The sequence below is a fragment of the Oncorhynchus tshawytscha genome, linkage group LG12, assembly GCF_018296145.1.
Source record: "Oncorhynchus tshawytscha isolate Ot180627B linkage group LG12, Otsh_v2.0, whole genome shotgun sequence".
Taxonomy (NCBI): domain Eukaryota; kingdom Metazoa; phylum Chordata; class Actinopteri; order Salmoniformes; family Salmonidae; genus Oncorhynchus; species Oncorhynchus tshawytscha.
In genome coordinates this window covers 33,764,051-33,908,229 of record NC_056440.1, presented here as the reverse complement: position 1 = coordinate 33,908,229, position 144,179 = coordinate 33,764,051, and the positions used below count along the sequence as shown (strand labels likewise).

Here is a 144,179-nt window from a genome sequence, read left to right as displayed (position 1 = left end):
GTGGAAGAATACAAAATATACAGTGCATTCGGAAAGTTCAGATCCCTTGACTTGTTCCATATTTTGTTACGTTACATCCTTATTCTAAAATGGATTAAAAAATAATAATAATATTCAACAATCTACACACAATACTCCATAATGACAAAAGCAAAAACAGGGTTTTAAAAATGTATGCAAATGTATTAAAAATAAAAAACAGAAATACCTTATTTAGAGAAGAATTGAGAACCGTTGCTATGAGACTCGAAATTGAGCTCAAGTGCATCCTGTTTCCATTGATCATCCTTGAGATGTTTATACAACTTGATTGGAGTGCACCTGTGGTAAATTCAATTGATTGGACATGATTTGGAAAGGCACACACCTGTCGATATAAGGTCCCTCATTTGACAGTGCACGTCAGAGCAAAAATCAAGCTATGAGGTTGAAGGAAGTGTCCGTAGAGGTCAGGATTGTGTCAATGCACAGATCTGGAGACTGGTACCAAAACATTTCTGCAGGGCCTTGTTCAGGGAGGTGACCAATAACCCAATGGTCACTCTGACAGAGCTCTAGAGTTCCTCTGTGGAGATGCGAGGACCTTGCAGAAGGACAACCATCTCTGCAGCACTCCACCAATCAGGCATGTATGGTAGTGGCCAGACGGAAGCCACTCCTCAGTAAAAGGCACAAGACTGCACACTTGGAGTATCCCAAAAGGCACCTAAAAACTCTCTCAAACATGAGAAACAATATTCTCTTGTCTGATGAAACCAAGATTGAACTCTTTGCTTTGAATGTCAAGCGTCACTTCTGGAGAAAACCTGGCACCATCCCTATGGTGAAGTATGGTGGTAGCATCATGCTGTGGGGGTGTTTTTCAGAGGCAGGGACTGGAAGACTAGTCAGGATCGAGGCAAAGATGAATGGAGCAAAGTATAGAGTTCCTTGATTAAAACCTTCTCTGGACCTCAGACTGGGGTGAAGGTTCAACTTCCAACAGGAGAACGACCCTAAGCACACAGCCAAGACAACACAGGAGTGGCTTCGGAACAAGTCTATGAATGTCTTTGAGTGGCCAAGCCAGAGCCCAGACTTGAACCCGATCGAACATCTCTGGAGAGACCTGAAAATAGCTGTGCAGCAACGCTCCCCATCCAACCTGACAGAGCTTGAGAGGATCTGCAGAGAGTACTTACAGAAATTTTATTTTTATACTTTTGTTATGTAATAAATGAGCAAAAATGTCTAATCCTGTTTTTGCTTTGTCGTTATGTGTAGATGGGGGGGGGGACAATTTAATACATTTTAGATGAAGGCTGTAACCTACCAAAACATCATTTCTAAATCAAAGTGCATGTCAACTCTCCCTCTTCTGTAGTGCCCAGCATAGTACCATATGCACTGCCAGAGGATCTCCCCTCCATTTTTCAACAGAAGTCTTGCCAACATTCACTCCAAAGGCCTGTGAAAGCTCTTCAAACAGTTCTCAAATGCCAAGTAACTCAGACCATTTATTGGCCAACTTATTAAAAATCATTCATTGCATTAAATTGATGTCTTTTCTGTCTTATGTGCTCCCCCGTTAACAAATCAGATGACAAAATAACTGGCTTTTTAATGTTAGCAGTGATCGCCACATTAACTATAGTGGTGTTTGTATAGCTAGCTCTTCTAAACAAGGTCTGATCCAGATGGTCTCCTGACACTGGCGTGCCCTCTGAACTATGATCTGAGTGGCTGTAGGCCTGAGCCTCAGCTCTCTCTGCCCTCCTATCCCAATACATTTTGTCTCTTCAGCATGGGATAACTGTGTGAGAGCTTTTGTGTCTCCCTCGCTGCTAAAACACAATTGTTATCTATTGCAGCATATTCAACATGAGTAGTCCCCATTAATTTCAAACGGTCATATAAAAAGTCAACCTATGACACTGAAAGACATCAGCTGGTTGGCTAGGTTATGCCGGTGCACAATGGTAACACTGCCTGCCATCACTTATCCAGGTGCCAAAGACACAATCAAGACAATATGCTTTCTTGAGCTTCATAGCTTTTAAGAGTCTATGACCTACATAACTCATATACAAAGATATGTTTTATCATTCACTAAGGTCAGTGCAGATGGTGTATAAAAACAAAACAATTTATTACAATTAGGCTGAAAAAAATCAAATAAACTACTTTACAAGTACAAATGTTTTCCATTGTTATTTACATTTTTTTTTTTTTTTTTTACATCAATACAAAATGACGAGAAAACAAGATACTTAATGTTTACAGTGTTTGTTACAATGGACTAAAGGAACGTGCATTATTTTCCATAGAATATCTGCAAAAGTCACATCCAGATTGTATTTTATTTGTGTATTGAGTAGTTTAACTGCGATACAATGACTATTGGGGCAGTTTGACATGGCAAGCTTAAATGAGCTAACTTTTAAGGACACCTCTTTCAATGTTAAATTGGTACATTGAAAAAGGTTGTGAATTAATGGTATGTGAATGAGGACTGAAATCCTCACTTTTCCTTCTGGTAGGCAATGCAGCTGTAGTACTGATATGTAGCTACATTACTTGATCATGATATGATTGGTATGTTCTATATCTATAAACAACTAGGAAATGACAGACATAAAAGGTAAGCATGAGGACACCAAGGAGGGCAGTGTATGAATATACAAAACATTCAAATGAACATTCCCCCAAATTAGTGATGCACCAGCCCATAGGCTTCAGCCACGTAGTAACATTAATATATTCATCAATATAAAATGCATGAATATGCTTTTCAGATCTTTATTAGATGTTGGTGCAGGGGGAGGTTGCCTCCAGGGGTGACCTTCTGAAACAGTTACAAAACTGTTGTAGAAGATTAACACTCTTGAAGACATGCCATTCCTTTACATGGAGCAGTTCCTTTAGCCAGGTTAGATTCAATATAGCCACCTCAGTCAGGACTTCACCACTCTGCCAAAGTGAAAGCATCTCTTCATGTCATTGTGAGTGCATTTACACTGATGATATGGGCTCTTTGGCCTAGCAGAAAGGGGAGTGCTAACTATTCCTGTGGGCTCCTAGCTGCTGCCCCCGCTGGGCTTGGCCTGGTTCTTGCCCCTCATGGCCCCTCCGCGAGCCTGGCCCTTGGCTGGCTGCTGTAGTACAGGGGACTCGGCTGCAGCAGGCGCTTGGGCCTGCTGGGCCGGGCTGTGAGGAGAGGTGGTCTGGATCTGAGGCGAGGCGACTGCAGTCACCACCTGCTGCTGGAGAAGCTTCTGCTGAACCACCTGGGATGTGCCTGATGGAATCATCTGGCCCTGGGGCTGGGCTGAGGACGCAGTCTGGGTCAAGGGCACAGTCTGGGAGTGGATCTGGTACGACACAACAAGAGGGTCACATTAGACAGACCACAACGTTACCAGACTATACTGCCCTCTTGGTAGCTATATTCACTGTCATGACATTTCACAAGAGTTTGAAGGCAATGACAAAACGCACGAAAGCATTGTGCAATTTAAGCAAGCTGACTGGTATTTGAGTCACATGCATGGAAGACCTGAAAGGTCATGACGCACAGTAAGCAAAACCTGTTACTTCTCATTCCTTATGCCTCACAAGAATCCTGTATAATTCTGCCCTTCTGTTGGGGCATAGTGCTCTTACCTGCTGTGGAGGTGATACGATCTGCTGGATGTTGGCCACAGTGGATTGCCCCTGCACTATCTGGGGGAGCTTAGCCACCTAATATACAAGGGAAAACAGTTAGCATTCCTCACACCTCTGGATAATAGCCCTCTATACATGTATGACCCAGAACCTAAAGGCCAGTGGGTTGAAGTATCTGAGTAGTAGATGAGTGCATACCTGGATTTGCTGGGCCCCAGTGGGTTTTCCAGCCTGGGCAATGGAGGTAGTGAAGAACTGGGTCTTGATGCCAGTTTGGAGCTGGGTGGTGGCAGCATAGGTGACCTTCTGCTGCTGGGTGGCCTGGGGACCCTGCACTGTTACCTGCTGGGTGCCCAACTGCGGGAGAGGACAGAGCAGAACTAGGTTCACAACATGATTCTTCTGACAAAAATGCATGGCAACTATTGACAGACTGGATTGTAGTTTCATAAGCGCCACTTTCAGTTCAGATTAGAAATGCACCTCTGACCAGCCCATACCCTTATGGTAACAACAAGAGAACACTTAAATATTTGTCCCTTGAGCCGCACCTTCTGCTGCACAGTGGCCGGTCCTTGCTGTGGCTCCACTGCTTTCTGCTGGGCTGCTGCTGCCTGCACGGTTGCCTGCTGCTTCTTCATCTGGAGCAGCTGCTGCACCTGCATCTGGGGGAATGGGGGCGGCAACACCGGCCCACCTACAGGAGCAGAAGAGAAACATAGTGACAGGACAACCTCAACCAACAGAGGGAGTGTTTGGGTATGTGTTTTTGTGCTAAGAGGAAAAGATTCTGAGTGCTTCAGTCTAATCAGTTGCTGAGAATAGGAGGGCTTCCCCACCTGTTTTCTGGGCCTGGCCAATGGCCACACTGATACCAGCCACAGAGACGGGCAGTGTGGTGACGCCAGCGGAGGAGACCACAGCGGGCACAGAGACTACGGGGGGCTTAGTGAGGGTCACCTGGGCAGTCTGCCCTGGCTGGGCCTGGATCTGACCCTGGGTGGGCACCCGCGTCTGGGGTGGCAAAGACAAACACTGTTCTAAACACGGTTTCAATGGATCATTAATTCATCACGGTTACTTCTGGTAGATCATTATTCAAAATGGACACGTCTCAGCAGTGACATTGTGTGGCATTTACCAGTCTGAAAATAATAAAGCACAACAGTGGTACTAATCCCCTAGACCAGGCTACATACTGTAGAAAAAAAAAACAAGAGCAGGGGATAAAGTTGGTCCTCACCAGTCTGGCCAGCTGCAAGTTGGCTACGGTGGAACCAGCCAGCACGGCCCCGGCTCTAGGAGCAGCAGCTACAGCAGCTAGCTGTGGGTTGGCCTGGGCTGCCTGGGGGTTAGCCAGCTGGACCTGGGAGGCCTGTTGGCCTGCCTGCTGCTGGCCCTGGGCTGCTGCCACTGCCACCTGCTGCTGGGACATCTGCATCTTATGCTTGTGCATCTTCAGCAGCTCCTACAGTCAGAGAACGAGTTAAAGTCAAGTTATATCTCAAGTGCTTTAACATCTTAGAATCTGGAATATAGTGCAGTGTGGTTCGCTGACTGATGAATTTTGCAATCCTACGTGAATCCAATTTAAGTGCATTCACATAGACTTGCAAAGTGTTAAACTTGCACTGCTTTGAGAAGGGGACTGAGCATCAGTAGCAGCTAATGCCAGGAGGCCATGCAGTGAATGAAGGGCTTCTCTGTAGAGCACAATACCTGGGGTTTGCCCACAGCCTTAATGCCTTGTGGAGAGGAAGCCTGCTGTTGTTGCTGCTGCTGGAGCTGCTGCTGGCGGAGCATGTGGAGGTGGGCCTGGGTTATGGGCTTCCCCTGGGGCAGCTGCATGCCTGTGGCTGGGGACAAAGAGGGAGTGGGGTCAGATCACAAAACCAGGCAACAGGGCACTTTAATTATGTTGTATGTTTTCTTTGACGGGTTACTTTAAAGTTGGTGTTAAAAGGGCTATCTAAATTCATTTGATAGATGAATTGATTGTTTGTATGTGTTCAGTGTGAATAATGTGTCCAGTACCTGGTGTGACCTGAGTGACCAGGGAGCGGGTCTGAGACTGCACTGGGGTCAGAGTGGTGGACACCACCGCAGAGGCGGTCACCGGGGTAACAGCCCTGACACCCTGACCTGTAGCTATGGCGAACACCTCTCCAGGGGTGGCAGCGGCAGGTACGGTTCTCTGCTGGGAGTGGACCACCTGGGCTCCTGCTGCACCGGCAGGCTGGAAGGGTGACACGAACACAGGACATCATGTTAGACCAACAGTCAACACCTACTAGGACCACTCACTTCAGTCAGCAAGACTGAATATTTCTCAAACAATGGTGATTGTGTGTTATAACAAAAACTGGGAAAGATTCCCTAGGAGTTGAGGGAAACAATAACAGGGTAAATACATAGAGTGACTTACAGACAGTGTGCCTGGTATGACTTGACCTGGTGGTGCCAGCCGTTTGTTGGCCTGGAACGGACTTGGAGGAACTCCAGACACTGTGTTCACAATCACGTTCCCCGCTACGGTGCCTGAAAGGAACAAAAAGGAAAGTATTTAAGAAGTGATTATTTCATTACAGACCAAATGTTTTGTAATAATCAATGACTGTGCCATGAAAACCCACCAGTTTGAATGGTCGCCCCCCCAGCAGCATTCTTAATGGCGCCAGCCTGAAATACACAAGCAACGTTCTCGTAAAAACATTTTCTTTCCCCCAAATAAATCTATATAGACAGCTCCTGGTCTGACATTGAAAATGGTCTGGTTTTCCCCATTCTCACCAGGACAGTGGTGTTGGGTACAGCGGTAGCTCCAGTCGCTGCAGGGGCCTGGGGGACCCCCGGGGCCTGGGCTTGGCCTACAGCAGGAGCCCCAGCCTGGGGTTGGGCAGCACCGGCCACGGCCTGGGGGGCTCCAGCCTGCTGAGCTAGCTGCTGAGTCCTCTGCTGCTCTGCTAGGGCCTGGCAGGACACACAGACAGATAGGAATGTTGAAGATCAGAGCGCGAGCACTGTCACACTGCATACTTAGCCATTAATCCAAAACCAGAGAGAACATACAGTAACAGTACACACCTTCTTCTCCTTGGCAATCCTCTCAGCACGTTGTGATGCCACCTGAATGGGAGGGAGGGGCTTGTCGTAGCCGATCCCACTTTCTGCCAGGACGGAGGCATGTTTGGGGTTCTTCTGGAATGGGTTCATCCCCAGACTTTGAAGACGAAGCAAACATTCCATAGAGTTAATTGATAGTTGCACACTAAGCATGTTTATCAAGAGGCTGATAAAACAACATGCATTACTTCATGCTACAGAGGAATGGTCATGTTAAGTGCTTACAGGGGTTTGATGGGGGGACTCCTCTTGCTGGCGATGATCTTCATGAGCTCAAAGCGGCTGTTGTAGAGCTGGATGTGTGTAGCGTTGTCATCCTGGGTGTAGATCTGACAGGTCCGGAGCGGCCGGCTGTTCTTAGACTGGGGAAGGAGAACGGAGGGAAACTGGCCAATCAAGAGAGCTCTGTGAATCCAACAATATGACCACTGTAAAAGACAAGAGTAGGGCAATGGACCTTGTATATGCTCTTGGTTTTCTTCTTGGGGTTCGCCTCATACACCAACTAAAATGAGTAACAAAAACGGTATGGGTTAATTATCTGAATACTCAAAACAACAGCTGTCATTCAGGACTTTAGTAGTCATGGCTGCTCACCTTGCCCTCCTCCCGGGGGATGATGACGTTCTCGTAGCGGTTGCGACACTGCTTGGGCGAGCGGTAGATCCGGCTGCAGGAGTTGACCACGTCACTGACCAGGTCCCAGTTGGGCGTGTGGGCCGGAGACATGATGGTTAGGTTCAGAGGGAGCTCCAGGAGCTGCTTCAAAGCCTGCCGCGGACAGAGAGAGGGGACACTTACTTCACTAACGGAACACATCATACTAACTTAACTACAACACATTTCACCACATTTACAAATAGCTTAGCTTCTAAGTATATTTTAGTTCACCTCATCTGAGAGTACCTAGCAAACGTACATTATGACAGACATTTCCACCGTGGGTAAAACAAGCCTTCTCAGTACCTGTAGCAGGGCCCAGTCTTCACTGATGAGCCACTCCGGATTGTCCTGTCCGGCCTCCATGGCAGGTTTGACCAGCGAGGGCAGAGGCTTGGCGAAGGGCGCCTGCTGCTTCAGGGAGAAGTTCTTCTTTTGGTCCTTGCCCTCGCGGCGGACCTTGAGCATGCTGGCCTTCTCAAAGAGGGAACGAGGAGGAATCACTGTCTCCCCATGACCCTTCTTCTTCTTCCTGCCTGCTGCGGAGCACAAGCACATGGGTTAGGACAGAGCTCACAAGTGCATCACACACACACACAATGTACCATACTGTAATGCTTGTTACAGAAATACAAAGCCTTACCCGAGGGGTCCATCTTGAGTCTCTTGTGCTCCTTGCGGATGTAGACAGGAGGCAGTTTGGACTCCGGCATGGGAGCAGAGTCGTACATCAGACAGATGACAGAGTCAATATAGATGTCGTTGTCATCCTGTGGTGGGGTAGGTGGAGTCCACAGCTGCAACCAGAACCATAGGTTAACATACAGCTGACAGGCTCATGGATCATATGAGGCTTCACTATGACATAGCTCAGGTACTGTCATGTCTTGCTCGTTCTGATAAGTCCGTTTTTTGTTGATTATGTGTGTATTGTTATTGTATTGCTAAATATTGCTGAGTTGTTAGAGCTAGAAACATAAGCATTTCAATGCATCTGCGATAACATCTGCAAAACTCTGAACGTGACCAATACCCTTTGATTTGATGTAGACATTATGCGACTGACTTACCGGCATGATTTCCGTTTGGCCATCTTCTCCATCAAACACATACTCCTGTTGAAACAGAGACAAGAGCTAAGCTCCCATTACCACGGAGTTACAATGGAAACTCACTACAGGCTCTGTTCTCTTATCTCAACACCGTGACCACCAGATGAGAGCGTGAAAGCCTACCATGTTGTAAGCATCCTCTCTGGTGTAGGTGAACAGGTTCTCCTCGTCCTCAATGATCATCCTCTCTGAGTCTTCAGCCTTCAGTTTCTGGAGGTGCTGCATCTCCCAGCCTCTCTTTGCACACAACAGTTGCTCCTGGAATTCACATTAGTCATAAAATAATTTTCAACGTTGTTTTTAATTGTGGTCTGGTGCTACTTGAGAATGCAAGGTCTTACGAGTTAGACATCCAGAGGGACTACTGAGAGGACTGTTTTGAGTCTTACCTTAGCAACATGTTCGTCTTCACTGACATGAAGATACTCCAGGTATTGCAGGGCATATTTTTCTATCGGCGTCAGCTGATGGAGTATAAGTTTAAGACAATTCAGCTGTAGTTAAAACTGATGTGTTAGCTCCCTGGTATGTAGTCTACAAGACCATCCAGCTGTAGTTAAAACTGATGTGTTAGCTCCCTGGTATGTAGTCTACAAGACCATCCAGCTCTAGTTAAAACTGATGTGTTAGCTCCCTGGTATGTAGTCTACAAGACCATCCAGCTGTAGTTAAAACTGATGTGTTAGCTCCCTGGTATGTAGTCTACAAGACCATCCAGCTGTAGTTAAAACTGATGTGTTAGCTCCCTGGTATGTAGTCTACAAGACCATCCAGCTCTAGTTAAAACTGATGTGTTAGCTCCCTGGTATGTAGTCTACAAGACCATCCAGCTCTAGTTAAAACTGATGTGTTAGCTCCCTGGTATGTAGTCTACAACATACTGTAAGAAGGCACTTAATGACTGTTTATCACCTGGTCCATGACAGCACTGAGCTCCTCTAGCTGAGAGGGCTCTTCCTTGACTTGTGCCTCTTTCTCCAGGTCCTCCTCCTGACCCTCCTCCCCCTGCCACTCTGGTGGTGGGGCATCCAGGCTGATGCTGTGAAGGGCCTGGATGTAGGGCCTGGCCACGCGGGGAGAGATTGCCTCAGAGGGAGACGGCTCCTGGTGCAGAACAACAAACTCCTCAACCTTCTCCCCAGAGCCGGTCTCCACCTCAAACAGGTCCTGGATGGTTCGCTGGACAGAGACACAACATATGAAATAATATAGTATGGGGTTTTAGTCAGAGTGGGGCTGGTGTCTGGTTGGTGTGAGGGTAAAAGATCCTACCTGTGTGAGTGGGGCTGGGTGCTGGTTGGAGTGAGGGTAAAAGATCCTACCTGTGTGAGTGGGGCTGGTTGGAGTGAGGGTAAAAGATCCTACCTGTGTGAGTGGGGCTGGTTGGAGTGAGGGTAAAAGATCCTACCTGTGTGAGTGGGGCTGGTTGGAGTGAGGGTAAAAGATTCTACCTGTGTGAGGAATGCCAGGGTGTAGTCAGTCCCCTGGGCAGCCACCTCTCTGATCAGATCCTTGGTGCCGTTCTTCAGCAGCTTCTCTTCAATGGAGTTCCCACTCTCCAGTCTGGGATACAAAATACCAAGTTACCAACTTCAAACTGACTAACATTCCAGTTAGTCATCCTGATATGGTATGTAGAGTTACAGTTGAAGTCAGAAGTTTACATACACTTAGGTTGGAGTCAATAAAACTTGTTTTTCAACCACTCCACAAATGTCTAGTTAACAAACTATAGTTTTGGCAAGTCGGTTAGGACATCTACTTGGTGCATGACACAAGTCATTTTTCCAACAACTGTTTACAGACAAATTATTTCACTTATAATTCCCTGTATCACAATTACAGTGGGTGAGAAGTTTACATCAAATCACATTTTATTTGTCACTTATACATGGTTAGCAGATGTTAATGCGAGTGTAGCGAAATGCTTGTGCTTCTAGTTCCGACAATGCAGTAATAACGAACAAGTAATCTAACTAACAATTCCAACAAAAAAAACGACTGTCTTATACACAGTGTAAGGGGATAAAGAATATGTACATAAAGATATATGAATGAGTGATGGTACAGAGCAGCTTAGGCAAGATACAGTAGATGGTATCGAGTACAGTATATACATATGAGATGAGTATGTAAACAAAGTGGCATAGTTAAAGTGGCTAGTGATACATGTATTACATAAGGATGCAGTAGATGATATAGAGTACAGTATATATGTATACATATGAGATGAATAATGTAGGGTATGTAAACATTATATTAGGTAGCATTGTTTAAAGTGGCTAGTGATATATTTGACATCATTTCCCATCAATTCCCATTATTAAAGTGTCTGGAGTTGAGTCAGTGTGTTGGCAGCAGCCACTCAATGTTAGTGGTGGCTGTTTAACAGTCTGATGGCCTTGAGATAGAAGCTGTTTTTCAGTCTCTCGGTCCCAGCTTTGATGCACCTGTACTGACCTCGCCTTCTGGATGATAGCGGGGTGAACAGGCAGTGGCTCGGGTGGTTGTTGTCCTTGATGATCTTTATGGCCTTCCTGTAACATCGGGTGGTGTAGGTGTCCTGGAGGGCAGGTAGTTTGCCCCCGGTGATGCGTTGTGCAGACCTCACTACCCTCTGGAAAGCCTTACGGTTGTGGGCGTAGCAGTTGCCGTACCAGGCGGTGATACAGCCCGCCAGGATGCTCTCGATTGTGCATCTGTAGAAGTTTGTGAGTGCTTTTGGTGACAAGCCGAATTTCTTCAGCCTCCTGAGGTTGAAGAGGCGCTGCTGCGCCTTCTTCACAATGCTGTCTGTGTGAGTGGACCAATTCAGTTTGTCTGTGATGTGTATGCCGAGGAACTTGAAACTTACTACCCTCTCCACTACTGTTCCATCGATGTGGATAGGGGGGAGTTCCCTCTGCTGTTTCCTGAAGTCCACAATCATCTCCTTAGTTTTGTTGACGTTGAGTGTGAGGTTATTTTCCTGACACCACACACCACACTTACATACACTAAGTTGACTGTGCCTTTAAACAGCTTGGAAAAAGCCAGAAAATGATGTCAATGCTTTAGAAGCTTCTGATAGGGTAATTGACATCAATTGAGTCAATTGGAGGTGTACTTGTGGATGCATTTCAAGGCCTACCTTCAAACGCTGTGCCTCCTTGCTTGACATCATGGGAAAATCAAAAGAAATCAGCCAAGATCTCAGAAAAAAATGATAGCCCTCCACAAGTCTGGTTCATCCTTGAGAGCAATTTTCAAACGCCTGAAGGTACCACGTTCATCTGAACAAACAATAGTGCGCAAGTATAAACACCATGGAACCACGCAGCCGTCATACCGTTCAGGAAGGAGTCTCCTAGAGATGAACGTACTTTGGTGCAAATCAATCCCAGAACAGCAAAGGACCTTGTGAAGATGCTGGAGGAAACAGGTACAAAAGTATCTATATCCACAGTAAAACGAGTCCTATATCGACATAACATGAAAGGCCGCTCAGCAAGGAAGAAGCCACCTCTCCAAAACCGCCATAAAAAAGCCAGACTACGGTTTGCAACTGCACATGGGGACAAAGATCGTACTTTTTGGAGAAATGTCCTCCGGACTGATGAAACAAAAATAGAACTGTTTTGCCATAATGACCATCGTAAAGTTTGGAGTAAAAAGGGGGAGGCTTGCAAGCCAAAGAACACCATCCCAACCATGAAGCACGGGGGTGGCAGCATCATGTTGTGGGGGTGCTTTTCTGTAGGAGGAAATGGTGCACTTCACAAAATAGATGGCATCATGAGGGAGGAAAATGATGTGGATATATTGAAGCAACATCTCAAGACATCAGTCGGGAAGTTAAAGCTTGGTCGCAAATGGGTCTTCCAAATGGACAATGACCCCAAGCATACTTCCAAAGTTGTGGCAAAATGGCTAAAGGACAACAAAGTCAAGGTATTGTAGTGGCCATCACAAAGCCCTGACCTCAATCCTATTGAAAATGTGTGGGCAGAACTAAAAAAGCGTGTCCGAGCAAGGAGGCCTACAAACCTGACTCAGTTACACCAGCTCTGTCAGGAGGAATGGGCCAGAATTCACCCAACTTATTGTGGGAAGCTTGTGAAATAAATAAAACCTGAAATAAATAATTATCTCTATTATTCTGACATTTCACCTTCTTAAAATAAAGTGTTGATACTAACTGACCTAAGACAGTGAATTTTTACTCGGATTATATGTCAGGAATTGTGAAAAACTGAGTTTCAATGTATTTGTCTAAGGTGTATGTAAACTTCCGACTTCAACTGTATGGCAGAACATGTCTTTAGCCTGTGTGTTACCTATAGATGTGGATGTCCTTGAAGCGTCCGATCTTGTCGCACCACTCCTGGGTGCGGGCGTCCATGCTGGGGTTGAGGTCTGTGTCGTAGAATATAATGGTGTCTGCATCGAACACGGTCCCCACGGCCGAGCAGCAGCGGTTGGTCAGAATGCTACAGAACACCTGTCTGTTCCTGTTGAAGGTCTTCATATGCTCCTGATGGGAGGGAGGGAGATATCGTGAGAAACCGAGAGAGAGACAGATTAGTCCTAAGGAGAGGGCTTCAGAGTTGTATCCTATCCCAATACTCCAATTAAGATAATTGTATAGGTAGCATTACGTCTTGTGACCCTGACCAATACTTGTCTAGCATCTACAAAACACATGGTATAGATGGTTGGAGAGGTCTAAATCCTACAAATTATTGTATGGTTTATGATAAGATTATATGCTGCATCAGTGACTGGTGTGCTGAAACTGAGCAGTTGGTCACAACTATACTTTGTCTTTTAGACAAATGAAGACACACTTCCTCTGCTTCAAATGTTACAAACCAAACACCTCCGGTATAGTTCCCTCAGCTAACCGACCGAGAGACGGAAGGAGAATTAAACAAGAGGTCAGTTAGACAGGAGGCAGACACATCTGATTGGACAGCCAGAAAATAAAAATAGCAAGTGTAGCAGAAACAGGTTTTTCAGACAGAAAATGAAACGGCAAGTATAGCAGAAAAGTAAAAAGTACAGCACTAAAAAAGCCCAATAGCCCCATAGGTTCTCTAGAGTTGTCACTGTGTGCTTCTCTTAAGGCCCTAGGAGGAACAGAATCCAGTAGGGAGGGAAGAGAGCGTAGTACTCTGTCCCCTTATAGTGCCAGAACACTGCACTGAATCAAGAGGTCCCAGTGTTAGACAGGGAGAAACAGAAAGAGAGGCAGGGCTGTCACTGGGTGAGTGAACTACAATTAACCCTAGTCATGCAACACAATATAAGTCTCTGTGTGTGAACTCACTATAACACAGGCACCATAACTGGTGCAGCGGATTACTTCCTTTGTACAAAGGTGTTTTACCTGCCGTTCCTCTGTGGTCAGGCTCTCGTCCACGCGGATGTATGTGAGCTGCCGGTGGTCCAGGAAGGCCTCCAGGATGTCCAGCATCTTTACCATCTGTGTGAAGATGAGGACTCGATGATTCTCCGACCTCAGCTTCTGGAGCAGAATGGCCAGGGCCTCAAGTTTACCTTCGGCGAGGGAAAAAAAGGAGCTCATTTTTGCGTAATTCGAACAATGTGTGCAGCCCACGCACCAAATGGACTACCTATGTTGAGCCAGGCTTATAGGAGATCCTAGAGCCCTGGCACACAAAGCTAAATATAGTCTTCTGCTGAGCTCACCTGAGTCCATCTGCATGAGCTGCAGGTCAGGGAACTGGAGCTGGCGTCCAGAGGCCAGGCGGTGGATCTCTGTGCTGTAGGGGGCTGCAGCCTCCCGAAGCCTGCGACTGATCGACTTCTGCTCCAGGCTGTAGGGAGCTGGGGGATTGGCTGCATACAGGTGAGGGGGAGGAGCTACTGCGACAGGGACAACACATGATAACCTAAAGAGAGGAGAGAGTTTTTAATGACTGTAAGAAATACAAAATCAAATCAAATTTATTTATATAGCCCTTCATACATCAGCTGATATCTCAAAGTGCTGTACAGAAACCCAGCCTAAAACCCCAAACAGCAAGCAATGCAGGTGTAGAAGCACAAAAGCCTATGTGAACTCAAGTAGGCTTTAACTCAATTCACTATACGCAAACATAACTATATTCTGAACCAGGGCGATCACGTCCATCCTGAAATAAAAGTTTAATCTGACAGTGATGTGATTGACCATCGTGGGAAGTTGGATACCTGCTGACTAGGTGGCTGCCGGCATCCTGGCGGTGTGTGGAGGAGAGCAGGGCAGACTGGAGGTGTGTGGTGGTGGCCACAGGGGTCCTCTGGGCCCTGAGGCAGCTGTCCCTGCCCACCCACCTCCAGCCCCTGGGGCTCAGGGCAGAGTGAGGAGCCCCTGGGGTCACAGAACAGGCTTGGAGCAGGTCAGCCCCGTACAGGACACTGCGGCCACAGCGCCGCTCGTTGGAACTGAACAGGCGGCTCAGACGCTCCTTCAGCAGACGACTCCTCTCCTCTGACGACTCCTTGTACATGACACAAAAGAACGGCATCATAGTGACATTTCATCGTGTTGGTGAGAATATGGATCATGGGACTACAGAAATATAGGTATGTAGTTTCGTTTCATTTTCTACTGTGTTCTACCGGTGCCAGTTCTACCTACCTGAGGGGCAATAGGAGCAGCAGGAGCTGGCTTGACGCTCACCCCTGAGGCTGAAACTTTACAAGTAAAGGGAGAAAGACCAAGGCCATTACGGCACAACCACTGTCAGAAAGGTGACTATAGAGTTGTAAGCCATGACAGCAGAGACAGTGATGTAATTCTTCAGGCACTATCTGCATTATTCACAGTTGAAGGTGGATGGCTTACCTTGGTGGGTTGGGGGGGATGGGGTGCCAGGTGTGGAGGAGGAGTTGGAGATGGGTACAGCCTGAGGTACCGTCTGCATGAGCATGGAGCCCTGAGGCCGGAGGATCTGCTGACCCGGGGCCGACACTATCTGCAGGATGTTACCTGTACCACCACACAACCAGGCACACAGACAACACGGAAACCTTCAAACAGCTACTTAGGGTAATAACCATTTAATTTCATCACTCTCTAAGTAAAAATGTCTATACATGTAACATCGGTTATCCAACTCTAAATATTTATATGATGGGGATTTGGAATAAATTACATGGCAGAGAGAAAAGTAACATATTTGTTGCAAGTGATTGCAATATATTGAAGGGAAAGAGAGGTAATAAGGAGAGTATGAAATGTTGGGTGTACATTACCGAGTGTACCTTGGAGCTGCAAGGGCTGCCCTGTGGTGAGCTGTCGGAGCTGGCTGGGGGACAGGGTGAACTTGTTGCCCTGGAACTGCAGCGTGACGGGGGTCTCAGGCTGGGAGATCCGGTTCTGACTGCCTGCTATGGACGCCAGCTGGGCTATTTTCACCACATCTCCACCTTCAGGAGGGAAGACAGACAGACAGACAGACAGACAGACAGACAGACAGACACACACACACCTCTAGTCAAATAACACCACAGACCAAAAGAGGACTGCTGTCAGAAACAGTCTAGCAGTGCATCACCAAAAAGACAAAATAAAGACATGTTTGATATTTCAGTTAGTTGAAGGGTGAGGGGGACTAGACATGCAGAACCAGGGTGGGTTAATGAGTGGGACAAGCGTAGGTAGCTGCACTCCACAACACCAGAACCATTGTGGTTGCTAATCTCTACCAGAACCTGAGGGGGAAAATTTAAAAAAAGAACAAGTCATCTTCAGGTGCCACTGCTTTTTTCAGTTAAAGTGGCTTGCACTTAACTGCTTTTTCAACAACAACACCTATTGCAGGCATGCAATTACACGATGCACCTTTATCCAAATGATTGCCCAAAAAGACCTGTATGCTCTTTTAAAGATGCATTTTTTGGCAATAATAGTTTTAAATGCTATAATTTCTGAGTTGTGTGTTGAGTTACTATTGAAAAGGTAACTGTGTGTGTTCACACTGGGGGTAGGGACTGGCCTGAGGTCAGCAGTATGTGCGACCATTTACACATGCTTAGCAGTGCACACCTTCAGAGTAGAGGTCGACCAATTAATTAGGGTCGATTTCAAGTTTTTATAACAATCGGAAATCTGAATTTTTGGACACCAATTTGGCCGTTTTTTTTTTACACATTTATTTAATCTTTATTTAACTAGGCAAGTCAGTTAAGACCACATTCTTATTTTCAATGACAGCCTTGGAACGGTGGGTTTACTGCCTGTCCAGGGGCAGAACGACAGAGTTTTACCTTGTCAGCTCAGGGATTGAATCTTGCAACCTTACAGTTAACTAGCTCTAACCACCTGATTACATTGCACTCCACGAGGAGCCTGCCTGTTACGCGAATGCAGTAAGCCAAGGTAAGTTGCTAGCTAGCATTAAACATATCATATAAAAAACAATCAATCAATCATAATCACTAGTTAACTGCAGATGGTTGATGATATTACTAGTTTATCTAGCGGGTCCTGCGTTGCATATAATAGATGCGGTGCGTATTCGTGAAAAAGGACTGTCATTGCTCCAATGTGTACCTAACCATAAACTTCAATGCCTTCCTTAAAATCAATACACAGAAGTATATATTTTTAAACATGCACATTTAGCTCAAATAAATCCAGGTTAGCAGGCAATATTAACCAGGTGAAATTGTGTCACTTCTCTTGCGTTCATTGCACGCAGAGTCAGTGTATATGCAACAGTTTGGGCCGCCTAATTTGCCAGAATTTTACGTAATTATGACATAACATTGAAGGTTGTGCAACAGGAATATTTAGACTTATGGATGCCACCCGTTAGATAAAATACGGAACGGTTCCGGATTTTAACTGAAAGAATAAACGTCTTGTTTTCGAGATGATACTTTCCGGATTCGACCATATTAATGAGACCAAAGGCTCCTATTTCTGTGTGTTATTATGTTATAATTAAGTCTATGATTTGATAGAGCAGTCTGACTGAGCGGTGGTAGGCACCAGCAGGCTCGTAAGCATTCATTCAAACAGCACATTTGTGCATTTTGCCAGCAGCTCTTTGTTGTGCTTGAAGCATTGCGCTGTTTATGACTTCAAGCCTATCAACTCCCAAGATTAGGCTGGTGTAACCGATGTGAAATGGCTAGCTCGTTAGCGGGGTGCGCGCTAATAGCGTTTCAAACGTCACTCGCTCTGAGACTTGGAGTAGTTGTTCCCCTTGCTCTGCATGTGTAACGCTGCTTCGAAGGTGGCTGTTGTCGATGTGTTCCTGGTTCGAGCCCATGTAGGAGCGAGGAGAGAGACGGAAGCTATACCGTTACACTGGCAATACTAAAGTGCCTATAAGAACATCCAATAGTCAAAAGGTTAATGAAATACAAATGGTATAGAGAGAGAAATAGTCCTATAATAACTACAACCTAAAACTTCTTACCTGGAAATACTGAAGACTCATGTTAAAAGGAACCACCAGATTTCATATGTTCTCATGTTCTGAGCAAGGAACTTAAACATTAGCTTTCTTACATGGCACATATTACACTTTTACTTTCTTCTCCAACACTTTGTTTTTGCATTATTTAAACCAAATTGAACATGTTTCATTATTTATTTGAGTCTAAATAGATTTTATTGATGTATTATATTAAGTGAAAATTAGTGTTCATTCAGTATTGTTGTAATTGTCATTATTACAAATAAAATAAAATATTTGTTTAATTTCTATTATATAAAAAAAAAAAAAAGTAAATCGGCCAATTAATCGGCATCTGCAATTTTTTTGTGGTCCTCCAATAATCGGTATCGGCGTTGAAAAATCATTATCGGTCGACCTCTACTTCAGAGTCAAAATAAACCAGAAAAAACGACATCAACAAACAGAGGAACCAAAGATTTAGGATCCCTTCCTGCAGCTGAGCTGATAAGAGGCAAAATATTAGTAAAATGGGAGAACCAATATTTAGGGGTGGGGGAATATAATTTTCAAATGGTTAAAACAGTCTTGTGTGGTCTATCATGGCAGCAGACGTTGGGTTGTGGACATGCAGGTTTCAGAAGAGATACTGAGGGGGCTGTTTGGGGATGCTGCTGACGTGGCTGTAGTTCTCATTTTTAAAGTGCTTTTTATCTTCACTCATTGATACGCTGCAGTAAAATAGAACAATGGAAATGCCATAGCTGTAAACCTGAATATGTTTTCTACCTTTAAAACTATATCAAACAATACTGTTAACATGATAATAATATTCTAATACTATAATTCCACAATGACATAGATTTTTGTATTTACACAGAAAGAAGTGCTGTTTCTTTAAAAGCCAAGACCCAAACACACATCAGCAGTGTCCCAGAGAGAGAGAGAGGCCTGTTGTCAGAGCAGCCCTATCTGTTGAGTCGAAAGTGGAGGGAAACGTTGGAGGGAGGGGGCCACTTACTAGGCAACCTTGCCTGGGCCTGGGACGTTAGAACCAGCCTCTGTGGAACCAGGCTGGGCTGGATGGCATGGGTGGGGCCTAGGGATGGCCTGTGGACCTGGACAATGCCAGGCAGAGTGGGCTGGGCTGCACCACACAGAGCCTGACCCAGGGCCACAGTCCCCACCACATGCTGGCCAGTGGCAGCGCTCCCAGAGGAGCCTACAGCAGACCCAGTGGTGCCGGTGGCTGCAGAGGTAGTCTGGGCTTTCTGAATAGCCGTCCCAGCCACTGTGAAGTACAAGGGGGTTTGGAATGGGCTAACTGTTAGGAAGGGACTGAAAAAACGTGTCAGTTAATTCAACAGCACAACCTGAGGGTGGTGGGTCCATCACATAGGTTTGGTTTATACCGGTCTGGGATAGATAGGTCCAGAACAGGGATGGGCAACTGGCAGACCCCCCTTTGTAGGCCCGCAGATCAATTTCCAATTATTATAATTTTTTGATTATGGAACTCAGTCGGGTGTCTCAATGTACTGTGGAGAGTTAGAATAGTATAATACACAAAGTGCAAGTTTAAAATGTGGTTGTGAATCAGCAGTTTTTCTCTTGTTATGTCAGTCACTGACAGTCAAATAAGTAGCCCATGTCAGTAAAATGTGTTGACTTGGAGGAAATTAGCTATAAAACTACACATTTTTCTCTCCGCCATCATGGCAAAATGAGTAGAATTGCATGAAATGAGTTATAAAATTGCTAAATCTTCTCTCCGCTCCATAGCAAAATATGTAAAATTGCAGAAAACTTGTTTTAAAAATGTGTAGATTTGCAGGAAATTGACTCTCATCTTACCTTTTTTCCCTCTTCACTGTCAAGGAGGCACCTAAAATATGTTGCTTGCAAAATTTCACTTAGTGTCCCCAAACAGTTAGGGCCGGCTCTGACCTCATGTATGCACACCCGCGAGCCACGGCATTACCTCATGGAGAGTTCCCATTTTTGATGGCCCCCACCCCCATCAAAGTTGCCCATCCCTGGTTTAGAGTCAAAAGAGGATGTCAATATAATAACATATTCACCTTCGACTTCCCTGCTTCAGAATACATTTGGAGCAGTAAAATGTTTTGCAGATTTTTTCCCAAAATTACGTTGATGACCCCATCTTTTAAAGTTACACGTGCATAAACCAGACAATTTCAAAATGTAAAAGGCGGTAATGACACAATATGCAGTTAGTTTAATTAACTTCACTAAAATGCAGTTTTTAGTGTCATGACAGACTAAAATCACACATGCCATTACATGGTAGTATCATGCGATTATCTGTGTGATACACACTGCAAAAATACTGTAAATAATCAACTGCAATTATCAAAACACATTAAGATAAATGTTTGATTTACATCATCAAGTTATTCAACTTGAAAACAGTGTGAACCCCTGTGCATACAAAGGTGCACCCTTGTTATAGGGATCTATAGTGAGGTCTTACCCTGTGTGGCGGTAGTGGTTGTGACTGGGGACTTGGAGGTGTCGGGGGTAGTGGTGGCTGGAGGACGCTGCTGACCCACAGTACTACTCATGGGCACTAGACGACCCTCTGGCTTGGTACCATACTGCACTGGCTGGAACAACCTGTCAATCAAATCATAGATTCAATGAAAAGGTCAAGCAAGTCAGCCTAGCGCTGTGAGAATTCAAAAATACACTTCATTCTGCATTTTCGTCAGAAACAGAATGTAATCATCCATGTCATGTGGTGTGTATTATGGTTTCCATGTGATGTGAAAGGCAGCGCACAGACCTCATGGGTTTGATCTTGCAGGGCTTGGGCCTGGCCGGTGGGTCCGGGGTTCTGTGGAGCTCCTCGATCAGCTGACGGGTGACTTTGAGTTTGGGTAGAACCTCCTCCGTCTCGTAGCGCGTCAGTCTGTTCTCATTACTGATCAGGTCAAACAGGGACAGGTCCAAGCTCTAGAAAAGGACAAAAGGAAAACGTGTTCTGAATGTAGGTGGAGACTAAGTTGTCAGATAAAGACCTAGAGATAAATCAAAACCAATTTAATCAATTTCATTGTACGTCATTCGGGTGAGCAGTACTAATGAAATAAAATAATCGGAATAAAAACCCTCAGGAGTTTTTAGCTGTGTGGTACTGGCACCCTCCTAGTCCTACCGTGCGTTGGTCCTCCTGCAGGGCTCCCAGCACCAGGGAAGGGGTGTTGTACTGCAGAGACAAACACACGTAGGAGCTGCTGGTCTCCCTGATGTTTACCAGGTCTGGGTGGTTACAGATCCTCTGCAGCTGCAGCAGCACCTGCAGCACACTCACAAAATGACCCGGCTTCAACGCCTCCTGGGCTCTAGGGGCAGACAGAGGACCAGACATTCAGAAACAGGGCAAGTGAATTTAACATCGGTGCAACCATGCTCTGTTAATAACCAAAGAATCAACATGCATTTCTACCGTTGAACCTGTGCTCAAATATTCAGTCTACAAGAATAGGACAAAATGCAATCAGGTTGTCCATACATTAGGCTGAGGAACTGTGGTGTCTGGAGGCCCGACTCACCCTGGCTGAGTGAGGATATCTTCATACATGCTCCTCTGTCTGCTGGACAGGCGACACTTGAGTATGTGTTCATACTTCTTAGGGAGCTGCTTCTCCACGTCCCTCTTACAGCGCCTCAGAATGAAGGGTTGGATCATCTGGAGAGGAGAGGAGAGGAGAAAGGATGTCAGATCAATTGGTAACTAGGTATGAACAGCTATGCCCTGGTAAATGGGAATCATACTGACCACCAATGTTAAGCAAGATGTCTTCTTTAATGATGAAACACACACATTAGAAATGATAAACAACTTCACACCACAACTAAACTGCCATTGAGATCCATGATATCAGTGACTACTGACAACCTCTAAACACACAAGGATTAGAAAGATGAGCGTTTGGTTGTACCCCTACTGACCCTGTGTAGGCGAATGACCAGTTTGTGGCAGTAGTCCTGGTTCTGGTCTGTGCCTGGCTTGACAGGGAAGTCTGTGTAGGGTCTGGTGATGCCTGGCAGGAGGAAGTGGATCATGGTCCACAGCTCCTTCAGTGTGTTGTGTAGTGGAGTGTTGATCAGGAGGATCCTCTGCTGACTGGAAACACAAACCACAACAACACATCATTAGTTTTAGTTGTTTCTCTTAGTCGCAAACAATTTAAAATGCATGGAAAACCACAAGGTAAAAAAATAACACAAATAACACACAGTTTAGCCTTCATTTCATGCTAACTAAGCTGTCACCGAAAAGCCCTCGGCAGACCAGTCTGTGATTGGGTGTAACCACAGAGCTAATCTCAAATAAGAGTTGTTCACCTCTTGAGAGCAAAGATGGTTTCCCAGTGTTTCTCAGACATGTTCTTAATGAGCTGCACCTCATCCAGGACCAGGTGTTTCCACCTCCTTCTCAGGAAGTGGCTCTGGTCCTTCAGCAGCAGCTTGTAGGACGTCACACACACATGGAAGCTATTGGCCTCCGCCCACCACTGGAGACACATCAACAACACGACAAGTTACGGACAGACAAATGCAAACTGGTACACAAGGGCATTTGAAATAAGACAAAAAGAGAAGAAAATGTACATCTTTATGGCATTGTATTCATGAGAAGTGTCCATGATTTACTGTGTCACATTTGGTGCTGCTGTCCTGCCCAAAGTCTCTCTGCTGGAATGGACTCAATCTCATGGGTCTGTCTATTGAAAAAGGTCCTATTGAAACAGATCATTAGTAGTTACCCTTCTCTTTGCTCTGCATTCATGTCTGTTGCCAAGGTAGAGGAGGATCTTGAGGCCAGGACACCAGCGTTTAAACTCCATCTCCCAGCTCAGCATCTTACACGTCCTCACCACAACTAGGTGGGGGCCCCAGATACCTACATTTAAAAAAAAAAAAAATAAGTCTATATGAATGTCTACATACATGGTTACATACAGAAACATAAAAGAAGCATTGAATAACCTATTTCAGTATTAGGTTAGATTACCCTCTTGACAGGCCAGATGGGCCAGGTAGGCAACAATCTGCACGGTCTTGCCCAATGCAGTCTCGTCTGCTAGGATGCCGTTGAGGTGTTTCTTGTGGAGGCTGGCTAGCCAGTCCACTCCGATCTGCTGGTACTCACGCAGTGATCCGTGCAGCAGGAAAGGAGCCTGGCTGCGGACCTGAGATACATAGCAAAGGTTCATAATGATTCCCTGTTTGTACATAGTAACCCACTAACTGTCGTCATAACTGTAGATTAAGTTTATAAGCAATTTTGCTATTTCATTAATCTTGCCAAATTCCTCTCATTCTCAAACTGGTTAAATGACACCCACCAGTGAACCACTGGGTCAGTGTGAGGCTGAGATGTGAGGACTCACAGAAGAGGTGGTCCTGGCACTGCCCTTGGGTAGGATGAGTTCTGTGGCGGCTGCCACCTCTGCTATGTCCTTCTTAGGCTTCCCGTCAGCACCAGGGGGGCAGGCCTTGTCAGAACCTCGATACTGGTCCACACTGAGCAGAGAGTCTATCACAACAGTCTCGTGGGGGCTGTCCAGACAGGACTCCATCTCTGAGATGGAACAATAACCACATCAGCCATACAGAGAGAACACCACCCGTCCACAAATCCTTTTGCTTTGAAACTAATCATCTTGGCATATCAACAATCACACGGCACAGAGCAAGACGGGTACACAGAGATGGAGTTTACATGTAGAGTTTAAGTGTACCTTCAGTCTCCTCACGGTCCTCCTCATCACTCGGTGGGGCAGGCTGGGGCCAGTCAAAGTTGTCAGTGTAGGCACCAGCATACTGTTTCACCAATGCATCCAGAGGCATCTCAGCTGAGAACGGTACAAGACAGATAGGAAAGGCTCAGCATAGACAAAACCCAAGGGGTACTTATAAACATGACATGTTTTAAAGAAAACACCATTAAATAAAGGTCATCGGGCTAAATCCATCACTGGTTCTAGTGAGAAAAAGGTGTGTCATGCTGACCATCTTTAGCTAGATCGGCCAACTCTGCCCTCTGATCAGCTGTCACCTCTATGGCTTCCTGCTCCTCTATGGTGCTCTCCTCATCCTGAACTGTAAGAGAGAACACAGCCATAGAAAAGTTACAGGATAACTTGTGTTCAAACAACTGTTCAATGCAAGAGGGCACCTGTTGGCACCCACCTGCTCAAAGCCTAAACAAAATGACATTATACTGAACACAAATATAAATGAAACAATTTCAACGATCTTTCTGAGTTACAGTTCATATAAGGAAATCAGCCAATTGAAATAAATTCATTAGGCCCTAATCTCTGAATTTTATATGACTGGGCAGGCCCACTCACTTGGGAGCCAGGCTCACTCACTGGGAGCCAGGCCCAGCCAATCAGAATGAGTTTTTCCCCACAAAAGGGCTTTATTACAGACATAAATACTCCTCAGTTTCATCAACTGTCTGGGTGGCTGGTCTCAGACGATCCCGCAGGTGAGGAAGCCGGATGTGGAGGTCCTGGGCTGGCGTGGTTACACGTGGTCTGCGGTTGTGAAGCCGGTTGGACATACTGCCAAATTCTCTAAAACAACGTTGGAGGCGGCTTATGGTAGAGAAATTAACATTCTATTCTCTGGTAACAGCTATGTTGGACATTCCTGCAGTCAGCATGCCAATTGCACACTCACTCAAAACTTGACACATCTGTGGCATTGAGTTGTGTGACAAAACTGCACATTTTAGAGCGGCCTTTTATTGTCCCAAGCACAAGGTGCACCTATGTAATGATCATGCTGTTTAATCAGCTCCTTGATATGCCACACCTGTCAGGTGGAAGGATTATCTTGGCAATGGAAAATTGCTTACAAACAGGGATATAAACAAATTTGAGAGAATAAGCTTTTTGTGCATATGGACAATTTCTGGGATCTTTTATTTCAGCTCATGTAAAGTGTTAGTCACATGTTTCATGTTGGGTTTATATTTTTGTTCAGTATATTTTGGACACATACCTTCTTCAGCCAATGAAGTGCTGGACTTTCGCTTCCTTGATGACATAGTGGGTTCCTGTGAATAAGATACATTTTAAATAAGTGTCATACCACCCCCAAAAAATATTAGATTATGTCTGGATAATTTGGACAACAAGAGCCAGGAAGTCAATGCAGCACCTACGTCTTTTTCAGCTTTATCTGCTGTCGACTGAGTAGGTTTAACATCTTGTCCTGTGACACAAGGAATAACCAATATATTCAATAGATATTATATGAAAGTTAGCTTGTAGTAAAACCATTTCAAAAGGCTCTTAAATAAACTCTCCCCCTTACTCGATGCTCTCTGCAGGCTGAGCATTTTCAGTCTCTTCTCATAAATCTCAAACTGTAGTTTTATTTCCACAACCTAAGAGAAACCAAATGGAACAAATGAATTAGGATGGACAGAGTGGATCAAACTCTTGAAATGAATAAGGACAACAATGGAACAGTTTTCACATCAAGAGAAACTTACCTGCTCAATGTTGGACCAGAAGAACTCCACCTCTCTAGCGATGGTGCTAGCAATGTGACGAAGCCGCAGTTCTTCCTCTTTCTTGAACTTCGCTTCCATTTTCTTCTGCTCGTCATGGTAACGGGAACAGGTGCGAACCAGCTGGGGAATATGTCATATGCAGTTATGATCGTGTACTGAAATCTTAACAATGACAATACTGCAGTAACAGTACACCAAGAGGACTATGGCATCATACCTTCTTGGCAGCAGCCATCTTCCACCTCCTCTCCTGGGCAAAGTCAGCTGCCATCCACTGCATCTCCTCCAGTAGGTAGTCCCAGTGGGACTTCGGCCGAGGGGACTCCATGAGCTTGGGCAGCCTGCTGGCTGACCACTGGCCCTCTTTCCTCAGCTCAGAGATACGCTGGTGCACCTGGCTCTCCTGGGGGGGTCAGAGGTCACATCATGAGCAGTCTGAACACTGAAGCACCTGATCAGTCTGAACATAAAAGCACCTGAACAGTATGAAATGCAGTCTGAACACAAAAGCTCTTGCAGAGTCATAGGTTTTTCTGAACCAACTCCTCACCAGTTTGGTCTGCTCAGCTTGTTTGTCCTGTGAGCTCCCTTCTGATGACTGCATACCTGAGCCCTGACCAAAGCCACCCATTTTGATAGTAGAGGTGCTGTTGGGCCCGGCCAGTTTGGACTGTGTGGCAGGGGTGATGTTGGACCCGGGATGGCGGAGGGGGCTAATGGTGTGGGGGGAAGGGAGTGAGTTGGGGACATTGAGGGGGGCAGGAGACATGGAGGGGTTAGACAGGGAGTTGATCATCATTCTTTGGCCAGGTTGGTTGGACTCTGCTCCAGGACGAGCAAGAGCCACAGTCTGATCAAGGGAGGAGAGAGAGAAGGCAAACCGTTGATCTACAAACCGATGAACACAACCAAAAACATGCAATGTTTGGAAGTTATCCTTTGGACTCACCGCCTGTCCTGGCTGCAGCATGGGCTGAGGCTGCTGTAGCTGCTGAGCCTGCATCTGGAGGTGAAGGCCAGACTGCATCTGCTGCTGGAGCTGTGTGTGGTGGTTTACTGGAGCCATGATGGGGCCAGCCCCCTGCACTTTCACCTGGGCCTGAAGCAGGTTGGTGGCCTGGGCTGAGCTCTCCAACAGCTGTGACTGCTGAGAGAGAGCCATGGGCAGGCCTGCCATGGGGAGGGCGCCCTGTGGGAGGCGACCTGGCAGCTGGGGGGGAGGTGTGTGCAGGCTGGCAGCGTTCTGCACCGGAGGCCCTTTAGACGGGTCATAGAGCGGCTGGTTCTGCTTCTGCCCGGGGATCTGAACTGACTGTGGGTTGGGGGGCATCCCGCCTGGTGCACAGTAACCAAGTCATAGGGAAAACAAGGAAAGGAGCAGAGAGAGGGAAAGAATAACAAGGTGTGGCTGTGAGTTACTGTTTCTCTGTCCATACCAATCCTGCTCTCTCTAAAATAATGGCCTGTTAAAAACACTACACTCTGCACTGGACTGAGATTCAGGTGAGCACTAAAGGGGGACAGAGCAGTACTCAGGCCAAAGGGCATTTTGTGCCTCATTCGTAAGCCAATACATTTCAGTACTGACTGAACGTGATCATCTGATTCTAAAACGATAGTGTTTACTGCTCCATCTATGGTACCAGCGACCCAGAACGTCTCAATTGGATGTACTATGAGTCAACAGCAGTGTATTTCTTACTGTTGACGAAGAGAGAACATTCATGAAAATTATAAAGAACAATGGTTACAGAAGAAACAAATCAATGTGATCATCTACATGTCCTTCAAATAAAATACTACTTTTGTTAATGCAAAAATAAAAACATTATCTTTAAAATGTTAAGAGAAGAGAATGTGATTAAAACAGCAGAACTAATCATGCATAAACAGTTTCAGCAGTGGGACTGAGAAGAAAGGGTTCAAAATCAAATGAAACAGAAAATATTGAAAGTATAAAACAGAGGGGAAGAAAAAAGAAAAGAAATTGAGCAATCACCATCACAAAAGCACCATATGTTCAGCATGCATGAAGCAATGTCATGCCTAGCTGGAATGCTGGCAAATACTTGCCTCTAGTTTTGTGGTCACAGACCATAGCAAAGCAAAGCAAAGGAGTGAGCAGGAGGACACACGTGATCTTGCAGACAGCAGGGCTGAGCGGAGCTGTGCACACAGACTGAGCAGCACCTGTCTTACCTCCCTGACCATCACTCACATCATCCCCTAGACCACATCAACACCTGGCCCTGACATACACCACGCCAACCTGTGACATGTCATGACTGCATCAAGCTTCCTCCACTCGGCTCCCCTCCTTCCTACTACAACTGGGGGAAAGAGGCCAAGTCAGAACGGTATGCCATGGAAACAGATGGGGGAAACCAACAAAGGATGAGCATGATGGAACAAGAAAAGGAAACAACGGATGCTCTTGATGACTGATAAAGGAAATGTAGTATTGAAATGCATTGTGAATCCATGTTGACAATGCAATGACGGACAACAGAGAGGGAGGGGGGTGCAGGATACAGAGGGATGAGAATGATGAGTATAAAAAAGGAAGAACAAAAAAGCAATCACCGAATGAGCAAACATGCCCCACTGGAAAGATACATTTTGTTTTTTCCCAGGGTTCCTCCCTTCTTACTTTCCGTGATCCGCTTGCGAATTAGCCAAAGCTCCAACGGCACAGGAAAGTCCGTCCAAACAGACGCTCGAGAAGAACACATTTGACAATAGAAACGGATGGAGACGGATGATCAATAAAACATAAAAGTCAAATCATAAGACATGGCATCTTCCCAGTGAGGCTACTCCTTTCTTCAGACTTTTTTTTTTCTTCTTCCCCATTTTATCCCTTGTTCTAGAGAGAGAGAGAGAGTGCTGGGAGAGCTATGCCTGAACTTCCTGGGGTGTCTGTCCAGCGGATGGATGAAGATCGCTTTGTTGATGCTGCTTTGAGGTTTCGTTGGAGACAATGGGACGCTGTTGGAATTCAGTTTGTCTCATAGGTTTGATGACACGTCCAGCAGCATTGAACAGAACACAGAACGGCCTGGTAGTAGCACTCCTACCTTGCGCTGTCGGCATAAGCTGCTGGAGTGGAACGCCAGGTGATCCTAAAACACCAGGATGCTGGAAAATCATTCTATGGCGACCAACTTCAATCCGGGACCTCTTAGCCTGATCTGGGATTTAAAACACACAATACCCTCATAACGAGAAAAAGACACTCGGCAAACAGCAATTACTTTCTGTACACCATACAGACCACCTCTCCTTCCTCGGGTTAAGACTTCTACACACAGCGCTAGTAGAAGATGCCAAATATCTAAAAGCAGAAGCAATTTGAGGTAAGAAAACAAAACAAAAAACAACAACAAAAAGAACGAAACGGGGGAGGAAACAAACCAACAAAAAGGCCACGGGAGTGTGCTGTCCTTGCCCTACCTGCGTGTGCCATTGCCTGTTGCCTCTTAAAGGCATCCATGTCCCCTGAGTTTGTCATGCTGCCTGATGCTCCCAGGTGGACCTGAGGAGACATATCCAATGGTTAACAAGAGCTTGGATACAAGAGATCAAAAATGGTCTTCCAAGAGATAAAAAAGGAAACATTTAAAACAACGATAAATCCGTTCCATCCGCTCTGGTTATAGAGGTTGCAGTCACTTGGTGCCCCATCACCGTTCTTCACCTGGAACTGCTGCTGGGAAGAGAATGCTGCTGAAACATTGGGTGGAAGCTGTGTAGCTATGGCAACTGGTGTCCCCGCCTGTCCATCCTTTCCAGTGACAACCTTGACCTGGGAGTGGCACAGAGATTTGAACTAGACTCATGTAGCCTAAACACAGGATAACAAGTCGAGGGGTTCTGAATATAGGACTTTAAGACACAATACAACAAGATATCAATCAATTCTGTAATGGTACCTCGTCATTGATGACCTCTGACTGCTCCTCCTCTTCCGATTCCTCCTCAAGGTCCAGGTCGTTCTGCCTCAGGTAAGTGAAAAGCGGGACGCAGGGCTTCTTCTTGAAAGCCAAATAGTCCATCATGTTCCCCTGGAGGTGCTGGAGGAAGAACAGCTCAATCAGGTAGTCTTTGAAGACCTCCTTCAGACCCTCCATCTTCTTAGTGTGGTGCTCCAGACACTGCTTCCTCAGCTGGGCCACTTCTGGGTTGGAAGGTGCAATCTCCTCCAGCTTTTTGGGTATCTGTTTCTTGATGGAGCCCATGCTCATGCCGGTAGGCGTGAGGGGGGGATTGGGGATGCCTTGGGGAGGGTTAGTGAGGGAAGGGCTGGAAGGAGGAATGGTGGAAGGCATATTGAAAGATGCTGTGGCAGCTGTCCCCACTCCAGCTACCACACCAAGATTCTTCTCAAATATCATGGGACGCGCCAGCTGCCCCTGGATGATACTGCTGATTTGAGGTGGCAAGTTGGAGGTGGTGATGTGGCCTGGGCTCCCCAGTGTGGGCAGAGCAGTGCCACTGACCACAGGACTCTGAGGTCCAAGGTGGTGGATGGTGCCTCCAGTCTGTAAATGGGGCTGTGACAACCTGCGTTCCCGCACAGAGCCTGGTGCCCCTGGGGAGGACAGTTGCAGCTGCACCTGCCCAGCTGTGGTTGGAGCCAGCTGTGTCAACCCTGTCCCCTCTTGGTAAACAAAGTGGCCACTTCCAGATGGGCTGCCAAGACTGATTTGTCTCACAAGCATGCCAGTATCAACAAAACGTGTTGGGCTCTGTCCACACACACTCAGTCCTGCTCCGGGTGCCCCAGGTCGATGGAGGGGTACTGGGTTGTGCTGGGTGGGACTTTGGGGCTGCATGGATTGGGGCAGGGGTGAGGTTACTTGGATATAGGAGGACGGGGCATGCTCAAACCTCCATTGCGGAGCTGTGTGCTGGAAGCCGGGAGAGCTTGGGTTCTGGAGGGGGAGTGGGGTGAGGGTGATCTGTTGATTGCCCGTCACCATTTGACTGACATTTTGTAAGGTGATATTCATGTTCTGGCCTGTGACAGGGCTGCGGCTCATGATTATCTGGTAGTTGGGTGACTTGGGGGCTGAAGGGCTGGCTGCAGATGCAAACGTGGTCACAGGTGATTGTGGGTGGTTGGCTGTTGCCTGCTGTTGAGTAACTGCCATGGTCTGCTGCTGCTGGTCTTCTGCTTCAGATCCAGCGATGGACTTGGATCTCTGAAGTTGCCGTTGCATATGCTGTTGTCCACTCCCATGGTGCATTGCGTAACACTGTTACTTTATGGGAAACAATACCTGCAGCGGGTAGACATTATCATCAAATAATTTAGCCAATATTGGTTTCATATTTGAATGGTCAAAACTATGCAAATATGTATCATTCAATCAAACATTGACATATTCTTGTATCAATGTCAACCATGAATAATTCTGTACATAATAACTGTAGCTATTTGACACTGTAACATTACTTTTCATTTTGACAGCTATGGCAAAGATCAGTGAATGGCTTGGCAAAGGTAGCCTTTCATGAAAGAGTTCCATCATGCAAGCTAGCTAGTTATATTTGACGTGTTTTATTTGGTAAAGAAATAAAGAAAGACATCCACTGACAGACGCAGTTGAGCATCTAGCTAGCTTCCTAACAATGTTGTTTGCAGAATTTAAGACAATGTAACAATGCTATTTGAGCTCGCTAACGTTAGCTAGCTAGGTAATAATAGCTGCCGAGCCATTTCATATTATGCAGCTAACTAGTTAACACCACCTTCATAACCCGCAGCATAATAAACAATTAGGCTGCCTATATTTTCAAATGAGCTGTAGCTACAGTAGCTAGCTAAACTATGCTTATGTTTTTGCACGGCCTTGTCCTAACTCAGATGTGATACAGCTAACTATAATGCTACGGTCGAGCATTATATTAGCCAACTATGCAGCGTTGACCATGCATTAATGAAATGTGTATTTACGTTGCTTACAAAAAGCTTTTGAGTCAACTAGCTAAATGTCCAAATACTTGGCACGCGTAAGGCCGATATTCCGCTCCTTCCCTCGGATAGCGTGCTACTAGCTCGCGCTAGCTAATACGTTAGTCTATGGGTAAATAGATGGAACTAGCTACTTACAGCAAATACAACTCACGCTGTAGTGTCATCAACCAAAAAGTATTATTTCAAAATAAAGAAAAATGTATGAAATGTAAATACTGCTATACGGAAATATTACATGTAATGTTTTGGACATATTTCATTATGAAACATGGCGGTGGCCACCTTAAATTTTTCAAGGATCGTGCTATCTGGTATCCTTGGGACGTCGCCACCCTAAACCTTAACCCCTAACCTTAGACTAACATTTACCATAATCCTTACTTAACCCTAACTCTTACCTCAACCCAGGGATCATCAACTAGATTCAAGCGAGGGACGATTTTTTCCTTGAGCGGCTGGTCGGTGCGGAACACAATTACAATTTTGTAGATTGACGCAAGGAGCACAAACATACATCATATTTAAAGCTGCGCTTACTATCATCATCTGTCTCTCTATTATGTGTGGAAATACTTGGGAACAGATTTCCACAATTAAAATCACTAGGAGCTTGGGGGCAAATAAAACCGCATTTGGCCTGCGTGCCGCTTGTTGGGGTACCCTAACTTCGTTTTTTTTAAATACATTTGTAATTTTTTAAATTATGAATAATACAAAAATCCATTTACATTGCTACATCAAACATGTCTAACAAAATAAAAGCACAGGTATTAACAAGAAAATACTCAAACATACAAAAAATATAAATGAAATAATTTTAAAAAAGAAACCATTTTAGTGCAAAAATCGAATTATAATGATTCAGGAAGATGTTATTCTTGTTGTTATTTACTAGGGATAATGTCTTAACAAGATAATTAAATTAAATCAAAGAAATGTGTAATTTTGGTATAGAATTTTTGTTTGTGTATAAAGTATTTGGCAACAAGAATTTAAAAAATCACAATCATTTCAATGGTCTTGTTATCATTGTAATAGTAACATATTATATCTATCATGTCAAAAACATGAGTAGTGTTCATAATGTTAAATAAGTATTTTGCAAGATTTTCCAAAAATTCTGACACAAATCTACATTCAAAGAACAAGTGAGACAGATTCTCACCTTCTACTTCACAGAAAATGCAGATATCATCAATGTCCACAAATTTGGATATCATAGAATTACATGGATATATCTTTTGCCAAATTTTGAAGTGCACTTCCTTAACTTTGTTTGGTATACAATATTTGTAAGGCCTTAACCATGCATTTTTCCAGACAATGTCAGGAATAAGCATGTTCCAGAAAAATGTTCCTCTCGGTGTAAGTTGGTTTTGTGAATGAAGAATTTGTCTTATATATTTATTACAACAAGATTTCTCAAGCCCACTCCTTCTAATCTGAGTTCTGGATACATTTTGTAATCATTACCAAAGCTAAGATGAGTTTTCATTAGTGTAGTTAGACCACTGGGAACGGCTTTGATCACAGAAATAAACTCTCTGAAAGGTATTGGAAACTCTTTCAATGTTATAAATTGTTCATATGTACCCTTGTTGTTGAAAACATCAAGAACAAAGTCAATATTGCTCTCATGCCAGCTGGGGTAGAACAATGACTTATTCCTTACAGTTATGTCTGAATTATTCCACAAAAGAGCTTTTATGTGGGGAGAAATTGTGTATGAAACATATTTTCCAGGGCATTAAAGCTTGTTGGTGAAACCTAGCTAATTTAGCAGGAAATCTTTCAGGAATATAATTACATTTCAGTAAAAATTGAAGACCTCCCAACTTATTAAATACATTATTTGGAATGAAATACCATATTGAATCAGTATTGATCAAACATCTTTTCAACCAGTCAATCTTGAAAGTATTATTTATGTCAACAATATCCAACACTTCCAGACCGCCTTCAGCTCTTTTATTAGAAAGGACTGACTTTTTTATTTTGTGAGACTTATTTTTCCAGATGAAGTCAAGAAAGGTCTTATTGATCTCTTTACAAGTAGCAGGATTTACACATAAAGATAATGAGGGGTACACAAAACGAGACAGTCCCTCTGCCTTGGACAGAAGTACTCTCCCAAGTATAGGAAGATCTCTTTGTAGACAATTATTAACTATATTTTTGGTTTTCTTAATTTTAGGAGAGAAATTCAAATGTTGTCTGACTGAGTGTTTTTTGACAGATGTATTCCTAAATATTTAACACAGTCTTTTACAGGAATATTTTCAATTTCTTTATCATCAGAGTCAAATAAACATAAGATTTCACATTTGGGTACCCTGCCTTGGTGTGCCCTGCCACTTCAATGGAGTGACGTCAGGGTTGGCCGCCCCGAGGATCCCTTATAGAAGTTTCAATCTATTCTTTGAAGAACCGGAAGCAGTTCCGTTTCAAAAGACCTGAACGACCCTGGACCGAGGTTGATTGACAAGAATTTAAACCAATCAACAGTGTTAAATAAAATACGATCCTCTTTGTACAAGAACAGAGAATAGAGGGAGAGTTACTTAGTAAAGGCGCTTTCTAGTACCTCTATGGGTGCTTATTCTAAAGTACTTTAAAAAAAAACTAGCTGTAGCCAATTGAGTATCTCTCATGCTTCTTTAAAATATTGAGTGTTTATATTCTTTATTCCCTAAAACCAAGTGTGAAACCTTTCTATGAGTCACACAATAATACTTAGTCATGAGCTATGCCTATTCAAAATTTTATAGTATATTTTACCTCTATCTCTACCTACTAATGCCTCACATCAAAACATGCCTCCTCTATACTGTAGATCTGCATTTGGTCAAATGTTCTGTGGAGCAGCTGGCGTGTGTAGGCTAGAGGACAACAGAAACATCCCACATAATGTAACATATATTTTAATCATTCTTACACAATATTCTCATATGAAACTGATTTTGGCAGCTTGGTTTTGGTGAACAAGAATAACATACAGTCAAAATAATTACAAGGACATTTAATATTCAAAGGGTGCCTAGTCAAAAAGTAATTCGGAAAGCTGATACCATTTTCATTGAATGTAAAAACAGAAATAGGTTCATTCAAATGTATAGCCACAAGGCAGTCATAAAAAACGAAATATTAAAACCAACCACTCCACACAAAACAAACCCCCCAGATTTATACAAAATCTTACTAAAAATATAAAATACAGGACAGGTTCTCTGTACTGAAGTTTAACCTATTTCAGCCATTTATTTGCCTCATCCACAAGCCTATACATTACTGATCATTCACTAATATTTGTGCAAAAACAGACAAAAGCATGCAGCTCGATGTGGTGCTCGCTGAGTAAAATGACCATCTTGCTGGGAACACTGGGAAAGAGTGGCTTGAAATTTGACACTCTTTACAGAAGATTAAGATCTCGACAATACAGTAATGACATTCTCTGACAAGTTCCTAACAGTTTATGAATAAGTCTATCATAAATGTATTTGTGCTACAGTGGCTTGTCAAAAACATACACATTGCTAAAAGCAGTTTAAAAAAAAGACAGTAATCCTTTAAAAAAAAAAATCTGCTACAAATTGGCAATACTTGGTCTTCACTTTCTCTTACACAACTTTTCACCTCCCGAAAATGATGCATATTTTTGCCTCCAGTTTAAAGCTGCAATTTGTAACATTTTGGGCGAAGACCAAATTCACATAGAAATGTGTGTTATAGATCTGTCTGACGTTGTCATTGAAAGCAAGTCTAATACGCAATAGATCTGTTCTATGTGCGCTATTCATCCCGTTCTTAAGTTTAGTTTTTGTGTCTTTTATTTTTGGTTTTGTACACCAGCCTCAAACAGCTGAAAGTACAATATTTTTGCTTATGGAAAATATATTTCACAGCAGTTTAAATAGTACAATGATTCTCTAGACTATACTTGCTTCTTTTATTCCATAAACTGAAATGGTGGAGCGATTTCTGTATAGTGCATCTTTAAATATAACACCAGCTGGTAACAAAGATATTTACCGAATTCCCTTCTATTATTGAGTGCCACCTTCTGTACATTAAATTACACTCTCAGACATCTATTTACTCTCAAACAACTATTTCAAGTAAAGTTAGCTAATTTGAGATGAAAATAATAATTTTGTCCAGTGACGCCTGATAAATCCAGTAGATTAACAGTAACATACTATTGGCCTGGCATAACATACTGTAGCATGAAACACAACACACACTGCTCTCAGAGTGGAGTCCGACAGAACCAAACCCACTCTTCTTCTCCTCTCTTCTGGTACTAAAAATGTTTAGTGCTAGGCTGTGGGTTGAGAGCAGCCATATCAGTGGCCTTGTTACTGAGCATGTTCAGTTCAAAGTGATTATGTGTGTCAACAGTCCAAGGAGCTCCATCTTCACATAGGACAGAGGGACATCAGAGGGACATCAGAGGTCTGGAGGTGCTCTAACCAAGCTCAGAGGTTCAGCTAATATTGTAGCTATAGTCCAAATGCCTTAAGCTCAATCACACTGTGCAGTCTGCAGAGCAGAGAGGAGGCGTCTCTCAATACACTGTTTACCTGAGACCAAAACAAAGGGAGAAACACAGTGAGAGACATTCCTAATTCATATCTTCAAATAGATGTGTGTGTGTGCACATGTTGGCACGTGTGTGTGTGTGCACGTGTGTATCTATAAGCTACTTACATTTACTTATGTTGTCGATGTCTACCTGCTCTGTGATGGTAAGGGACAAGCCCTCCATGAGCAGAAGGGCTTTATGGTATCTCTGGATGGGCGCCTGGCCACGGTGGAACATCTCATCTAGGGCTGCTGACTGCACCTGGAAAATAGCAACACACACACTCAGCTATTAACATTGCTCTTACAATATTATAACCACATCATAAATACTGCAGTAAAAGTAATGTCATAAAAATGAAATTTACTCTATCTAATATTCATCGTATATCATACAATATACATGTCCAATGAGTATGTTACACAATACTGAAGACCACTAGACAGAGAAAGAATGGGAGCACATAGAGAGCACCGAAATGTACAGTACTGTGCAGTGAGAGAGGAGGCCTTACCATGGTCACGGTGTGACTGTAGATGAGTTTCTCTGCAGTGATGTTGCTCATGTGGTCCATCAGTCTCTGCTTGTTGAGGAGGAAGCTCTGCAGGCGGGCGTTGAGAGACCGACAAGACGTCACACTGCTCTTATACAGCTCATTCATCTTCTTCATCACTACATACAGGAGAAATGAAGCATGATTATTAGCCTCCTACAGTCTAAACCCTGTCAAAGCTGGGGACTCAGTTTGTTCTGAGGTGTCTGTCCTATATCTGAGAATTCTAGGACACGATACATTTCTTGGGGGACATGTATTTATTAACCCTTTATTTTTGGCACTAAACTATCTCCATAAAAACTGGTACCAGGGGACCTTCAGACGAGTCTTGTGAGGCTTGTGGGCGTCCTAGAGCAAAACAACTGACATGGACGTGTTCGGGAGAGACTCACCTTTCCACAGAAGGTGTGTAGCCCAAATTGTTCAGACACTACAGACAGAAGTTGGAAGATCGGCTGTACCGATTTCAAAAGAATCCCAAGACGCTTGTGGGGGTCGTAGAACAAAACGGAGAAACACCATCGTGATCGTGAGTCTCATCTTTCCAATAGTCTGTAGGCCAAACCGTTTGAATGCTACAGACGTTTTCGTGAGAAGACCGATCATCTAGCTCTGCAGATGTGGAAGTGCAACATCTGCAGATGCGTTGGATTGAGACGCATCCAATGCAAAAAAAACAGAAATCTCTTGCTTAAACTGACCGATTTTGATGGGGATTAAAAAAATTATGCTAATTAAATTTCCACGGGGCCGCGGGGAAATCGAAACTCTCGGGATTAACAGGATTTAATGGCCATTTTTTTGCACACATCAATGAGAAGAGGAAAATATGGTCCCATGTCTCACCTTGCTTGACAGTAGAGGAGGGGAAGAGTTTGCCTTCTCTGATGTCCTCCATAGCAGTGTGTAATGCAGACGAAAGATATTCTGCAGCCTTCATGTACAGCACCAGCTGCTCTGCATAGCTGCGATAAACACATTGTGAGTACCAATGTTAACTTACACAAAAAGATTACTCCCCAAAATAAAATAAATACATCTTTAAGTACTAAAAATAGATCATTACGCTGTGATTTAAAAAGAAAATTGGTCCAATTTAAAGCTCAGGGAATCAATAACAGAAATTCATCCCCTCACCCCCACTCCCGACTTAGAAGACTGATCTGATCAGCCACCAAGCTTTGCTGCAGAAAAGACACATCAGGAGCGTCCTCACTGGTCTCACTCTCAAGTCCAGTGTCTTTAGAACTGGCTATCTCCATGACACAGTGGACAAAGGCAAGAGTGAAGCGCAGGTTTCTCAGGCCATCCGTATGCCACTGCTGTGAAGGAGAGCCAGAAAGGATTGCATTTTGTCAACAGTCTAGTTTCTGGCAATGTGCAAACTGATGAATCCATTCATGTACAGAGATCTAATATATTATAAAGGAGTGTTTATGTGTTTACCCCCATCAGTGTCTCCTCTGGGAGCTCTGGAGGGTCAAAATCTATGGCCCTGTCTGGGCTGGCTGTCATGGGGTGGGTAATATGCTGGTAGTTAGGTACATCTCTATGGGTTCCTCTGCTGATTGACCAGGATGGGCTGACATAGCTGGGGGAACCCACTGCTAAGAGGAAATATCAAATTTGAAAAAGTTATTTAATAGGATTCAAAGCATTTCTCCCTCTGCACATCCCATTACATAGACCCTGATACCATGCTGGAATTCTGAATGTCTAATCAGACTTTACTGATCTACTATGAGAACCAAATAAGAAACCCTTCTAAGGTAGTTGAAGATCCCTATGTACCTGAGAACGTCCTGGTGGGATTTGGTGGGGTCCCGGCATTTCCTCTGGATGGAGATCCCCCAGTGAACACGACTGAGGTGGGACTGCCTGAGGCTGAGGTTCCTGCAACCCTCAGAGCACCACTAGTTGGAGCTGTAGGAACACATCAGGGGGGGAAATGGTGTCTACTGGCTGAAATGTCATGGACATTGATCATGGACCTCCAATGCAAATGTATGGTCATATACCCACTGACTTGCAGTCAGGAACATTATCAAACATTTACTTTTCTTGTCAAGCCTCACATGGGTTATAGATAAGGCTTGTCCAGGATAGATTAAGAACCTACCTAATATATGAAAAGAGTGGGCAGTGGCACAATTACATAAAGTCTAACCCAAGGGCAATAACAGGCTTACACAATTAGAAACAAACAATATATTTTCCACAGCTCAAAATCCAATCCCCTTGGTTTGCCCATGGTGCTCTGGTACCTGTGGTGTCCATGGACCTCTCAGTGGGAAGGCTCTCGTTACTTCCTCCATCCAGCAGCTGAGCTCCAAAAGCAGCCTTTAGCATCATGTCAGACAGACGGTCTGCACTCAGAGACCTGGAGATAGGACACACACACACACAGATACCTTCAGAGGGCGTCAGCAGACACGTTTAATCATTAATCAATCATACCTTAAGATGGAGCCCACTACCCCACTTATGGATATCAGATAGCCAGTATCTGTAGAGCTGGTTTTAACCTTTTGAAGGGGCCCTTCCTCTTCCCTGCGGCCCTGCTGATGTGGCTCAAGTCTGATACCGTCCGTGTTCGGGTGGGAATGATGGGCAAATCCTCAAAGCTGGTGGGCCGGGGGAATTCATGTGGAGGCGTGGCCTAAGCAGGAATCAGGAAAATAACAACATGAGAATGTTGTATTATAGAGTAACTACTTCACTCTTGAGCTTGCAGAAGAGACCACTAAATGTGACACTGTTTAGTGGATGACCTGAGGGCTCTGTTGTCCTGTCCAGGTGCTGAAGAGGCCAGTCTGCTCTGGGGTCTCTGGGATAGTGCCCACTGTGGGAAGAGAAGTGAAGAAGCACATGTTACAGTGAGTATTGTAGTAATGCAGTAATGGAGGTCTGAGGGGATTCCTACTGTACCTTGTGGAGAGGGCTGGTAGGGTTTGGCCCCTCCAGCTGATAGCCTGCGGTGGCTGAGCACTGCCCCCCCGGGGCCTGATGGGAGAAGGGAGGCTCCAGTCTTCCTACTCCCTGGGGAACTGCCACTACTACTATCAACACAGCAAAGGGTGGCCCTGAAACAGATGTGTAACGTGTCATCAACAATTTCCAGAATACACCCCCACGGTAGAAACGCCCCACAGAGAAAGAAGGGAGAGAGTGAGAGTGAGAGAGATAGAGATATGTACCTGGTTGAGCCATGCAGGCCAGCGGGGTGTAGGTTTTGTTCTATGCGCTGGTAGTTGTGGATCTGTGTTGGGACAGGAATGGGTACAGACTGGCTGTAGTTACTCCCATTGAACTCTGCAGGCCTGCTGCACAGACAAAAAGGGAGGGGTGAGAGGAAAAGGATGAGTGCACCTCAGTGATTTTGTAGGATTGAACACAGCGGGGGGTTGAAGGGAAACAAACACAGTAAATGCCTGTAAAAACACTACTTGTTCCCTCATAGATTTGTATCTCTAAGTTAGGACAGGTCCATTCTCCCACAATGTTTGTAGTATGACAAACACTAAAGGATGTTATTATTTGATACCTATCAGTTAAACAGGAGTGTGCTTTATACTAAAGTCTGGTCAGATTAAATGAGGGTGAGATGGACAAATGCTGTGAAACTTCTAATAGCCCAGGTTTACTCCCCATCTGTCCCCCTCAGTCAGCCCTGCTCTTACCTAACAGGATTAGGGGGGCAGAGGGTTGAAGAGGGGGGTGGTGTCCTGCCTAGACTCCCAAGTACCCCAGCAGCCAGCAGAGAGCTCCTTTATCATCAAGATAAAGGTACAGGACAGAGTCAGTCAGTGTTACCCACTATCTACTTGCTGCTATAAGGACCTCTCATAACCATCTCCATTGTACAGATTTCTACAGTAGGACTATACATTTCATGATATTAAATACAACAGAGTTATATCATTCTCCTGTGCCCAACTTACCCACTGTACAACATGCTGCCCTGGACAGGTGACCCATCTCCCATGTCACATGTGATCTCACCTGGTGGTAACAAAACAGGATCCAGGGACATATCAGTCACATGCGTTTACAGCATTAATCAAACCCATATCAAGAACACAATGCTGGTAAAGTCAGAGCTAGAGAGACAAAAAGAGAAAGAGACAGAGACAGACAGAGACAGACAGACAGACAGAGAGCGAGAGATAGGGTGTCTTACTGGGGAACTGGGCAGGCACCATGACAAAGTCATCCATCTCAGAGGAGGTGTTCCTGCTGTAGTGGAGGGCTGTGTACCGGGAAGGGGTGGGCTCGGCCTTGGGCTGGAGTCTCTGCAGCACCGCATCGGAATGCTGAAGGGGAAAATATCTAATATTAGACCCTAGGTGACTGGTATTGGTAGCAGATCATTTCCCCTTCACATTATAAAGCATTGGGCTGAGCACTTGGAAAAGTGCTATATAAATCCTATTCATCATCGTTATCACTCCCCAGAGAGGAGGGGGGACTCACTTGAGGGGAGGAGGCCAGGTGAAAGGTGGAGGAGCTGCTAGAGGAGCTGGCAGACCCAGAGCTGGGGTAGGAGGGCATGGGCACCGGAGAGGCTGGAATGATGAAGGACACGGTCACTGTGGTACTAATCCCAACCTCATACTGGGGGCATGCCATGGCTTTGGTACTCTTTATTTAGGTACTAAATAACTTGAGTTGTACATTAGAACTCATTAATAATTCACACCCGTCTAAAATGCAGTTCTAATCCACAGAGCAATTTGCCTGTATGGCCTATAGGGATACTCACATTTCTTTGTGGATGAACTTGACTCCAGGAAAGAGTGATGGAAAAACTCATCTGTGTGGGTAAACAATGTCAAATAAATTGAAATAAGACTGACATTGCGAGGACTGATTGGAGTTCCATTCCAGTGAAAAAGGCATCATATCAGACAGGGCCACAGTGTCTCCCAACCCCTCCTCTCTCAGCCTCCACTATTTATGCTGCAATAGTTTACAGTGAGGGGGGAAAGTATTTGATCCCCTGCTGATTTTGTACATTTGCCCACTGACAAAGAAATGATCAGTCTATAATTTTAATGGTAGGTTTATTTGAACAGTGAGAGACATAATAACAACAACAAAATCCAGGAAAACGCATGTCAAAAATGTTATAAATTGATTTGCATTTTAATGAGGGAAATAAATATTTGACCCCCTCAATCAGAAAGATTTCTGGCTCCCATGTGTATTTTGTACAGGTAACGAGCTGAGATTAGGAGCACACTCTTAAAGGGAGTGCTCCTAATCTCAGCTTGTTACCTGTATAAAAGACACCTGTCCACAGAAGAAATCAATCAATCAGATTCCAAACTCTCCACCATTGCCAAGACCAAAGAGCTCTCCAAGGATGTCAGGGACAAGATTGTAGACCTACACAAGGCTGGAATGGACTACAAGACCATCGCCAATCAGCTTGGTGAGAAGGTGACAACAGTTGGTGCGACTATTCGCAAATGGAAGAAACACAAAAGAGTATTTCTCCTGTCTTAGCCGGTGTCCTGTGTGAATTTAAGTATGCTCCCTCTAATTCGCTCTCGTTTCTCTCTTTCTCCTCTGTCTTTATTTCTCTCTTCTCTCGGAGGACCTGAGCCCTAGGACCATGCCTCAGGACTACCTGGCCTGATGACTCCTTGCTGTCCCCAGTCCACCTGGTCATGCTGCTGCTCCAGTTTCAACTGTTCTGCCTGCGGCTATGGAACCCTGACCTGTTCACTGGACGTGCTACCTTGTCCCGGACCTGCTGTTTTTGACTCTCTCTCTCTCTCTCTCTACCGCACCTGCTGTCTCTAACTCTGAATGATCGGCTATGAAAAGCCAACTGACATTTACACCTGAGGTGCTGACCTGTTGCACCCTCGACAACCACTGTGATTATTATGACATCTTGGCCATGTTCTGTTATAATCTCCACCAGGTACAGCCAGAAGAGAACTTGCCACCCCTCAGAGCCTGGTTCCTCTCTAGGTTTCTTCCTAGGTTCTGGCCTTTCTATGGAGTTTTTCCTAGCCACCGTGCTTCTACATCTGCATTGCTTGCCGTTTGGGGTTTCAGGCTGTGTTTCTATACAGCCATTTGTGACATTGGCTGACATAAAAAGGGCTTTATAAATACATTTGATTGATTGAGACAGCAGTGCAAATGTTAGTGAGTGAGAGAGTGAGTGAGGCTAACCAAAGTCCATGCGCTCCTTATGGTTCCTTTGCAGCAGGCCCAGGAGCAGGTGTCTCAGGTGGACTGACGTCTCCCGTGGAATGCTGGGAGAAACACAGGTTTACAGGTTTCACTTTGAAAACATATCTTTAATGACCTTAAGACAAAACAAGCTGCGTGTTCAACAAGGACACAGAGTAATATCACACATTGGACTGTTTTGTGTTTGTGTGTATTGACTATTTATAAGATTATGTTTTGAGATAGTTTATAATAGCAATAAGGCCCGGGGGTTGTGGTATATGGCCAATATACCACGGCTAAGGGCTGTTCTTAAGCACGACGCAATGCAGAGTGCCTGGATACAGCCCTTAGCCGTGCTATGCTGGCCATATACCACAAACCCCTGAAATGCCTTATTGCTATAATAAACTGGTTACCAATGTAATCAAAGCAGTAAAAATAAATGGTTTGTCGTACCCGTGGTATATGGTTTGATATACTAACGCTGTCAGCCAATCAGCATTCAGGGCTCGAACCACCCAGTTTCTAATGCGTCGTGGAACACACCTTCCACGTCATGCATTATTTTCCACAGAACGCATAGCCCTCATTGATTATCCCTTACTAAGCAATGTATCAGGTTGTTATGACACCCTGAGCTGTAATGTGGTGTGTGGTTGTGTTTTCCTAGCACTAAGAGCAAGACTGTGGGGTATGATACTGACTGAGTGTGGCCGTGTGCCTGTGTTTATGTTTGAGTGACTCAGGGCCTTTTGACACCCTGACCCTTACAATAAAAGGTTGCCGTTTTGAAAGTGCAGTGAAAGTGCAGTAACTGCAGTCGACTGTGGTATTTTGGACGCAGTATTTGCAGCATACTGCAGTTAGACTGCACTCTGAACGCAATCTTTTTTGTAAGGGGAGCCGTGGTGTGTGTGTGTGTGTGTGTAATATATCTGGGTCATGTGGAAAGTGATAGCGGTGCAGTAGCAGGCAGCTAACAGCTGTTATAAATAGTGAAAAGCAAATACTAAACCCTGTAACCCACACAAACATCCACATCCTTATCACAGGCTTTATCAGAGACAGAGTTCTACTAAACTGGTATTCCCCTGAGTGACACAAATACACAAGCTCACAAAGTAAAAGATTAAAATATAACAAATGCATATGGCTGTTTTGCACTTCAAAGGGCATGGATAGGGGGATAATATTTGTGACCCTGAATAAGAGATACACAATTCTACAGCTGCACCATCAAGAGCATCTTGACCGGTTGCATCACTGCTTAGTATGGCAACTACACCAACCTCAATCGCATGGCACTACAGAGGATGGTGCGGACAGCCCAGTAAATTACTAGGGCCGAGCTCCCTGCCACCCAGGACCTCTATATCAGGCGGTGTGAAAGGAAGGCCCGGAAAATCATTAGACTCCAGCCACCCAAACCATAGACTGTTCTCTCTGCTTCCACATGGTAAGCGGTACCGGACTGACTCTATGCACATTCACTCTATGTACACTCTACACACACTTCATTTTCCCACCCACACATTCATACTGACTCTACACACAAGTACACACACTCACATAAAATCATCATATTCGCTGCTGCTACTCTGTTTACCATATATCCTGATGCATAGTCACCTTCCCCCTATACACATCTAACTCTATCTCTTCAGTATCCCTGCTCATTGTAAATATGCTTTTGGCACTGACCCTGGAACTGATCCTGTATGTAGCTTACTTACGTTGTCGTGTTCTTCTTCTTTCTATCTCTCGTGTGTTTTTGTTCTACTTGACTTTTTAGAAATAGAACCACTGATACTAATAACTGCATGCAAGAAATGCATTTCACTGTACTTGTGTATGTGCCGAATAAAATGTGAAACTTGAGTGTATAAGAATCTTTAGGTGTGGCAATAATGTTGACATCTACAAAAAAATATATAAAAAAACAAGTGTTAAATAAAATCTCTTTCTCTGAGAAATTGTATTAAGCGCCTATCAGAGTCCAAAACATGTACACGCACTGACAACAGTGTTCTAGCATTTTATTTACCTTTATTTAACTAGGCAAGTCAGTTAAGAACAAATTCTTATTTTCAATGACAGCCTAGGAACAGGGGCAGAATGACAGATTTGTACCTTGTCAGCTCAGGGGTTTGAACTTGCAACCTTCCGGTTACTAGGCAAACGCTCTAACCACTAGGCTACCCTGCCACCCCAACATATTGGACCATTGTCTTCCAGCAATTTCTCCAACTGTCAACACTTTCAAATGAATAGAGGACATGTTCCCCGAGTCGCGTTGGTTGGGAATGTTGGAGAGGTGTACGTTTGGACTGTGCATCCCCCACAGATGGTGGTCTGAGAGCCGAGTAGCTATGTGTCACAATGGGATGCTGGACTATGGACTCTGCGTCTGTGGACTCCGAATTACGATTTAGTATGAATAATATAGTTGTCTTTGCCCATCTTTGCCCATCTTTATCAAGGGGGCCAATCATTTTGGAGGTGACTGGACATTATAGGGTTACCTAAAGTAATCTGCCAGTAAGCTGATTAGACACATAAGACAGATCTGCCTGTTTATGCTATCCTCACACCTAATCCTGTGTGTGTGTATGTGTTTCGACTCTCAGAGCAGAGGCCTGCAGGTCTCACTACTAACCTGGGCTGGAGGTCCCTGTTTCTCTCATAGAAGAGGCGCAGCTCCTGGGGGCTACTGGCCTGCATGACGAACACACAACACAGGACACACACACACATCCTGTCTGTAACTGTCTGTTACAGCTGGAATACACACCTACCTGTTCACTTACAATCACATGCAATCACTTTATTTATGAAACGGTTAACGCTTTGCCGCAAAATGAAATGATGAATGAAAAACAATTTGCAATAAAGAAAATTGCCTTTAAGAAATCAACTGTGATTTTACACTTCGGGTCAGAGGACATACAAGTTGTCATTTTATTAGTTCTCTTTTGTGGTTGATTGTACACTGGATGTTTAGGACTTGTCAACTAAAACCAGGTGACATGGACAGTCTAAGTGAACACTACACCATCACATGATCACCCTGCCACTGACCCTGTCTGCTCTGAACTCACTGGCCTGTGCTGGTATGCTTCTCTCTGGGTAATTGCTATTCAAATCATTTAATGCAGGAATAGCCCTATACCAAGTACAAAGGTTCAAATCTTCGTATTTCAGACAGCTTCAACCTAAAGCTAAATCATTGCTGACTTCCTAATAAACAGGCAGATCACTTAGCCTTTCAAGGAAACATGAACATAAGTCAAACTATTCTCGCTTGGCAAACTTGCTGACAGCTCTCTAGAACTCTCTCAAAACATGATTCAGCACAGCATCAATCAACCCTAACAACATATGCCACAGTCCACCGCATAGAGTGGCCTCCTAGATGGTAGGGTGATAAACCCCCTGCCTGCCCTGGCTGTTGTGAAACAATGTTTACCCTGGTCTCAGCCATTTCCTCATCCACCTGGCAGCTTGGCTGTTTGTAAACAGGGATCTTTCGGAACAAGTGGACACACTGTTCAGACCCCCAGGGGTAACATAACAGCAGGGGGACACACAGAGAGGCACACAGTGTGCTGTGTGTGTGTGAACATGCTGTTTATCACAGGCTCGTGATGTGTTCTCGTACTTCATGCGAACAGCTGTCTTTCATATGATCTATGGTCAGTTCTTTCATAATATAACATGAACCACGGTAGTCAACCTGTTTCCGAAAGGCATTAGAAAGCGTAAAAGACCTATTAGAAGTTTCTTATGCAAGAGCATTCAGAGGTTTTAGAAAACATTTTAGATGAGCATGAGTAAGTAATGTAACTATAAACAAAACTATACGTTTCCTAACATTCTTGTTTCCTAAAATTGTGAGAGGGTGTGTCTATCACTCACCTGAAAGGGAGCTTTCCCAGTTAAACACTGGTACACTATGGTTCCTATGCTCCACAGGTCGGCCTTGGCATCATAGTTCTGGGACATGATCACCTCCGGGGCCTGAGCACAGACAGACACAGCACAGTGGGTTAGGGTCACATGTACAGTATTTGACCATAAGGTGGGTTAGGATGTGTACGTGTATGGGCAATAGGAGTTTCTCACCATATACATTGGGGAGCCACACAGAGTGGCTGCCATAGTGTTACACTGGAGGTGACGTGCAAAGCCAAAATCAGCTGGAGAGAGGGCAAAATCATCAGCCAAAAACACATCTCAAAACACATGTTTTCACTTATTTTCATTCTCTAAACCCACAATGAGAAATGTTTCTTTCTTTCAGAAGGGAAAACTGGAGGCTAAATGATGGACTGTTTCCAAGTGAATGATTTAAGAGACTAGGGTAGCTGTATCCTTTAAGTGGCAATATGACAACTAACCGTCATTGATCAACAAACAAATCAGTTCTCGACCACACCCTGCAGCAAAAACTGTCCAGCTTCTCTTTTGTGTACTTCATGTACAGTATATTACTCAAAACATCCCAAAACACAAACCTATCTTGATGCAGGTGTTGTTAGGGCTGGACTTGCGTCCCTCAGGGTGACAGAGGAGGATGTTCTGAGGTTTGAGGTCTCTGTGGAGGATGCCCTTTTCTTTCAGCACCTTCATGGCCCCAGCTATCTGCTGGAGGAAGATCCGGATGGTGTCCTCACTCAGAGTAGCCTTAGCTGCAGTCACGTCAGAGGCCAAACAGGAGAACATACATGGGAAATAAAGTTATTAGGACAAGGGTCATGAGATCTGACAGTAGTACGGTTACGAATATATAGCTAGCTGTAGGAACTCTTCCAAAATGTGTAAAGGACAGGAATAACTAACTGACACCATAATCCCTCAAGCACCTCGGCTGTATTTTTAGCCTCTGTGTTTTTCCACCCTAGGAGAGGAGATAAGTCAGCGACAGATGGATGAGGTCATGTTGGTACTACAGAAGCCTTGCAAGGCGTGTCTGGGTGTTGGATGTGCCAACCTAATGGCAAGGGCGAGCAGGCACAGGAGATGCAGGCAAATGTCTTGTCTGCAAAACAAGACAGCTTGCACGAAAGCAAAATCAGGCCACAACAGGCCTTCGATCTTTAAATAGACTCATCGACCTACGCACACATGGTAAATTTAGTCCATGAGACATCTGTATGCCCTCGGTCTAGTCACTGTTTCTGAAGGAGAGAGAGTGTAATAGATTGTCCGTTGATATTCTGCTAAGAGTATGAGAGGAGATAATTTTTTATTCTGTTGATTTATGATGGTGTCAGTGGGACGATTATTATCCATTTTGGCTATGAGAGAGCAGGCAAAATAGGGAGGTATATTCATTGCTCAATATTGTTATGTTACTCTAGGTCTGTGTGTGAAGGAGAGATATTTTCAGTGGCCTTGTGTTTCTTCAGTGAGTGTAGGGAAACATTCATTTTGGTGTTAATCACAAAGAAATCCTGTTCTCTATGTTGGGCTTAATTTGGGCCAAGCTCTAAGTATTTGTTGTACAGGCCTAGGCATTGTGTCAGCATGTAACCCACATCTAAATTATATGTCACATTGTTTTGCCCAAAGATGATTATGGTTCTACTTTTCATGATCTTTCAAAATAAAATGATTACAAGTACTCAACAAAGGCTGCAACGAAGTCCTCAACAAAGTCTCTGGCAGATTTTATTACTATAACAACAATAGCTTATCACAATAACCTGCTACCAAATCTTTGTTAGGTTGGCCATCGTTTGACCCTGTTTTCACACTAGCCAATGGTGTTTGGTTCTTCACTCTAAGCAATACAAATGGGTATTAATACAGGCACCTGAAACCCCTACAGTACAATCACAATGAAGGTGCTAGAATGCTTAAGATGTTAAGATGTTTCAATTCCTTTTGAAGTTCAAACATGAGTTAAGAGGAGAGACACATTTGTCAAAGCTCTGATTGTGAGGTGACAGTATACTCACAGTGGAGGTATTCTGCCAAATCTCCTCCATTGCAGTACTGGGAGCAGAAAATAATGGAACATTTCATTAGATATAATTTAATTGTTTCTTTCTACAACCACTATTAATCCACATACTGTATACAGTAGCCTATACATAAAGCAAACCAGACTTCATCTTACCTCCATGACCAGATACACACACCCAGCCATTTCCTGTTGGAGAAAACATAAAAATCATTGACTGTGGTGACATAATATATCCATATAGATTTTTAAGATCGCAAACGTTGACTAAAACTGTGTATGTTCAAAATACATTTACCCGGCAACAAGGGGAAAAAAACCTACAGCCTTTGCAATATATAATTATGACTTTTGTTCTGTTCATTTTCCCCCCAAGGCAAATTAATTCCATCCACGGTTGTTTTAAATTAGATATGCACTACAGTCCCAATGGGCACATGTAGTAGGTTTGAATAATGCATAAATGTAGAGACTATCCCATAAGAAACAAACGACACCACTTCATAATTTAGAGTGGGCTGGCTCCCATTTGGCCGATCATGCAGGGTTGAGCTGGCAGCAAGGAAGTTGAGAGGGTTAGGCTGTCAGTCCAAGCTGACTGCTATTGAATGGATTATAAGGGTGGGACTGGGAGGGGAGTGAAGAAGTGGATTCAGGTTTCACTTGAATTTATAAGGTTTTAGTAGAAACCAGTATCCTTTATCCCCACTGGGTACAGACATCAATTCAACATCTATTCCATGATGTTTCAACGTAATTTCATTGAAATGACATGGAAACAACGTTGATTCAACCAGTGTGTGCCCAGTGGGTCTTTTAATAATTAAACAAATATTGCTCAGTTACTCAAAGCAAATGGTCCCATTTAGAGATACAATACATTGTATCAATCAAATGTCACCCAAACAAAATGGAACTGAGATAAAATGGGCTGAGTAAATGTTAGATACATTACATGACAGCTAGCGACATTACAGTAGGACAAAAGCCCTTCCTTTCATGTCTCCATATCACCTAGCAGGTGTCAGGTCATTAATGATCATTACTCATTAAGTTGCTGAAGACTGTTCCTGGGGAGATTTCTGCTGACTGAGCTCCTTGTCTGTTGTCTTAAGCCATTATTTAGCTTGCAGGCCGGCTGCACCCTGCCATCTGTTTAAGACCAGTGAACCCAAACAGATCAGCAAACCATCTAATGTCTGTCTGGTGACTGGATCATTTTACAACCACATAGGGCCTTTAAGGGAGGACAGCCAAATACAGCTGCAGCTGAAGCCCCATACAATACCTGAGATGGGAACATTGAGATACTCACCTACACGCAAATTTGATAAGTTTATTCATTAACCAGATGCCAACTGACAGTAACAGATATGTTATAACAATGTAACAGATTAGATGTCTCCCATTTACTGGGATTGGATTGGCTAGTAAAGAAATCTATAGATTGATTGTTCTGGTCCAACAGCTGGCTTCAGCAACAGCTCTTCTTCTAAGCCCAGCTGCCACTTGGGACAAGAAAGTCTTACCTACTGTACGGTACTGTAGCACTCAGCCATAAACTGGTCTACACGTGAAAGTTGTTCTTCTGCTTCACATGGGAATATTTTTTACAGAAACCTCCAGGCCCCTCAAACTCAACTCTGGACCTCAAAGCCAGTCCCACTGGGTTTTTTCAATGTTCCCCTCTAATCAGGGACTGATTTAGACCTGGGAAACAAGGTGTGTGCAATGAATGATCAGGTAGAACAGAAAACCATCAGGCTCTGGACCTCGTAGGGCAGGGATCATCAACTAGATTCAGCCGTGGGAAGATTTTTTCTTCAGTGGATGGTCGGGGGCGGAACGTAATTACAAATCATTTGTAGATTGCAAATTGACTGCAAGAAGCCCAAACAGATACAATATTTCAAACCTTGCTTACATTTGTATATCCCTTCTCTCTGTAATGCGTGGGAATACTTGGGAACAGATTTCCAAAAGGAAAATCACTTGGAGATGATTTCCTGGTGTTTTTACAATATTTTATGTCCAAGAATAAATATACACTGCTCAAAAAAATAAAGGGAACACTTAAACAACACAATGTAACTCCAAGTCAATCACACCTCTGTGAAATAAAACTGTCGACTTAGGAAGCAACACGGATTGACAATAAATTTCACATGCAGTTGTGCAAATAGACAACAGGTGGAAATTATAGGCAATTAGCAAGACACCCCCAATAAAGGAGTGGTTCTGCAGGTGGTGACCACAGACCACTTCTCAGTTCCTATGCTTCCTGGCTGATGTTTTGGTCACTTTTGAATGCTGGCGGTGCTTTCACTCTAGTGGTAGCATGAGACGGAGTCTACAACCCACACAAGTGGCACAGGTAGTGCAGCTCATCCAGGATGGCACATCAATGCGAGCTGTGGCAAGAAGGTTTGCTGTGTCTGTCAGCGTAGTGTCCAGAGCATGGAGGCGTTACCAGGAGACAGGCCAGTACATCAGGAGACGTGGAAGAGGCCATAGGAGGGCAACAACCCAGCAGCAGGACCGCTATCTCCGCCTTTGTGCAAGGAGGAGCAGGAGGAGCACTGCCAGAGCCCTGTAAAATGACCTCCAGCAGGCCACAAATGTGCATGCATCTGCTCAAACGGTCAGAAACAGACTCCATGAGGGTGTTATGAGGGCCCGACATCCACAGGTGGGGGTTGTGCTTACTGCCCAACACCTTGCAGGACGTTTGGCATTTTCCAGAGAACACCAAGATTGGCAAATTCGCCACTGGCGCCCTGTGCTCTTCACAGGTGAAAGCAGGTTCACACTGAGCACATGTGACAGACGTGACAGAGTCTGGAGACGCCGTGGAGAACGTTCTGCTGCCTGCAACATCCTCCAGCATGACCGGTTTGGCGGTGGGTCAGTCATGGTGTGGGGTGGCATTTCTTTGGGGGGCCGCACAGCCCTCCATGTGCTCGCCAGAGGTAGCCTGACTGCCATTAGGTACCGAGATGAGTTCCTCAGACCCCTTGTGAGACCATATGTTTTTGCAGTTGGCCCTGGATTCCTCCTAATGCAAGACAATGCTACACCTCATGTGGCTGGAGTGTGTCAGCAGTTCCTGCAAGAGGAAGGCATTGATGATATGGACTGGCCCGCCCGTTCCCCAGACCTGAATCCAATTGAGCATATCTGGGACATCATGTCTCGCTCCAACGCCACGTTGCACCACAGACTGTCCAGGAGTTGGCGGATGCTTTTGTCCAGGTCTGGGAGGAGATCCCTCAGGAGACCATCCGCCACCTCATTAGGAGCATGCCCAGGCATGGTAGGTAGGTCATACAGGCACGTGGAGGCCGCACACACTACTAAGCCTCCTTTTGACTTGTTTTAAGGACATTACATCAAAGTTGGATCAGCCTGTAGTGTTGTTTTCCACTTTAATTGAGTGTGACTCCAAATCCAGACCTCCATGGGTTGATAAATTTGATTTCCATTGATAACTTTTGTGTGATTTTGTTGTCAGCACATTCAACTATGTAAAGAAAAAAGTATTTAATAAGAATATTTCATTCATTCAGATCTAGGATGTGTTATTTTAGTGTTCCCTTTATTTTTTTGAGCAGTGTATTATAAATAATAATACTAATTTGTAGACTGCAAATTGACTGCAAAAAGCCTAAACATATATAATATTTGACTAAAACAATCATTTCAAACCTTGTTTACATTTGTATATGATCACATGTGTCTCTCTATAATGCATGAGAATACTTGGGAACCGATTTCCAAAATTAAAATCACTTGGAGCTGATTTCCTGGTGTTTTTACAGTCTTTTATATCCAACAATGAATTATTATTATTATTAGAATTATTTTTGCTCAGGAAACATGGGAGGACAAATTGGCCCACTGGCCTCCAGTTGGGGAACTACTGTCACGCCCTGACCGTAGATTGCTTTGTTTGTTTCTATTTTTAGTTTGGTCAGGGTGTGATGCGGGTGGGTATTCTATGTTGTAGGTCTAGGTTTTCTTTTTCTATGTGTTTGGCCTGGTATGGTTCTCAATCAGAGGCAGCTGTCTATCGTTGTCTCTGAGAGCCATACTTAGGTAGCCTGTTTTCCCATTTTGAGTTGTGGGTGATTGTTTTCCATTTCAGTGTTTTCACCATACGGGACTGTTTCGGTTTTCCTTTATTCTTTTGTTAGTTTGTATTCAGTGTTCAGTTTATTAAAATAATGATGAACACGTACCACGCTGCATCTTGGTCCTCACCTTCCACCAACGGTCGTTACAGAACTACCCACCACCAAAGGACCAAGCAGCGTGATGAGGAGCAGCAGAGCTATCTGGAGAAATGGACATGGGAGGAGATACTGGAAGGCAAGGGACCCTGGGCACAGGCTGGGGAGTATCGCCGTCTGCAGGAGGATTTGGAAGCAGCTAAGGCTGAGCGGAGACATTATGAGTTAACACGGCTGGCAAGGAAGCCCGAGAGGCAGCCCCAAAAATGTGTGTGGCTAAGTCAGGTAGGAGACCTGAGCCAACTCCCAGTGCTTACCGGGGCGAGAGGTTGACCGGGCAGGCACCGTGTTATGCGGTGAGGCGCACAGTGTCCCCAGCGTTCACGCATAGCCCGATGCGCTACATCGCAGCTCCTCGTATCGGCCGGGCTAGAGTGGGCATCGAGCCAGGAGGAATGAAGCCGGCTCAGTGCATCTGGTCACCAGTGCGTCTCCTCGGCCCAGGTTATATGGCACCAGCCCTACGCACGGTGTCCCCGGTTTGCCAGCACAGCCCAGTGCAGTCTGTTCCACCCTGCCGCGCTTGCCGGGCTATAGGGGGTATCCAGCCAGGACAGGTTGTGCAGGCTCGGTGCTCGAGACCTCCAGTGCGCCTCCATGGTCCGGTCCATCTGGTGCCTCCTCCACGCACCAGGCCTCCTGTGGCAGCCCCACGCACCAGGCTATCTCTATGTCTCCTCCCTCCAGGTGCTCTCTCCTGTCCGGAGCTTCCAGAGCCTTCCTCCTGTCCGGAGCTGCCGGAGCCGCCCGTCAGTCAGGAGCTGCCGGAGCCACCCTTCACTCCGGCACTGCCGGAGTCTCCCGTCTATTCGGGGCCCACTGCAAGGGTCCCCAGTCCAAGGTCGGCGGTGTGGGTTGACGCTCCAAAGGCGCCACTTAAGTGGGCTAAGACTATGGTGGAGTGGGGTCCATGTCCTGCGCCAGAGCCGCCACCGTGGACATATGACCACCCAGACCCTCCCCTATGAGTTTAGATTTTGCGGCCGGAGTCCGTACCTTTGGGGGGGGTACTGTCACTGTATGTTTCTATTTTTAGTTTGGTCAGGGTGTGATGCGGGTGGGTATTCTATGTTGTAGGTCTAGGTTTTCTTTTTCTATGTGTTTGGCCTGGTATGGTTCTCAATCAGTGGCAGCTGTCTATCGTTGTCTCTGAGAGCCATACTTAGGTAGCCTGTTTTCCCATTTTGAGTTGTGGGTGATTATTTTCCATTTCAGTGTTTTCACCATACGGGACTGTTTCGGTTTTACTTTTCTTTTGTTCGTTTGTATTCAGTGTTCAGTTTATTAAAGGCATCATGAACATGTACCACGCTGCGCTTTGGTCTACTCCTTCTTCCACCAACGCAAAACCACGTTGTAACGTTCTAGCCATAGTTCTGTTATTTTATTCTTTGTTTTAGTATGGTCAGGACGTGAGTTCGGGTGGGCAGTCTATGTTTGTTTTTTCTATGTTGGGATTTTGAGTTCGGCTAGTATGGTTCTCAATCAGAAGCAGCTGTCAATCGTTGTCCCTGATTGAGAATCATACTTAGGTAGCCTGGGTTTCACTTTTGGTTTGTGGGTGTTTGTTTCCATGTGAGTGTTTAAGCCACACGGTACTGTTTCGGTTTTCGTTTGGTTCACATCGTTTATTGTTTTGTATTTCAGTGTTCAGTTCGTTTTGAATAAATCATCATGAACACTTACCACGCTGCGCTTTGGTCCGATCCTTCTTCCACCTCTGAATGCCGTTACACACGTTGCAGGATAAGAGTTGAACAGCCCTGCTCTAAGCCAAAAGTACTCTCTGGATCTTGTAGTTTGTGGACGTAGGGTACGAGGGGGTAACGAACCCCCCTAAGAACAATTTCTAATTGCTGACACAAAAAGCAACGTTTTGAAAAAAATGCTATGTGACTCAAGGTCATGCTAAGGTGACTAAACTATAAAGGGAAATAAATGGCTAAAGTAGACTTTTTTTTGTTTTGTTATTTCATTAAACGTTTTTAGAAAAGGGGCTTTTAAAAAAAAAGTCCCGGGGTAATTGGGGGTGCCAGTTACCCGAGTAGAAGATTATGGCACAGGGTTTAACACAAGTGTGTTAAAATCCATTTAATCAGTTTTATTTAGACATGTATTTAAGTAATACTTAAAAGCTAAGTCTAGTTGTCTAATTGTAATTATTAAAAATGGTGGGGGTGGTGTTGCACATGTGACCATTAATATCTGCACTATGAGGAGATTTGATGTAGTCCCTCTTAACTCACCTGCACATTCATTTTCTTTGTTGTTCCTTTTCCATACAATCCATTATGTACAATTGCACTAAATATTATTTGAACAATGCAGGAGTTTAAATCCCAGCAGTCTTTAAAATGACATTCAGGAGCAAAAAGTTTTCAATAGCTGTTTTTAATATAATATTGGAATGGAATATAACATTAAATAACATTGGAGTGTAACATTGATGTGGCAACTCTCTTATGCTCTGCTATTGCATGATTCTAACCTGTAAGTAGGTCACAAAAAAAGCTATCCCCAGTAAAATTGGAGCACAACTCACTAGCCCACCGACTGCACTGCTCACACCTACAGTAATCCAGTCCCCTCCTGTGACTGAAAACGGGGAGAGATGCTAATTTAAAAGCTCCCTCTTAAAAACGTAGCTAGCGATCCAGCAGTATGACATAAAATGCTGTGTAAAATAGCTAAAAGGCTATAAAGTAACATTAACTGTAAAGCTATCAGCCACTAGTGGAAACATTTACAACTGCAATTAAGTTCCGTTATCTTTTATAATGTATTTTACCTCAGACAATCTGGTAGTAAGGTTGCCCCAACACACTCATCCGACATATTAATACTTAAAAAGTAAATACATTTTTCTCTCTAAACAGGAGGATTATTTATCTTAAGGCTTTCCTAATTGTATATATATTTTTTAAACTTGGTGACATCTTGTGGTCTTTATGTGAATTACAGGGGGGGGCAGCTACTCCAGGGGGCTAGTTACCCCCTAGTACCCTACGTGTTATCTATATCAGTTCTTAATAACATACACGCCTATCAACAGAGTATGAGCGAATGAGATGCAATGTTCTGCACATCGAATGTCAACAATTGCGCATGTGACAGCAGGTTTAGGAAAAGCTGTTAGTCAGCTTATTGTGTAGAACTAGAACAGTGTGTGATGATACCGACATGTACAGGTAGGCTCCATGTGTGTCAATAATACATAACGATGTTGAAAATCGACGCATACCTGGAAGTCAAGTAGTCCAACGATATTCTCATGTTTCAGTTCCTGTGTAGGGGGAACAACAATTGAATGGTTAATTTGTCTAGGTCTGGACTTACAATAATTGCATAAAGTTTCGTCGTCAAATTATTACCTTTAATATTTTAATCTCTTTTCCTAACAGGGAATGGGATTTTGCCAAATTCTTCTTGTTAATACATTTCACAGCTACTTCCATGTCATGCCTCTGAAAAAGGCAAAGGGAAAGACAGAAGATGAACGGTTATACAATCTCTCAATAAAAAATGTATATAGGACTTATCTCACCCTGGTTATAACATATGTATAATAGCATACAAATTACCTCCTTATGTCTCCCTTTGAACACCACGGCAAAGGCACCATGTCCAATCAGATCTTTCCTGTTGAACTCGAATTTCCCAATAGTCTCCATACTGTTCAATAATAACAACAGGTGCTGTGTATATCCAGGTGGAAGCAGGATGTTGAGGTTACCACCGGAACAATTTGGAAGTCGCCACCGTTCAACTCCAGACAGCAAGAGAGGTGTCTAGATCCTTCAAGTCTCTCCCCGATTAAAAACCCTAACACTTCTTGAATCATGACGGTTTCATTTAAAATATCAATATCCTATATTAGAAGTTGTCACCATTAGGCCTTTATATAAAAAGCAAAATGACAGATCTCATATAGAACAGACTGAAAACTGTTTACAAAAGAGAAGAGTCAATTTCCTGTCGTTCGTTGGATATAAGCTCCAAAGTAGTCTATATGAATTCTCAAAACGTACGTTTTCTTTACACATACAGATAAGTCACCTTTATCCAGACACTGTAGGCTATACTGGTTACATTTGTTGCGAGTCTTCACCTATCACGAACAAACGATCCCACTGTAGTTATTCATATCCCTGGGTGTGAGCATGCGCAACAGGAGTTGTAGCAGTGTTCACCTAGTCAGAAACATGAGTGCCACTGGCGCGCAATAATAACTTGTCTAATCATCATGGCCACAGGTTGCTTAACCTAACGCAACGGAATATCAGTGTATGTGTATATGTCATTTTCACACATGAAATAATGCCTTGTCTACCACATCCTTTTCTTTATTTTAGCATTGCCACTTCTTAGGCCTACTGCAGTTTCAATACTTCCAATAGATAGCGCAGGTGAGACGGTATTCTTTGTATTCATTTTAACATACAGTAGGAAGGATACTGCGGTCTGTTGAGAGAGGAATTACATACAATACGTTTTCATGTTTGTCTTTTTATTCAACAAACTTGAACACAGAAAGTACCTTAGAAAACAAGCAAAAGACACGCCATAAGATGATGGTCTGTTCTGAAATACTGAAAAAAGACAAGTCATGGGAAGTGTTTTTAAATTATTTCATACAGCAAATCCTATTGTAGGAGACTAAGTGTTGGTACAGTGTCAGAACCATCAACATCTCATCAGACATTTCTCTCCAATCTCACAGTGAAACTCAACAAAAGACAATTTGCTGTGCTCAATTCAAAGTCCCACTCTTGTGTTTGTGAAAGACATGAATATGCTAGCCTATAACTATGTATCCTCTACTCAAAGATAAAGCATAAAACATCTAACGATCTACGTAATTTGAAAAGTTAACTGGAACACTGATAAAAAAATTCACAGAATTGTGTCTAACACAATTAATAATTCTCTATTTTTCAAAAAAGCATGAAATACTGCAGCTTTACAGAGACATGATGTACATTGTCAACTCATCTTCATCGTAAGAAACAACACACAAAGAAAACATAAAAAGAGAGACAGGTATCAAACATTGTGAGTATTTTGAGTGACTTTGCAAAAAAAATTAAGAATCACAAAATCCATAAATAAATACATTAAACTGTGTTTTTTTCTTCTTCATTTGATGACACTTTTTACATTAGTGAAAGTATTATTTATTGTATCAACTATCCCTACACTAAGGCACATGTTTTTTGGGGGCTAGATTTAATGTTCTGCACTTTCTGGAAATTAAATATTTCAAACAGAAAATAATTGTAATTTATTATTTTCATTGGTTCAACACATAATGCTTAGTGTGCCATGCAGCCAGGAGCCTGTGATAGTCATGTATTAGAATAACCATTCTGAACCAGAAGTAACCGATTACCAGGCAGCTATTAGCCTCTTTGTCATAACCATAATACATACCGAAAGTAACTATAACACTCAAAAAAGTAAAAGCTACAATATGTTTACTTATCACAAAACATTGGATAGCCTCTGGTCAAATGGATCATTATTCATCAAAAATACTTGGGTAGAAACATTTCAAGACATTATACACAATATGGTGGACAGAAACTATCTAAAACAGTTAATGGAATGCTTTAAATCCTCAAGGTTAACAGCCAATATAATCTCACTCTGTTCCCTAACCATGGGTCCCCTCAGAATTCCCTTCTCTAAATGGGTCTGGCCAGCTGTCTTTTATAAGAGAAAGGCACAGTCTGAGTCTGTTTGTCATCAGGGGGAGAGATTACATTATGTTCCATTTGGGGTTACAGCATTACATCAAATCATTGTATAGTGGAGGAGTAAGGGAGTGGGAGGCTGTGGGCTATGGAAGCTAAGCTCAGAGATGCCTGTACGAATGGATACTCACTGTCATTGTGTATAGAGGTCTGAATGAAGACGCATGACATCCTGACTATGCAGCTGAACCACAGCATACCCCCTTATCTTTTCCTTCTGAGTCATATATCACATATAACAGTGCACAACAGCACAATGCTTTAGCCAGTGTCGGTCAATGAATCTACACTAGTCAACCCCTGGTTGGCATGGCATCCTATTTCCGCCCTTACTCGAAGTGATGCCCTCCAGTTTTAGACAGCAGAGAGGTCGATCCGATTGGCTGAGTTGGTGCTTTTGTCCCATGTGTTCATCTTTGTGGGGCTCGCCCCTCCCCTGTTTCCATTCATCTACAAGAGAAAAAGGAGAGCACACACTTGATCTCACGTTCAAAGTTATATGTTGAATTCACTTCTTTCTTCTTAGCCAATTAGACACCTCTATCTTGGTACTCACAACGTCAGAATTGAAGGGTTTCACATTGATGTTGCGAATGGAGCTGCTGGTTAGAGACCACACCTTGGTTTTGTGCTTAAAGGCAGCTCTGACCTACCGCAAAACAGCACAACCATGAGTAGGACCAATAACAGATGCAATGTTTCATAAACCTCCCCGGACATATTAGAAACAAAACAAACTATATCAACACTATAACAACATGAGGGGTGTGCCTTACCTCAGAGTTGAGAAGGCAATGGAACAGGAAGATAAAGAATCCCTTTAGAGAGAAAAATCCACATGATTGTATTCAATTACTGTAAATAAAGGCTATTGTTAAAGATATTTTATGAAATGTATTAGATTGCATAATGGCACATTTACAGTACGCTACTTACCTGTAATGAGTTGAAAACAGCAAACATGTACTGGAACATCAGTGCGTGATCGTTGATGGCCAGTACCCCAAAGATCCAGGAGATGCCCAGAATAGGAAGGAGCACAGCCACTGCCTTTGCAGTCAGCCTATACACACAGAGAGACACAGAAACACTAAATGTCAGCATTCTATAGTGTATTAATGTCAGTCTGACTGAGTCAGAGTTTAGATAGCATCATCACCATGATGGTTTCAGCCCTAAGAACAGAGATGATGACTCACTTGACTGCGTTGGCATCGCCATGAACCTTGTAATTCTCTGAACTAATACGAGAGATGATCCTCGTTACAGATATAAGAATCACAATATTCACCTAAGTAAGAGAGAAAACAACACATATCAGTTAATGTCTTTATCACTTTCATGAACAAAAAAGCTTGAGCTCCAGTGATTAATTAGCTGTAAATTGTAAAGTAAATAACGTAAATAAACAAACAGTTCGTGGTGATTTCTTCAGTTCTCTTACCACAATGACAAACAGTGCTGGTGCCACAAACGCCCAAATAGCCCCATTCTTCAAGGACAGCCAACAGCTGAGGGAGGGAGGAGAGAGATAACAAGCTTGGTCGACATCTCTCACATTATACTTCCCATCTCCGTTTACTTTGTAAACTACTTATACAGTACATAAATATGCCTAGATACATATCTCTTAATTCATGGCAGTTTCATGGCACCAGTATTGATATTTTAACTATATCCAATGGCACAAAGTGCTGCCAAGTGGTTTTGAATGTCCAGGTTGGAGTGAGTTGACTCAGTGACTTACTTCCCAACCTCTCCATAGCTGTCCAAGGCTGATGTCATAGAGACCACACATATCACCAATGGAGACCCTGGGAGAAGAGAGGACATGTTAGTTACAAGATAAAAAGATATCACACACATCATGACATCTCTAACATTACATTGTTTAGTATATGCTTCCTTATACAGTATTGACTTCAGTCTAATGTTTTCTAAATCAGGTGTGGCAAGGAGTATGAGATGAAAGTTAGCAACACCGACAGTAGAGGACACCGGATGTATTTTAATTCCCACCAACATGGTTCTAGTCTTGCTCATGCTTTCATCTCTTTTAATGAGTTGCTAAGTCCACAGCGATTTACAGACTTCCCCAGCAAAGAACAATTCAACTGTTACGCTAAAGGAGGAAATGAAGAATAAAGGGTCAGGAGCCTGATTTCACTGCTAACAACAGGAGCTGTAAATCACCAAATGGCAGTGTAAACAAAAAAAACTTAGGCTGGACACATCTACACTCCTTAATTTGCTGTTGGCCACAAATCGCAGCATTACTTCGGCCAACAACATAGGAAATGATAAAAATGGTAACTTATTTCTATGAATCACTCCAGCATGTGGAGGAGACGCAGTGTTCCCAGAAAGCTAAAAGAAACACACACACACACATTCTCCTGTCTGTCTGTCCACTCTGGCTAACAGAGACCTGTGAAGTCTGAAGGCCAATCTAGAGGTCTGCTAAAACCAGACCTTAAAGGTCAACATTTTAATTGTGGGAAACATTGTTCATGATTAGTCTTTTGAAGCACAGTATGTAGCTGCAGGTGTAGGTGGAAAACCAATTGATCCAGTTTGAGATGAATAAAAACATGTGTATCATTAAGACATTTGTGCCTAAAAAGGACCATTGATACAGTTACAAGATGTACCCCAGCCAATCCCGTAGTAGTAGAAATGCTTGCTGCCCTCTGAGCCGAAAACCTTGATGACCATGCTGTAGAGGTGCAGGCCCTCCACCAGCATCCAGGCAAACGCACTCAGGAAGAAGAAGTGGAGCAGCACAGCCATCACCTTACAGGGCAGCTGGGAGAGGAGAGGGGTTAAAGGTTAAAACTAGGGCACAGGGTGCATCATTATCTCTGTTGGCACGCTCTGCCTCCTCTTCTTTATCATCATCACCATCATCATCATCATCATACAGTAAGTGCAAATCACTTCCTGGTTCTAGCCAATGAGATCCTCTGACTCTGGTTATGAGATGCTTACCGTGCCTGGGTCAAAGCAGAAGCTGATGAGCAGCAGGATCTGGGCCACCAGGATGGCAAAGGACAGGTTGGCATGGATGTGGTAGCGTTGGTTACGGATAGTGCTCACTGACCTGCAAGGCCAAACACAAATAGAAACATTGAATATTACAAGAAATGTATAACATAAGTTTGATATAACATTTAATCATAATGAGGCGAATACCACACACAAAGAGCATGTGTGACACACAGCACATGTGAGGTGCTTTGATACATTTATTTTGATTGAGTCAGTGAACAATAAAGATGGAGGGATACTCACGACAAGATTGCAAATGTCACCAGTGTGATGGTCAGACAGAAGATAGATATAGAGCAGCCAATGTAACTGATGGTTGATAACGCCACCTGGTGGGCCTTGGTTAGCTGTGCAAACGTGAGAATCATCACAATTCAGTAAAACATTCCAGACACAAGTTTGATGTTTAGATTCATGTTCGGGCTGATTCATTTCAAAAGGATACAGACCAGAATACATTGCATTGAACACATTACTAGAGAAATAATGTAAAGCTGAACTGAGAAGAGCATTAAAACAAAGTAGTGATTCTCTAGAAGGGACAGTGTTTAAATTGAGCTGAGTTTCACTATGAACCAACACTGCCCTCTGTGGGATATTTATGGTAAGTAGCCAAGTTTGTGGTCAAACACATCCTTTAAAAACGTAGGTGCTGGGCTAATAAAGAATAGTTGTGAAGAACAGGAAAACCCGCACACTGTTTATGCTCCCAATTCACCGCTTTATTGACAACGTTTCGATCCAAAACTGATCTTTTTCAGGTCTAAAAGACAGAGCTCTGTTATACACATTTCACCTCACATGACCATTACGCACATGGACGTGTGGAAACAATTCAATTAACTTTTGTGCACAGTCAATCATAATTAATCACGGAGGTACATATGGTCATAATGGATTATATACATACAAATTGGTCCATGTTAAAAGCTAGGCAAAGGTTAAAAAAATATTACATTGGAAACTTTTGGAATATCATTACGCGCAGGACACGCGGTGGCCGTAGATATAAATACAGTGACCTATTTCAAAACAACTTGTGTACCTCTAAAAATTGAACATCAATGAGATGGGTACATGTAGTAGTTACAGAAAATCTAATACATGCATATGTACAAAATTAACAAGTGGCGAACTGCATGTCAAGACTATTCAACGTAACATATCCGTGTAATAAATGGTCTGATATCAAATTCTTGGTTCAGACCTTCAGGAGACATGGTGGACAAACGGTGAATCCAATACAATTATATTTTCAGTGGAAGATTATCAGTATCTCCCTTTCCTAAGAGCCTTGACGTGTTCGATAACAGCGTATCCCAGAGAGATGATGTTGTGACTAGCCTCCATGAAATGCGCAGCCCTGAAATTACTCCTGTGTTCTGCTATCCTTGTTTTCAGAGCATAGCATAGCATAGACCACAAATACACTTGATCAGGTATACCATTTATTTTGTAGAACACGTAATGATGCCTTTGCCCGTGATGGGATGATTGGACGTTGTGCATGTGTTCGTAAAGTTACAATGGGTACATCCGCCACATATGTATTTACCTTCCGGCACATTGTCGGAAGGTAACATTGTTACCGGCACATTGTGCGCGTCTGAAGACTACCTGCGGGTCAGTGATCATGATGTGAGAGTGTTTTTGAATGATATGGAGTTACACAGAGGTCTTCTGGAGGAATTCCAGACATTGGCAGAACGCCATGACTGTGCCTTGAATACATTGCTGGAGCAATTCCAGAGGATTATCTGTGAGGCCGCCGGCCATAACAGTAACCTCCCAGCCCCCCAGTAACCGCTGTCAGCAGTGCATCTCTCCAGGGCAACCAGGCTTCCCGAGAACCCCGCTTACCTCCTCCGGAACGCTTCGCTGGAGCGTCAGGAACCTGTCAGGCATTTCTCTCTCAGTGTTCCTTTATCTTCGAGCTGCAGCCCTCGTCCTTCCCCTCGGACTACTCGAAGATAGTGTATCTCATAACGCTAATGTCCGGGAGGGCTCTCGCCTGGGCTACAGCAGTGTGGGAACCACAATCTGCCATGTGTTTCAGTTTGGAGGAGTTTGTGGCTGAGGTGAAAAAGGTTTTGGATTCTTCGTTGTCCGGGAGAGAGGCTGCCCGGAAGTTACTCAAGCTTCGCCAAGACTCCCTACAGTGTGGCGGCCTATACAGTTGATATCTGCACATTGGCTGCCAAGAATGCCTGGAACCCGGAATCCCTGTTTGACACATTCCTTCATGGATTATCGGAGGAGGTTAAGGATGAGCTCGCAGCCCGGGAGCTGCCTACGGCTCTCGATTTGCTCATCGCCTTGACCATCTGGATCGATGGGCGGCTACAGGAACGTAGGAGGGAGAGGTCTGATTCTGGTTCCAATCGCTCGCCAAAGGATCCCACCTTGCCTCCGAGGAACTCCGGAAGTCCCCAGCGTCTATGTCCCTGAGAGGATTCGAGTTCCCCCGAGAGTCTCAGAGGTCTGCCGACTCTCCTTTTTCGGAGCCAATGCAACTCGGCAGCACTAGGCTGTCACCAGCCGAGCTCTTACGCAGACAAACCACCCAGAGTTGTCTGTATTGCGGAACTGCCGGTTATTGTGTCTACCTGTCCTTTAAAGAGGCCAGGCTCAACAGTAGGTATGAGTACTCTGGTGGGCCTCCCCTTACTTGCACCCCTCTTCATGTCATCCTGCTGTGGGGCGACCGGTCTAAATCTCTACGGGTTCTCGTTGACTCTGGGGCTGACAAGAGTTTCATGGATGCCACCCTGGTGTCTGAGCTGGGCATCCCCACTCAGCCCCTCTCCAGTTTCCTGGACGTTTGAGCCCTGGATGGACGCTCTATAGGCAGGGTTACCCACAATACTACTCTTATCTACTGGCGTGTGTCTGGGAACCACAGTGAGTCTATGCAGTTTATGCTCATCAAGTCTCCTCAGGTCCCCGTGGTATTGGGGTTGTCTTGGCTCCAGTTCCACAATCCCCTTATCAACTGGGCTGCTGGTACTATCGTGGACTGGAGCCCGTTCTGCCACGCCCATTGCCTGAAGTTCTCCCGGGCACTACACCACCCCGGGGACGGTTGTATTCACTGTCGGGTCTGGAGGCCAAGGCTATGGAGCCGTACATCGAGGACTCCCTGGCTGCAGGGGGTATCCGTCCATCTGCCTCCCCCACCGGTGCAGCGTTCTTCTATGTGGAGAAGAAGGACAAAACTCTACGCCTGTGCATCGACTACTTGGGGCCTCAATGGCGTCACGGTTAAGAACCGCTATCCGCTATCACTCATCTCCTCGGCTTTCGAGCCTCTCCAGGGGGCCACTATCTTCTAAGTTAGACCTGTGGAACGCCTACAACCTGGTACGGATACGGGAAGGTGACGAGTGGAAGACAGCCTGCATCACTGTTAGGGAACACTATGAATACCTGGTGATGCCATTCGGTTTGACCAATGCTCCTGCTGTATTCCAGGCCCTGGTTAATGACGTTCTCCGGGATATGTTGAACCGGTTCGCCTACCTCGACAACATACTCATCTTTTCCCTGCTCAGCCACTGGGCTCTCGTCCTTCGAGTGCTCCATGGGCTACAGTCCCCCGCTCTTCCCAGAGGAGGTCAACATACCCTCTGCCCAGATGTTCGTCCGCCACTGTTGGCGTACCTGGAAGAGAGCTCGGTCCGCTCTTCTCAAGACCATCTCCAGGTATCGTTGACAGGTGGATCACCACCGGATGCCGGCTCCCCGCTTTTGTCTTGGGCAGAGGGCATGGCTGTCTACTCGGGATCTGCCCGTTTGGGTAGAGTCCCGCAAGCTTTATCGGCCCTTTCCCTCTGCTGTTGCCGGCACCCTCCGTATACATACCACGTTTCATGTATCAAAGATTAAACCTCTGACTTACTGCACAATGTTTCCTCTTTCCAGGCCCACCCCTCCCCCGTCTCATCTCCTGAGTGTTCGACCTCGGAGTTGGGCATTCTAGCAACTGGTTGACTGGTAGGGTTATGGTTCAGAGGAGAGGTGCAGGGTCCCCGCTAGGAACATCCTGGACCCAGCCCTCATTGCTGAGTTCCACCGCTGGCATCCCGATCAACCAGGTATGTGCCCGGGTAGGATGCCACACCCTGATCTGTTTCACCTGTCTTGTGCTTGTTTCCACCCACCTCCAGGTGTTGCTCATTTTCCCCATTATCCCATGTGCATTTATACCTGTGTTTTCTGTTTGTCTGTTGCCAGTTCGCCTTGTCTCATCAAGCCCACCAGCGTTTTTTCCCGTACTCCCGTTTTTCTCTCTAGTTCCTGTTTGGACCATTCTGCATGCCCTGACATCTGCATCTGGGTTTTATCCTGAGGTCTGATAGATGTTGAATCCCTTCATACAAACATCACCCATCTCATTTATATCAAATAATTATTAGAGGTACACAAGTTGTTTTCAAAATAGGTCAATGTAATTATACTGAAGAGAAAAATAACATTCAACGATTTCACAGTTCAAATAAGGAAATCAGTCAATTGAAATAAATTCATTAACCTATGGATTTCACATGACTGGGCACCCCCACGGGTGATGAAGCCAGATGTGGAGGTCCTGGGCTGGCGTGGTTACAAGTGTTGAGGCCAGCTGGATGTACTGCCAAATTCTCTAAAATTACATTGGAGGTGGCTTATGGTAGAGAAATTAACATAAAATGATCTGGCAACAGCTCTGATGAACATTCCTGCAGTCAGCATGCCAATTGTACACTCCCTCAACTTGACACATCTGTGGCATTGTGTTGCGACAACTTTTTAGTGGCCCTTTATTGTCCCCAGCACTTGGTGCACCTCTGTAATGATCATGCTGTTTAATCAGCTACTTGATATGCCACACCTGCATGCATTCTTAGCACAGGATAAATGCTCACTAATAGCGATATAAACACGTGTGGACAAAATCTGAGAGAAATACGTTTTTTGTGTGCGTATGTAACATTTCTGGGATCTTTCATTTCCGCTCAGGAAACATGGGACCAACACTTTACATATTGCGGTTCCATTTTTGTTCAATATAGATCTACAGCCAACGCGCGTCCTGGATGTAATGGTCTTAAGGGAGTGCATTCCAACAGTTTTTATTAAATTGTTTACTGTTGCCTAGGTTTTAACCGATTTTGTATGTACAGTATACAATCCTTTATGTCCATATGTACCTCTGTGATTAACTACGATTGACTTTGCGCAAAAGTATCTCTACGCACATCATCTTCTGCTCATTTATCACTCCAGTGTTAATCTGCTAAATTGTAATTCTTCGCTACTATGGCCTATTTATGGCCTACCTCCTCATGCCTTCTGCACACACTGTATATAGACTTTTATTTTTTTCTACTGTGCCATTGACTTGTTTATTGTGTTATTGGCTTGTTTATTGTTTACTCCATGTGTAACTCTGTTGGTGTCTGTGTCACACTGCTTTGCTTTATCTTGGCCAGGTCGCAGTTGTAAATGACAACTTGTTCTCAACTAGCCTACCTGGTTAAATAAAGGTGAAATAAATAAAACATTTGTTTCCACACCCACCATGCGTCGTGTGTGTGTGTGTGTGTGTGTGTATATGGTCATGTGAGGTGAAATGTGTATATTTTGGGATGTGAGAACTCGAAGATCCGTTTCGGATCGAAACGTTGTAATAAAAAAAACAATGTGCAGGCCTTCAAGTTCTTTACATGTTCATGGTAAGTGACATAGTTACATTTAAAAATAAACCTCAGACACTCAGAAGATCCTGAGAGGCGCAGTGGTCTAAGGCACTGCATCTCAGTGCAAGAGGTGTCACTACAGTCTCTGGTTTGAATCCAGGCTGAATCACATCTGGCTGTGATTGGGAGTCCCATAGTTGGTACACAGTTGGCCGGGGTAGGCCGTCATTGTAAATTAGAATTTGTTCTTAACTGACTAGTTAAATTATAAAAAAATATCTTGCCCATACTTCTGATCATGCCACTCTTTTGGATGTCATTTTATGGCTTTTATTGCATGGCTAGCCTCTACGGCAGGAAGTTACTTCAATATGTCTGACCTTCTTAGTGCTTAGTGTCCTGTCCAACCTCCCTGGCCAGTGCCAGTCCCAGTGCCAGCCAGTAGAGTGGTGTGATGTCGAGTGCTGGGCTTTAACAGGGATCAGTGACCCTCATTACTAGTGTTCTCACTGGAGGACCTCTGTGCTGGACTGGACTGGGTAACACTGTCACCATTTTAAAGCTGCTGTGGCATGGTAAAGAGAATACCCCTGACCTGAATCTCAATGAGGTCCACTCTCAAACTATGGTGCTGCACATATGTCTTGTCCTTGACAATTGTATATCAAGGATGATTCCCCTTTTCTCTTCCTCTGTGTGTGTGTGTGTGTGTGTGTGTGTCTAGTTACAGGTAACTGCCGAAATAATGGAAACGCTTGAGCAAATTAGGGATACAATGTACTGTATATTGAAAGTAGGGGCTTCCACAGTGGTGTGGTTCCTGAGTTAATTAAGGAATTAACTAAAAGGATGACAATGCCCCCATCCACAGGGCACAAGTGGTCACGGAATGGTTTGATGAGCATGAAAGTGATGTAAACTAAATGCCATGGCTGTCTCAGTCACCAGATCTCAACCCATCTGAACACTTATGGGAGATTCTTGAGCAGCACCTGAGCCAGCATTTACCACCACCATCAACAAAACACAAAATTATGGAATTTCTCAAGGAGGAATGGCGTCGCATCCCTCCAATATAGTTCCACAAACTTGTAGAATCTATGCCAAGGTGCATTGATGCTGTTCTGGCTCATGGTGGCCCAACGCCCTATCAAGACACTTTATGTTGGTGTTTCCCTTATTTTGTCAGTTACATGTATATGACTGTGTGTGTGTTGTACGGCATGTTTCTGTTTTTTTTTTATAGCTGAGGTTATTTCTAGACATTGAGGTTTGATTCTCCATTAACTGCAGCGTGTGCCTTGTCATTTGGCCAGTGGAGCAGTCACAGCCTTCCAGAATAGGGATGCGTGGGATGTTCCCATCCAGCTGAGGGATAAGGCTGCTGCCCACTAATTAGAGAGGGACTTGAGGAAAGTATAGCATCAAGGAGACGACTGCCTCAATACATTACTGAGTAACGCAACAAAAAGGATGGTTATCCTTTTCTATTTTGGGAATCTATTCAGGATGGATGGTCAGTCACCACACTCACAGGGTGAATATTGCTGGCCTTTTGATAACAGAGGAGGGTTATTGTCTCTGGCCTCTATTGCCTTGGTTACCATTTAGGAGAATACAATGCACTAATGGTGATGAACTGTGATGTGATCTGGACTGTGTTCCAATAAAAGTTTGGGGTACAGGTTTATGAAGAAAGGGAGATTGTGGCCTTCATGGTATGATATTGACATGTAGTTGGTTAAGTAGTGTGCATACATCTATTACAAAGAGGGAGGTATACACTCACCGGACAGTTTATTAGGTACCTAAAAGGTGTCGGAAACATTTGTAGCGCGTTGGCATCAAGGGACCTAATGTGTGGCAGGAAAACATTCCCCACACCAGTACACCAACACCACCAGCCTGTACCAGACCGGATAGGTCCATAGACTCGTGCTGCTTACGCCAAATCCTGACTCTGTCATCATCATGATGCAACAGAAACCGGGATTCGTCGGACCAGGCAATGTTTTCCCACTCCTCAAATGTCCAGTGTTGGGGATCGTGTAAACACTGGAGCCGCTTCTTTTGAGTTTTTATCTGATAGGAGTGGAACCTGGTGTTATCAAGTTGTGCGCTCCGAGATGCCGTTCTGCATACCAATGTTGTACTGGAGCCGTTATTTGTCTGCCTGTTAGCTTGCACGATTCTTGCCATTCTTCTTCGACCTCTCTCATGAACAAGATGTTTTTGCCCACCTGGTCTGCCACTGGCTGGATATTTTTTGTTTGTAGCAACATTCTTGGGAAAACTCTATCGACACTGTCATGCGTGAAAATCCCAGGAGGGCAGCCATTTCTGAGATACTGGATCCGGAGCGCCTGGCACCGACGATCATACCAAGTCCCTTAGGTCACTAGTTTTGCCCATTCTAACGTTCAATCGAATAGTAACTGAATGCCTCAATGCCTGTCTGCCTGCTTTATATAGCAAGCCTTGGACACGTGACTCACTGTCTGTAGGAGCGACCCATTTTCGTGAACGGGGTGGTGTACCTAATAAACTGGCCAGTGAGTGTAGCTTGAGAATCCCTGAGCCAAACAGACTGTGGGAATAGATGGTCTTTGAGGCATGGACCATTGCCTCATGTCGAGACCCAAAGAAACCACACCTAATCATGGTAGTCTGCAGCAATGCCCTATTAAATCACTACAGAAAACAACGTTGTTACTTAGGTATGCTGAAAATTCCAGCAGAACCAGGACCTCTGGATGGGGAAAAGTTACTGTGTGGTGAACCACAGACCCCTGTGCAAATATACTCACATAAATCACTGGTGCACTGATGGATAAACACACACACACACACACAGCAAGGTTCTGCATGGGACTGCATGTTGTGGAGGAAAGGAAAGGGATCTTACCTCCATGGGAACCACCTGCATGAGAATGGCGAAGTTGGTGAGATGGTTACACAGACACACCGAGTAGGACATGTTCCCTCCGGACCGCACACAGCCCTCATTGGACCAAACACCCACCTTTGAACTGATGGAGGACAGACAGACAGACAGACAGACAGACAGACAGACAGACAGACAGACAGACAGACAGACAGACAGACAGAGGAGACAGTCAGTCAGAGAGAGGACAGACACACAGGAGACAGCCAATCAGGTAGAGGAAGGAGACACACACAGAGACACAGGAGTTGAGACAGAGAGATTGTCAGACACATATGCAAGCACACACATAAACATGCCTGTCAAAATAGCAGGGATAAATCTACAATGGCACATACTCCCTAAACCAGATTATATTCTAGGTAAAACAATTATGTGGGAGGCCCTTTAACACATATGTTTTGCAGAATTAGATTTTTAATAGGGCTGTCAAATATTTCATTTTTTTCATGAACCACAGAAGGAAGGGGACAGGAAGCATAATGAGTCCAAGTAAAACAGTCACAATTCACAATGATTTATAGCATTTAAACAGCCAAAACATTGGCTTATCAGATGGCAGTGTTTTTACTGAAGGTTGCACACTCCCTCCCTCAATATATATACTGTACCAAATGTATTGATGCTATGTATCAAGGATGTAATGTATATGATGATGATGTTTTGGGCAAAATGAGTTATTTCAGTGATAGACATGAAATAGACATATTTCAGTGTGCATATGTAAACCCAACCTGTAGTCGAGGAAGGCACAGTAGAGGAACACTTTGTTGCTTTGGTTTAAGGCTTGACCCTGCTGATCCCTGTTCTGAAAAAAGAAAACAATGTCCTAATTTCACAGTTACAGCTCTACTTCACAAACCTCTATTGTGAGATGGGCATGTGTGACATTTTGATATTCTTTGGCATTTGTATCTTGTCAAAATCAAATCCCAAAGAAGACCTCATTTTATATTTCTGAACAGAATTCAGTTGATGAACCAGAAGTCCAGGTCTCCCTTGAAAAACGGGTTGTTTTACCTCAAGGAGACAACCTGGTAAAATAAATAATTAAATAGAAAACAATTGACTTGATTGTATTAGTGAGTTGGAGTGATGGCCAACCCTGGCTTTTGTTTACTCCCATAAACCAGAGCAACCTGTTAGGAAAGTTACTGTAATCACCATGAGAGGGGCATGGGATCATTTGGAAGCTTTGGAAATGAGCAGCTCTCTCGAAGACGGCTTTCCATGACTCCAGTTGGCTCTCTCTTCATAAAATAAGCTTAACAACACCATTAGAGCTGGCTCGATGCGCTCCAAAAGTAGCAATCTCTTTTGAATTTGGAAGAATGAACCACCTTTTTTGTTTTTGTTTTGTGAAATCAAATAACAATGTCCCCTTCACTGGTGTTGAGAGACCAATAAACATCTGAAGAAGACATCAGCTTAACAAGCTAGAGCAGAGGTGTCAAACAAATTTTGCCCCGGGGGCCGCATTTGGTCTTCAATGAGGTCCGGAGGGCTGCAGTGAAAATTGGTAACATTTCCTTGTGCTAAAAATAGTCCTCTATCCATCATTTAGGAACTGTCAATGCTCCCTGACTGTCTAGCTGGACACAGTCAAGAAACTGTATGAATGCATGTCCATGATCATATCTACACAGTTTAGATTTGGTTTTAGCCATTTTAAAGTACAGTTGAAGTCAGAAGTTTACATACTGTACACCGTAGCCAAATATATTTAAACTCAGTTTTTCACAATTCCTGACATTTAATCCTACTAAAAAGTCCCTTTCTTGGTCAGTTAGGATCACCAATTTATTTTAAGAATGTGAAATGTCAGAATAATAGTAGAGAGAATGATTCATTTCAGCTTTATTTCTTTCATCACATTCCCAGTGGGTCAGAAGTTTACATACATTCAATTAGTATTTGGTGGCATTGCCTTTAAATTGTTTAACTTGGGTCAAACATTTCAGGTAGCCTTCCACAAGCTTCCCACAATAAGTTGGGTGAATTTTGGCCCATTTCTCCTGACAGAGCTGGTGTAACTGAGTCAGGTTTGTAGGCCTCCATGCTCACACATGCTTTTTCAGTTCTGCCCACACATTTTCTATGGGATTGAGGTCAGGGCTTTGTGATTGAGGGAGTTGAAAGTTCGTGTTGCCCAGCAACAGCCCCAAAACATCACTGCTCTAGAGGAGATCTGCATGGAGGAATGGGCCAAAATACCAGCAACAGTGTGTGAAAACCTTGTGAAGACTTACAGAAAACATTTGACCTCTGTCATTGCCAACAAAGGTTATATAACAAAGTATTGAATAAACTTTTGTGATTGACCAAATACTTATTTTCCACCATAATTTGAAAATAAATTCATTAAAAATCCTACAATGTGATTTTCTGGATTTTTTTTCTCATTTTGTCTGTCATAGTTGAAGTGTACCTATGATGAAAATTACAGGCCTCTCTCATCTTTTTAAGTGGGAGAACTTGCACAATTGGTGGCTGACTAAATACATTTTTGTCCCACTGTATATTATTTTACATTATGATGAAGTGAAAACATGTTTTTAGATGAGTCTTTCTGGGTAAGTCTCTGAGATTTCCACATCTGGATTGTGCAACATTTGCCCATTATTATTTTCAAAATTCTTCAAGCTCTCTCACATTGAATGTTGATCATTGCTAGACAACCATTTTAAGTTCTTGCCATAGATTTTCAAGTAGATTCAAGTCAAAACTGTCACTGGCCACTCAGGAACATTCACTGTCTTCTTGGTAAGCAACTCCAGTGTAGATTTGGCCTTGTGTTTTAGGTTATTGTTATTGTTACTGAAAGGTGACTTAATCTCCCAGTGTCTGGTGGAAAGCAGACTGAACCATGTTTTCCTCTAGGATTTTGCCTGTGCTTGGCTCCATTCCATGTATTTTTTTATCCAGAAAAACTCCCCAGTCCTTAATGATTACAAGCATACCTATAACTTGATCCAGTCACCACTATGCTTGAAAATATCAAGAGTGGTACTCATTAATGTGTTGTATTGGATTTGCCCCAAACATTACACTTTGTATTCAGGACAAAAAGTGACTTGCTTTGCCACATTTATTGCAGTATTACTTTAGTGCCGTGTTGCAAACGGGATGCATGTTTTTAATTATTTTTTATTCTGTACAGACTTCCCTTTTTTCACTCTGTCAATTAGGTTAGTATTGTGGAGTAACTACAATGTTATTGATCCATCCTCAGGTTTCTCCTATCACAGTCTTCAAACTGCAACTGTTTTAAAGTCACCATTGGCCTCATGGTGAAATCCCTGAGCGGCTTTCTTCCTCTCCGGCAACTGAGTTTGGAAGGACGCCTGTATCTTTGTAGTGACTGGGTGTATTAATACACCATCCAAAGTGTAATTAATAACTTCACCATGCTCAAAGGAATATTCAATGTCTGCTTTATTATATTTACCCATCTACCAATAGGTGCCCTTTTTGCGAGGCATTGGATAACCTCTCTGGTCTTTGTGGTTGAATCTGTGTTTGAAATTCACTGCTTTACTGAGGACCTTACAGATAATTGTATGTGTGGGGTACAGAGATGAGGTAGTCATTCAAAAATCATGTTAAACACTTTAATTGCACACAGAGCAACTTATTATGTGACTTGTTAAGCACAGTTTTACTCCTGAACTTATTCAGGCTTGCCATAACAAAGGGGTTGAGTACTTATTGATGCAAGACATTTCAGATTTCAATTTTTAATCCATTTGTAAAACATAATAAAAAAAAACAGAATTCCACTTTGACATTATGGGGTATTGTGTGTACTGTGGGCCGGTCAGATACATTCTCAATTTAATCAACTTAAAATTCAAGCTGTAAAACAACAAAATGTGGAAAAAGTAAAGGGGTGTGAATACTTTCTGAAGGCACTATACAGTATATATATATATAAAAACAATTCTTACCCAAACCACCCAGGCCGTATTGGACACCCTGACGGGTTTGACACCCCCCGAGCTAGATCATAACAAAGGCTCAACCCCGCAGCAAAGGTGATTATTACATTGTGTGAGACTCCTTACTGTCATTTTATTTGATTATAACTCACTTTTTACATATAATTCCTTTAAATGGAGTCCCCAGAGACAGTGAGCTAATGGTTGAAGGAATGTGGTAATTAGGGCCTGGCTATGGTTTCAGGTTCACCCTAACGCTCCATCCAATCTTTCCTCAACACAAAACAAAGTATTCATAGGCTGGCATGGTGTAACATCTACAGCAGACCCACCTCTCCTTATTCCCTGGGCCTTAATGGAGAAATTAGATCAGAGTGTTGAGATGAACTGTCTCTATTCCCTTCTGGAATAAGTGAGTGAGCGGGAGAGTGAATCTGACAGTGAGGCACGATGCCTTGTGCATGTGTCTGTTTCCTGGCCCTACCATACACTCTCTGTTTCATATTACCTTATAATGTTAACTATGGGCCAAACTCTTGCCTTCACAGTATATATATTTTGTGTGTGATTTTCGCCTTACTCACACAATAGCTAAGTCTGTACTTTGATCAACCTGTGTAGAGCAGTGTGCTGCTCACCTGAACATTGTGCTGTATGTACAGAAAGGACTCATGTGTAGGACTGTGTGCTCCATAGACAGGCCTTGAGAGCAGCACACATGCAGCCCATCAGAATGGGAAACGTCTGTCTTTGACGAGGTGCGAGAGACCCTCTGGGAGAGTTTACAGGGCCCTGTGGGGTTTAATAACTCACTGGTTCTTGGTGGGTGTAAATAGAAGCAGATGGGAGGGTGAGGTACAACTAGGATCCATTCACAGTCCAGGAAGAGAAAGAACAATTATACACTGCCATCAGGCATTCCTTTACTCTGGAACATGTGTTCTCTTCTATCGCTGAAACTTTGATGCTATTATGTTAGTGAGAAAACTAGGGGACTAATTTTCCACATTGAGTGATTACGGAGAGGGAAAATGTTACAAGCTCTGACATGGACCAGACCCCCTGATGAAACGGACAGTCACAGATGGGAGATGTGGTATTATTCAGTCACAATGTCTCTGTGGCGACACAGTGGTTGTTGTTCTGACATGTCCGTTGGGTGTTTCTGAGCCCATATCTGGGGAGAGCGAGAGTAGGGAGAGTGATGTGGAGTTGAGTCTCTCCTCAGTGTTAGAATGCAGAAAGAGAGCGAGAGAGAGAGAGATGTCATCTGGTCTGTGTGTGTGTGTGTGTGTGTGTGTGTCTGTGCATGTGTCTATGTGTGCGTGTGTGTCTGTGTGTGTGTGTGTGTGTGTCTGTGTGTGCGCGTGTCTATGCGTGTGTGTGTGTGTGTGTCTGTGTGTGTCTGTGTGTGTGTCTGTCTGTGTGTGTGCGCCTGCCACTGCTCCCTCGTCTCCCTGGTGCCCTGCAGCCTCACCGTCTGCCAGGAAAGAGAGCTCCGCTCCATCTATTTATTAACAACAGAGGGCTAGCAAAATTAGCCTTGGAAATCACTTCAAACCTCATCTGAGGGAGAGAAAGAGAGCGGAGAGAGAAAGAGGGCGGAGAGAGAAAGACAGCGACAGAGAAACAGTCAGAGAGAAAGAGACAGAGAACGGAGGAGAGAGAGAACGACAGAGACAGAGACTGGAAGGCAGATTGAGGGAAAAAAGAAGAGAATGAGACTGCCAGAGGAAGGCCGAGAATAAGTGGCAGAGTGAGAGTGAGAGAAAGGGAGTAAGAGACACAGATAGTAGTAAACTACTGTAGTTCCTCTCTCTTTCCTCAGAGATCATTAAATGAGTAGCGAAGAAAGCAGTTTGTCTCAACTGTTCTGTCAACCCACTAGGCCTACATCACAAACAATGAGAGACCAGTGACATCCATCTAATCATTGAATCAGGGCATACAATAGAGTATGGATCGAGAATCCTGCAGCTCAGTAAGGAGTATAGTTAATGATTATGCAACTCCTTAAGGGTGAACGGGGTATTTTTCAGCTGCCATGACATCATGACAACACGCCTATCATGTGGCAGCGTGTTGCATAACAACATTTGGGGGAGATTCGTAGGGAGTATTATGCTTCAGGGATGAGTGGCATATGCTGGTGATTAACGAATAGCCCCCCCCATCTGTCGTCATGGTGAAAGAATGGCCTTCCACGTCTGCCCTGCCAACAGGATAAATACCGGCTACATTCTGATATGTCTATTCTGGTCATATGAACAAATGTTGTGCTTTAGCTAGTTAATGTCAATGCAAAGCCTGACGTCTTTGAAGACAATCTCACAATGTCCATGGACAGAATGACAAGGTAAAAATACAAACTCTCACACATAACATCTGCATATAAGCCCCCCCTACACGACATACCCGCCAAACTCTTCGAGCTCCTCTCTGCACTGCGGCATCTTTCAGACCTCCCATGATTGCCAGAGCTGGATGTCAAGCCCTCTCTGTGGTTGAACTAACCTCCCCAACCACTGACAGGACACGCCTTCTCAAATCCAAAGGCATCAGACTATTCCAGGCCAAATTGAATAGTAGCTTTTGACAGCTGGTTCAGAAAGAAGACAGAAAGAATAAAGTGCAAAAGAAGAGGGAAGGGCGTATGGATGGTGGCTCACTCTCATGTGGACCTCTTGTAGGCTTCAATGCAGTGATTCTGACACATTGATACAGGAATACTGTATATACTGTACAGCAACCATTACACTACCTATCCATCAAAACTAAGCCCAACACCACCATATTTGATTTAACGTACAGCCAAATAGCGGACTAACACACAAACTCCCTCTGCACACTGTCCAGCACTACCACACTAACCCACATTCTCTGGGCTGGCATTGCTAGTCTGTAGTAAAGACTTATTTCAAATGCAATGCAGTCTATATAAATATTATGAACAATACATTTACAGCCATTTTTTATCTCAATATCAAATAATTTCTGGGTAACAATTAAGTACCTTACTGTGATTGTTTTAAATGAAAATGGTCACAAGCAAAGAACAATTTCTCAATAAATAATTTTGCTAGGACTGTCTGAGAGTGGTCTGAGTGGGGCGGGGAAATCTAAAACTAGCTGTTGTTAGCAGAGAGGCTTAAAACGCTCTTTCTTATTGGTCTATTAACTAATTTACCACCTGGTGATGTCACCAGGCAGGCCAAAACTCCATCCCACAAAAACAGGCTGAAATTTCAGGCGGTCTTATCAAACAGTTCTTACACTATAAGGACAACATCATTTTCAAAATGTTTACAGAATTATTCCAAAATCATAGTGGGGAAATATATATAAAACACAGAAAAATCACATTTTTGACAGCACTGAGCCTTGAAATTCGTGTCTTATGTAAAACACAATTAATAAAAATAAAGTCACCAATATCTTTTCAATTTCCCCACGTTTCGACATAGCAATCTAATTGAGGGCATGGAGAGAGACAGGGTGTAATTTAGAATTACTCTGAGGTGTGTGGTGTGGGACAGATACAATCGTCAGCCACTGAAAACTAGTCTAACAGCACAACCGTCTGCAGAGACAAGGAGAGCATTGAAACTCAAACTACATCAACTACACCATTATACCAAAAACACATGAATGAACTTCCTTTGTTGTCTTAGCATTTTAATAAACAGGAGAGTTCAGGTAGAGCTAAATCCGGTGTCTGGTTCCACTATATAACACGTAGAAAGTGCAAACATATGCATCTCCCCATGGCAACACTTACTGTAGTTAAAATGAGCCACAAAAGGAAGCACTTTATTGCTCTATGTCTGGGACAGGCACACAGAGGTGCAGTGAAACACTATCCAGTCCAGCAGGCACAATGGACCAAAGCACTCAGCACAGCAGGTTAGGATCACAGCAGAGCTTTAGTCACACATCACTGACTTGGGATCTGTTATGATATTATTTCAGACTGAGATCCACTTTTAATTGGTGGGTCTGAGCTAACCCCAGGACAGTTTGGGCTTAATAAACCGGTAGTATTGCTATGATATAAAGCTCCATGGTGTCAGACACACCAACTCATTTAGAGGATGTGGAGGAACGGTTAGTGCCATCCGGGATCCTTGGGATGTCCCTATCCTAAACCCTAACCCCTACCATTACCCTAACCCCTAACCTTAACCCCTACCATTATCCTAACCCTAACCCTAACCCCTACCCTAAACCCTAACCCCTACCATTACCCTAACCCCTACCCTTACTCTAACCATAACCTTAACCATTTTAAATGTCAACTTCAATGTGGTAGGGATGTCCCAAGGAGCCCGGATAGCAAGGACAGCGGAGGAAACATCTGAGCATAGCTTCACAACACAATTGGCCCAGAGCAGAGTGAGGTCATGATATCAGGGGAAATGTAAGGCTTGCAGCTGTGGTCTGAGTTGAGCCTCCAAGGTATACACACAAAACAACTATGTAAGTGTTGATAAGTGTGAAGAAAAGTGAAGCCAATTAAATGCTGGAAGTTGCCATTTTGTTTTGATAGGGCAGGAGGCCAAGATCTGGAAGTCTAACAATCTCACTCTAGTTATATTGCAATATCCATGATTGCAAAATTATATGGCATTTTGTTGAAATTATATGCTGGCCTTGCTGGGATAAAACAATCACACTACACCAAGCTTAATCTGAGATATTGGTATTTTCATTGAGTTGTGTTAATATGGGAGAATGTTACTTAAAGGAAAGATTCAGACATTTTCAATGTTATATAGTTTTGTGCATTTCTGAGCGATGTTCTATCGTTTCCCTGGGCCATTTCATGTGTTGCATCATGCAAAAATCATCACACTGGTTGTATTTCTGCCTGCTTGAACAGCAATAGCTTAGATACACATGGAAGCATGAAATTACCCTGGTAATCGATAGAACATCGCACAGAGATGCACAAAAACGATACAACATTGAAAATGGGTGAATCTTTCCTTGAAATATGCGCCACACTGTCACTTTCTCTTTTGCCCCAGGAAATGAAAAGGAAGTTCCATTTGAGTAACTTTGGGAAAGGGGAACAGCGCAAGGGGGAGAGAGAGAGAAAATAGGGCGGGGGAAAGAGAGACCCTCAATGCAAAGCTCCTGGCAAGAGGAGGATAGCAATCGCCAGACCTCCATCTGCAATTGATCAGCAAGCTGGCCCAAATGTGTAAGCAAGTCTGTGTGCGAGGGAGAAAGAGAGAGAGAGAGTGAGAGAAAGGGAAAAGAGAGAGAAAGAAAGAAAGAAGAAAAGGAGAGAGAGAGAGAAAGAAAGAGAGAGACTCACCCACAGGGTTTGGGTTGGATGTGTACTGGGAGCTATAAAAACTGGCAAATAAAGACTGCTTGTGGCAGAGACGACTGATACCATCTTTGGCTTACTTGTTTAAAAAATATTGGCTATCAGGGTTCTTAAAAAAGGTTTTGGTGGGTTTATTTTCTCCGTTTTTGATTAATAATTAATTCCACCCTTATTTGGAAGCTCCTGAAAGTCTACTAGACTTGCAATCCCTAGCCTGATCTCCCCTTCAAACACTCTCTTATCCTCACACCCCTTTTTTGTGTTTATTAAGCAGACATACAGCAGATGGATAAAAATCGGATCAATTACAGGGCAAAAGCAAGCTCTATAAAATGAAGTCAATATGACACCGAGCATTCATACTAGCTCTTTCATTCCAGCACCTGATAGAAGTGGCTGCTGCAGAACAGTATGAATGTGAGGGTCAGTTCTGGGAGAGATGGACAGAGGCCACCAGCGCTCCTACACTACTTCCTGTCCATTCCTCCACTCCCCACAGTCTCTCTCATGGAGCTGCCGCCGCCACTCCGAAACACAGTTTTATTGGCCTGTAAACTCAAGTCCTGCTTGTCAAAACCTTTTTTTAATCCTTTCAATTTTGACACTGAGCAACACCGGCATTCGGTGAAATCACACTTTCCATTTCTTCACCTCATACCATCAGTGTGATGCTTTGAGCGAAGAGGAGGAGTGGGGTTTTTATGTATGTATTAATGTTTAACTACAGACCCCAGTGCCCCTCTCTCCTCTTCGCTGACCCTCCCACGCCAGACCCACATCGGACAGAGCTAATAAATCACGGTTGGAGCCAAGGCCCAATCAGCAAAAGCTCAGAATAGCGTGAGAAAGCTCATGGGTTTCTGGCAGACCTGATAACACCTTCGCTCCGTATCGGAGCTGCTCCCCAAAACCCTGTTGGCTGGCGTGGCGTCACCTTGGACCAGACAGATACGACACAGCCAGTTAGCTCTGGAATGACATGACCTCGCTAGATGTTTGATGAGGCTCTAAGCTCACAGGTTATCAATCATGGATGCAAGGTCAAATTCACTGGCCATCCGCTCAGACCTGTTTGGACTCCCTTGTGAACGATGCTAACAGCCGTAACACAAGGTCATTATAGATCATTACGACTGGTCAGTGACACTGTCAATTAATTGCATATAGTTTTAGTCATTCACAGCAATAGGTTTCATGAAGTCACTTTTTCAGCCCATAAGACAGTTGTCCTCCATGTGAAATAAAGGATGTGGACACACACAGAGATGCATACAAAGCTCTCCCCCACCCTCCATTTGGCAAATCTGACCATAATTCTATCCTCCTGATTCATGCTTCCAAGCCAAGGAAGTATCAGTGACTCACTCAATACGGAAGTGGTCAAACGCGGATGCTAAGCTCCAGGACTGTTTTGCTAGCACAGACTGGAATATGTTCCAGGATTCATCCAATGGCATTGAGGAGTACACCACCTCAGTCATCGGCTTCATCAATAAGTGCATCGACGATGTCGTCCCCACAGTGACCGTACGTACATATCCCAACCAGAAGCCATGGATTATAGGCAACATCCGCATCGAGCTAAAGGCTAAATCTGCCGCTTTCAAGGAGCGGGACACTAGTCCGTACGCTTGTAAGAAATCCTGCTATGCCCTCAGACGAACCATCAAACAAGCAAAGTGTCAATACAGGATTAAGATTGAATAGTACTACACTGGCTCTGATGCTCGTCGGATGTGGCAGGGATTGAAAACTATTACGGACTACAAAGGGAAACCCAGACGGGAGCTGACCATTGACGCGAGCCTACCAGACGAGCTAAATGCCTTTTGTGCTCACTTCAAAGCAAGCAACACTGAAACACTGCTGTTCTGGATGACTGTGTGATAACGCTCTTGGTAGCAGATGTGAGCAAGATCTTTAAACAGGTCAACATTCACAAAGCCGCGGGGCCAGACGGATTACCAGAACGTGTACTCAAAGCATGCGCGGACCAACTGGCAAGTGTCTTCACTGACATTTTCAACCTCTCCCTGACCAAGTCTGTAAAACCTACATGTTTCAAGCAGACCACCATAGTCCCTGTGCCCAAGGAAGCGAAGGTAACCTGCCTAAATGTTTTACCGCCCGTAGCACCCACGTCGATAGCCATGAAGCGCTTTGAAAGGCTGGTCATGGCACATCAACAGCATCCTCCCGGACACCCTAGACCCACTCCAATTCGCATATCACCACAACAGATCCACAGATGACGCAATCTCAATCGCACTCCACACTGCCCTTTCTCACCTGGACAAAAGGAACATGTGAGAATGCTGTTCATTGACTACAGCTCAGCGTTCAACACCATAGTGCCCTCAAAGCTCATCACTAAGCTAAGGAACCTGGGACTAAACACCACCCTCTGCAACTGGATCCTGGACTTCCTGACGGGCCGCCCCCAGGTGGTAAGAGTAGGCAACAACAAGTCTGCCACGCTGATACTCAATACTGGGGACCCTTAGGGGTGTGTACTTAGTCCCCTCCTGTGCTCCCTTTTCATCCATGACTGCGTGGCCAAACACGACTCAAAGACCATCATTAAGTTTGCTGACAACACAAAAGTGGTAGGCCTGATCACTGACAACGATGAGAAAGCATATAGGGAGGAAGTCAGAGAACTGGCAGTGTGGTGCCAGGACAACAACCACACCGTCAACGTGAGAAAGACAAAGGAGCTGATTGTGGAACTCAGGATAAGGCGGGCCGAACAGGCCACCATTAATATCGATGGGGCTGTAGTGGAGCGGGTCGAGAGTTTCAAGTTCCTTGGTGTCCACATCACCAATTAACTATCATGGTCCAAACACACCAAGACAGTTGTGAAGAGGGCACAACAAAACCTGTTCCCCCTCAGGAGACTGAAAATATTTGGCATGGGTCCCCAGATACTCAAAGACTTTTACAGCTGCACCCTCGAGAGCATCCTGACCGGTTGCATCACCGACTGGTATGGCAACTGCTCGGCATCTGACCGTAAGGCGCTACAGAGGGTAGTGCGTATGGCCCATGGCCCAGTACATTACTGGGGCCAAGCTTCCTGCCATCCAGGACCTATATAATAGGCGGTGTCAGAGGAAAGCCCATAAAATTGTCAGAGACTCCAGTCACCCAGTCATAGACTGTTCTCTCTTCTACCACACGACAAGCTGTATAGGACCAAAAGGCTCCTTAACAGCTTCTATCCCCAAGCCATAAGACCCATGAACAATTAATCAAATGACCATCGGACTATTTACATTGACACTCCTCCTTCCCCTCCATTTGTTTTGCACACTGCTGCTACTCGCTGTTTATTATTTATGCATAGTCTCTTCACCATTACCTACATGTACAAATTACCTCGACTAACCTGTACCCCCGCACATTGACTCGGTACCGGTACCCCCTGTATATAGCCTTGTTATTGTTGTTTTATTGTGCTACTTTTTATTCTTTTTTGGTTTATTTGGTAAGTATTTTCTTAACTCTTCTTGAACTGCACTGTTGGTTAAGGGCTTGTAAGTATGCGTTTCACGGTAAGGTCTACACTTGTTGTATTTGGCGCATGTTACAAATAACATTTGATTTGATTTGAAACATGAGGTGATGGTGGAGGATGAATGGCACGACGATGGGCCTCAGGATCTCAGGATATCGTCACGGTATCTCTGTGCATTCAAATTTACATGGATAAAATTGTGTTTGTCGCCTGTAGCTTATGCCTTCCCATACCATAACCCCACTGCCACCATGAGGCACTCTGTTCACAACACTGACATCAGCAAACCACTTGCCCACACAAAGCACTACAAAGAGACGTGATCGTATACAAATGTAAGCAAGGTTTGAAATGATTATGTTTTAGTCAAATATTATACCTGTTTGGACTTCTTGCAGTCAATTTTCAGTTTACAAATGATTTGTAATTATGTTCCAGCCCCTACCAAAAATCGACCCGCGGCTGAATCTAGTTGATGATCCCTGTCCTACAGTGTTACTAATACACAGGACCTGTTGTTACCATGGCACCATGACCAGGATGGTGAAATATGGTGGAGCTGACAGGACTATGCTGCTGCTGACACAATTACCCTGCTCAGACTTTAATAAAGTGACTAGATGTCTCTCTCTCTCCTCTTGCTGGCTAAAAGCGTTGGGAAAACAGAAGGGTCCATCACAAATCATTTAGCTACCCCTGAGCAATGGAGGCACGCCACGGGAAGTCATTAGGGAGTGGACTTGGGACAGGCAGTAAAAAGCGGAGTGAACAATGACGGGAAAGGTCTTCCACATAGTGGGTGAGCAGTTCTCCCTCTTTCCTAGTTCAGAGGGTGATAAGTATCCACCAGCTCGCAGAGACATAAAAATTCCCAAAATAGTCAGTCACTTTTGGCCTGAATCTATCCTCCGGCTCACAACAGACCAGTAATAGCATATGTATGTTTTTTTCTGGTTAAGGTTACAGCCAAAAAGTGATGTGTGAGGTATGCAACTTCCAAACATAAGTCTCAACTATTGTCTTACGTTAGGTATTGGCACTTGGAAGTTCCCAAGTCAAAAAACAAAATCACATACTGTACGGTAATTTGTCATAAAATATTTGGTGTCACTGGAGTTGAGGTCCAAACTATTCCCGTCACATGACCAATGTTCATTTCTGTGAAAACCATTGCTTTATCGCTACTTTATTTTGTCACCATAACAACAAGTGGTAAGGCAGTGTAAGTGAGTGTAAATAGAAACACCTTGAATCAAGATGAAAGAGCACTGAAATGCATCTCCAGCACTTCATAATACAGGAGACTCTCCCCTCTCTCGTGGTGTCTGCTAAAATCATGTCACAGGAACCCGGTCAGATCCTTGAAGCATAAACATTTATTTCCATGGGAAAATGGAGGCAAACAAAGCCCATTGCCATGGTTTCACAAAGCCGCATGGTTTTAATTTGTGCTCTTAAGAGAGACGGAAGGAAAAAAATACCTTTGATGGTGATTCACTTTAATAGCAAGTGAATATTTTCAACTGAGCAGCTCACATGGCAGGGGAAGCACATTCTCTACAAGTAAAATGGACTGGGGCTACTTATGTTAGCTGATGGAAAAATATCCCATCTTATTTTTGGTAAAAAATGATTGGATAAAATTACTATTGGATGATATCTTGTGGAGTTCATTTTGCCCTCCTCCAACTATTGAGTGTTTATGGAAAAGTGTTTGACTTGAAGTGGGTGATTTAAGATCACTCTATGGATGGACTTTCGAGCTCTCCATTGCATTTCTGCATTTACAGTAGGACTAACAATTGCCATACACGTTTTCTAAGTTAACTTTCATTATGGGTTTCAAATGCCATGGGAGAGGTCTAAAGAAGCTGGCAACACTTTCTCCACTAAATCCCTGCCACAAAGCAGAAAGGCAAAAAATATGTTGTTCATAAACTCAAATGGTTGTTCCTTTCAAAGTGCACAAAGTTTACAGTTCAAATGTTGATAATCACTTTTCTTTTGGGAAGAATCATGCTTTGTTAAGGAAAATGAAGAGGTTGGGACTAATGGAAACAAAAATAAATGTCCTTTGTCTTTGTGAGTACTGAGCTTTTACAATCCACTGTTCACAAGAAACAGTTCCTTTCACATACTGTGAGGGAAAACAGGGAGGGGGTATTTTTGAGTGCCTTTGGAATGATATAGATCAGGGATGGGAACTTTGATGGGGGTGGGGGCCACAAAAAGAGTGACTAACAAAATCAATGGGGGACCCCAGTTGGTAATTCGACCATGATTACTAGGTTAGATAGCAGGCTAGACTAACTTACCAATCAAAAAAGAAATAGCTGACATGGACTAATTGAGTGACTGTCCCCTACTGAGCCCCCCCCCCCAAAAAAAGAAACAATATACAAAAGGGGATACTCCTTGGCCAAAATCACACCCTTCTTCCGATAAGGTAACAGTCCCGCAACCAGCAACTGTGATGCCCATTTCTGAAGAACCATTGCTAAACAGTTTTCCAGCACAATTTTTCCCTCACTCATAACAGAGATGGTTTCTTATGGCCAGTAAAATGGTAATCCCATCGTCATAGCTTGGTAATTCAATACACTCCTGTGTGTGTTGGTATGTACTCTTACCAGGATGTGTGTGAGGACGATCTTGATAAGCGGAGCCCCAGACAGGTTGACGGACAGGGCAGGCGATGGCTCCACCTTCAGTGAGATGAGGAAACTAGCCACCTGGATCTTATGGTCTTTGAAATCAGCTGCCTCATTGATCCTGAGAGAGATGGTTTGTCACTAACACCAATGAGAGGTGTTTTATGTACACAGTAGTGTCACAGAGGGCTCAGAACAGTAGCAGGAGAGTGGGACTCTGAAACACCTGTCATGTCATCAATCACAGTCAGGAGCTTTTCGAGGTCAACAGGTAAGTGACGGTAGGTTGTAGAGGCAACACCCCCGTATCATTATACAGACGGACATTCACCCACTGGGGAGTGAAACAACCATTGGGAACTAACCTAATCATCAAATGTGAAGCAAATAAGTTATTCCTTCTAAAATGGTGGCATACTTACACCAATTGGAATTTCCTGAATAAACTGCTTTTCTACTTTGTAAACATGGGTGTTTATTATTGTCATCCAGTTTTACTGAGAAACTCGTTTAGAAGAAAGTATATTGTAGCAGAAGCTGATTGATCCTAAGTGCCGTATCACTTACACATGGTACTTTTAGGCTGCGTTTACACAGTTTGCATAATTGTAATCTTTTGCCATTCATTGGTCTTTCAACCAATTAGAACAGATCTTTTGCCAATAATTGGGCAAAATATCAGAATTGAGCTGCCTGTGTAAATGGTGTAAACGCTGCTTTAGATTCTGGATTTCTGCAGAGGCAGTCAAAACTATTTGCTGTACTGAGGGCCACAACAGTCAGTCCAACTCCTTGAGCATAATAAGCTGTATTTCTAGACGCAATTATGCTATTGATGATGTCTGCCAGTAACTACATGTTAATCAAACAAGATTGTTTACGCTTAGACCACCAAATTACTTTAATCAAATTCATGTAAAATATTTATTTCACAGGATTATCGTAATATGCTTCCCCTATTACTGGGAAAAGAAGTGTGTGGCCAAGTTCCTGTATGAAGTTAACGGCAGGATGTATCAGCCAGTGGCGGTTAAGTGGTCAGATGAGAGATCGCCTGGTGGGAGGCTGATAAGGAATGGCCCCAGGCATGATCTGTTACGGACAACAGGAAACAGGGGCGCCACTCCGCCAGGGGACCACAGCGGACACACAGGAAGTGATCCTGGCTGATGCTCAGAGCACTTATCGCCATAACATCCCTTAGATCCTCTGAGATCACTTCTTCTCAATGACTGTAATTCTTAATTGCAAGGCGTGCAAAGTAAACTATTTAGTTTATTGCGTACTTTTCTGATTGGTCCCCAAAGAGATGCTTTGACAACCTCAAGCGTCTTCTGAATGCTTGTAAATGAGAATATTATATTACTTTCTGCAGGCTCTAAACTTACTTTAAACAGTGCTGTCTACTGTACTGTGTTCGGTCAGGATAACTTTATATCACACATTTAAGTGAATCATAATTCCTACATAGAGAGCATTTCTGTTTGGTATGATCAGGGCTCCCATCCCCCTTACCTGGTCCTGAGTGGGCTGATCTCTCTGTAGTAGTTGTGCATGTTGTGGTAGAAAAGACCCACGATTGTGGTTTGGGCTGAGGTGGGAAGGGAGGGAGGGAGGGAGGGAGGGAGGGAGGGAGGGAGGGAGGGAGGGAGGAGAGAGAGTGGTCAAAGGTGAAACAGACTCATAGCAGGGTTGAGAATGTGATGAGGAGTTGCTAAAATGCTCACAGTGAGGGGAACTTAATGAAGCAGCCTCGCTGCCTCAAGTTGGCACTCCCTGACTAATTGGAGAGCTGTATGCTCACACACGGGTGAGATGGAGGGGGACCACGGACCACGTGTGTGTTGGGAAATTATGCAAGTCACAGTGCCATGACTGAAACAGTACAGCAGGAGGCCTGTGCCCAACTCTTATACACTCTCACCACCACATAGGCAATCTACAACATGGTAACTACTAGAGAGGGATCTGACGGTTGACGGTGAAAGTACCGCTTTCATGAAATCAAATCTACCTCAATGAGTAAGAAAACAAACACTGGTGTTGAAAATACATTGTGTATGAAATAATCTGAATTCATATCACAAGTCAAGGTTTTGAATCTAATAAACTTTGAATGTAATGACTGTAATGCCCCCTACCAGACCTTTGTAGGGATCAGTTGGTGGCCAGTTTGCCTATAAAGCTTTTCTAAGGAAGAAAGAAAATAATAGAAAAAGGCATAATCTGCATCTTTTTATGAATACTTGGAAGTATCTCAGTCCAAGAGAATTAAAAAAAATCTCTAACAATTTCTCTGCGCTTAATTGGCTTATAAAAGCACCACTTGGTGCCTTTAATACAGTATGCCATGTGTCAGGACACACAACGCTACATTAACTAAATCTAGGAGCTAAGTTGCCAGCAGTAACATTTATATTTAATTTCTGATAATGAGGTTTTAACAGATTATTAAAATGGTTTATTTAAAAGTTAGTGTAGCAACGCAGTGTGTTTGGGGGCCAGGTGGAGCCAAATGGATCTGACCCTAACACAAGTCTAACAAACACCGTTTTAATACTGCCGTAATTTCTGCCAAACCAGCATTCACAGCGCCGCTAAGAATGGGCTAAGTAAATCAATTAGTTCACTGTGAGTGGAGGGGCTTCTTTTGAATGGAGAGTAAAGTGGATGAAACGTATCCCTCTCTCTGTCTGTGGTACATTGCCTCTCTGCATAGAAGTCATACAGTACTGTAGCTGTAATCCTGCACTTTAAAGTCTCACAAGCAGTTTCATGTTGGCTCTCTCACACACTACCATTGCTATGTTAAAGGTCTTTAAACCTATCATCATAATAAACTTCTGCCCAATAGCAAGACCTTACTGGTTAGGCAAATGTATCTTAGCAGAAACAGAGTGCAGAAACAATGGCCAGTATTTATTCCTATTCAAGCCAATGAAGCTATGTGCTGAGGAGGAGTAAGAGCCAGACACAAAAGAAAGATGAGCATATGCTACATTCGAGCAGTGTAATACACACAAAATACGAATTGCTGTGAGAGAGTGAGTATTTCAATGTATTGTATGTTTTTAGAACATAGAGTGAAATGGGATGTAGGACACTCACACTGCATGGTGAACGCCTCACCGGGCACTGAGATGTAGTTCTTTCCTTGCATGGGGAAGCGGTAATGGGGAAGATTGTAGTTCTGTGGAATCTTCATCAGAGAGTAATCTATTGGGGTCGGGGGTTGGAAACAGAGAGAGAGGGAGCACTGTGAGTGGTTAACTAACTCCAACACCAGGCCTGGAGGGATTCTGACAGGGAGCCAAAAGCACAGTGTTATCTGCTGGTGGTGATGATTCATGGGCGGATCAAAGATTTGACTGAGCCCCTGGGAGAGAGACAACGCAGGCTTGTCCACAGGAAAACAAAATATTGTGCCAAACTAACCCCTACCAGAGGGAAATTAGTTGCATGGAAAGGACCATGGTTATCTAAGCTTGGTCAGATCTCTATCTTCTGAGGGAAACATACTGTATGAAGCCAGTTAGTTCAAAACTCTCCTTGAACTTCCTTCTTAGAACTTCCTTCTTAGTACAGTAACTCTCAACCCTAACTTAACACCACAGTCTGTGAGTCATACAGTACAGTCAGGAGAGAGTTGCGTCGTCACGGTACTGACCTGCTACAAAGGACTTTCCTCCCAGTGAGATGAGAGATCGGGGGCTGGGGCTGGACTCCAGGCTGGACACCATCTGGACCATCACGTTATCCACTGTCTCAATCAGCCCACTGACCACTGGGGTGGACTCCTGCTCCAAACGGTCCAATAACAACATTCACACTCATAGAGACACACTGGCAATTTACTGCATCTACTGTATTTTGAGAGTTGGTAAACTGTCCCTGATAGACCATAAAACCAAGTAGTAGCATGCGTTAAGAGTCTTATCAGCTGGGCCGATATTCACTGTATTACTGTAAATGCCATCTGACTTCCTTTTGATGGTGCTCTCCATGTCCAAGTCCAAAGTTTTCATGCACTAAGAACGTCTGGTTCAGCTTGCTCACATGAAAACAAGCACGCCTGTTCAGTGTGTATAGAAGTTGTAACGACAAACTCGCTCAAAATGTCTCTCTGCTCAGGAATTCCTGTGATCTCACGTGTGAGGGCGCTGAACTTGAGCCTGAACGAATGTGATCATATTCACAGTTCACTATCATATAGCTAGTTTGCTGTAAACTCACACAGTGACTTCACAGAGATATCATGAACTCGATATATTTCATATTTTTTATTTCTAATGTGTTCTTGTTCTACCGTGTGTTATGTTTAGTACTACATTGATATTGATTAGTGGGTTTAGAGCTGGCAAGAAAGGCATTTCACTGTACTTGTGCACGTGACATTAAAAACTTGAAACGTACTTACCTCATCTTCCCTGGCCACTTCAGAAGACAACACCTCCTCCACACTCTTCAGAAAAGCCTGGGCGGGACACAACAACACATCATGTCTGTGATCTGAAACAAACTATTACATCCTACTTTGGTGTGTGTGTTCGTGTGTGTGCCTTCGTGCGCACTCGCATGTATATATCCGTGTGTTCCTGCACCTGTGTGAAGTTGTTGGCAGTGTCGTGGGGGATGGTCTTGTTGGGCAGGCTGAATGACAGAGACTCCAGGAAGCCAAACATGGGCACGGGGTCCCGAGAGCTATGGATCTCCTCACTCAGCTTGTTGACGATAGAATAGGACACATATGCGACTCCCTGAGGGAACAAAACACCAGGCATTACTCTCCACAGAAACTCTCCAAAGACCAGAATGGGACCAATATACACAGGAACACATTATGGTGACCATTACCTTTAGTAAGAACTCTTTCTGCATAGAAGTCTGCTGTAAAAGACTGCTGGTCTTTTTCCAGCGTCATGCCCTACAGGGACCCATTTTGTGCTGTGTTGAACAGCTGTCTCTACTTTCTTCACTCTACGCCCACAACTGCCATTTAATAGGCAGGAGAGGTCTATTCACTTGTGTTCTCAATATCCCCCTTTCCAATTCCTCAGTCTTAAAGGGAAGAAAATGGTTCCATAAGAAATTAATTGTTTGTGTTTATTGCGGTTCAACCACCAGCCTTCTACCTAATTTCCTGCTGTGTGTCTGTTCTAGTAGTAAAACCCTGAAAACGGTTTAAAAATATCCACTTTCCCATGGTAAGACGTCAATCTGTATAAATCACCAAATTTCAAATCAAGTCAAAATCGTACTGGTCACATACACATGTTTAGCAGATGTTATTGCGGATGTAGCAAAATGCTAATGACTAGACCCCATTGTGTTGAGAAGTTGAGAACTCACCAGTGTTTGCATCGTAGAGGAGACTTCTTTAGGAACGCTTGTTGTGGAAGGGTAAGTCAAAGTATCACCTAGTTGGAGAAATACAAGAGTCCCATTAGCAGTGCTCTTCCACCGGTCATCAATAGCAACACTAGCTAGATGCCAAATAGAACGCTTAGAGAAGTGCTGGAATTTTTCAGGCCACAAAGATTCCTGATTCCTTGGAACATGTCTGATGATGGTGGACCTTCCCCCAGCCGGGGATAGATGAAAAGAAGTACTGTGCTATTGTACCTGCTCTTTAGATAATCAACCGCCAGATACATCACTGAGGTACTGTACAAGCCAAAGAGATGTTAGAAGGAAGTCATGACATCATGCTGTCTGTAAATAACACACCAATTAGTGCACTTAGCAACAATAAATGACCATATATGGTTTTACATTAGGAACGTCCCTTCCAACAGTCTGCTCTTCTTTAGTCCCATTCATTATCTACAGGTATAACATATTAAAACACTTTCCATAACCATAACAACCTTCTTGTTCATGTCTGTTATGTCTGAGAAAATTAAGGCTACGCCTTCATGCAACATGACCACCTGAGTCCTTCACAATGGGGTCTAGTCATTAGACAAAAACTCAGGGAATGGGTGTCCAGACGCAAATTATTCCTATTTTCCATAAGCATGACAAGTGATTCATCCATTTTTACTATCTTATACACATTTCACCATGCTCTGAATAACATTTCTCGGACCATACAGAGGACATTGTCCATTTCTTTTGAGTTTCAGAATAATTCTAGACCACACAAGATAAATCAAAGCAGCAATGAAAAAGGTCATTATGGTTTAAAATAACTTCAGTCACTCGGTTTAACGTCAGTTGAGTCCTCGAATGTGAAACCAAACGTTTATGGTGTGTGAGATGTGAGATGTGAGATGATGTTAAGATGAGGAGGTTTTACACGGCTTAATATCTTGTTGTGTATTCCATGCGTCAGTACTGTGCACGGAATGTCAATGGCAATGACCAAGATGGAAATAGCTTTTTAACCCCAATCTCCTCACATAAATCAAGGGGAAAGAGTGAACATAGTGAACATTTCACATCACGGAAAAAAGAGTGGTCCATTCCAGACTGACGGTGACATCTGACATTACCTGTGGCAGCTTTGTAGTACATGAGGATCTCCTCTGGTGACAGGGCCCTCTCCCAGATGACAAACTCATCAAAGGCTCCTGTCACGTAGTGTCCATAGGACTGCTCATTTCCTGTCCCAATGACCAGGTCAGGGTAAGGGTCCCCATAGTTCATGGACACGTTGCCAGTGGGGTCGCTGGTGTTGAACGTCCCGTTGATGTAGATGTTGAGACCGTCCGTCAGGGTCCAAGTGAACAGAATGTGGGTCCAGAAGGGCCCTGAAAGGGAAGAGAGAGGAGACATCATAATCAGGGCTTCACCTTCCCTTCACCTAAAGTATTTATCTACTCTTTGTATGTGGGTATTATAGCCTACAGTATGTCACACAAATTTTAATAGTGCTTTTCCACTATATCCACCCAATATGTCCCCATGCTCCACTCCAACCATTCAGTCAGCATCTCCATTCTATTCCTTCAAACGTTTCCAATAGACTTATCCAAAGACGAAATAACATCTTCAGTTCTTCTGAGCTAAACGGACAATAAAGAGAATCCCAAAAGACAATATATTCAATGTGAACACTTCCACCAGAAGAGCCTGGTTCAGTGTTAAAACACAGCTATCCTGTTGGGATTGGCTTAAACACAAACCAACAACTTCCCCATTCACACTTTCAATCTCTCTTTCCTTTTAAACTCTCCCGCTATTTTAGCTAGAAATGTTTCTGTCGCAGGTTAGGCAGGGACACATTGTGACAAGGTCTACTGAACCAGTCATGTCTCCTGGTACTGGTACAGGTCTCATAAGAGCTGGTTCAGTCATAGATCTGTTATGAGCCTAAGGCTAAACAACTGCATGGTGAAATGGTGACATATCATCATGTCAAATTATATGAACCAGATGTTTGATATTCTGTAAGTAATAATCAAATAAATCAAAAGTACACATGAAGTCCTGACGCCTCATGTTCTTAACCTTAATTAATTGTAACAAAAACAAGACGACGGAGGACACTTGAGAATGTGAACATTTTTTGGTAAATGTTTCTTTCTTTTTCAAAGAACCTGCAGTGCACAGAGCGACATGATATGTTTTCCTCCATAAATAGCAGATCTGAGATTGTAAGGGATGGAGAAATAGTTTTGCCCATGTAGTTTATGTTTATGTTATTTCAATTACTTAATTTAGAGTCTACTTGGACCTGTGAGTTTGAAATACAGTGCATTTGGAAAGTATTCAGACCCCTTCCCCTTTTCCACATTTTGTTACCTTACAGCCTTATTCTAAAATGGATTAAATAACACATTTTCCTCATCAATCTACACACAATACCCCATAATGACAAAGCAAAAGCAGATTTTTTTGCAAATGTATTAAAAATGAAATGCAGAAATACTTTATTTACATAAGTATTCAGACACTTTGCTATGAGATTTGAAATTGAGCTCAGGTGCATCCTGTTTCCATTGATCATCCTTGAGATGTTTCTACAGCTTGATTGTAATCCACCTGTGGTAAATTCAATCGATTGGACATTATTTGGAAAGGCACACACCTGTCTATATAAGGTCCCACAGTGCATGTCAGAGCAAAAACAATAACAGCCATGAGGTCAAAAGAATTGTCTGTGGAGCTCCGAGACAGGATTATGTCGAGGCAGATCTGGGGAAGGGTACCAAAAAATGTCTGCAGCATTGAAGGTCCCAAAGAACACAATGGCCTCCATCATTCTTAAATGTCAGAAGTTTGGAGCCACCAAGACTCTTCCTAGAACCTACCAGAAGGACAACCACCTCTGCAGCACTCCACTAATCAGGCCTTTATGGTAGAGTGGCCAGACGGAAGCCACTGCTCCGTAAAAGGCACATGACAGCCCGCTTGGAGTTTGTCAAAAGGCACCTAAAGGACTTTCAGACCATGAGAAATAAGATTCTCTGGTCTGATGAAACCAAGATTGAACTATTTGGCATGATTCATCCCTCCAGAGAACGCGTTTCCACTGCTCCAGAGTCCAATGGCGGCGAGCTTTACACCACTCCAGCCGACGCTTGGCATTGCACGAGGTGATCTTAGACTTGTGTGCGGCTGCTCGGCCATGGAAACCCATTTTATGAAGCTCCCAAAGAACAGTTATTGTGCTGACGTTGCATCCAGAGGCAGTTTGGAACTCAGTAGTGAGTGTAGCAACCGATGACAGACGACTTTACGCACTACACGCTTCAGCACTCGATGGTCCCCTTCTGTGAGCTTGTGTGGCCTACCTCTTGGTGGCTGAGCCGTTGTTGTTCCTAGACGTTTCTACTTCACAATAACAGCATTTACACTTGACCGGGGCAGCTCTAGCATGGCAGAAATTTGACGATCTGACTTGTTGGAAAGGTGGCATCCTATGACGGTGCCACATTTAAAGTCACTCAGTAAGGCCATTCTACTGCCAATGTTTGTCTATAAAGATTGCATGGCTGTGTGCTCGATTTTATACACCTGTCAGCAACGGGTGTGGCTGAAACAGCTGAATCCACTCATTTGAAGGGGTGTCGACATACTTTTGTATATATAGTGTACATATGCAGTATTTAGAATGCTGTTCAGTATTTACTGTAGTTACACAACAATATGGAAACAGGCTTGCCATTAAAAAGTAACACATTTATAGTTTTAGATAAAGAATTAATTGAGTCCATTATTGAATCCATAAAATCTCTCTGGGACCAACAGTATCTGCTGATGATTGTAGCTCCATCTACATACAATCAACCAAAACATTTACATTTATGGTTAAAAATGAAAACATTATTGAAAATCACAATACATTCTTCATGCATTCATATAAGAATATGTATAAAAATAACCCAAAATCACCCAAAATATATATACATTTTTCCTCCCACCACCCACATGGGAGGCCAGGAGGTTTATATAAAAAAGGTTTTAATTATTGTTTAGTATCATAATGAATTTGATCAACTTTTTCACCTTAATGGTTTTCCTTTTTTTAAAGGGATACTTTGGGATTTTGGCAGTGAAGCCGTTTATCTCCTTACCCAGAGTCAGATGAATTTGTGGATACCATTTGTATGTTTCTGTGTCCAGTATGAAGGTAGTTAGAGGTAGTTTCGTGAGCCAATGCTAACAAGCGTTAGCGCAATGGCTGGAAGTCTATGGGTATCTGCTAGCATTAGCGCAATGACTGGAGGTGCTAAAGCAAGCTAACAACTGAAAGCAGACATAAAAATGGAATCCACGAGTTCATCTGACTCTGTGGAAGTAGATAAAGGGCCTCTTTGCCAAAATCCCAAAGTATCCCTTTAAATACCTGGTATATTGATGTTAGCCCTCCACCTCTTCGAGTTGCCTCGTGTGTAGAACTCTACGTATCCAGCGTAGGCATTGGCATAGACAGAGAAGCCATTGGAGATGACTTTCCCTCCAGAGGCTATTGCAAAACGTGACTCTGCCTCCTGGTTCTTCCAAAAGAAGGAAAATGTAATCCCTGAAAAACCCGAACATAGATTTATTAAAGATTTAAAAATAGGGGAAATTGTTTCAGACCACAAATCATGCTAGTTATAATACATTTAGATCTACAGTAAATGCCATAAATGAGATTTTTGTGAGTTACCCCATTAGATAGTCACTTATGATTTGTGAAAATATTACACATCTACTGTGTAGAATGTTGGGGAGATGAGATCGAGGGAGGCAGAACTCACCCTCAGGACCACACAGAGTGGGGTCACTAATGCAGGAGTTCTGGTAGTTCCCAAAGTGGAGAAAGGTGCCGCCATTATCTCCATTCAGATAGATGCCCTTGTTGACCATCCCTTCAACTATGTCTACAGGAGGATGAAATAACAACATTATTTTGCCTGATGAGAAAAAGAGGTAGATTTGTCTCTGAAGTGGGCTTTTTATAGGCAAACAATTAGGCAAACCAGTATCATCGATTTATGAACAGATTCTCTGAACTGCACCAAATGTTGGGTGTTTCCACTGCATAATGATCTACCATTTATGAATGGTAGCCAGCTACGACCCAAAGATTTATCTTTGATGTTCTCCTGCCTTAAATCATGTTATCAGACAAAATGAAATTGTCCTGATGTATTGATGTTCAAAAGTCAAGCTCAACTTTACAGCACTCTAGAAACAGATCTGATAACCAAATCAAATCAAATCAAATCAAACCTCCATACTCAAAGCTTGTCTAATCACAATTTACACACTGCAGTCTCTGCTCTTTTTCCAGTGAAGAAAACAACTGTCTCTCCCTGACTACACACACCATCTTACACACACACACACACACACACACACACACACACACACACACACACACACACACACACACACACACACACACACACACACACACACACACACACACACACACACACACACACAATAGCAGTGTGTGGCACACTCATGGCAACTATTGGGTTGGTACACAATGTACAGAACAATGGCCACTGAATAACCTTAACATGATAGATAGCACTACAGTAACACCAACAGAACAGGGTGACTGACTATACACACAAATTAATTTCAGTGAGCAGTGATTTTCCTCACCTACTGTTGCAGAAATGTTAGTGTAGGCAGAGTCATTGGTATACACAGAGGAAGAGTTATGGGAGGAAGGGAGCACAGTGTGCTTGTGGATTTGGAGAGCTGGATGAAACATAGAAAACAAACAGACAAGGGAGAAAAAGGTGATTCACATACATACACATGAATAACACAAAACAACCAGAGGACACACCAGACCAGTGAGAGTCAAACGCAGACACTAGGCATTGTGAGGGATGTGGTGCGTGAGCAGGGATGAGATTAAGTGTGATGTTGGGCTCAGTAAACAGTGCTCAAGGAGGAACAGATCAATCATTCCCCCCTTTTTCTTTAGGATCAAAGCACATTTTGTGTGGAAATATTCCAAAACCGTTCTAGACCTGATGCTTCACAATTATTGTCCCATTTAGGAATGTTATTGGTGCTTCCATAGTTAAAATAATACAGTAAGGTTTTTGGAAATCAGTTTAGCAAACAAGACAGTTCATTTAATAGTCTTAGCATTAATCTGGAAAGTCTGAATCAAATATACCTGGGGGTGAAGGATAAGCTTTTTATCCCATTTTGTTTATTATAACACCAGAGTGCTTTGATGTACATTAGCAAGGGTTAACAGGGGTGTAAGGTAGCCTTCAGACTTCTTGTCTTGACTCTCTACTTTGTTAATTTGTTTTTGTAAATTTGACTGTAATCAAATTTGAGCACTGCACACAGCTGCACCTTTTAAAGCAAGGACTTGGTGGCTGCAAGACAGACAAAAAGGTGAATTGAAAGTAGGAGTGAATAACAGCTGTAGACCATGCAGACAAAGAACATAAAAGACTGGGTATTCTACTCCTAAGTATAGGACTATGCACATACTTATATCACTTCCATTAACATGACCTGGTCTGTTTCCAATCTGGTCCCACAGTCCATGGATCCCGTCCACCGAATCCAGCGGCCAATAGTGTGAGGCCGTGGCCAAGACCTGCAGGCCTGGATGGAGAGTTCATGGGTGAACAAAGCTCCAGATGGGACTTCTCCCTAATCATGCTATTTCAATTAGTTATGTTCCTGGCGTTGCTCAGTGTGTCTTTTAGGATTAAAAAGATAAACGATTACAGCTCAATTGTTGATGTTTGGGTATCTCATTCAATAAACACATTTTGTATGGCTTAATAAACCACCATTACCATAAGTTACACTTATGGTAAACCATAACCAATAATTCATCATCCCAACATTATATATATTTAGCTAAATTACCAATAATACTCATCATATGCTGTAGGTTAATTTCAGACACAATATAGAACATCAAGGTAAGGGAATCCACATTTAACATGAAGTATAATTCGATTTACCTGGATGCTTGGATGGATTTGGCTTTACTTCACCATTAACCTGTAAATAAATCAAATGAACTCAACATTGCAACATTGCAGTAGTCTTCCTACACATAATGGTGAAGGACATAAAAAAAAATGTTTAAATTACCCGAATCAACGTGACAAAAGTAGTTACAAACAGAATTTCGAATAATAGTTCCATGGCTTGATTACAACTACAACAAGATTCTATATATATACATATATATATATATATAATGATTATTGTTGTTTAAATCCCCAATGAACGATCGATCCAGAAAGCATAAATCATTATTCCAAGATGCTGAAAAAAAAAGCAATCTTCTTCTCTGGGTATTTATTAGTCCACGTCTCCAATAAAGAAAACTTTCTCCCAAAACTTAACATTTTGTAAAACTGCAATAAAACTAAGCGGTGGACGTCATAATTATAAAGTGCGTGTCCATTCAAAATTTCCCCAAAAGTTGGTATTCCATGTCTCTCAATACAGAATAAGAAATATTGCACTATTTCAGCGACGGATTTGGGTACTTGTTGCTTGATGCGCTCTGCTGTCTGTCTATACTAGGTTTGCACTGAGTGGAGGAATTCTCCGGGCTGTTCGATTGGATGTGGGAATACAAAACGTGATGTCATTTTTTAGAGCATTGGAACCCAAGGTGGGGCCTAGTGTGCGTAAATAGCAAATATCAAGTGCGTAGCCTAATTAGAGACAATGGCGTGCGCATAGGCCTACTGTCCAAAATCTATTTAAAAAACTTATAAAAACCAATACAGATTTAATCTACAAAATTACAGAGCTGTGTCCTTTTGACTTGTCAGAACATAACGGACAGTGATGCTGATGGACATGGATGGATGCTGACTGTATTTTAGGCTATTTATTTGGACTGTCATCTTTATGAAGGGAATAGAACAGGCACATATTCAGGTGCACTGATGTAAGCAGGTATGAAGCCCAATCGAATTCCTTAGATATACCTAAATTGGATTGAGTGAATTGAAAGCAGACATTCTCAGGAAAATCGACATTAATTAGTCTAGTAACTTACTGGCAGGCCTATCTACTGTACTCATACCTGAAATCAAATCCATCGCTGTAGGATGCAGGATGCCTTCATCTAATTGTAACTCCTGTTTCATGTTCTTTATCCTCTGGGCCTATTGTAGACTAATGGCCTGAACATAGAAATGTAATTACTACAACTACAACCTAGTCTAAAATAAACTATTCTTACATGTTGGAAATTGGCCGGTAGATCTGGAATCACCTGCGTCCAGATGAATCATGGCGGGAAAAGGAAAGGAGATAACCGCACAAGATACAGTATATTATTAAACATCGCCACTGTGTGGCCAATAACTTGAACAACAACTGCAGTCACAGGAGTAGTGCTGGGTGCGAGCCTCTTCTGGCAGAGGAGAGGCGTAATCCCATTCCGACAAATTTGTAGGAGCATCATGCGAATTATGTTGTCTGCCACAACCAGATAGTTAGCTAGCAAACTTGGACTACGTTTCCTTGGCTAATGATTGAAAGAGAATAAACTTTCCCCATGTCATGCCAAATCGAAATGGATGTTTGTTGAACTCAGACCTAGCAAGCAAAGTTAGCTAGCCACTTGTACCAGAGCTAGATGCGATGGAGTTGATACGCGCTTGCATTACAAAACGCATCGAACATAGCGATGAAGGGCCGGTTGGGTCAATTAACCGCAATAAGTACATGTAGCCTACTAATATGATGTCACTGATCTAATCAGGCATTAATGTAGCCTTCTATTGTATTATTTTATATTCTCTAGGTCTAGGGAATGCAACCCTGGTTGACATCACGTGAGTCGCGTCAGCCAGGCTAATAATATGCCATGTCATTATAATATCATTGTCTTCACTATCTTGTCAACTTATTTGCCTCACATTTATGGGCAGTTTGCAAGAGGCTTTACTCCCTAACAATGGACTGTGTCTTCACACTTTTGTCTTGACAGAGCAGAACACAAGCAGAGGAGGATGTCATTCAGAAGGGCAAGTCAGTACTGTTTGTTTTCAGATGAACTAGATGATTACTGCAAAATATTGCAAGTGTCTGTGCATTGAAATAAGACTGAAAATACTGTATGTGCATGACTCAGGTGGAAGAGGTTAGGAGGCAGATTGATAAAATATAATCTGAAGTGGATGAGGTGAGGAAGAGGCACAGCATGATCCTGTCTGCACCCAATCCAGATCAGAGTAAGTTGATCATCAATTAAAACCCTATGTCAGACAGGCCTGCTGAGTGGCGCAGTGGTGTGCCACTAGAGATTCTGGGTTTGAGTCCAAGCTCTGTCGCAGCCGGCCGTGGAGACCCATGGGGGGCGCACAATTGGCCCAGCGTCGTATGGGTTAGTGGAGAGTTTGGCGGCAGGGATGTCCTTGTCCCATCGCGCACTAATAACTCCTGTGGCAGACTGGGCGGAGTGCATGCTGACACGGTCGCCAGGTGTATGGTGTTTCCTCCGACACATTGGTGCAGCTGGCTTCCGGGTTAAGTGGGCATTGTGTCAAGAAGCACTGCGGCTTGGTTGGGTTGTGTTTCGGAGGAGGCACGGCTCTCGACCTTCGCCTCTCCTGAGTCCGTACGGGAGTAGCAGCGATGAGGCCAATTGGATACCACGAATTTGGGAAGAAAAAGGGGTAAATAAATAAAGTGTATTAGGCTATTCCGCCACGTTCCCAAAGTGAAGACGTTTTGAGATCTAGCTATGCTGTTGCTCCTCCCCTATTTGTTTTCAACATTTATTTTCTCTGTACTACAAAAGTATGCAATTTAAAGTGTTGAATTCAAAACTTTTGCATGACAAAATATAGGCCTTGGTATTTGCGTGGTGACTTCTAAAGTCATAATAACAAAAATAAACAAACGTTCTTACTTCCTCTAACATCATTGCCCTCCTCCAGGAAGAAACACACAACTCAATACAAATAGATGGCTCGGTGTCTGGAAGCCTGGATAGAAATCAATGCCATGGCCCAGCCTTTGTAGACCAGTCTGTGGGTGGGCTTTGGCTGACCTCTCTAGCAGCAGCAGGGCCATTTTACTGAGGGCTTGGACAAGTTACGCTGTGCTTGTTCAGAGTTGATCCACTGTGGAGACTGAATAGGCATGAGAAGCTAATCAAGGCCTGCATGGACAAAGGCCCTCTGTTGACTCTATAATGCAACACAGCACCATCAGTATTACCAGCAGAGTAACACAGTATCAACCATCTGCTACACAATAATACTAACTGGGAATGTTAGTCATTTCAATGTAATTATGTTGAACCAACATGGAACAGTCATTGGAATTGACTTCTGCCCAGTGGGTGGTAGGTGTAGTGTTTCTTATCTATATAAATATGAAGAATAGGTTACTATTGTTATAGAAGCGTTGCCAGGTGATATGATTAATGCTAATATTTTTCCAGGACAAAATCCTGAAGAGATGAAAGATGAACTTGACCGGTTGACCAATGAGATCACGAGCAATGCCAACTCTGTGAGAGTTAATCTAAAATGGCAGTTTATCACCACCACCACGTACAGCACATTTAAACAAATATTTTTTGTTGTCATTATGTCATTATTATGACAGGATCAAATGCCTATCCCAAATGCTGCTCGCTAGATTTAGAAAGGTAGATGTGGGAGATTTGTCTGAGGTGTTATTATAGCTACTGGAATCACTGTTCTTTCTGTTCTCTGCTGCTATGGAGCAGAGCATGCCCAAGGATGATGTTTCTAACAGGGCCTCAGTTGATTTCCACATTCAAAAAACCCAGGTCAGGAAACAGTCTTCCTGAGACTCATTCTTCACATTTTTGCGAATTCTAAAAGGTTGTGATTAAGGGCAGAGAGATTATTGGAGGCTAACGTACCTGTATACCTGTATAAGTTTACCATGTCTGCCACTAGGGCTGGGCGATATGTCAATATATATCGTGTAAATATATTGTTTCATATTACGCTTTTCTTTATTTCGTTGTGTCGCAAATCACACTTTTTACGGCAATATTTTTTGTCAATTGGATGTCGCTTTGCGTTCACACGTGCCGTGTGGAAGGACATTTGCAACACAAACAAACATGGAGGAGAGTGAACGTGACACAGAGCACAGAGACTGTACCTAAAATAGGGGCTACTTCGGTCGCATGGACGTGGTTTGGGTATGAAAAGTCTGACACGGACCAGAAAACCGTTCACTGCAAAAAATGCCGCAGGCCGATCCTGACAACAGGCTCAAACACCACTAACCTCTTTTACCACCTACGCAAGAATCAAGTGAAACATTACGGAGAGAGTCTACGGATGAGACCCAAAAAAGTACAGTCGAGTGCTCAAAACAAACCCCCAACTCAGACGTTGCAAGAGGCTTTTGCCCCCGACACAGCATATGGCAAAGAATCACGAAGATGGAAGGAGATAACAGCTGCCGTTACAACTTACATCTGCAAAGACATGGCCCCAATTTACACGGTTGAGGAACTGGGGTTTTGTGAGTTGGTGCTAACACTCTACCCAAAGTACCAAATGCAAATACCTTTTATTTGATGAGTATAATTAAAAATGTAATAAGAAATAGGCCTTTACATGTGGTCATTTTATGTAAACTATTTATTCATTGAATTTACAGAAAATTTGTATATTGTGATATGTATCGTTATCGTGAAGTGAAATGACCTACAGTTGAAGTCGGAAGTTTATATACACCTTAGCCAAATACATTTAACTCAGTTTTTCACAATTCCTGACATTTAATCCTAGTAAAAATTCCCTGTCTTAGGTCAGTTAGGATCACCACTTTATTTTAAGAATGTGAAATGTCAGAATAATAGTAGAGAGAATGATTTATTTCAGCTTTTATTTCTTTCATCACATTCCCAGTGGGTCAGAAGTTTACATACATTAAATTATTATTTGGTAGCATTGCCTTTAAATAGTTTAACATGGGTCAAACGTTTCGGGGAGCCTTCCACAAGCATACCACAATAAGTTGTGTGAATTTTGGCCCATTCCCCCTGACAGAGTTGGTGTAACTGAGTCAGGTTTGTAGGCCTCTTTGCTTGCACACGCTTTTTCAGTTCTGCCCACAAATGTTCTATGGGATTGAGGTCAGGGCTTTGTGATGGCCACTCCAATAGCTTGACTTTGTTGTCCTTAAGCCATTTTGCCACATCTTTGGAAGTATGCGTGGGGTCAATGTCCATTTGGAAGACCCATTTGCGACCAAGCTTTAACTTCCTGCCTGATGTCTTCAATATATCCACATAATTTTCCTCCCTTATGAAGCCATCTATTTTGTGAAGTGCACCAGTCCCTGCGGCAGAAAAGCACCCCCACAGCATGATTTAAACGTGTTAACCCTCGCAAGGCTGCAGGCCCAGACGGCATCCCCAGCCGCGCCCTCAGAGCATGCGCAGACCAGCTGGCCGGTGTGTTTACGGACATATTCAATCAATCCCTATACCAGTCTGCTGTTCCCACATGCTTCAAGAGGGCCACCATTGTTCCTGTTCCCAAGAAAGCTAAGGTAACTGAGCTAAACGACTACCGCCCCGTAGCACTCACATCCGTCATCATGAAGTGCTTTGAGAGACTAGTCAAGGACCATATCACCTCCACCCTACCTGACACCCTTGACCCACTCCAATTTGCTTACCGCCCAAATAGGTCCACAGACGATGCAATCTCAACCACACTGCACACTGCCCTAACCCATCTGGACAAGAGGAATACCTATGTGAGAATGCTGTTCATCGACTACAGCTCGGCATTCAACACCATAGTACCCTCCAAGCTCGTCATCAAGCTCGAGACCCTGGGTCTCGACCCCGCCCTGTGCAACTGGGTACTGGACTTCCTGACGGGCCGCCCCCAGGTGGTGAGGGTAGGCAACAACATCTCCTCCCCGCTGATCCTCAACACTGGGGCCCCACAAGGGTGCGTTCTGAGCCCTCTCCTGTACTCCCTGTTCACCCACGACTGCGTGGCCATGCACGCCTCCAACTCAATCATCAAGTTTGCGGACGACACAACAGTGGTAGGCTTGATTACCAACAACGACGAGACGGCCTACAGGGAGGAGGTGAGGGCCCTCGGAGTGTGGTGTCAGGAAAATAACCTCACACTCAACGTCAACAAAACTAAGGAGATGATTGTGGACTTCAGGAAACAGCAGAGGGAACACCCCCCATCCACATCGATGGAACAGTAGTGGAGAGGGTAGCAAGTTTTAAGTTCCTCGGCATACACATCACAGACAAACTGAATTGGTCCACTCACACAGACAGCATCGTGAGGAAGGCGCAGCAGCGCCTCTTCAACCTCAGGAGGCTGAAGAAATTCGGCTTGTCACCAAAAGCACTCACAAACTTCTACAGATGCACAATCGAGAGCATCCTGGCGGGCTGTATCACCGCCTGGTATGGCAACTGCACCGCCCTCAACCGTAAGGCTCTCCAGAGGGTAGTGAGGTCTGCACAACGCATCACCGGGGCAAACTACCTGCCCTCCAGGACACCTACACCACCCGATGCTACAGGAAGGCCATAAAGATCATCAAGGACATCAACCACCCGAGCCACTGCCTGTTCACCCCGCTGCCATCCAGAAGGCGAGGTCAGTACAGGTGCATCAAAGCTGGGACCGAGAGACTGAAAAACAGCTTCTATCTCAAGGCCATCAGACTGTTAAACAGCCACCACTAACATTGAGTGGCTACTGCCAACACATTGTCAATGACACTGACTCTACTCCAGCCACTTTAATCATGGGAATTGATGGGAAATGATGTAAATATATCACTAGCCACTTTAAACAATGCTACCTTATATAATGTTACTTACCCTACATTGTTCATCTCATATGCATACGTTGATACTGTACTCTATATCATCGACTGCATCCTTATGTAATACATGTATCACTAGCCACTTTAACTATGCCACTTGGTTTACATACTTATCTCATATGTATATACTGTTCTCGATATCATCTACTGTATCTTGCCTATGCTGCTCTGTACCATCACTCATTCATATATCCTTATGTACATATTCTTTATCCCCTTACACTGTGTATGACAGTAGTTTTTTTTGGAATTGTTAGTTAGATTACTTGCTCGTTATTACTGCATTGTCGGAACTAGAAGCACAAGCATTTCGCTACACTCGCATTAACATCTGCTAACCATGTGTATGTGACAAATAAAATTTGATTTGATTTGATTTGATGCTGCCACCCCCGTGCTCCACGGTTGGGATGGTGTTCTTCGGCTTGCCAGCCTCCCCCTTTTTCCTCCAAACATAACGATGGTCATTATGGCCAAACAGTTCTATTTTTGTTTCATCAGACCAGAGGACATTTCTCCAAAAAGTACGATCTTTGTCCCCATGTGCAGTTGCAAACCGTAGTCTGGCTTTTTTATGGAGGTTTTTGAAGTGGCTTCTTCCTTTCAGGTTATGTCGACATAGGACTCGTTTTACTGTGGATATAGTTACCTGTTTCCACCAGCATCTTCACATGGTCCTTTGCTGTTGTTCTGGGATTGATTTGCACTTTTTTCACCAAAGTATGTTCATCTCTAGGAGACAGAACGCGTTTCCTTCCTGAGCGGTATGACGGCCGCGTGGTACCATGGTGTTTATACTTGCGTACTATTGTTTGTACAGATGAACGTGGTACCTTCAGGCATTTGGAAATTGCTCCCAAGGAAGAATCAGACTTGTGGAGGTCTACAATTTTTCATCTGAGGTCTTGGCTGATTTCTTTTAATTTTCCCATGATGTCAAGAAAAGAGGCACTGAGTTTGAAGGTAGGCCTTGAAATACATCCACAGGTACACCTCCAATTGACTCAAATTATGTTAATTAGCCTATCAGAAGCTTCTAAAGCCATGACATCATTTTCTGGAATTTTCCAAGCTGTTTAAAGGCACAGTCAACTTAGTGTATGTAAACCTCTGACCCACTGGAATCGTGAAACAGTGAATTATAAGTGAACTAAACAATTGTTGGAAAAATTACTTGTGTCATGCACAAAGTAGATGTCCTAACCGACTTGCCAAAACTACAGTTTGTTAACAAGGAATTTGTGGAGTGTTTGAAAAATGAGTTTTAATGACTCCAACCTAAGTGAATGTAAACTTCCGACTTCAACTGTATATCGGGATATGAGATTTTGGCCATATCGCCCAGCCCGATCTGCCACCATATTTTGACATGGCTGTTTGACATCTCACCCTTTCAAAAGTTTGAGCCTTTATCCACTTTACTGTTGCTAGTGGTTGAAGCTCTCTTTCCTCTATCCTCTCCTTTACCTTACCTTCTCTAACCCCACAGCACACAGTGCTCTCCAGGAAGTTTGTGGATGTCATGACTCAGTACAACGAGACTCAAGTGTCGTTTAGGGAGAGAAGCAATTGAAGGATCCAGAGACAGCTGGAGATAAGTGAGTCACAAACTGGGCCAGCAGCAGGGCAGACAGGAACACGGAAAGGAAACCGACCACACCAAGCAGCTTTCTTTCCCACAAATAATAACACATCGGCTACAGTGTTCACAATTCCAATCAAACTATCATATGATTGCCTATTGCCTATCGTCAGATAGCACAACGATTCCGGTTCCACTCTATGTTATTGTTTATTGGCATGGTATGGATAATGAGGCCATTAGACCAATCAGACTAAGGCCACATAAAATATAGGATGATAGTCAAGGATTTGGCTTGAGATGCTAAAGAGACTAGCTGTAAAGAAACCATGGCAGAAACCCATGTACTGTTCATATGGAGTATTTGTCTTGAATGAGAATAATTGATGATGACAAAAATAGATGTAACCTCTCCAGTCCCTTAGGATACTCCTAATGAAAATCTCTACTACTGCAGACTCCAGATGTAAAAGAAGTGTGTTAGTGTTGTCTCTACACCTGTCTATAGAGAAGCTGGTCACATGGCCAGTGGCGGGCTCATGGCTGTGCTGTATAGTAATCGTTGATCATAGGTTATATATACTGTATTCACTGGGGTAGAAGGGCTTACATGATCCTGGGTTGTTTGTAAGCCACTGTGGGTTTGACCATGTTAGGCAGTGAGGGTTGATTCCCTCTGAGGAATAGCCGCCCGAGATCATAACACTGTGGTTATGACTACAGAGACTATTCTCCCCATAGAAAAGAGAGAATATGTTTTTTGTTTTCTGCTGATGCTTTAGCACCTGTCTGGTGAAAGTATTTTCTTTCCTGGTTCTAGCTGGGAGAGTGACTAGCATTGAGGAACTGGAGAACATCCATTTTTACATCTGATCTAAGTTCCTCCTCAATCTCCAGCTTATGTTGGGTGCTACTTCCTCATATCCATTATTTTCTTAGGACAAATCAGACAACTACCAACACTATCTAGTATACCAAGATAACTCAGGTGGTGGTTTGAACGTATTCCAAGACAAATAATATTCTGTGTAAATGCAACACCAATCATCCCATATGTATGTATTTGAATTAATTATACTGTCTCATTGGCTGTCGTCCTGTCTCCCAACCCCTCCCTCAGATTATTTTGGACTCTCAGATCACGCGGCAGGCTGAGAATGAGATTGAGTCAGGGCACCAGGATATCTTCAACCTGGAGTCCAGCATCAGGGAGCTCCATGCCATGTTCATGGCCATGCTGGTGGAGAATCAGGTATTGTAGCGCAGTACTGTAAAGCTGTCCAGAATATTATTAGTTCTGTTTTTTTGTCAAAACTATATGGAACTCATGTGGTGTTGTCTAAAAGGGGGATATGGTCAACAACATAGAGAAGAATGTCTCCAACGCAGCCAAGTACATAGGCCGTGCCAAAGAGGAGACCAAAAAAGCTGAGATACTAGAAAAAAAAATCCCAGAGGGTAAGTCTCCATTTCCCCAAACGGAAGGTCACATGGTGTATCTACTAATAATACTATATAATACTGCTCAAGTTAAGACTCTTTTAACCAATGCAATAGCTCTGAATGGTTTGGTCAGAAGAAGAATATTATTTCAGTATTATATACTGATAAGATTTAAAATGCCAGACAGAATGTCTACATGGCATATTTACTAGGGCTGGGAATTGCCAAGGACCTCACGATATGACGATATTATCGCGATACTTAGGTGCCGATATGATATTTGTGTCAGGCTTCGAAGAGTGATGGGTGTGGAGTCAGGTGCAGAGAGCAGAGGATTCGGAAAAAACACTTTATTCCATTAAATCACAGCGCACAAAGAGGGTAAAAAACTCCAAAATGTAATACACTGGTACATACGCTGTACAGCGGAAAATCCAAAAGACAGTCTGCACAACTCTGCCAGGACCTAGGACCTTAGTACTATATCTCTTGACACAATTATGAAAATAATCATGGCCTCTAAACCTTCAAGCTGCATACTGGACCCTATTCCAACTAAACTACTGAAAGAGCTGCTTCCTGTGCTTGGCCCTCCTATGTTGAACATAATAAACGGCTCTCTATCCACCGGATGTGTACCAAACTCACTAAAAGTGGCAGTCATAAAGCCTCTCTTGAAAAAGCCAAACCTTGACCCAGAAAATATAAAAACTATTGGCCTATATCGAATCTTCCATTCCTCTCAACATTTTTTGAAAAGGCTGTTGCGCAGCAACTCACTGCCTTCCTGAAGACAAACAATGTATACGAAATGCTTCAGTCTGGTTTTAGACCCCATCGTAGCACTGAGACTGCACTTGTGAAGGTGGTAAATGACCCTTTTAATGGCATCAGACCGAGGCTCTGCATCTGTCCTCGTGCTCCTAGACCTTAGTGCTGCTTTTGATACCATCGATCACCACATTCTTTTGGAGAGATTGGAAACCCAAATTGGTCTACACGGACAAGTTCTGGCCTGGTTTAGATATTATCTGTCGGAAAGATATCAGTTTGTCTCTGTGAATGGTTTGTCCTCTGACAAATCAACTGTAAATTTCGGTGTTCCTCAAGGTTCCGTTTTAGGACCACTATTGTTTTCACTATATATTTTAACTATGCGGATGACACACAGCTGTACATTTCAATGAAACATGGTGAAGCCCCAAAATTGCCCTCGCTAGAAGCATGTGTTTCAGACATAAGGAAGTGGATGGCTGCAAACCTTCTACTTTTAAACTCGGACAAAACAGAGATGCTTGTTCTAGGTCCCAAGAAACAAAGAGATCTTCTGTTGAATCTGACAATTAATCTTAATGGTTGTACAGTCGTCTCAAATAAAACTGTGAAGGACCTCGGAGTTACTCTGGACCCTGATCTCTCTTTTGAAGAACATATCAAGACCATTTCAAGGACAGCTTTTTTCCATCTACGTAACATTGCAAAAATCAGAAACTTTCTGTCCAAAAATTATGCAGAAAAATTAATCCATGCTTTTGTCACTTCTAGGTTAGACTACTGCAATGCTCTACTTTCCGGCTACCTGGATAAAGCACTAAATAAACTTCAGTTTGTGCTAAATACGGCTGCTAGAATCCTGACTAGAACCAACAAATTTGATCATATTACTCCAGTGCTAGCCTCCTTACACTGGCTTCCTGTCAAAGCAAGGGCTGATTTCAAGGTTTTACTGCTAACTACATGGGCTTGCTCCTACCTATCTCTCTGATTTGGTCCTGCCGTACATACCTACACGTACGCTACGGTCACAAGACACAGGCCTCCTAATTGTCCCTAGAATTTCTAAGCAAACAGCTGGAGGCATGGCTTTCTCCTATAGAGTTCCATTTTTATGGAACGGTCTGCCTACCCATGTCAGAGACGCAAACTCGGTCTCAACCTTTAAGTCTTTACTGAAGACTCATCTCTTCAGTGGGTCATATGATTGAGTGTAGTCTGGCCCAGGAGTGGGAAGGTGAACGGAAAGGCTCTGGAGCAACGAACCGCCCTTGCTGTCTCTGCCTGGCCGGTTCCCTTCTTTCCACTGGGATTCTCTGCCTCTAACCCTATTACAGGGGCTGAGTCACTGGCTTACTGGGGCTCTCTCATACCGTCCCTGGGAGGGGTGCGTCACCTGAGTGGGTTGAGTCACTGATGTGATCATCCTGTCTGGGTTGGCGCCCTTGGGTTGTGCCGTGGCGGAGATCTTTGTGGGCTATACTCAGCCTTGTCTCAGGATGGTAAGTTGGTGGTTGAAGATATCCCTCTAGTGGTGTGGGGGCTGTGCTTTGGCAAAGTGGGTGGGGTTATATCCTTCCTGTTTGGCCCTGTCCGGGGGTGTCCTCGGATGGGGCCACAGTCTCTCCTGACCCCTCCTGTCTCAGCCTCCAGTATTTATGCTGCAATAGTTTATGTGTCGGGGGGCTAGGGTCAGTTTGTTATATCTGGAGTACTTCTCCTGTCCTATTCGGTGTCCTGTGTGATTTTAAGTGTGCTCTCTCTAATTCTCTCTTTCTTTCTTTCTCTCTCTCGGAGGACCTGAGCCCTAGGACCATGCCTCAGGACTACCTGACATGATGACTCCTTGCTGTCCCCAGTCCACCTGGCCGTGCTGCTGCTCCAGTTTCAACTGTTCTGCCTTATTATTATTGGACCATGCTGGTCATTTTGAACATTTGAACATCTTGGCCATGTTCTGTTATAATCTCCACCCGGCACAGCCATAAGAGTACTGGCCACCCCATATAGCCTGGTTCCTCTCTAGGTTTCTTCCTAGGTTTTGGCCTTTCTAGGGAGTTTTTCCTAGCCACCGTGCTTCTACACCTGCATTGCTTGCTGTTTGGGGTTTTAGGCTGGGTTTCTGTACAGCACTTTGAGATATCAGCTGATGTACGAAGGGCTATATAAATAAATTTGATTCGATTTGATATGATTTGATTTGATTTTGAGTAACACTCCTGGACCAAAGACAGCAAACAAGCCCGAACACAGGCGGGCTAACTGAACTTAAATAACCCCAACCCAAAACCCCAAACAAGCACGAACACAGGCGGGCTAACTGAATTTAAATAACCCCAACCCAAAACCCCAAACAAGCACGAACACAGGCAGGCTAACTGAACTTAAATAACCCCAACCCAAAACCCCAAACAAGCACGAACACAGGCAGGCTAACTGAACTTAAATAACCCCAACCCAAAACCGCAAACAAGGAACAGGTGAAACCAATTAGACCAAACAAAAGGAAAAGGGATCGGTAGCAGCTAGTAGACCGGCAACGACGACCGCCGAGCGCCATCCGAATGGGAAGGGGAGCCACCTTCGGTGATATTCGTGACAATTTGTGATTCAATACTATGATTTTATTGCTCACTATAGACACGTAATAATACCCTGATATGTAACTATCAATTTTTTTCCCCCATCACTAATATCTAATGTCTAAATTGAATGTCAAAATGTCCCAAATCCACAGGCATTGACAGAATATTGTTTTCACTAAAATCAGTGTAGTGTTTTGGGTCATGCACTATAAACCTAATCTAACCACTTTGTTTCTGTCCTTGGCAGAAACTCTTCATCTTTGGCTTTGTTCTGTTGATACTGCACGCTGTCATTGCACTAATCGTTGGGCTGTCTGTTGGACTAACCAATCCCCTGTATGAGTCCTGTCCTGCTATCTGTCTGAGGTAACTACTTCTGCACATTTCATCAACATCACATTCAACACCTTTCATTGACTTTTTTTTTAACACAATAAGGTACTGTACTTGATAGAAGTTGATGTTAGGCTTGGGCAGTATCCAGATTTTAATATTATCATACCGTCCTTCTCTTATCCTGGCATTTACGGTATTACAGGCATAGCACACAAGGATTTGCTAAAAATGCAAGAAAAGCCTATTGGACCTGTATTACCAGAATGCTAACACAATTAGCACAAACTAATAGCAAAATCACAATGACACTGTTAACTACGTGCTAACAAACTAATTGCAAAGACAGGCAAATCCGGCTCATAAAGTTATAAATTGTGCAAATAAACAAAGTTGTGATGAATGCGTTTCTGAAGGAAGAGCAGCATGTGTAGCAGAATAACGAAGGAGAACAAAAAACACTAGTAGGAAGCACAGGGATAAAATGAGCTCTTCCAGAGGTCTTTGACTTCTGGCAGAAAGTAATTATAATATATCTGATGGCAAACATTTAGTAGTGAATTGCATACAAGTTTAACTTCATCACCTCATGTGCTCTGCACAACAGAGACTCGCCGATAGATATAGAATGCTATGGACTCACCAGCTCCCGCTTTCTCCTGTTGTGCTATTTATAAACAAACGCGTGGCTGGCTCAACTGTACTGGGGAACTACGGAAACTTCATAATGTAAAATAATGTGACAGGTGATATGAAGAACGCAATCTTCTTTATATCCTAACGTATTGCGCAAGTTGACTGCAGGTGTTAGCTTAAAAAGTAGCAACAAATATTCAAATTTATTGAAAAACTTTTAATAAATAGTTTTGACGGTATTGAAAAACCATCCCGTGGCTTTTACTTGTCACGGATCCCCCCCGTACTGCTGCTCATTCTGTTCACCAGTTCCGGAGGTCTACATCACCGGCTTTCTAGGCTTCACTGAACGGGATTCATTATCATCAACCCCGGTTTTGTCTGATTACACTCACCTGGTTCCCATTTCCCCTGATCAGTATGTTATATATGTGCCCTCTGTTCCCTCTGTCGGTTATTGTTCCCATGTCCGTTGGTGGTGTGAGTACCTATGCGTTGGTGCAGCTGTTATGCGGCGTACTTTATATATTGTGTATTACGGGTATCGTCCCGTGTCGTTCAACAAGGTTTACCCTCGCTCTTTTGTTTGTGTACAACCCAGTGTTTTTGTATATGTGTTTGTTTTGAGTTCATTAAAAATCCCTGCGCCTATCTCCAAATCCTTTATACCAGCGTGACAATACTGCCCAAGCCTAGTTGATGTTGAATCACAGTAATGGGTCAGTTTCCCAAGTAAGCACTAATTGCCTACTAATTGGTTGATGATGACATTGGAAACACATATCTTCCCCTATTTTTTTTACTACAAAACATAGAAACGTGCCGTTTTCACATACTGTATGTTGTTGTTGGGGTAGTGCTGGAGAGGATGAATAAGTAGAAAGTAGGAAATTGCATGGATTTTGACCAGGTGGCCATTTCTCAAAAAAAGGCTTTTCAAATTTCATATTTCATGGGTTTTTAGAAAGGGCTCACAGAGCTTGTTTTTCCACTCACTGCTGTATCTCAGTATTAGTTATGAAGATGAGAATGTTATTGAAGAATTACAGACCAAATTGAAGTGTCTTGAGTTTTGTTTGCATGTTCTACAGTCTTGTAAAGATAGGGGGTGACTGGGACAGGCAATGTAACATCCATAAGGTTTTACATTTTGGGGGGGTAAAAATTGCACCTTTACATCAGATCATCTTGAAACTTTCTCTGTAAAGTAAAATTTCATCAAGGTTTTATATTGTCTATAATTTGTTTCTCTCTTTTTGTCAGTGACCTTTTTCAGCGTTATATCTCTAACATCCATAACGGTTGTGGATGTGATGGATAGTGATGTATCATAACTTAGCTTCTTAGCTATCTTATTTTCTGATGTATTCTTTGGACTTTTATTGAAGCAATTGTTGATATCTTGAGAAATTATGTGTTCTAGCTAAGATTCTCTTGGAAAGTATATGCTGAAAGGCATTTCTCCTATATGGCAGTACTGTTTCTTTTAGAACTGTGAATAGTCCTGGAGTGTTTTTGTTCAAATGAAGGCCAGCATCCCAGAGTTGCCTCTTCATTGTTTACGTTGAGACTGGTGATTTGCGGGTACTATTTAATGAAGCTGCCAGTTGAGGACTTGTGAGGTGTCTGTTTCTCAAACTAGACACTCTAATGTACTTGTCCTCTTGCTCAGTTGTACACCGGGTCCTCGCACTCTTTCTATTCTGGTTAGGGCCAGTTTGCTCTGTTTTGTGAAGGGAGTAATACACAGGGGTGTACGAGATCTTCAGTTTCTTGTCAATTTTTCACATGGAATAGCCTTAATTTCCCAGAACAAGAAGTTTCAGAAGAAAGTCTTTGTTTCTGGCCATTTTGAGCCTGTAATCGAACCCACAAATTCTGACGATCCAGATACTCAACTAGTCTACAGAAGGCCAGTTTTATTGCTTCTTTAATCAGAGCAACAGTTTTCAGCTGTGCTAACATAATTGCAAAAGGGTTTTCTAATGATCAATTAGCCTTTTAAAATGATAAACTTGGATTAGCTAACACAACGTGCCATTGGAACGTAGGAGTGATGGTTGCTGATGGGCCTCTGTACGCCTATGTAGATATTCCATAAAAAAATACAATATTCATTCACAACATTAACAATGTCTACACTGTATTTCTGATCAATTTGTTGTTATTTTAATGTTATTTTTGCTTTTCTTTCAAAAACAAGGACAATTGTAAGTGACCCCAAAATTCTGAACGGTAGTGTATATATTTTTGAAAATAATCTTTGGGATGGTAAAACATTTTCAAGGTCAACCTAAACAACTAAAACCAGATATAAAGGAAATGGAGCTATATCTTTTTCAAATAAGATCAGCTTTGAGAACTAACAATCACCAAAATAAAAACTAGACTGTCCCTGACAATCTAAAATTCCCCAAGTGTCATGGCATGGGGCCCCCATGTTTGAGTCACTCAGATACAATAAGAACACGGCAAAAGCCATGGAAAAAATTTGTGGAATTGCAGGAAATTAGCTTTAATACTGTAGAATTAAATCTCTGCCCATGGCAAATTGTGTAGAATCCAAGGGATTTTATGCTATGATATTTAAACCAAATACCATTACCCTATTGGATTTATAACCTGCCCTCGATTATGAAAAACTGTATTTCTATTATGGAACTTGTTTATTTTCCATTTACTGAGGAAACAAAAACTGTTGAAAATGCAAATTGCTGAAGAGAAAATGGAGAGAAAAGGATGTGATGTTTACTTCTGGAATGAGCAGTCTGCACAAAGTGCTTGACTTTTGTGTCATCAGGCAAACAGGATTAGTGAAGGAAGTGGAGGCAGGTCCCCAGAGGGTTTATACTTCTGCCTTTAAATGGGTAAATGGAAACTTCAGAGGTGGAACCAAAGCCAAATGTCAGTGAACTTCTACACAAGCTAAAGTATACAAATGCCATACACCAGATGTGGTTGCCAGTTTATTGAAATGAGAAGTGATCTTATGAACTCTAAAGATGGTCTGTCTGACCATCTATGTTTTTACATTCACAGTATGTCAATCAGATTCGTTAGACTGCACGTTGTAGATGTCCTTTGGTACAGGAACAATCTGAATCATATTTTTCTTGTGTTCAGAAAACTAAACACTTAGTTGCCACATCACGCTTACTCAATGATGCTTATTGGGTAGAATATTGTATTTTGCCATCCCATCATACTTGCTCTCTGGTCATGTGGATTTGCGATGAAATAATTAAACAAATATTGAACTCACCAAGAACAATTCAACTAGCTGTGACAAAGTTGGGGAAGGTGCAGAGACTTGCACAAGGGCCTTCGTCTGCTAGACAAGGAGAATGTGAATGTGTCTGTCACGTTTGCTGGAATAATGATCGGACCAACGTGCAGTGTGATCTGGGTTCCACATCTTTATTCAGTGAAACGCACAAAACAATAAAGCAAGAACGAAACGTGACGACAATGAAGTGCTGACATATAATTACCCATAAACAATATCCCCAAAGGTGCGGACCCCGGCCGCAAAACCTGAAACCAAAAGGGGGGGTTAGGGGCGGTGTCTAGTGTCGGTGGCGGCTCTGGTGCAGGACGAAGAACCCTCTCATCCCGCGGATCCGCCAGCATCGGGGGCGGCTCTGGTGCGGGCTGAAGAACCCGCTCACCCTGCGGATCCAGCCATGGACCCAGGCTGAACACTGTGCCTGGACTGGACCTAGATGCCGAGGAAGGTTCCTGCCATGGAGCGGGACTGGACACTGGCTCTGGCCTGGACATCGGTGCAGAGGAAGACTCCTGCCATGGAGCGGGACTGGACGCCGTGCTTGGACTGGGCATCGGTGCAGAGGAAGTCTCCTGCCCTAGAGCTGGAGGTTCTGGACCGTGGACCGTCGCAGGAGGTTACAGACAGTGGACCGTCGCAGGAGGTTACGGACAGTGGACCGTCGCAGGAGATTCCGGACCGTGGACTGTCTCAGGAGGTTCCGGACTGGAAACCGGCGCCGGAAGCTCTGGACTGGGGACCGGCGCCTGAAGCTCTGGACTAGGGAAGCGCACTGGAGGCCTAATGCGTGGGGACGGCACAGGTGGCACCAGACTGGTGACACGCACCTCAGAGCGAGTGCGAGGAGCAGACACAGGACGTACCGGACTTGGAAGGCACACTTGAGGGAGAGTGCGAGGAGCAGGCACAGGACATACCGGACTGGGGAACACGCACTTCAGGGAGAGTGCGAGGAGCAGGCACATAACGTACGGATGTTGAGCAGAACACACTTGCACAACATCCCTCTCATCTCACTCTCTCCCAACTTCGCCATTGCCTCCCTGACAGTCTCTGGCTCTTCCCTCTGCTCATCCGCCAGCTCCATGTGCCCCCCCCCAAAAAAAACTTGGGATTGTCCTTGGGCTTTCTGTAGCCACGAACCCTGTCATCGTCGCTCTCCTCCATTATCTCCTTCCGTCTGTCGCCAAGGAAGGGTTTCACATCTCCCCATCACTTCTTCCCATGTCCAGAAATCCTTCCCTCTTTAGGCACGCTGCTTGGTCCTGGTTTGATGGGATATTCTGTTACGTTCGCTGGAATAAGGATCTGGGTTCCACATCTTTATTTAGTGAAACGCACAAAACAATAAAGCAAGAACGAAACGCGACGCCAATGGAGTGCTGACATATAACTACCCATAAACAATATCCCACAAAACACAGGTGGAAAAATGCTACTTAAATATGATCCCCATTAGAGACAACGATAGCCAGCTGCCTCTAATTGGGAATCATACCTAATACCAACATAGAAAACAAATCTAGAACCCCACATAGAAAATATAAACTAGACTAACCCCCCAGTCACGCCCTGACATAGAAAATAAGGACTCTCTGTTCAGGACGTGACAGTGTCCGTGCTGTTGAGAAACTTAATAGTTTCTTTATTGTGCCTTTATTGTGCCTTTTTCTGATGTTTTTCTTGCCAAGGATTGAAGAGGGTGAACATGAAAAACACAACATTCAGAATTGAATGGCAATAGCCAAATGTCACGAATCCCGCTTCCTGAGTCTGTGTTTGCCTGTGTTTCTGTCCTGGAGTGTGTTTCCGGTGTCCTGGAGCGCACCCTGTCTGGTTGCCGGGCGAATTAGCTTGTTGGGAGATCATGTTCACCCGCACCTGTATCCCATCAGTAATCTGCACACCTGTCCTGATCATCACCTCTCCCCTTCAAAAGCTCTGACCTGACATCCATTCCCTGCCGGATCGTTAGCCATGAACAGTATGTTGTGCCCACGAACCAGCCTCCAGTTTATAGAGTTTGTTTTGTTTTATTGTTTTGTACGTCTTGCTTGCCTTTAACTTACCGCCGTTTGTTTTGTCTACAGCCATTCACCCGGAACCCATACCCCATCCATGTCTGCTCGTCGCCAGTGTGTTGTTATCCATTGAATCTGCCTATCCACTCCCATCAACCCACCTCCGCTGCCCGCTCCTCCACCCGGAACTATCTACCTCCACGTTCTCATTAATTAATAAATACTCACCATCTTCTTACTCACCTTGTCCTGGTCTGCTTCTGGGTCCAATTCTGGTAAACCCTGACAGCCAAAGGGGAAAGTTACATAATGCAGAAGGCCATTGTGCCAGGAGGAGCAGAACAGCAACTGGAAGAAACCAAATGCACCTGACCTATGACTATATGCAACTGAAGATGAGACCAGAAAGCACTGGGCATTTCAATATGACAAGTCATAAGGTAAGTTTCAGATAACAATCTGAATTGTAATGAGGGAAAATACTTCAAAGTCAGATTGGAGGTGGCCTGTAATGTGCATTGTAATGACCAGGTGTGAGTCTGCCTGCAGCTAAATCAATTCTTCTCCGTCATCACCACGGCCGTTTACATCCAACCTCAACCCGAAATCTCGACGGCCCTCAAAGAACTTCACTGGACTTTATGCAAACTGGAAACCACACATCCTGAGGTTGCATTTATTGTAGCTGGGGATTTTAACAAAGCAAATCTGAGGACTAGGCTGCCGAAATTCTATCAACATATTGACTGTCCCACTCGCGCTACTATGACTCTCGACCATTGCTATTCAAACTTCCGGGATGCTTATAAGGCCCTCCCCCGCCCTCCTTTCGGAAAATCTGACCACGATTTCATCTTGCTCCTCTGGTCCTATAGGCAGAAACTCAAAGAGGAAGTGCCCGTGCTTCGTACTATTCAACGCTGGTCTGACCAATCGGAATCCACGCTTCAGGATTGTTTTGATCACATGGACTGGGATATGTTCTGGGTAGCGTGCAAAAATAATCTAGACGCTTTCATGGATACTGTGACTGAGTTTATAAGGAAGTGTATAGGAGATGTAGTACCCACTGTAACTATTAAAACCTACCCTAACCAGAAACTGTGGATAGATGGTAGCATTCATGTGAAACTGAAAGCCAAACCACCGCATTTAAGAATGGCAAGGCGACTGGTGATATGGCAGAATATAAACTGTGTAGTTATTCACTCCGCAAGGCAATCAAACCAGCTAAACGTCACTATAGAGAAGATAAAGTGGAGTCGCAATTCAACGGCTCAGACACGACACAGTATTGTGCAAAAGTTTTAGGCAGGTGTGAAAAAATGCTGTAAAGTAAGAATTATTTCAATGTTAATAGTTTGTATTTATCAATTAATAAAATGTAAAGTGAGTAAACAGAAGAAAAATCTACATCAAATCAAAATTTGGTGTGACCACCCTTTGCCTTCAAAGCAGCATCAATTCTGCTAGGTATACTTGCACACAGTTTTTGAAGGAACCCGGCAAGTATGTTGGCCCAAACATCTTGGAGAACTAACCACAGTTCTTCTGTGGATTAAGGCAGCCTCAGAAGCTTCTCTCTCTTCATGTAATCCTAGACAGACTCGATGATGTTGAGATCAGGGCTCTGTGGGGGCCGTACCATCACTCCCAGGACTCTTTGTTCTTCTTTACGCTGAAGATAGTTCCTTTTTTAATTTTTAATTAAAATTTCACCTTTATTTAACCAGGTAGGCAAGTTGAGAACAAGTTCTCATTTACAATTGCGACCTGGCCAAGATAAAGCAAAGCAGTTTGACACATACAACGACACAGAGTTACACATGGAGTAAAACAAACATACAGTCAATAATACAGTAGAAACAAGTCTATATACGATGTGAGCAAATGAGGTGAGATAAGGGAGGTAAAGGCAAAAAAAGGCCATTGTGGCAAAGTAAATACAATATAGCAAGTAAAACACTGGAATGGTAGATTTGCAGTGGAAGAATGTGCAAAGTAGAAATAAAAATAATGGGGTGCAAAGGAGCTAAATAAATAAATAAAATAAAATAAATACAGTAGGGAAAGAGGTAGTTTGGGCTAAATTATAGGTGGGCTATGTACAGGTGCAGTAATCTGTGAGCTGCTCTGACAGCTGCTTAATGCTAGTGAGGGAGATAAGTGTTTCCAGTTTCAGAGATTTTTCCTAATGACTTTCATTGTATGTTTGGGGTCATTGTCATGCTGCAGAATACATTTGGGGCCAATCAGATGCCTCCCTGATGGTATTGCACGATGGATAAGTATCTGCCTGTACTTCTCAGCATTGAGGAGACCATTAATTCTGACCAAATCCCCTGCTCTATTTGCAGAAATGCAGCCCCAAACTTGCAAGGAACTTCCACCATGCTTCACTGTGCCTGCAGACACTCATTCGTGTACTGCTCTCCAGCCCTTCGGTGAACAAACTGACTTCTGCTACAAGGCAAATATTTCAAATTTTGACTCATCAGCCAGAGCAGCTGCTGCCATTTTTCTGAAGCCCAGTTCCTGTGTTTTCGTGCATAGTTGAGTCCAGGGTCCCACTGTTTTCTGCCAATTATTTTTGGCCTTCCTGTGACATCGGGTGCTGTAGGTATCATGGAGGGCAGGTAGTTTGCCCCCGGTGATGCGTTGTGCAGACCGCACCACCCTCTGGAGAGCCTTGCGGTTGAGTGCGGTGCAGTTGCCATACCAGGCGGTGATACAGCCCAACAGGATGCTCTCGATTGTGCATCTGTAAAATTTGTCAGGGTTTTGGGTGACAAGACAAATTTCTTCAGCCTCCTGAGGTTGAAGAGGCGCTGTTGCACCTTCTTTACCACACTGTCTGTGTGGGTGGACCATTTCAGTTTGTCTGTGATGTGTACGCCTTCTCCAATGCTGTCCCTTCGGTGCATCAAAGCAGGGACCGAGAGACTGAAAAACAGCTTCTATGTCAAGGCCATCAGACTGTTAAACAGCCATCACTAACACTTTAGAGGCTATTGCCAACAGGCATAGACTAGGAATCACTCGACACTAAGGAATGGGACACTAGTCACTTTAATAATGTTTCCATATCTGGCATTACTCATCTCATATGTATATACTGTATTCTATACTATTCTATAGTATCTTAGTCACTTAATGTTTACATCTGGCATTACTCACCTCATGTCTATTATAATTTATTTTTTTAACCTTTATTTTACTAGGCAAGTCAGTTAAGAACTAATTCTTATTTTCAATGACGGCCTAGGAACAGGGGCAGAACGTCAGCTCGGAGATTCGATCTTGCAACCTTTTGGTTACTAGTCCAACACTTTAACAGCTAGGCTATCTGCTGCCCCATATATATACTGTTATATATATACTTATATTCTAGTATATTATATATACTGTTTTCTATACTATTCTATGGTATCTCATTCACTTAATAATGCTTACATATCTTGCATTACTCATCTCAAATGTATATACTGTTTTTCTATACTATTCTACTGTATCTTAGTCCGTTCCGCTCTGACATCGCTCGTCCATATGTACAGTATATAGTCTTAATTAATTCCTACTTTGTTGTGTAATTTGTTAGATATTACTTGTTAGATATTACTGCACTGTCGGAGCTAGAAGCATTTTGCTACACCCGAAATAACATCTGCTAATCACGTGTATGTGACCAATGAAATTTGATTCGATCATGTGTGAGGTCATAGTGCCAGAGCGTTAAGCAGCAGTTGTGCAATGGAGACTGTCAATTGGGATTGCAGAGAGGGTCCTGCTAGAGGAAGGGTGGGAGGGCACTAAACAGAGAAAAAGAGCTGCTGTGGTTGCTAGGCAGCCGAGCAGAGGAGAGAGCATACTATCTGTTTTGGGCTCTGTTCATTCCCTCCCTTCCTCTCTAGTGCGCAGTACCATAGCCAGCCAGAGGTGGCAGCTTCAGCATGTGTTTTCTCCTCCTCTTCCCTCTATCTCCCAATAGGGGAAGAACCCAGGACGGCACAAATAATCTCCTTTAATACCCTTCTGCGCTTGATTTCCCCATCTGGGATTGGATGGTAATGTTCTTGCTCTTGTTTGGGGTAGCCGATTGGTCGTGTCCACTGTGCAGTGAGAGAGGGTTTGCCTGGTTGGGCCTTGGGGTATCCTCTTTAGAATAATGACCCATGAGGTGCCTGGGCAGAGTCCCAGTGTCAGTTTACAAAAACAATCATGGAGAAAGACTGCAACAGAGCAGGGAGGAATGAGCAGGGGGAGGCCACAGCCAAACAGAACCTCATTTGACCTTGTCACCTTCAATCATGGCTTCTCATCAGCTGTGGGGAGATTGGCTGGCTGTGTGTGTGTGTGTGGGGGGGGTGCTAAAAGGACATATGGACATATCCACTCTCTGTAATTGGAGAGAGTAAAGAGGAAGAGAGAGAAATGACAGTGATTTAAGGCAGTGACTGAGAGCCATCCTAGAGAGAGTCCTGCTGTGTACTGCACTGCCTCTGCACCCCTGCGTGCCTGTGTCTGTGTGAGTAAGCGTGTGTGTGAGAAAGAGCGAGAGAGGGAGCAAGGGGGGGCGTGTAGATGTGTGTGCTCTGCTGCACAGCCACGGTAGTGTGAGCCGAATGATGCTCTCTGGCTGTCTCTCTCCATGCTGCCTGGCTGTGCCGCTCTCTGCTGCCGCGCAGCGCTGATGAAACATTTTAAGCTGCAGCGGACACACACAGCCTGACCAACCACCCGCTTCCCTGCCACGGCCATCGTCTTGGTTCTACCACCTGCTGATGGTCTGACACAGTAGGACACTGCTGCCTCTGCTCCTACAACAGGCCAATAAAGCGACAGGACTGCAGCTCGTGAGGTACTGTCAAGCCCCCTCTGTTTTTCTCTACAGGCTGCACTATACTGGCGTTTTTTCTACTGCTGCTGATGTTGCTGCAGAAGCACTGTGCTGCTGGGGGAATGATGATCATAACATGCCTCTGTGTCACGGCTCAGCTGCTCTGCAGTGCTCTACATGGATCTCTGCTATATCTAGACCCAAGAAGAAGAAGGATGCAGAGTATTCCAGCAGGACCAAATAGAATGCTAGCAGTCAGAGGATGTACTGTAGACTAGCTTTAGCATGTTCGGAGAGGATCTGGAGGGATGTTCTATAAGATTCCTGTGCTCTGGAGTTGAAATGATTGGAGGACACTAGTGTTTGTGTAGTGTGGTAGTGAAGACTTTAGGGACTGTAGTGTTCGTGCTAGTAGTGTTTGGTGCTAATATGCAAGGGAAGACACATTGTGTTCGTGTGCTGGGGAAGTTGATTAGGAGACTGTGTGTATTAGTTGTGTTTATTTGTAGGGGACATATAGTGTGCGGATGATATGAATAGGAAACAGTCTAAGTGTGTAGGTGGAATCAACATGGGATATGACAATTAGGGGAAAGCCTATTGGTCAGTTTTAGTGGATTTAGAAATGCTTGTTTTATTAGTGGTCAATGTGTTAGTGTTCATCACTTGTGAGAAATCAGAGGATTCCTGGTATTACAGTTTGTGTTAAAGGGGTTGAATAATTAGCGGTTTGACGTTTGTCATGAATCTTTCCCTGGAGGCTGCAGAAGTGGGCGATTCCCGCTACATGTTCCGGGTGCAAATATGAATGAAAACAAAAAGGTATATTTTGGTCTTAATTTAAGGTTAGGGTTAGGCATTAAGGTTAGCAGTGTGGTTAAGGTTAGGATAAGGTTTAAAATTGTGGCTGTGCCAGCTAGTGAACACTCTGCAGAGATGCCTCCAGAACAATATTCATGACAATAAATACCACCCTGCGAATAATTAAGGGGTATGATGTCAGTGTTTCATTTGTACTTACTGAATTAGGGTACAACCTCGTTTGGTTGGTAAGTTGATTTTTAGGGGACATAGCTTTAATGGGGTGGCACTGTGGCTGGCATTGGTCCCACTGGGAACACACGTAATTTCATGGAATAGATGTGGGGTGTGTCTTCTCAGGGATTCATTCAGTGTCGAGCAGCACTTTTGTTTTGAGCGATAGCAGAGATGAGAGAAAAAGGAAAGAACAACTGTATTTTAGTGTGTGTGCGATAGAGAGAATGTGCGTGTGTGTGTGAATGAGTTCTGTCTGCCTCCCAAGGTCGCTTCTCTGAAGAGGTCCCACAATTAGGGATGTCACTCTCCACCAATCACCTGGGGCGTGAGAGAGTAGCCCTCCACCCCTCAGCCTCATTCACAGCTCCACCTGCCCACTTTGACAAGGAAACATGATCATTTATCATCTCAGTTACTGTCCCTAAAATGCTATCAAGCTGGTTTTCATTACAGTGCATTCAGAAAGTATTCAGACCCCTTGACTTTTCTACATTTTGTTACATTACAGCCTTATTCTGAAATTGATTAAATAATATTTGTTTCTCATCAATTTACACACAATACCCCATAAGGACAAAGTGAAAAAATATTTTTTGACATTTTTGCAAATGCATTAAATATTTAAACAGAAATACCTTATTTACATAAGTATTCAGACCCTTTGGTATGAGACTTGAAATTGAGCTCGGGTGCATCCTGTTTCCATAAATCATCCTTGATGTTTCTACAACTTAATTGGAGTCCACCTGTGGTACATTCAATTGATTGGACATGATTTGGAAAGGTAAGTACAGAGAGATCCTTGATGAAAACCTGCTCCAGAGCGCTCAGGACCTCAGACTGGGGCAAAGGTTCACCTTCCAACAGGCCAACAACCCTAAGCACACAGCCAAGACAATGCAGGAGTGGCTTCGGGACAAGTCTCTGAATGTCTTTGTGTGGCACAACCAGAACCCGGACTTGAACCCGATCGAACATCTCTGAAGAGACCTGAAAATAGCTGTGTAGCAACGCTCCTTATCCAACCTGACAGAGCTTGAGAGGATCGGCAGAGAAGAATGGGAGAAACTCCCCAAATACAGGTGTGCCATGCTTATAGGGTCATACCCAAGAAGACTCGAGGCTGTAATCGCTGCCAAAGGTGCTTCAACAAAGTACAGACTAAAGGGTCTGAATAATTATGGAAATGTGATATTTCATTTTTATATTATTCATCATTTGGCTAAAATTTAAAAAATCTAAAAACGTTTTTGCTTTGTCATTATGGGATTTAGTGTCTAGATTGATGAGGGAAAAAAACAATTTAATCAATTTCAGAATAAGGCTGTAACGTAACAGTGTGGAAATAGTCAAGGGGTCTGACTACTTTCCGAAGGCACTGTATGTACTGTAGTACACACTGGTAGCCGTTTGATGACAGAAAGGACTTGTGATTTCCAAATAGACTCAAATAGAATTTTCCAGTTCCGAACACAACAAATGAGAATATATGCCAACAACATGACATTGATTCAATGAACATTTTGTGGGAAGTGTTTTTCTAGCTTCAATCCTATTAAAATGTTTAATATGCCCCTCTTTCAGTGATGAAACGACTGCATCGCTAGAGGCACGGTGGTGCTTCCAAGCTGACTGAAATAAAATGATTGACCGTGCCAGACCTACATCATGCAGCCTAATGCAGCTGGTGAAGCTAGCAGTGGTACAGCAGTACGTGTAGAGGTTTTGTCCTGCTTCCTTCTTAGCGGTAGATGCATTATGTAAGCGGGTCAGTGCTCCTCCTGCACCGACGAGGATGCGGTGGTGGTGTGGTGTGCGGTAGTAACAGCTGGAGCAGTGCTGAGTGAGGCTGAGACTGATGCGGAGGCATGGGTCAGGACTGGCCCCTCAGTAGAGGAGAAAGGATGGGTTATGCAAGAGGAAGCGGAGCGTGGCCCTGTGCACTAAATGCTCACTCTCGTGACGGAGCTGAGGCTGTAGTAACAGCTGGATCCTTCTATTACTGCTGCTGCTGTGAGGGGCTGGCCTGTACTGGCTGCAGCACGTGACCAGCGCTAGCTACCACGGTGGGAGGTATCAGTGATATGAACAGCAGGGTCTGTGTCCAGGATTACGCAACAGCATCTTCTCTGCCTGGGAAGGCAGGTCTGTAAAGATGCCAGTAGTAGACGGCCCAGTGACAGTGCGTCACCATCACCCCCGTCATTGTTGCCGTGAGCCTGTCCGGTGCATAAGACAAGCATGTGATTCTTCTCTTCCCTTCCGCCTGCTGCTGAAAAGCGATGTGTTTCAGGGCTTTTCCAAAGTATGCGAGCAGATTTAGTTGTACCATATATTTGCAAACCCAGTTCATCCATAATTTGTAATTCCTCTCTACACACTCGATCCTAAGCTTCCAGATACACAAGTGTGTCTGTTTGTACATTTACATATCACAGTGCACACACACACACACATTTGCGTTATGCTCTAGCTCCCCCGAGCATACAGCGTGTGTATTATTCATTTTTATTGAACCTTTATTTAACTAGGAAAGTCAGTTAAGAACAAACTCTTATTTACAATGACGGCCTACCCCGACCAAACCCTCCCCTAACCCGGACAACACTGGGCCAATTGTGCACCGCCCTATGGGACTCCCGATCACGGCCGGTTGTGAGACCAGGATCGAACCCGAGTCTGTAGTGACGCCACTCAGGATCCCTCATGTAAATGGAATGTAAGTGGAAATGTTGTGCTAGCTGTAGGTCGTTGTAGCCACAGGGCTGCTGGGTTTGTGTGTGTTTGTGTGTTTGCTGCAGGCTCGAGGAGAGGCGGGGAGAGCCGCTAGTAAACTACCTCAGGGATTTGGCCTGAGCCCATTCATAATGGATTCGTTTGGAGTTAATCTGGGGGTATCCACTCAGTCAGAGGGCTACACTGATTGTGCTGTTGGGACAGACAATCTGATGGATGCTCTGTAAACTTCACCTGGGGGGGTCATTTGTGTTTTCTTTTGATTAAAGGTGATTATGCAGCTCTGTGTTACTTTACCCAGTAATCAGGGGTTCTATTCAATCAAACCTGGTCTGGAATAAGTCAAATAACATCATTATTGTATTGCTAGAATGTGTTTAGATGCATATACTAAAAAAAGGTTAACATCACAGTGTGATAGAAAAAGACAATCAAATGCATATCACTCATGTCTTCTACAAAGTCAGTATTGGGTTGAATTGTTTGGACTGGTCTGGTGGTGGTGTGGTTTGGCTGCTACTGATGCTGCTCTATCGCTGGCACTATGTCCTAGTCAGGCCATTGATTGTCTTAATTTGAGGCGGCAGGTAGCCTAGTGGTTAGAGCGTTGGGCCAGTAACCGAAAGGTTGCTGGATCGAGTCCCAGAGCTGGTAAAAAAAAGTTCAAATCTGTTGTTCTGCCCCTGAACAAGGCAGTTAACCCACTGATCCTAGGCTGTCATTGTAAATAAGACTTTGTTCTTAACTGACTTGCCTAGTTAAATAAAAATAAAACATTTGAAATGAATGAGGAGATGGGTGGAGAAGAGACTCCCGGGAATGAGAGGGCTCCTGAGGCAAGGCTGTGTAATGGTGAACAAGGGTTCAGTCAGAGGGAAAGCACAGGCAGCACCCACATTTTCATCTGCATTCGTAAGATATACAGTATGAAAATATGAAAATCACATTTAAACTGAAGATAGGGTGACTACAAACCAACGTCTTGGTAATAGCAACAGCGTCTTTGGTGCTTGTCAAAGTGCAGGTGATCTTTTTTATTTAAAAAGGTTGGGGTTCAGTTCCATAGAGCTTCTCTCAGTCAGCAGTGTCGGCTCTTCCCTTAACTTTCAACAGATTAGTGAAGATTGTCACTGGTTGGAGAAGTCGGGTCTGTCTGCTGGTCCGGTATGTCTGTCCAGGTCTCCAGTCACAACATACAGGATGAATGGGACAGCCTTAGTTTGGGCAGCCTGTCAGTGTTCACTAGAGATGGCACATCACTCCAGTCCAGATCAGGGGAGGTGCATGATTACGTTGGTCTCTAGGGTCTGGCCAAAATCCAGCGGAGGCATCGGCGATTAGAGCCAGGATTTGCATTGTAATGAAAAAGCTTATCTCTGCAGGTTCAATCTCTATCTCTGTCCCCGGCCAGCTCGGTTTGGTGTATATTCTCCCTGATCTGATCACCCTCTGCTATGGTGTACTGTGTTAGAGCAACTATGAATGAAGTGGATCTGCATTTCTAACAGCGTCAAGTTAGCTTGGCATGTTTTCCTAGGCCTTTCTGATATGCATCCTGTATAACGATGTCTTGTTGGATGTTGCTTCCATATGTTTAGTTTCATATGCGTACAGTTATCTACACATCAACCAGACAGGTGCTTCCAATTTTTTTTGCAGGGGTCTGAATTCAGAAAGAATCTCTCAGATCCTTCTTCTAATACTTGTGGTATGAGACTGTAAGATTGGCCAGTGGAATCGATTGATATACCACTGCCTGCTTCCAATGGAAATGATACACTAGACTAGAGCAAGTAAGGACATGTGTGACGTGAGAGACATAGGATCCAGTGTGTGCTATAGTTCTTCTGTCCATAGTGACATGCTGCAGCTCCTCTCAGTGTACGCTGTCCACCCTCCCCTGTCTGTCTAAGGTTAATGGGACTAACTGGCCACTGATTACAGCATAGTATTGGCGGGAAGCAGAGCAGACACACACTGCCAGTCTGCTGCTCGTGGCACGCTGGCTGTCTGGCTGGTTCCACAGCATTTTTTAATTCTAACTAGAATTAATGGATTGCTAACGTGCAGTGGTGTTAAATGCTTTGTGTTTGTGTGGGGGAATTAATTCGTAGGCCCTGATCAAGTGGAGTTTCACACATTACGAGGAATAGCTTTTTTTCCCCTCACTGGGCTACTATATGATCATTCTCATTTCTTAGGGATTCATCTTAAAGTAACTGTCCAGTCAAAATCTCCCTTCTAAAAGTACCTATTATATTAACTCACCCAAATAATGTTGTTCACTCTTGCTATACTCGTATGTGGATAAAAGCATAACTTGTAGGAAAAACACACAAAAAAACACCTCAAACTTGTGTCTAAAAGAGACCATTGCAAAAATGCTTGCTATTTCCTCATAGAGGATGATGTCATTAGGATGAGCAGGCCAATTAGAGGTCTACTCGTATTAATATATTTAATGAGCGGTATACGACCACACCATTCTAATGGGTGCGTAACAGATGGCAGGGAAGTCAAACGCAGGAGAGCAGGACTTGGTGAATAGCGGAGCAGTTTAATATATAAAACTAACGGCATACAAAACAACAAACACATGGCTACAAAACCCGTAGTGCACCAGTAACACATAGCACGAGTACATACAAAATAAACAATTCCCGACAAGGACATGGGGGGGAAACAGAGGGAAAATATACAATATGTAATTAGGGAATTGAAACCAGGTGTGTGTGAAAACAAGACAAAACAAATGGAACATGAAAAATGGATCGGCGATGGCTAGAAGACCGGTGACGTCGACCGCCCAAACAAGGAGAGGAACCGACTTCGGCAGAAGTCGTGACAGTACCCACCCCTTGATGCAAGGCTCCAGCAGCGCGCCGACACTAGCCTCGGGGACGACCCGGAGGGCGAGGTGCAGGGCGATCCGGATGGAGACGGTGGAAATCCCGCGGCATAGAAGGGTCCAACACGTCCTCCTCCAGAACCCAGCATCTCTCCTCTGGACCGTACCCCTCCCAGTCCACGAGGTACTGAAGGCCCCTCGCCCGTCGTCTCGAATCCAGGATGGAGCGAACGGAATATGCCGGGGCTCCCTCGATGTCCAGAGGGGGTGGAGGAACATCCCGCACCTCAGATTCCTGGAGCGGGCCAGCCACCACCGGCCTGAGGAGAGACACATGGAACGAGGGGTTAATGCGGTAATCGGGGGGTAGCTGTAACCTATAACATACCTCGTTCACTCTCCTCAGGACTTTAAATGGCCCCACAAACCGCAGACCCAGCTTCCGACAGGGCAGGCGGAGGGGCAGGTTTCGGGTCGAGAAGCATACCCGGTCCCCTGGTGCGATCACCGGGACCTTGCTGCGGTGACGGTCTGCACCAACTTTCTGATGGACATGGGCGGCGTCCCATGTTTCCTCCGCACGCCGGAACCAGTCATCCACCGCAGGAGCCTCGGTCTGACTCTGATGCCAATGAGCCAGAACCAGCTGATACCCCAATACACACTAGAAAGGAGAGAGGTTAGTGGAGGAGTGGCGGCCCGAGTTCCGGGCCATCCCTGATCAGGGCACAAACGCTGCCCACTCCCCCAGCCGGTCCTGGCAATAAGACCTCAGAAACCTACCCACATCCTGGTTAAGTCTCTCCACCTGCCCATTACTCTCGGAGTGAAAACCTGAGGTAAGGCTGACCGAGACACACACATGTTCCATGAACGCCCTCCAGACCCTCGACGTGAACTTGGGACCCCGATCAGACACTATATCTTCAGGCACCCCATAGTGCCGGAAGACGTGGGTAAACAGGCCCTCCGCAGTCTGTAGGGCCGTAGGGAGACCCCGGCAAAGGGAGTAGACGACACGACTTAGAAAAACGATCCACAACAACCAGCATCGTGGTGTTAACCTGTGAAGGTGGAAGATTGGTTATGAAATCCACCGACAGGTGCGACCACGGCCGTTGTGGAACGGGTAAGAGTTATAACGTGCCTAAGAGCCTTGCACTGGACGCACACAGAGCAGGAGGAAACATAAACACTCACATCCTTAGCCAAAGTGGGCCACCAGTACTTCCCACTAAGACCGTGCACCGTCTGACCGATCCCAGGATGACCAGAGGAGGGTGATGTGTGGGCCCAATAGATCAGCCAGTCGCGGACAGCAGACGGAACGTACAGACGCCCAGCTGGACACTGAGGGGGAGCGGGTTCTGCACGTGACGACCCGCTCAATGTCCGCGTCCAGCTCCCACACTACCGGCGCCACCAAGCAAGAGTCGGGGAGTATGGGAGTGGGATCCATGGGCCGCTCCTCTGTGTCATACTGCCGGGACAGTGCGTCTGCCTTAACATTCTGGGAACCTGATCTGTACGAAAGGGTGAAAACAAAACTGGTGAAAAACATGGCCCACCTTGCCTGGCGAGGGTTCAGTCTCCTCGCTGCCTGGATGTACTCCAGATTGCGGTGGTCAGTCCAGATGAGAAAAGGGTGTTTAGCCCCCTCAAGCCAATGTCTCCACGTCTTCAAGGCCTTGAGTACAGCCAACAGCTCCCAGTCCCCCACGTCATAGTTTCGCTGTTTCGGTGGCGTACCCAAGCGCTGAGAGAGCACTGCTTCTATCCCAGCCTCGGACGCGTCCACCTCCACTATGAACGCCAAAGAGGGATCCGGATGGGCCAGCATGGGCGCCGAGATAAACAGAGCCCTTAGTTGCCCAAAAGCCCTGTGCGCCTCAACTGACCACTGCACACATACAGGACCCCCCTTCAGCAGTAAGGTAATTGGAGCAGCCACCTGACCAAAACCCCAGATAAATCTCTGGTAGTAATTGGCAAACTCTAAAAATCGCTGCACCTCCTTTACCGTGGTGGGAGTCGGCCAATTACGTACGGCTGAAATGCGGTCACTCTCCATCTCCACCCCTGATGTGGAAATGCGATACCCTAGGAAGGAGACGGCCTGCTGAAAGAACAGGCTTTTCTCAGCCTTGACGTACAGGTCATGCTCCAACAGTCGTCCAAGTACCCTGCACACCAAAGACACATGCTCGGCGCATGTAACGGAGTATATCAGAATGTCATTGATATACACCACTACACCCTGCCCATGCAGGTCCCTGAAAATCTTGTCTACAAAGGATTGGAAGACTGATGGAGCATTCATCAACCCATACAGTATGACGAGGTACTCATAATGCCCTGAGGTGGTACTAAACGCCGTCTTCCACTCGTCTCCCTCCCGGATACGCACCAGGTGGTATGCGCTCATGAGACCCAGTTTTGTGAAGAAGCGCGCCCAGTGCATTGACTCAATCGCCGTGGCGATAAGAGGTAGCGGGTAACTGTACCTCACTGTGATTTCAAATCAAATCAAATCAAATCAAATTTTATTTGTCACATACACATGGTTAGCAGATGTTAATGCGAGTGTAGCGAAATGCTTGTGCTTCTAGTTCCGACAATGCAGTAATAACGAGCAAGTAATCTAACTAACAATTCCAAAAAAAACTACTGTCATACACAGTGTAAGGGGATAAAGAATATGTACATAAGGATATATGAATGAGTGATGGTACAGAGCAGCATAGGCAAGATACAGTAGATGATATCGAGTACAGTATATACATATGAGATAAGTATGTAAACCAAGTGGCATAGTTAAAGTGGCAAGTGATACATGTATTACATAAGGATGCAGTCGATGATATAGAGTACAGTATCAACGTATGCATATGAGATGAACAATGTAGGGTAAGTAACATTATATAAGGTAGCATTGTTTAAAGTGGCTAGTGATATATTTACATCATTTCCCATCAATTCCCATGATTAAAGTGGCTGGAGTAGAGTCAGTGTCATTGACAGTGTCATTGATTTGATTGAGACCTCAACAATCAATGCACAGGCGCAGACCTCCATCCTTCTTCTTCACAAAAAATAAGCTCTAAGAGACGGGTGAAGTGGAGGACCGAATGTGCCCCTGACGCAGGGATTCTGAGACATATGTCTCCATAGCCACCGTCTCCACTTGCGACGGGATACACGTGACTCCTGGGATATGCAGCGTCTTCCAGGAGATTTATAGCACAATCCCCCCGTCAATGGGGTGGTAATTGAGTCGCCTTCTTTTTACAGAAGGCGAGAGACAAATCTGCATATTCGGGGGGATGCGCACAGTGGAGACCTGGTCTGGACTTTCCACCATAGTAGCACCAACGGAAACCCCTACACACCTCCACGAGCACTCTCGCGACCACCCTGTGAGAGCCCTCTGTTGCCATGAAATGGTGGGGTCATGACGAGCCAACCAGAGAGGGCCCAGTACCACGGGAAACGCAGGAGAGTCAATGAGAAAGAAATGGATTCTCTCCTCGTGACTCCCCTGCATCACCATGGCCAGGGAGTTAGTGGCTTCCCTGATTAGCCCGGACCCCAATGGTCGACTATCCAGAGCGTGTACGGGGAAAGGTCTAACCACAGGAATAATGGGGATCGCTAAACTAAGAGCGAGCGCTCTGTCAATAAAATTCCCATCATACTCCCCGGGAAGGGCGAGACGCATCCCACTGGGACCGGTTGCAGGAGGAGTGAGTAGTGGAGGTTCGGGTTGCGTTGTTGAAGGCGCTGGAGGACCTCCCTGTCTGTCCCAACGGTCCAGGGTCTGGATAACTTGATCCATGATGGCGCCGAGATGGTGGATTACTTTCGCTTGCTTCTGGATGCGGTCCTCAACCCCTATACCAGGGGCACCTGTTCCTGCTGACTCCATAAGTGGTCAGGTATTCTGTAAGGGGTGCATAACTGGTGTCAGGGAAGTCAAACGCAGGAGAGCAGGACTTGGTGAATAGCCGGAGCAGTTTAATATACTGTATAAAACTAACTGCATACAAAACAACAAACACATGGGTACAAAACCCGTCGCGCACCAGTAACACGTAGCACAAGTACTTACAAAATAAACAATTCCCGACAAGGACATGGGGGGGAAACAGAAAAATATACAACATGTAATTAGGGAATTGAAACCAGGTGTGTGTGAAAACAAGACAAAACAAATGGAACATGAAAAATGGATCGGCGATGGCTAGAAGACCGGTGACGTCGACCGCCGAACACCGCCCGAACAAGGAGAGGAACTGACTTCGGCAGAAGTCGTGACAACCATTCTGTTTTTGGGGTACTACCACACCCTTCCAACCCTTCACTCATGTTGTCATTAATTCATAGAAATCATAAACACGAGTCATAGAAATCATAGAAATCTGTAAGTCATAGAAATCATAGATTTCATAGAAAAAAAAGTCATAGAAATCTGTAAACACTGGACAGTTACTTAAACCATTTGTTTGGTAGGCTCTCTTCAGGGATGCAGTGTCTGTAATGTGGAGTCTATGGGTTGGGTATAAGCCTCCTCTCCCGTCTCCAGTCTCCATGCACAAGTCACAATGAGCAGGGGCACAGGGTAATTTCATAAAGAATCTCTAATAAGATGGATTGAATCAGCCTTGTTCTGGCTAAAATGAATTAAAAAGATAGACATGACATACAGACTCCTAAATTGAGTCATTATACCTGCTGAACTCGAGCTAAATATGACGTGTTCCTATTTCAACAAGTAAATATTTACTAACCCTGGGCCACAGTCCAGCTTGAGCTCTGTACAAATGGTCCTCCACTGGAAATCAAATGGAGAATTTGATTGAGCCTGCCTGAGCCAGACATGCATATACAGTGCTGCGTTAAAGTATGGTTTTTTAACGTTTTTACCATGAAATCTTCATTTAATCAGAACCAGTCTTTTTGATCTGACATAACAGGTTTATATTTACCAATACCATGTTGGTGTAGAGGAAATCATGTTTGTAGTATAATTAAGTATAATCATGTTTGTAGTAAAAAATAAAGGAGTTAGTGCAGGTGCAAAAATAAGTGAACCCCAAGTTGCGTTGGTTAAATCAAGTAGGTAAGTAGAATCAGGTGGGTAAATAATTGGGTACCAAATGAACCAATCAAAGGAGAGATCGTTAGGAAAGCGTTTGGGCGGGACTCTGATAAATAGAGATAAGAAACCTGGTTAGTTTGGTGTGACCCATCTATGTGAAGCACACCATGCCGAGAGGAAAGGAGATCTCAGGAGAGCACATCAGTAGTGAGAGTAGTGAGAGCACACCAGTAGTGAGAGTAGTGAGAGCACACCAGTAGTGAGAGTAGTGAGAGCACACCAGTAGTGAGAGCACACCAGTAGTGAGAGCACATCAGTCTGGGGAAGGCTATATAATCATCTCAAAAGGATTTGATCTCCATCAGTCCACTGTGAGGCAAATCATTTACATTTAACATGACAGCAACTTGGCCTGGAAGTGGACGCCCTTCCAAAATATCCCCAAGAACCACAAGAGCAATAATAAATCAGGTAAAAGCCAACCCAAACATAACATCTAGAGATTTGCAGTCCTCCCTTGCTGCACCTCAGGTAACTGTGTGTGCTTCAACAACAATAACAACACTGAATCCAAATGCCATTCATGGGAGGGTTGCTAGGAAGAAGCCTCTGCTGTCAAAAAAGAACCAAACTGCCCATCTTAACTTTGCGAGAGACCACCTGGACAAACCTGAAGGTTTGTGGAAGTCTATTCTCTGTACCGATCAGTCCAATATTGACCTTTTTGGTCACAATCAACACCGCAATTTTTTGGCAAAAACCCAACACTGCCTACCACCATAACCTTTTCCCAACAGTCAAGCATGGTGATGGGAATGACAAGATCTGGGGCTGCTTTTCCTCCTCTGGACCTGGACGACTCCACATCATTAAGGGAACCATACATTCTGAGGTATACCAGGTGATTCTTGAACAGAACGTCAGGCCGTCAGTCAAGGAGCTAAAGCTGGGGATGAAAATGGGTCTTCCAACAAGACAACGACCCAAAAGATTCAAGAAAATCTACCAAACAATGGCTCAGGAAAAATAAGATTGTGTTTTGGATTGGCCAAGTCAAAGTCCTGACCTAAATCCAATCGAGATGCTGCGGCAGGACCTGAAGCAGCCAGTTCATACCAGACATTCCTCCTATGAGGAGGAGTGGGCAAAAATCCCTCAAAACAGATGTCAGAGACTGATTAGTGGCTATATGAGACGTTTAATCCAAGTTATCACTGCTAATGGAGGTGCCACAAGCTATTGACTGAAGGGGTTCACACATTTTTGCACATATCAAATCTGAGTTTCTGTTAAACCACTTTCGTTAAATAAACAATGAAAATATATATATTTTTTGTTTCTGTCATTTACTTGGAATGTCTTTATTACGAATTGGGGTTTAGATAAGGATTGAATGTTTATTTTAATATTTTTAGGCAAAATAATGACCAGGCCTGTAGGGATCACAGTTACAAGCAGCACTGTACATATTGATCTTGATATAGCGTGTCTTTGACTTAATGCATTCTGATGAAGGTATATAGGGAGACCTACCCTTCAGTCCTGGCAATCACAGTTGACAGAATCATTTTTCCTTATGGCCCAGAAATACAGCCCTTGCCTATTGCCTACACTTACAGTGAGTGAGTGCTACACTACATTTCAACAAAAATGCACTTGTGAATCATTCCTGAACATATAAATGTTCTCAACCACATTTCAGGTTTTCCATGAATGTGGCTACTGACAAGCGTAAGTATCTGATGAAAAAACACAAGTCTGTGTTGCTCAAATTTATGGAGCATTTATAGAGCAGAAATATTTAATCTCAAGGCTATTGGACAGGGGCATGCGGCGGGGTAAGAACAACCTGGGTCCAGATGTCCGTTTGTGTTACGGAGGTAGGCGAGCTGCCTCCTGCCAAAAGAAACAAACACTAATTGCCCGTTGGCCTCTGATTGGAGATGTGCAGCTGGGGACGAGTGGTAAAAATATCCCTGCCTGTTCCATACCCATGAGCGGCAGGCAGGCATACAGCACCATTGCATTTGTATGCAGTGCCAGAGGATGGCACCAGCACAGACATCTTCCGGCCATTTCCACAAATGTCAGGGCAGAGGAGGGAGCGACACCAACAATGGGGCCGGTAAATTGCCAGCAACCCCTTAGGGTGAGCTGCTCCATATGGACTGGCCTACTGAACCATCGTCCTCTAAACACTGGGAGGGAATGTCACATATAAACAGCAAAGCTGCTGGTGTCATGACACGGTAGTGTTGTGTTTCTGTCCCCAGCTAGCTAAAGCCAGGCTGTGTTCCCATGATACAGGCATTTCCCCCTCTCCCATGCAGAGATGGCCTTCCCCGGCTGGCCTGCCCTGGCTGAGTCGAGTTACAGCTCTTTCTCTAGTCTATGACACAGAAGCAGCATCTGGTTCCACCTGACTGAAATCATGAATAATTCAAGAGGGCATTATTATTTTGAGCTAGCTTCACTGGCTTGGCAATAATAAGTAGTTTAGCTACTGCTATCATCACCGCCTGCTAAGTGGTCCAACATGGAGAGAGGATGTTATTTTACCACGTCGTTGGCAACTTATACTTGTGTGGGTTTGTAAGAATTAGGTTGAGTGAGTGTTGCGGTGCTTTGTTACCTAGATATATAGATGTTTCCTTTGCCTGGTGTTGGAATGGAAGGAATTGTATGTCAACAGTCTTGGGCCATCTGTGTGTTTGTGGTTTGCTTTCCTACCTTCATATCTCTGTCCCTGAGCTCAGTATTGTACAGTATGTTTCAGTTTATGTTTTATGGACAATATCTGCATGATGTTCCAAGCATGTTACAGACATGACCTAGTATTATCCATGATCAACAAATGTGATTTTTTTCTTAGCCTGCAGTAGACCTACATCTATGTAGATTATGCCTTCATGGAAAATTGCTTACTATTTCTCCTTTAGTGAGCTTTTGCTTGTCTCTGTGTGTGTGTGTGTGTGTGTGTGTGTGTGTGTGTGTGTGTGTGTGTGTGTCTGTGTGTTGTCTGTCTGTCTGTCTGTCTGTCTGTCTGTCTGTCTGTCTGTCTGTCTGTCTGTCTGTCTGTCTGTCTGTCTGTCTGTCTGTCTGTCTGTCTGTCTGTCTGTCTGTCTGTCTGTCTGTCTGTCTGTCTGTCTGTCTGTCTGTCTGTCTGTCTGTCTGTCTGTGTGTGTGTGTGTGTTAGCATGTATAGTCCGATCTCTTTAGAGCTGTATGTTTGCTCAAGGCAACAGATGTGCAGCTGGTCTAGTCTACACTCAACCCTTTGTATCCTGTAACTGGAGCCTTACTGGAGCATCAGGGGGAAAAGTGCTCATAATTAACCCAGCATCAGCAGCAGGACAGGTTGTTTTTCCACTCAGACCACCTGCTAGTCCTGTTCTGAGTTGCTGTATAACCCACTGGGCGGACACAGGGAAACTAACATGGTGAATAGTGTAGCTATATGTCAGCAACACTCGACTGTAACATCTTCGAAAAAGAACAGGAACTTCGCATGAATATGAACAGCGTAGGTGTAACGGATGTGAAACGGCTAGCTTAGTTAGCGGTGCGCGCTAAATAGCATTTCAATCGGTGACGTCACTTGCTCTGAGACCTTGAAGTAGTAGTTCCCCTTGCTCTGCAAGAGCCGTGGCTTTTGTGGAGCGATGGGTAACGATGCTTCGAGGGTGACTGTTGTTGATGTGTGCAGAGGGTCCCTGGTTCGCGCCCGGGTATGGGCGAGGGGACGGTCTAAAGTTATACTGTTACATAGGCTATACTAAAATAGGGTAAAAACGACAATACATTTTGAACAGATTATGATAAAGACATTAGGTTTGGACCATTGGTTTTCTTAGGGTGTTATCTATCTACCCAATTGGTCAATAGATGTGTTTTTGACTGGACACCTTAAACATTAGCAACGTTTTGTGTAAGTTGAATAGATGCTTATAGGCAGGTCATAACCTAGCTGAGGAATGCTCAACTCCGTTATCTTTTATTAAGGTGGGGGTGAGTATTGATAACTGGCCGCACAATTTGCTACCAACAACATTGAATCACCATCAGTCGATTAAAAATGTCAATTCTGAAAACTTTTACCAATACATATGTTTGTCCTGTACATCTCTGGGCCTTCCACAGGGTTCTGAAATTCGTACTTTTAATAAAAACGTATAGAAACTCCTTCCATGGAGGGCCTAGTGTCTGCAAGTTTTTGATTTGAACTTTTAATTAAGCCCTAGACAACCAGGTGTGTGGAGTTACTTACTAATTAGTGACCTTAATTCATCAATAAAGTACAAGGGAGGAGCGAAAACCTGCAGACACTCTGCCCTCCGTGGAATGAGTTTGACAGCTGTGTTCTACAATATGTAAACTGAGATTCAATTGGTACAAGCGCATTTGCGCTGAGTTGAGCAACACAAATGAGGAAAAAGTCAGTAGTATTTGAAAAAGGTTTATTTTAAAATAATTAATTTGAACACCTTGTGGAAGGACCGCAGTTACAAAGGGACAGGTTAGCGGTTTCAGATTATTATTATTATTTTTACAAGTATCAACTGATGGTGACTAAATGTTGTTGCTAGTAAATCGCGCGACCAGTTAATATAAAATCTTATTTATATTAAACTTCGTCTCAAAATAAGAGAATGGCGTTGAGCGTTCCTCAGCTAGTCATAACCATTTCAGGTCATTGAAATAATTCAGATGACCATGACAGCATTTTAAACTTATCTCGTGTTTACTCCACAGTTGAGAAAGGAAGTTGTGCCCCTCCACTTCCCAGACGTAGCGCCCCAGTGTCAGCGGGGGGAGAGACTACGTCTTCTAGAGGACAACAATAGAACCCTGAAACTGAAGCCTGGGGCTTTCAACCAACACAAGCTACAACATATACTGCTGGTGAGTCATTGACTCTCTATCTCTATCTATCTGAGGCTGTAGTGGTGGATATTATTTTCCGTGGCAAGAGGCTGGAGTCTTCTTGGAAAGGTAAGGCCGTCAGAAGCTGTATTTTCCCCCTTTGATTCCCTGCTCTGGACTGTGAACCATAAATAATTGTTCCTACAGCTAGACTGCTAAAGATTTAAATAAGTTGACTGTCTGTTCAGTTGTCTATTTGGAGTAGTAGGCTGACGGATTCATTGGGGACAGTTTGAATAGTTACTGGTGATGTCACTGCTGCTGATGGACACAGCTTTAAGATGTTGTGGCTCCAGACCCAACCTCTGAAGCCGAATAAAAATCCTCTATGCAAAAACTAGTCTCAAGAAAGTGAAGGCTAAAGATCTGTTTGGAAGCCACAGTCTACTACTCTCCTTATTTAGCCAACAGTTTCCAGCCCTGACAAGTGGAAGCTGCAGTAGCCGACTACGCTAGCCATGCTACTGGCCTGGTATGCAGCAGGGCAATGGCATTGGGACTAAACAGGTTGTTGGAGGGGGGCAGGCATGTTATGTATCCTCCAGTCCTCAGGCTGATCCCAAGCTGTGTCTTCACAGCGGAGACTGCTTGTAATTCCCCATGCTTCCCCTGATGTCTTCATGTTGTTTAATATGAATGAGCTACATCGATTAGCTCTCAGGGCACTGCTTGTGTTGAGGGGATGGGAATTAGCTGTGTGTGTGTGCACGTGTGTGTGATTTTATAACTTGCTGTACTGTTACTTTGAAATCTTGAACGATAGCTAGATTGGTGTATAACCATTTCTTGTCAGTGGATGTTTGTACTATCAGTTTGATTTCTCTGTTTGTAAGATTCCACCAATTGCGTGTGCTGAATGGAAATTGAGAAAAGGTCTAAACAGCTTTCAAGGTTATTCACAAACTTGAATAGTGTTGAGATATAATGAGATATTGTTGTGGCAGCTACAGTCTAAGGGTGTGAGGTCGGTGGTTCTGTGTGTTGTTTGCAAAGACAGGAATGTGTTAAATTGTATTTTTCAATTCTCAGCTATGTGATACTTAGCCTTCAAAGAAATAGTCTGTCTTTTCACCATTCTTCTGTCAGCTATTTAATCCCACTGCCGAATCAAACTCAATTATTTTGAACACATTCTTGGCCCAAGACTCATGTAATATTCAGTTGAAACCTCATTCTCCTAGAGCTTCTAACGAGCAATGTAAATTTGGCCAATGTTATAAAACATGACTTTTACTCACAATATATAGCGCTAGAGAAAGCTGTCCAGCAGGCTATTAGCAGCCAGCCAGGTGTTGTCTTAATTTGTTCTGTGATTGTCTTGTTTCGGTGACATGGTTAGACGAGCTCTGGTTACACAAACCCCTGCCCCCTCTACCTGGAAGTTGCTATGAAACGAGTGCTTCTGAAGTCAACTTACATCCTATAATTTCATGAAGCTGTTTTGCATTTCTCAGTCAACAGAGAAATGGGATGGGAGGAACAGGAAAGAGACAAGGGGAGGGATGTTAGTCCCCTGAAGAGAGAGAACTGCAGAATATGGTTTCTGAAATGATTGTCGTGGCATCGGTAATTACTGATACTGGATGCTCCCATGGAAGACTGAGTGAAGTGGTAATGAAAAACTAACAGAGCGTGAGGTACTTCAGTAGCAAGCCCCATTAGCCTCCAACTCTGTTATCTTCTAATGGAGATACAATCAGCAAAGCCACAGACTCATGTTAGCAAAGGTACCACTTTTCATGTACATGGCTGTCTGCTGACATTAACATGTGACCACCACAAAACATTCCTGTCATGTTTAATGCTAGCTCGATAAGGAAGGATGTCTTGTGTATATTTTATTTTTTGGCGATAAACAAAAGCGTACATAGACAAACACAATAGACATTTGCATACATACATTTCCAGCAACATGAATGACATCACACTTGCTTACACCCACATGTTCCCACCGTATTCACACCCAATGTTATTTTTAATGCTTGTAAGACTGCCCCATATGATTTCAAACTGTGTTACGTTTGTCTATAGATAGATTTTTTTCTCCATATTTAAATTAAGCATTTGATTCTTCCATTCTCTACTCCAACGGTTAACTTCCAGTATTTAAGTAATAGCTTCTTTAATATTGTCCAACCCATTGCCATGTCTGGAAATAGACAGATTAAAGAATGTCTTTGGTGGGGTAATTCGTATTTACAAAAATAAACATTTGGGAGACATGCCATTCTAAAGCGATGTATTCTACCTGGAAGATTTATGGGGAGATTGTTTCATTTAGTTAGATCTGCTTTCATGTTGTTGAGTAATGGGAGAAAGTTATCTTAACATGTTTGTCACTTATTAAGCATCCTGTGTAGTTAATCTTTTTTTTGTGGTCCACTTAAAGGATTGCTGTCGATCAAGTGTCAAACTCATTCCACGGAGGGCCAAGTGTCTGTAGGTTTTCGCTCCACCCTTGTACTTGATTGAGGAATTAAAGTCACTAATTACTAAGGAACTCCCCTCACCTGGTTGTCTAAGTCTTAATTGAAAGATAAAGATAAATAATAAATCAAACTTGCGGACGCTAAGCCCTCCATGGTATGAGGTTGACACCCTTGCTGTAGATCATGAGTTATTATTTGTGTTTTTCCCATTGCCATCACATTCATTTTATATCCTGAGATAAGAGAGTATTCACAAAATATTTTTAACAAGGGGGACATTGGGTTTTCTATTTTAGACACTTGACGCGCTGCAAGCGCTCATTGGTTTTTATGAGCATACTAACCCACATGGGTGATTGAAAGATGAACAAAGTCCACACTCCAGTCCAGTTGGTGGCGGTAATGCACGTTAAAGTTGGTTGCCAACTGCCATATAAAATCCACAGATGAAGAAGAAGCAGGATGACCTAGGAGAGATGAATAAAAGAGATGAATGAAAGAAAACTAACTAAAATGTGGTCAAAGGACAACATTTGGGAAACCCTGAACTAGCTAGCTAGGTAGCTGTTTGGCTTTCAAGCATATTCACTCATATTCACTTGTTTTGTAAACAGTTAACTAGGTAGTTAGCTACCACATGTTCTTGACAAACTGTCAACAGAGTAGCTGGCAAACAACAAGATATACCAAATAATGGTCTAAAAACCACTTCAGGATAAATAAATCAGATTTGACCGTTCAGACAAGTCGCATGGCCAGGAATCAGATTTGTACCTGACTTCAAACCACCTACAAAGGTGGCTGGAAATGTGGCTTGAAAGATCTGATTTGAATCGGATAGGATTTGAATCGGATATGCCACAAATTGGATTTGAGTCACAACTGGCATTGTGAACAAGGCATAAGAGCATGTCAGTCTCACAGTAATCACACTACTACTACTGCTCACAATCATGTTCATCATCAACCTCTGAATAACTCCCCATGATAAAGCAACAGTTAGGAATGCAAAGGAAGGAGGATTCCTGTCTGAAAGGCACCCCGTTGTCTACAGTGGTTGTGTTTTAGAACAGGAGAACAGGGGATGGTGAAAGCGCTGACACCACTATTCTACTCAAGCAGTGACGCAGCCTGAAGGTGTGTGTGTTTCTGCTCTTCCTGTTCCACGCTCCTCTGCATTTATTCCCTCTGATCTCTCTTTATTGCGGCATCAGAACTCGAACAAACACACACAGGAATATTCAGATGGGGGGTAGGGTGATGATGCTACACAATCCTCACAAAAACTGTGTGTGTGATGCAGCAGGGCAGGCTGCTGTACTGGGGGGCTGCCTCCCCATGCCCATGTTTACTTGAGTAGTAATGACATTAGAGCGGCGTGGCGCCCACACTACAGGCCTCCACCGCTGCCGTAATTCAATTAGCCTTCTTATTAGCGCTCTGGAGCAGCCGGGCCAACCCAGCCAAACCGGGACCCAGGACTATACTGCTGCTCTGTGTCTGAAGATAAACACACCATTCACTCCTTAGTACTCCTCACTGACTCTAGAACCTTTACATTCACAAAAAAAAAAATGTCACTCTAGAGTGTTCAGAATAGCGACTGCTTTGTATTCAGAACTGCTTTTGTATTCATTAATGCTTTGTGCTGTACTGGGCAGTATTAGCTGGTACTTTATGACTTTGGTTGGAACAAGGCCCATTCTTGTGTTGTAACAGGTTAAGTGCATTGCAGGAGTTGACATGTGTGCCATACTTGTACTGTACAGGGAGATAAAAGGAGAGGTTGGAGTTGAGCCAGATAAAGAAAACACAGATGTACACACACACACTCAAACACACACACAGCTAGTGCAAGAGCCTTTACCTGATTACAGTGAAGATGCTGAGATAACACTCCCCTAGGATCAGGTTCAGTTCGGCTGTGAAAGCCAACTGACATTTACTCCTGAGGTGCTGAACTGTTGCACCCTCTACAACCACTGTGATTATTATTTAACCCTGCTGATCTTCTATGAACATTTGAACATCTTGAAGAACGATCTGGCCTTAAATGGCCATGTAGTCTTATAATCTCAACCCGGCACAGCCAGAAGAGGACTACCCCTCAGAGCCTGGTTCCTCTCTAGATTTCTTCCTAGGTTCCTGCCTTTCTATGGTGTTTTCCTAGCCACCATGCATTTACATCTGCATTGCTTGCTCTTTAGGGCTTAAGCCTGGGTTTCTATATAAGCACTTTGTGACAACTGCTGATGTAAAAAGGGCTTTATAAACACATTTGAGTTAATTCCAGCCTGCTAATACTACAACACTGTCATGACCGTACCAGAATCATTAGCTATCTGATAAAACGTACAATACTATCTATGTGGTACAGTGGACGTATCAACGGTTCATGTAAAAATCTT

The 144,179-nt window shown here is 43.9% G+C and overlaps 5 protein-coding genes and 1 non-coding gene across 20 annotated transcripts in view; 2 read left to right on the top strand and 4 right to left on the bottom strand.

Annotated features, from left to right (window-relative positions):
* Positions 1–2,104: 2,104 nt before the first annotated feature.
* LOC112264092 (E1A-binding protein p400-like) lies at positions 2,105–32,019 on the bottom strand. 8 transcript variants are annotated; one of them, XM_042331613.1, is made up of 53 exons: positions 31,875–32,019; positions 29,429–30,778; positions 29,194–29,301; positions 28,950–29,031; positions 28,574–28,687; positions 26,446–26,831; positions 26,047–26,346; positions 25,714–25,899; positions 25,476–25,616; positions 25,295–25,367; positions 25,143–25,192; positions 24,980–25,034; positions 23,978–24,067; positions 23,707–23,820; positions 23,356–23,546; positions 22,977–23,154; positions 22,729–22,865; positions 22,307–22,476; positions 21,911–22,085; positions 21,511–21,647; positions 21,114–21,300; positions 20,742–20,911; positions 20,430–20,572; positions 18,957–19,226; positions 15,783–15,956; positions 15,373–15,516; positions 15,166–15,221; positions 14,736–15,025; positions 14,232–14,434; positions 13,909–14,078; positions 12,857–13,053; positions 9,992–10,103; positions 9,453–9,719; positions 8,930–9,004; positions 8,664–8,798; positions 8,499–8,543; positions 8,072–8,225; positions 7,735–7,967; positions 7,366–7,539; positions 7,226–7,273; positions 6,994–7,130; positions 6,730–6,865; positions 6,436–6,615; positions 6,279–6,324; positions 6,071–6,183; positions 5,680–5,881; positions 5,365–5,501; positions 4,889–5,113; positions 4,485–4,659; positions 4,197–4,342; positions 3,844–4,002; positions 3,643–3,720; positions 2,105–3,350 (listed from the first exon to the last, which is right to left on the bottom strand). In XM_042331613.1, the coding sequence occupies exons 2-53, from the start codon at positions 30,743–30,745 to the stop codon at positions 3,057–3,059; spliced, it is 9,279 nt and encodes a 3,092-aa protein (XP_042187547.1). In that variant the 5' UTR covers positions 30,746–30,778; positions 31,875–32,019; the 3' UTR covers positions 2,105–3,056. The 8 variants fall into 8 exon arrangements, 7 of the variants coding, with proteins under 7 accessions (XP_042187547.1, XP_042187545.1, XP_042187548.1 ...); XM_042331611.1 differs by lacking the exon at positions 31,875–32,019 and adding an exon at positions 31,612–31,775; XM_042331614.1 differs by lacking the exon at positions 31,875–32,019 and adding an exon at positions 31,612–31,775 and having other exon boundaries at positions 7,735–7,964.
* Positions 13,627–13,756, bottom strand: LOC112264274. Its single transcript, XR_002955618.1, has one exon. It is a non-coding gene; the product is annotated as a small nucleolar RNA SNORA49 (small nucleolar RNA).
* A 2,362-nt stretch (positions 32,020–34,381) lies between the features above and the next one.
* Positions 34,382–57,220, bottom strand: ulk1a (unc-51 like autophagy activating kinase 1a). Of its 3 annotated transcripts, none has more exons than XM_024438923.2 (27): positions 56,645–57,220; positions 56,435–56,527; positions 56,305–56,346; positions 48,931–48,963; positions 48,770–48,806; positions 47,324–47,497; positions 46,932–47,005; positions 46,725–46,826; positions 45,466–45,524; positions 42,807–42,889; positions 41,380–41,430; positions 41,091–41,182; positions 40,798–40,930; positions 40,559–40,619; positions 40,298–40,384; positions 39,815–39,940; positions 39,546–39,700; positions 39,389–39,459; positions 39,143–39,276; positions 38,882–38,997; positions 38,409–38,540; positions 38,064–38,224; positions 37,755–37,939; positions 37,464–37,582; positions 36,576–36,733; positions 36,187–36,322; positions 34,382–36,059 (listed from the first exon to the last, which is right to left on the bottom strand). In XM_024438923.2, exons 1-27 carry the CDS (start codon positions 56,732–56,734, stop codon positions 36,001–36,003), a joined length of 2,763 nt encoding a protein of 920 aa, XP_024294691.1. In that variant the 5' UTR covers positions 56,735–57,220; the 3' UTR covers positions 34,382–36,000. The 3 variants fall into 3 exon arrangements, with proteins under 3 accessions (XP_024294691.1, XP_024294692.1, XP_024294693.1); XM_024438924.2 differs by having other exon boundaries at positions 38,064–38,221; XM_024438925.2 differs by lacking the exon at positions 40,298–40,384 and having other exon boundaries at positions 56,645–57,219.
* A 333-nt stretch (positions 57,221–57,553) lies between these two features.
* On the bottom strand, positions 57,554–99,510 carry LOC112262996 (adhesion G-protein coupled receptor D1). Of its 4 annotated transcripts, XM_024438927.2 has the most exons (26): positions 98,456–98,929; positions 98,323–98,362; positions 97,838–97,954; positions 96,980–97,078; positions 96,121–96,243; positions 95,724–95,900; positions 92,425–92,682; positions 91,280–91,347; positions 90,532–90,687; positions 90,348–90,404; positions 89,598–89,727; positions 89,039–89,146; positions 87,446–87,521; positions 85,910–86,051; positions 71,221–71,294; positions 70,448–70,571; positions 62,108–62,211; positions 61,805–61,916; positions 61,468–61,621; positions 60,564–60,630; positions 60,261–60,327; positions 60,016–60,107; positions 59,753–59,879; positions 59,593–59,634; positions 59,373–59,465; positions 57,554–59,266 (listed from the first exon to the last, which is right to left on the bottom strand). In XM_024438927.2, exons 1-26 carry the CDS (start codon positions 98,507–98,509, stop codon positions 59,171–59,173), a joined length of 2,757 nt encoding a protein of 918 aa, XP_024294695.1. In that variant the 5' UTR covers positions 98,510–98,929; the 3' UTR covers positions 57,554–59,170. The 4 variants fall into 4 exon arrangements, with proteins under 4 accessions (XP_024294695.1, XP_042187544.1, XP_024294696.1 ...); XM_042331610.1 differs by lacking the exons at positions 96,980–97,078; positions 98,456–98,929 and adding an exon at positions 99,408–99,510; XM_024438928.2 differs by lacking the exon at positions 96,980–97,078.
* Positions 99,511–100,509: 999 nt separating this feature from the next.
* LOC112264091 (syntaxin-2-like) lies at positions 100,510–120,516 on the top strand. The gene is made up of 6 exons (XM_024440689.2): positions 100,510–100,514; positions 100,962–101,007; positions 107,905–108,036; positions 108,131–108,236; positions 111,829–111,952; positions 120,220–120,516. Exons 1-6 carry the CDS (start codon positions 100,510–100,512, stop codon positions 120,308–120,310), a joined length of 504 nt encoding a protein of 167 aa, XP_024296457.1. The 3' UTR covers positions 120,311–120,516.
* An 18,659-nt stretch (positions 120,517–139,175) lies between these two features.
* The window catches only part of LOC112262993 (RIMS-binding protein 2), a 162,673-nt gene continuing 157,669 nt past the window's right edge, over positions 139,176–144,179 (top strand). For all 3 annotated transcript variants that reach the window (XM_024438921.1, XM_042331608.1, XM_042331607.1), the window contains exon 1: positions 139,176–139,321. The gene's annotated coding sequence lies outside the window, so the exon portion shown is untranslated. The remainder of the gene's footprint in view (positions 139,322–144,179) is intronic.

What these genes read in the sequence shown, in the direction of transcription:
- LOC112264092 (XM_042331613.1), bottom strand. Translation starts at nt 30,745, where the DNA reads ATGCACCATGGGAGTGGACAACAGCATATGCAACGGCAACTTCAGAGA. An exon ending in TGGTCATTCGCCTACACAGG is followed by an intron (nt 21,648 to 21,910) that starts GTCAGTAGGGGT and finishes TCTCCTCTCCAG; the next exon opens with ATGATCCAACCCTTCATTCT. An exon ending in GCAGCTCCAAGGTACACTCG is followed by an intron (nt 15,517 to 15,782) that starts GTAATGTACACC and finishes GTGGTGGTACAG; the next exon opens with GTAACATCCTGCAGATAGTG.
- LOC112264091 (XM_024440689.2), top strand. An exon ending in GAATTTGGGAAGAAAAAGGG is followed by an intron (nt 101,008 to 107,904) that starts GTAAATAAATAA and finishes CCCCTCCCTCAG; the next exon opens with ATTATTTTGGACTCTCAGAT. An exon ending in GATACTAGAAAAAAAAATCC is followed by an intron (nt 108,237 to 111,828) that starts CAGAGGGTAAGT and finishes GTTTCTGTCCTT; the next exon opens with GGCAGAAACTCTTCATCTTT.
- LOC112262996 (XM_024438927.2), bottom strand. Translation starts at nt 98,509, where the DNA reads ATGGAACTATTATTCGAAATTCTGTTTGTAACTACTTTTGTCACGTTG. An exon ending in CTGCCAACAACTTCACACAG is followed by an intron (nt 90,405 to 90,531) that starts GTGCAGGAACAC and finishes TGTCCCGCCCAG; the next exon opens with GCTTTTCTGAAGAGTGTGGA. An exon ending in TCTGCTTTGACCCAGGCACG is followed by an intron (nt 61,622 to 61,804) that starts GTAAGCATCTCA and finishes CTCCTCTCCCAG; the next exon opens with CTGCCCTGTAAGGTGATGGC.
- ulk1a (XM_024438923.2), bottom strand. Translation starts at nt 56,734, where the DNA reads ATGGAGACTATTGGGAAATTCGAGTTCAACAGGAAAGATCTGATTGGA. An exon ending in TAAGGAGCGCATGGACTTTG is followed by an intron (nt 41,431 to 42,806) that starts GTTAGCCTCACT and finishes TTACCCACACAG; the next exon opens with ATGAGTTTTTCCATCACTCT. An exon ending in GGTGCCTGCCCAGTTCCCCA is followed by an intron (nt 40,620 to 40,797) that starts GTAAGACACCCT and finishes TGTTACCACCAG; the next exon opens with GTGAGATCACATGTGACATG.